At 40.6% G+C, this 121,896-nt stretch overlaps 6 protein-coding genes and 1 long non-coding RNA gene across 19 annotated transcripts in view; 5 read left to right on the forward strand and 2 right to left on the reverse strand.

The window, feature by feature from the left end:
* pdxkb (pyridoxal (pyridoxine, vitamin B6) kinase b) overlaps positions 1-22,276 on the forward strand; it is a 26,364-nt gene extending 4,088 nt beyond the window's left edge. The window contains exons 2-11 of one of the 2 annotated variants that reach the window (XM_084375065.1): positions 4,164-4,218; positions 9,987-10,091; positions 10,375-10,458; positions 12,172-12,206; positions 12,667-12,752; positions 14,008-14,053; positions 14,228-14,339; positions 14,445-14,581; positions 14,936-15,002; positions 22,123-22,276. In XM_084375065.1, the coding sequence (XP_084231191.1) occupies positions 4,164-4,218; positions 9,987-10,091; positions 10,375-10,458; positions 12,172-12,206; positions 12,667-12,752; positions 14,008-14,053; positions 14,228-14,339; positions 14,445-14,581; positions 14,936-15,002; positions 22,123-22,133 (738 nt within the window). In that variant the 3' untranslated portion in view covers positions 22,134-22,276. Of the gene's footprint in view, positions 1-4,163; positions 4,219-9,986; positions 10,092-10,374; positions 10,459-12,171; positions 12,207-12,666; positions 12,753-14,007; positions 14,054-14,227; positions 14,340-14,444; positions 14,582-14,935; positions 15,003-15,720; positions 18,930-22,122 lie in introns of those variants that run through there. The other variant, XM_084375064.1, reaches the window with a different exon arrangement.
* Positions 22,277-22,287: 11 nt separating this feature from the next.
* On the reverse strand, positions 22,288-29,365 carry LOC311270284 (protein NLRC3-like). 3 transcript variants are annotated; one of them, XM_084375061.1, is made up of 12 exons: positions 29,182-29,365; positions 28,650-28,766; positions 28,439-28,558; positions 28,013-28,084; positions 27,801-27,920; positions 27,506-27,572; positions 27,154-27,382; positions 25,023-26,796; positions 24,765-24,938; positions 24,498-24,671; positions 23,877-23,923; positions 22,288-23,751 (listed from the first exon to the last, which is right to left on the reverse strand). In XM_084375061.1, exons 2-12 carry the CDS (start codon positions 28,736-28,738, stop codon positions 23,201-23,203), a joined length of 3,417 nt encoding a protein of 1,138 aa, XP_084231187.1. In that variant the 5' UTR covers positions 28,739-28,766; positions 29,182-29,365; the 3' UTR covers positions 22,288-23,200. The 3 variants fall into 3 exon arrangements, with proteins under 3 accessions (XP_084231187.1, XP_084231189.1, XP_084231188.1); XM_084375063.1 differs by lacking the exons at positions 27,154-27,382; positions 27,506-27,572 and having other exon boundaries at positions 25,023-26,534; positions 29,182-29,364; XM_084375062.1 differs by lacking the exons at positions 28,013-28,084; positions 28,439-28,558; positions 28,650-28,766; positions 29,182-29,365 and having other exon boundaries at positions 27,506-27,613; positions 27,801-27,885.
* A 2,113-nt stretch (positions 29,366-31,478) lies between these two features.
* LOC311270286 lies at positions 31,479-33,775 on the forward strand. Its single transcript, XR_014624249.1, has 3 exons — positions 31,479-31,985; positions 32,255-32,320; positions 32,432-33,775. It is a non-coding gene; the product is annotated as an uncharacterized lncRNA (long non-coding RNA).
* Positions 33,776-36,997: 3,222 nt separating this feature from the next.
* On the forward strand, positions 36,998-48,886 carry plekha3 (pleckstrin homology domain containing, family A (phosphoinositide binding specific) member 3). Its single transcript, XM_084375755.1, has 8 exons — positions 36,998-37,347; positions 38,980-39,096; positions 39,200-39,349; positions 41,018-41,139; positions 41,273-41,377; positions 42,231-42,274; positions 43,190-43,284; positions 44,813-48,886. Exons 1-8 carry the CDS (start codon positions 37,308-37,310, stop codon positions 44,935-44,937), a joined length of 798 nt encoding a protein of 265 aa, XP_084231881.1. The 5' UTR covers positions 36,998-37,307; the 3' UTR covers positions 44,938-48,886.
* Positions 48,887-56,339: 7,453 nt separating this feature from the next.
* Positions 56,340-65,633, forward strand: LOC311270688 (protein phosphatase 1 regulatory subunit 1A-like). Its single transcript, XM_084375757.1, has 6 exons — positions 56,340-56,484; positions 58,859-58,916; positions 60,216-60,253; positions 60,646-60,697; positions 63,814-64,017; positions 65,304-65,633. The coding sequence occupies exons 1-6, from the start codon at positions 56,404-56,406 to the stop codon at positions 65,357-65,359; spliced, it is 489 nt and encodes a 162-aa protein (XP_084231883.1). The 5' UTR covers positions 56,340-56,403; the 3' UTR covers positions 65,360-65,633.
* Positions 65,634-69,413: 3,780 nt separating this feature from the next.
* nckap1 (NCK-associated protein 1) lies at positions 69,414-104,745 on the reverse strand. 8 transcript variants are annotated; one of them, XM_084375838.1, is made up of 32 exons: positions 104,431-104,745; positions 98,204-98,221; positions 90,751-90,861; positions 87,541-87,627; positions 87,399-87,455; positions 87,134-87,276; positions 86,946-87,036; positions 85,853-85,990; positions 85,677-85,725; positions 85,427-85,583; positions 84,683-84,739; positions 84,101-84,197; positions 82,783-82,889; positions 82,570-82,702; positions 82,328-82,415; positions 82,122-82,180; positions 81,804-81,949; positions 81,560-81,713; positions 81,314-81,433; positions 80,208-80,347; positions 79,559-79,690; positions 78,978-79,196; positions 78,129-78,259; positions 77,900-77,997; positions 77,535-77,628; positions 77,289-77,371; positions 76,760-76,840; positions 76,575-76,668; positions 75,842-75,958; positions 74,014-74,123; positions 73,469-73,558; positions 69,414-72,491 (listed from the first exon to the last, which is right to left on the reverse strand). In XM_084375838.1, the coding sequence occupies exons 1-32, from the start codon at positions 104,536-104,538 to the stop codon at positions 72,375-72,377; spliced, it is 3,426 nt and encodes a 1,141-aa protein (XP_084231964.1). In that variant the 5' UTR covers positions 104,539-104,745; the 3' UTR covers positions 69,414-72,374. The 8 variants fall into 8 exon arrangements, with proteins under 8 accessions (XP_084231964.1, XP_084231968.1, XP_084231966.1 ...); XM_084375842.1 differs by having other exon boundaries at positions 81,581-81,713; positions 82,334-82,415; positions 87,541-87,633; XM_084375840.1 differs by having other exon boundaries at positions 81,581-81,713; positions 87,541-87,633.
* On the forward strand, positions 103,747-121,408 carry LOC311270729 (dual specificity protein phosphatase 19-like). Of its 3 annotated transcripts, none has more exons than XM_084375847.1 (5): positions 103,747-103,942; positions 106,094-106,357; positions 113,148-113,194; positions 115,246-115,398; positions 118,494-121,408. In XM_084375847.1, the coding sequence occupies exons 2-5, from the start codon at positions 106,123-106,125 to the stop codon at positions 118,674-118,676; spliced, it is 618 nt and encodes a 205-aa protein (XP_084231973.1). In that variant the 5' UTR covers positions 103,747-103,942; positions 106,094-106,122; the 3' UTR covers positions 118,677-121,408. The 3 variants fall into 3 exon arrangements, with proteins under 3 accessions (XP_084231973.1, XP_084231972.1, XP_084231974.1); XM_084375846.1 differs by lacking the exon at positions 103,747-103,942 and adding an exon at positions 105,622-105,799; XM_084375848.1 differs by lacking the exon at positions 103,747-103,942 and adding an exon at positions 105,828-105,991.
* The last annotated feature ends 488 nt before the right edge of the window (positions 121,409-121,896 follow it).

Below are 121,896 nucleotides of genomic sequence, written 5' to 3' on the forward strand. Positions count from 1 at the left end.
GAACTTGCGTGAACTTCCTCACTGAGGTACGACGTGTTCAGTCCAGTTGTTCTGAACGTACCGGTGTTCTGTAAAATTACACATTTACAGCCAGTGAAATATAACATAATAGTTTTAAGCCTCTGGTACGACAGTTTAAACTGTACTCTCACAAACACCAGAACTCACCGGTGCCAATAATTTTTTAGAGCAGCTTTAAACAACCTGTGTAATAAGATTTCATTAATGCTGTTTGATTTACTGACAGTATCTGTCATAGAGCCTCTTTAGTCTTTGCAGGGTCATGAAAGTTATACTACCTCAATTCCAGACCTTTAATAGTCTGTCTTCAGCTAAATATAGCATTTTACAATGAAGATAAATTACTCTAAGTCCGATGTTGTGATTTCTTTGTGCGCTCCTCTCCTGGTGAGACATTAAACCAGTCATGCAGAATGTCTTTCACTTTTTAAAGTATGACAGCAGTGAAGTATCGGGTCTATTTTTATTTTAATTTGCATCGAAGGGTTTTTATAAACTGATCAGTTTAATGAGACGAATACTTCAGGCACCATGTTTTAACTTGAATGAGACAGAGTCCCGTCAGAGAAGTAGATCATTGTCACCAGCTTGATAAGTACATCTTGACAGTATTGTATTTGGCACCTGAGCACTGCAGTCAGTTTGTGAATGAACCACCACTGATGCTTGTGGACATGAGCCAACACAAGAATTAAATTTGGACTCAAACAGAGAGCCCGGGGTCAGTGAAGGAGCTGCTCTCATTATTCAGAGTCACAACCATGATTCAGTTGGTGTTGAAGATTAGGGATGAGCTGATGATGATGATGATGATGATGATGATGTCAGCGAGCGTGCAGGGCATCCCTCTCTGCCTGCTGACAGGACAGACAATCCTGTCAGCAGGCAGGAGACAGCGATGTGAGGAAGCAGGGCTCTGATTGGCTGCCACAGGATTCCTCCTGGTGACGTCACTGAAGATGGAGACAGGCTGCCTCAGAGCTGGACAGGATAGATTGAGCTTTCACATAGAAAACAAAATTCAAGACCGGCGCTGTCGTCGGGCACCGGATTGAGGGATTACTGCATTTTTAGATGTGCAGATTGAGTTCAATTAAATTTGTTTCATCGGTTTTAAAACATTATCTGTTAACGCTGCTCAGAATAAGAACTTAGTGAAACACTACGACATTTATTCTCAAAGGGACGTTTTCTTTTTGCTTCTCACCTGATAAATAACAACAACCCGGGGTCACGTACAGAGCAGTGTCTCTGAAACGAGCAGGGATGAAGTGTTTTGCTCAAGGACTCTTCAGCTGGTTGGATATTTTTTGGATATTTTAGTTGCTCATGTCACCACGCTGCTGTCGTCAGAGCGAATCTTTAGCTTTAAAATGCAAGAAAAAGGGGATCATAGGGATCAACTCCAGCTCAAAGCCAGGCCCATGGTCAAGGGCAAAGACAGGAGAATTAACCTCATATTCATGTTTTTGAAGACTTGTGAGAAATCCATTTCTTCTCTAGTTTGGTAACCAGACAAGCCTGTAATCGATTTCATTTCCACTGAATTTATAGCCCCGATTCAAAAAAAGTTGTGCAAATTAAAGAAATGTGATCATTTGCTCCTCTTTTGTTGACATACATTCAACTGAAAACCAGTGAAAAGACAACACATTTAATGTTTCACCTCATCTGGGCCCGACTGGAACATCTGGACAGCTACAAAACGGGTTGGCATGACATTTTGTACAGACGTTCACAGTCCCCTGACTACTAATTGTAATACAGTTTGGTGATCCACAGATTCTCCTTTAGTCAAAAATTCAATGTTAACACGCTAAACTTAGATGGTGAACAAGACAGACATTATACCTGCTAAACTTTAGCATATTAACATCATAATTATGAGCATGTTAGCATGCTGACATTAGCATTCAGCTTGAAGCCCCGCTGCACCACAGTACACTCTCTGAGAGCTCCTAGCCTCGAGTTTTTGTCTTGTTTTGTCAAAATAGGCCATTTTAAAATATCACTATGGGCTGCGGCAGCACAGCTACACAGGCATTCCACTTATTAACACTGAATAGGAAACATAATTGATAGATTATATAATTGTAGGTTGCAGTGCAGACACCATAAACTCATGAACAAAATGCGGGGTACTGTTGAACGTCCGCTGTCTTCTTTATAGGCTGATGCAGAAAACAGTGGAAACAGACAGTCGTAACATGTGTGTAACATTTTTGTGATGAGCGACACACACATTTGTTCATTTAATGTGCAAAACAGTGAACTTACTGTAGCTAACCCGGCGCTGAGTGACTGCCAGCGAAGTCACGATGCAGTAAATATAGTCTTGTGAGTCTGTGTTGACTCAGATGTGATCAGCCTGCACTGTGACACATGCTAATTAAAAAAAAAACCTCTTCATTCAGTGGCGAGATGGCTTCTTCATCGGGGGGAAATTACCAAAAAGTGTGAAAGTGTTTCCTCAAAATAAGGCTAAATGTTTACTCTTCTTAATTTTCTAAATGTCGTCTCTGCAGTCTCTTCACCGTCAGCACATTGTAAACAGTCTATCTGTGTCACTGACTTGAGGCTCGTGAATAGAGCGAGAAAGGATGTGACCTAAATAACATATTCTTAGCCCCACGTACATCAGTAGAGCCGTAAAGACACAGTTTTAGTCAATTTGTCTCCTGCTCAGCTGAAGGAACATGTTGTAAAAGACACGTTGTTCATGTCTTAAAGTGTCCTGTCTCTAAAAGAGTCCAACACATTTTTATTCACCACTCAGAAACAGATGTTTAGACCGGGATCAAACCATCTTTGTGATTTCCCCTGATTAAAGTAAGGAAATTAAAATAAGGAAGGAATCATTCACACTTCTTCACGTCCACCAGGAGCTTTGTTCTTCCGGTCCTGTCTCTAAAAAAATAGTATTTTCATTAGAAATGGTGTCACGGTCTGCGTTCCCTGACACCGCTGACTGTATCATGCTGATGAAACAAAAACAGTTTTTCACCATTCAGAAAAATACTTAAAAAAAAAAGCTGACAGGTTCGTCCAAGGTCACAGCTGATATCTACGCTGCCTCCCGCCTCTGAAAGCAGACTCTTGTATCTCAAAGTTACAGTCGATTGAGAAGAACAAAGAAGTCATTCACTCGCCTGCTTTCTCGTCCTCAGCCCAATTAAATAAAGTCATTCAGATAACAATTGGCTGCACGTGGATCGGTCATGTGTCTCTCTCTGGTAATTAAAAGAGAAATGTTAAAGAAAGACAGAGAGACAGGAGGACACTGCTCTACGTCAGGTCTCAGCTGATGTTAATACAGGATGTTGTCTTTCTCTCTGAGTTAAATGAAGTCAGATAAAGTTTGTTTAGACCTTTTATCAGTTAAAGCTCCAGCGTCTGTACTTGACAACATGAGACTGAGACTCGTCAATCAGCTGTTTTTCTCCAGAATCGCCCTCCCTACCTTTAAACTTCTTTTTAAACATCAGAGGAAATGAGTTGTTAGAAACATCTCAAATTCATGGTGAGCTTATCTGTTGTTTTCCACAAAAAAAGCTCTGAAACGGACCGTAAGCAAACCGCCCAACACCAAACTGCACACACCTGAAAGTCAGCGACTAGTTGGTGAACATAGTGGAGCATTTAGCAGCTGAAGAGAGAGAGATTTCCATCAGGAGTTGGCGGAGACCAAAGAAGAGTTAGAAGAGAGTTAATATCGGACTGACAGTCGGAGGGTGGACACACAGACGAGTCCAGATGCACGCTCATGATACTCAGTAGATCGTGGAGTCTCATCCCAAGATCGTCTGGAGGTTTGGGCTTGGTGTCGGACCTGAACCACCAACCCAAAACATCAGTATCTGACAACCTGTGGAAAACCTACTAAGTTACATAGATATAATGTCTGTCTTCCCACTCATGGCTGGTCTCTGCTGCCCTCAATTAGCCCAAATAAATCAATTATTAGTTTTGTTAACAGGTAGAGGCATTTTCTGTAAATGTAGCAGTCCAGCTTTAGTTGCTGCACACTTTGCATCCTGTGTGTGCAGGAGTGTGATATGAAAAACAGTTGAGATGTCAGATTTATAGCAAGCGTGGCTGTTACTCCTAATCTCTCCGACACCTCATCTGTCTCCTGTCTCCAGGTTTTAGGGTTTGAGGTGGACTCCATCAACTCCGTCCAGTTCTCCAACCATACAGGTAAGACGGCTCAAACAGCATATTTCTTTGAGAGCATATGTGTGTGTGTTTGTGTGTGTGCGCTGTGTTTTAATGAGTGTGTGTGGGTGCGTATGAGTCAGCCAGTGCCCGTGGTGGTGAGACGGGGTGTTAGAGAGACGGTTTGTCATCGAGGCAGCGGCCGCGCTGAGGCTGACGAGTCGACAGCTGAGTGAGTCAAGTTTTAATGGAGGTCGGTGGCAGACACCAGCTTTCAGACGCACAAGTAGCTTCAGGGAAGGAACGCCACTCACATTCAGTCCGTGTTTGGAGATCTTGGGCTCGGAGTCGTCGAAGTTGTGACGGGATATGATGTGGGCATGTACAGTACCAGGCAGGGAGGGTCTGAGGGAAGATTAAAGATTGCAAGTATATGATTTTTGGGGGTCTTGACACATATTAAGGATTAAAAGTAATAATATCTCAGCTTCTGCTCCGTTGATTTTGACCTTTAACTTCCATGAAATTGCCGCACTTAATCCCTCAAATCCAGTTTTTTTTTAACATCTTGGCTGCAATTATTAGAACACATGATATTATCTCAGCAATTACTGAAATAGTTGTGGAATTCAAACTTGTGATTTTACACATGTATCTAGAAACAAGTACGATAAATGTGCATCATCTGGGGCTGCACAGTACTGTATTTGGTTTCATTCTTTCCAAATCTAACTATTCTAATTATTTGGAGGATATTCCTGTATTTTTTCATGTCACTATATATTGTGCAGCCCTGACATCATCGTCTGTTGTCCCGTTTTCTAACACCACTGATAAAACATGGCCTCGACATTCCCCTCTGCCACAGTTAATGTGTGTTTACTTGCATCCTGCAATGTCCACTTCACAACGACCTCACACAGAAGAGTCTTCTGCTTATTGACTATCACAAAAACCTTTCAACAGAGATATTTAAATGTGTGATCATTGTTGTGTGACTGATTTTTACAGTCTGAGCAATTCATAAGTAATAAAGATTATTCTCTGCACATATCAAAGCCAGTGATTATAAAATGCTTTTCAAAAGGGAAACATTTGCTCTCCATTCCTGTTCTTTGTTTCATGGATCGGCCAGATTACGTTGATCCAATTAGGATTTTTTAAAAAAGGCGACTGGCATCAGCATTAATCTGATTTAAAGACACTTTTGAAATGATGATGCATCTCGTTTCCGATTGGTCCAGAGGCGACGTCTGCGTCATCCCTCTGCGTCACATTTTTCTTGTAATATTTCGATCTAATTTCAAATCCCATGAATGAGTAATATGCACTGTGTCTCTCTCTCCTCTCTGGCACTGATGGATGCTCTCAGCTCGTGTTATTCATGCACACTGAAGTCGAAGAATGATTCAGCTGAACGCTGTGAAAACAAACACATCTGCCCAGCTGTTGCTTGTTGCTTCACTGTGGATACAAGCAACATCCGGACGCAGAAATCCTCCGAGGTTCAGTGCAGGATGATGGTTAAGACACGTTAGCGGTCACTTAGAGATCTTAATTTATTTTATATTTTTAACTGCTTATAAAAGACACAACAACCAGTTCATTACCACCAACACAGAGGAATATCAACAGAAATGAAACGCACTTTTCCTTGTTTTTAGATATCTTATGGAAGCTGACAGCTGATTGTTTGCCTTTGTGATGGTGACAGCTGCAATGATTAATCAATAAGTTGTCAACTATTATTGATGATCGATTAATTGATTGACTGAAAGACTGTTTCTAGTTTATTAAATGTGAATTTTTTCTGGTTCCTCTCCTCCTGTATGACAGTAAACTGAATATCTTTTGGTTGTGGACAAAACATTTGACATTTGAGGACGCCATCTTGGCCTTTTTGCGGAAACGGTGATCGACATTTTTCACCATTTTCTGACATTTTGTTATGTTTTGCTTCTGGTACGTCAGTCTGACCCATTTCAGACGTTCCACCATAAACACAATATTTAGTTAAAAATGTCAGTGGCAGCTCTGTTTTGGGGAAACTGTGGTCGATACGGTACCAGAGATTTCTTGGTGTTTGCCTTTGGGTGTTTTTCACAGTGTTGAGTGGTACATAGTGGATGACCTTGACTCCCTCAGGTCATGGTAGTCTAGTCTAGTAATCATTACCTTCCCACTGAAACTTACTCCTTGCATTCAATGTCCAACCAGGAAAGGTCAAGAAACAGTCTGTTAAACATCTGGGTTGACATGATGTAAGACGTTGGCTGTGTCGTGTCATTGTTATGGTGACTGAGCTTGAAGGTAGTGAAAGGAGTCTGTTGCAGGCTGAGTTAGTAATTGTAGGTGTTCTGTAGGATAAGTGTTGTTGTGTGGGCGAGCGTGGGACTCGTCTGCAGCGGCATCAGATGCAGAGACGAATAAAATGCTGTAATTTACATTTGAGCTGTTTGCAGGAGTTGTAGCCTTCAATTTGAACCAAACATTAATGATATAATAATAATATATAATACCTTTAGGGATAATCCACTTGCTTGAGACGTCATTGACAGCAGGACTTTGTGTCTACAAGCTTTCTGACGCTTGAAGCAGCACAAATGAAATGTCACTCGCATCTTTGGGATTTGGAAACCAGCAGAAGTTTCAGAGATGAATATCTGAAGACCTCTGAAAATAAAGCTGAAGACATCTGCTTCGAGAAGATACTACCGTCACTTGTGTGTTTCTTTTGTTACTTCATTTTGTGATTTATGTGAGCTGACCCTTTTATCAGAAGCTTACTGTTGAAACAAAGTGTTTCTGTTCCCTCTGAGAGTTGTCTCCACTGTCCGACTGTGTACATTTAATCACTGTTTGCGTTGTGTTTGCTGAATGTTGGCGCTGGATTCCTCCTCAGGACGGGATCTTTTTATTTGCAGTTGATTCGTGTTCCAACATTTACTTTAGGTTTGTCATTCTCACTGTGTAAAAACTGTTGAGCCATGTACTGACTTTATCCCAAGTGATCCCAACAATGTTCAGTGCTTTTGCTTTTCCAGCCAGTCGCCAGGATAAAATGTTGGAAGTTAACGTTTCTGCAAACCACTGATACTTTACCATTTGTACATGCCACATGTACTATATTGGCATTTCTACAAAATGTGCAGTACAGTGGTTGTTACAGTGTTGTAGTTACAGACAGCCAGTGACCACAGTTCAAGACTGCGTTTCAACATTTGAACTGGGCTCAATTTCCAGCTGTGTTTGTGGCGACAAAACTGGGTGTTGTTAAGGATACTTTGAGACATCTCCAGAGGTGTTTGTGGCGACCAAAACGGCAACTGGGTTATGCTTTTCAGTCGGCCACCCGTCGCTTTAACTTCTGCTGAGACATCAAGTTGACGAACTTGATGGCGGTCCTGTAACAATGAGGATGAGGCAGCTGTGACTTAATTTTTTAAGTTTCTGTGAAAGTTTTCTCCAAGAATATCCATCTTGGATGATTACTTCCCTGTTTTTTTTTACCAAACATCCAAACTTCCGACTAAAACAACCCTTGTTAATGAAACAGTCAGGGGTTTGGGCCTTGCCTGATTGAATTAGATTGCGTTGCGGCAAAGTTTGAGCCAGATTCAACATCTCTCCCACAGCGCTTTGTTTTCTCACAGTGCTCTTGTCTGTCTGAACACGACCTAGACGTGATCACTGTCAGCTCCCGGTTAAATCCAAGTTCAATTTAAATCTTTACAGACCAATTAGACTCAGAGAAGAATGACTTTTCTAATCGCAGGTTTCATGCTCGCTGTCATTATCGGCCTGCGTCCAGAGCAGACAGTGATACCGCCGAGGACGATGTCAAGAATAAGAAATGTCTTCTTCCCTCACGTCTACAGTGTAAATTGTGTTTATTTGAGTGACCTTAACGTAAAAAATGCCAGAGACTCGAGCGCTCCTTTAATCAGATCTTGTCTATTGCAACCCTACATTTGCAATTTCTTCAAGGAGAGTCTGTAATTCGGTGTGACAGATTGAAAAAGACGTGTGCATCTTCGAAGGAGAGGGATGCTGGGCGATGAGGACAGAGAAGGTGAATAGAGAGAACGAGAGACGGGGTGTTTTTGAATGAGAGAGACAGACAGCGGACGACGGAGAGAAAGACGGGGGAAGTGGAGAGAGAGAGAGCGATCGACAGGACGCAGCGGTAAACGTTGTGAATTGCGACAGCAGCGAATGATGACGACAGAAGCAGCTCTTATCTGTAGGCCTGCCTTCACTCTCCCTCCCTCCCTCTCTCTCACACACACACACACACACACACACACAGCGCTGTGACTGCTCATCTCTATTTCTTAGCCCCTTTGGCTTTCTCCCGGCTTGTTGCTTAGCAACCAGAACCCCCCCGCCACGTGACCTGGCTGTGACTCACCTGGAGCTGCGACATCATCGGCCTGCAGCAAACATGTCATACGCAGACAGACGTGCACAAACGCATGCTTACATTGGCATTCGCGTCACATATAAATACGTCCTTATCGGTACATGCAGTGCTTAACAGATGTACAAATACACACAATACACATCTCGACACACACACACACACACATGTAGGTGTGCTTGTTGGTCGAGGGGTCTGTGTCCTCGTTCTCCCTCAGCCGCCCACCTGTCCCTGCTCACCAGATACTGTGGCTGCAGGCTGCACTAAGACCTGCTGCTCCGTGTGTGTGTGTGCATGTATTAGTGTGTTTGTGTACTTCATGTGAATCTTTATAGGCTCATGTTCACACACAGCTTGTTTTCTTTGTTCTGAGCCGCAGTCCAAACATTTCCTTTCTGTGTTCAGTTCACATTGCTCAGTTACAAACGGAGGTCACGTGGGCAGAGGAGAGACAAAACCAAAATGTTTCTTTAACTTTTATTCTGCAAAGATGGACTGATGAAGTTTGGATTGGATGATGTCTGCTGTGAGAAATGTGGAACTGCAGGATAGGAAACGCAACGACTGCAACTAATGATTGTTTTCATTGTCTATTAATCTGTTGATGAGTTTCTCGATTCATCAGTTGGTTGTTTGGTCTTTGAAAATGTCATAAAATGGTGAAAATTAAACAATCAGCGTCTCCCAAATCTCTTGTTTTGTCCACAGCCCAAAGATATTCAGTTCCAGTTGTACCGGAGGAAAGAAAAAAGAAAATATTCTCGTCTAAGAGGCTGAAAAAAGATTTCTTATCTCACAAAAACCCCTCAAACTAAGTAATCAACCATCAAAATAGTTGGCTATTAATGTAATAGATGACAACTAATTGATTAATTAGTTAATAAGCTGCTGCAGTAACAGTGCAAACGTGTTACTTCTTTCCTCAGAGGATGTTTTTTTGTGCTGTTACTTAATCCACAAGCTGAATTGCAGTTTCCTCACTTAATTAAACTGAATTGTAAAACTTGTTTAATCACATTTTAATCAGGTTAATAGAAATGTTGTAAGGATACGAGCGTGTGAGGGCTTTAATGTGTGTGTCAGCATCTATAGGGGGTTTTAAAGGGCACATACCCCATGCAGTGTGTGTGTGTGTGTGTGTGTGTGTGTGTGTGTGTGTGTGTGTGTGTGTGTTGCTAGAACGGAGAAATCATTGCAAAAGGTTCGAGTCAGCAACTTGGCAAACACAATAACTCCTCTCCTCTCCTCTCCTCTCCTCTCCTCCATCTTCTCCTTCATCCTCTCCTCTCCTCCTCTCTCCTCTCTCCTCTCTCCTCCTCTCCTCTCCTCTCCTCCATCTTCTCCTTCATCCTCTCCTCTCCTCTCCTCTCCTCCTCTCTCCTCTCTACAGGTTACTCTCATTGGAAAGGCCAGGTGTTGACAGCAGATGAGCTCCATGTTCTTTATGAGGGAATCAAACTGAACAACGTACACCAGTACGACTATGTTTTAACAGGTGAACATCTGAGTTTTTAATTTTAATTTCAGCTCTTTCTCCACCTTTGTTTACATTCAGTACTTCTGTGCAAATTGTAAATGGATTTTATTCCGTCAAACGAAGCGAAAATCTTGAGGATCTAAGAAAAACTTGCATTGAAATGTATAAACGCTGCATTTTCACAAGTTGCTGCAGTTTCAGTACTTTTTTTTAGTAATTGGAAAGCGTTCACCTTCAGAACACCAGAGCTGCTCTACTGACAGAAACAGAGGAGACAAATCTATATGTGTGTTGTGTTCAGGGTATACCAGAGACACGTCCTTCTTGGAGATGGTCGTGGACATTGTTCAGGAGCTAAAGAGAGCCAACCCAAACCTGGTGTATGGTGAGTAACCGCTTGTTTTTATTTAATCGTGAAAACAGTTTTTCAGTAAAGGACAAGAGAAAAAGAAGATGTTATTTTTCTGGAAAGTAAAGTTTAATTAAAGTTGGTTTCAGAGCTGTTTCTTCCTTTAATGTACGGTTCAGGCTGCTCGGTGCTCTTGAGCTTTAAATAACCTGCCAGAAACAAAGGTTTCGAAGTTCAGACTGCTGTCTTCGGCCACCAACCCTCAACTTTCATCGGTCTCTACAGCTGCTAAACGCTCCGTTGTGTTCACCAATCAAACTGCCTGCTGCTGCTGGAAGCTGTCTTGATGAGAGCAGATGTTGCTGTGAGCTAAAAGAGGCTAAGAAACTGTTGAGATGCAGAGTCGGGTGATAATTGTCGAGCGACTCCTTCCACAATACATGAAACCATTTGTTATTATAAAAATATGATTTACTGGAGCTTTAATATGACATAAAGTCAGAGATGCTGTGGGACAGTGAAACAAAATCCCCTAACAGGATCAAATTAACAGTTAATATGTGAAACTTCTGAATATTTGAAACTCATTAGTTTCTCACATTAAGTAGCTTCCTGTGAGATCCAGTTTTCACTGAGGACTCTCGTGACTTCTCTCTCTTTCTCTTCAGCCGGGAGGATTTTTCATTTCATGTTGCACAAATCAGTTTCACTCATATCAGGGCTGGTGCAGCTTGGCCTGTAGACACTGAGTTAGTGCATGTAGTGACGACCTGCTGCCGCTGTTCAAAATAATAAGGAACCAGAGGCTGACATGCATAATGTGTTCGTGTTTACTCAACTACTTTTTGTTGTGGACAGAAAGTACACTGTTGAGTCTGTGTGTGTCTGTACGTGGCCAGATATTCTGTGTTTTTACATTAATCACAGGTGTCATGTTGTGATGAAAGGATTCAGTTTATCTTTCTGTTGTTACGACCTGATTGATAATGAAGAGAACAATACGATGGCACTGATAGAAGAAGTTACAAGAAGCTCTTCATGTCAGTGGCTGTACACTGCACACAGCTTTTTCTTTTTCTGGTTCACTCTCACTGCTCTTGTTGTGTTTCCAGTAACAGCAGACGGCTTCTTTCAGCTCTGATAATCCTACTCTACCTGCCCGTCACCACCCAGCAGGCTAACAAGTTAGCGACTAGCTGGTGAACACTCTGCAGCATGTAGCGCTTAAAGAGCAAGATAGTTTCTAGAGGAGTTAGTGGAGAGCAAGAGGAAACAATGAGGAGAGTTTTAGACTTACATTACCAACCAGACAGAGACTCAACTGAATAAATTATTTTACATATTAACTCAAAAACTCAATTAATGCAGGCTTATCTTCTTCGTTAGTGTCATGTGTGTATTGTGGCCAGTTGTGTGAGTGCATGAGGAAAGTACCTATCATGACCTATAGTCTCGCTCCACCCTCAGGACAAATTATGCATTTTAATCTCCACAACTGAGGGTGTAATAATAGAAAAACCATTAGTGTGTTGGTCGCTCCCCCTGGCACTCTGGTACTGTGAGCTGTAACGAACATTACAGCCTCTGAGAGGCGCTGGTGACGCCTGTTAGACAGAAAATGTTGACTTTTTAAAATGAAATGTTTACATCTGCAAATCCAGTTTCATGCCTCCCTCCCATCACTGCAGCACTCATGTAATGTGTTTGCGTTTTCGAGGTCCGACTCTGAATGTGTTCTTGTCGTTTCAGTGTGTGACCCCGTCCTCGGTGATCATGGATCTATGGTGAGATGAGTCCCTCTGTGTGCTGTATGTACAGCTGGTGTTATTAGATAGATGTGTCGCCAGGATTTCTGTGCCTTCAATGTGTGTGGGCGGGCTTTAGTGTTCATCCCTGTGTGTGTTTGTATCTGTATGTACAGCATATGTATGTGTGTGTGTGTGTGTTTTAGTGTGTTGGTGCTCTGGGGGAGTGTTACAAGGCTCGTTTCTCACTGACAGATGGATTATTGTGATCTGACAGCATTACATATACACAGTGACTCACTCTGCGTGTGTGTGTGTGTATATATATATGACATCGTGCAGATTTTTCAGGGGTTAAGATCGTATTGTGTCAGTTAATCACTTAATAATTCAAAACCATGAAAACACACATCAGAGAAAAGCATTAAATCGACTGAGCCTGCTCATTAATGTGTGTCGTTTCTTCCTTTACTGAACTGTTTGTGTTCTCGCTCCACAGTACGTTCCTCAGAACCTTTACCCGGTCTATAAGAACAAGGTGGTTCCTGTTGCTGACATTATAACTCCCAACCAGTTTGAGGCTGAGTGAGTAACACGTTTCTTTCTCATATTTAAAGATTTGTACCGATACAACTAAGTGTAAATAATCTAACTTCATTTCTATCAGCTGCACCTCTGAGTTTCTAACTGTGTGAATAGCGACGCATGCACTGAACTCTGAATCTTTATGTAATGCCACTCATGCTGTTATCTAACACCCTCATTTTGTGGCTCCAGAAATTTTGGGAACGAATTAACTGAAAGTGTGCCCGAGCTCCCCTCTTATCTGCCTGGTTTCACCCTTTTAAACCGTGATTTACGCAGATCTAAAGACTTTAAATTACTGTGTCGGTATATATATCATACAGTACGTAATCTCATTTACACGGTTTGTTTCGTTCGGCTGCTAAGTTGCACCAAATGGAAAAATACTGGATGCGTAGATACACTTGGTATCTGTTAAAACCCTGGGAACTGAAGCTGTGTTCGATGAAGCAAACAGGTTGATCTCAAGGTTTTTAAATCGCAGTGTCTCTTGTTTGGTTTGTATGACACTGTAATGATCCACATGGAGAAACAGGCAGATAAAAAGAGGTTTCCCACATTTTTTGTTGGCTGCTCTCTTGTTCAGATTTCGCCTGTCTTGACTAAATGGCTGCAGCTGAGGAGGAACAGACACATTAAGCCACAGTTTAACAGATAACCGTGTCTCCACTCAGTTATCGCTTCAGCTTCACTGTCAAGTTGCTCCACCTAGTGGTGTTTCATTGCAACTGCTGACACTGATTTAAGGTTTTTTCCGTCCACTTTGGATTTTTGCCTTTTTGTAGTGGTTCGTCTTCAATAAGTTTGAATAAATTCCTCCTGACAGGCTTGTAGAGAGCAAACACTGACACACAGAAGAACAAAACTCTCCGCTTCATCTCTCTACTTCTTCAGATTGGAGAAAAGCAGAATTAAAGTAAAGGGTTTGGATTCAGGATGCAAGACAACAGTATTTCTCCTGGCATCTATTTTTTAAATCATAGAGTCATCTTACGATCTTCTTTCTGATGCAGAGTCACGGGACACAGATACACCGAGAAACCCAACGTCACTGTTCCTTCCCTGCGATAAAGGGTTTTTATCAGCTCACTTTCCTGAGCTCTGCACAGCAGAATGACCTTGGCTCAAACGATCTTTTTCTTTGATTCAAATGAAGTCTGCAGACTTTCTGCGTGTTTCTGTTTAATGACTTTATTTGCAGTGTTTTTGTTTTGGTGCTGTCGACATAATGGTCCTCTGTTTCCTTGTGTTTTAGATTATTGACGGGGAAAAACATCAGCACAGAGAAAGACGCTGTAGAGGTAATAAATCACTCACCATCTAATCTTTCTCTCCATTCTTGAGTAATTTCTGTGGTGACAGATTAAACTGTTGAATTGCACTTTGTCATCTAACATTTGTTGATTTTTCTTGCTTTATAAGCTTCCTGCTGATTGAATACATGCCTCAGTATCTCACTCACTGACTCTCTGCAGGTCATGGACCTCCTCCATGCTATGGGCCCGGACACAGTGGTCATCACCTCCTCTGATCTGCCCTCCAGACTGGGAGACCGCTTCCTGGTGTCGCTGGGCAGTCAGCGCCATGGTACGTGACATTCAGTGCATATGCATCATCTGTATGTATATATTTATGAGACTAACCAACCAAAATGAACCCTTCGACATGTTGTGTGTGTGCTCCTCTGTCCAGTTCGTCCCGACGGCAGCAGGACGACACAGAGAGTTCGAATAGAAGTTCCCAAGGTGGACGCCGTCTTCGTAGGAACTGGAGACTTGTTTGCTGCTATGCTGCTAGCGTGGACACACCACTACCCCAATGACCTAAAGGTACGAAAACACCAAAGCTCCCCGTCACAGTCGTAATTACAAACACAAAACACGAGAGCTAATAAATCACAAACAGCCGTCATGTTACACACATTAGTGACAGAAGATTAGATTAGACTCACCAGGGAGGTGTCAGGCACTCACATTTCAAATTACAGCAGAGAGAGAGGACAGATTTTAATTTGATTTCTTATTTTTCTGATGTCATCATTACAGCGTTAGACATGCAAATGGTTTTCTATCAGTTTCTCAAGAGCCCTGCTAAACTCAGAACCTTGTTGTCTCAGCCCAAACTACCCCAGTGCCGGGTCATAAATCATAATAATTTCACTCTTCCTGCTCTTTCTCTATCAGACGGCCTGTGAGAAGACTTTTTCAGTGATGCACCATGTTATCCAGAGGACCATTTCGTACGCTCACGGTAAGAAAAGTAGAGCACGGTAACAATGTCTAAAGCTTTGACTTGGCTCAAAACTATGTTGTTATCTCCTGCTGTCTGCGTGCTGTAATATTATTAAGTATCTGACGAAGCTCCTCACGTCTCTAAACGAGCTTTTCCTGTTTTATGATCGCACTTTTCTTTCCCCACCTGCCACCATGAGCAGGGGAAATAAAAATCAATGAACCAACAAATAAAAACACAGTTGTCATCCTGTGTACTCCTCACGAAGCCTCCTTAAAATCTATTTTTGTCCCGTAAATTTGATTGCAATCACAACCGTGAGCACTATGAGGGTTATATTTTTAGATAACGACACTACTAGCTGTCCATCTTGCAGACGTTCAGTGTTTTGTGTTTACATTTTACAGTGGAGGAACAAACACGTGATGACCTTCACACATCTCTGAACTCATTTTTCAGAATTTAAGATGTTTTATTGTGAAAAAGAAAAACTACAGATGCAACGATCATCTGTGTTCAGGTGGCACTAACAGCAGCAGCTTGTAAAAACGTTCAGCAGGTCTCAACTGCTGCTACTCTTACTTTTACAAGCTATGCGTTGCAAAGGTTTGGCCTGTCATGCAGCTCTGAAGATGATAACCGGCTTTTAGATTTAAAATAACTGCTTATCTTTATTCATTTCTGCATTTCTCCCCGCCCACCCCCGACCTTTCCCCCATCACTCTCTCTCCCTCAGAGTTAGCAGGACCTGGTCGGAGGCCCAGTCCGCCCCAGCTGGAGCTGCGGATGGTTCAAAGTAAAGCAGACATAGAGGACCCTGCTATAGTTACGGAGGCCACAGTCATATCCTAACATTACCGACCCATAAGACTCATACTAACCGTGTCCTCTTCACCCATAAATCTCTCAAATTCCTGTATCTCAGTAAATCTCTCATCACTGTAAACCTTGACTGTCATTTCCAAACTTCAACAACTCATCATCCAGACTCCTGAAACCTCTTAGTATTGTAACCCCTTTAGTCCTTTTACCCTGAAACCCTTTAACCCTTCGAGTCCTCAGTGTCCTAACCCCTGAAACAGAACCTTTAACCCGCCCTTTTACCCAGAAACCCGTTTGGAAACCAGAGCCATGGATAGACAGTTTGCTCAGGTCGGACTGTGGCGGCTTCTTGCTGCCGCTTTTCCTAACAGAGTATGTGAGCAGAAAGCTAGTGATAGTGTTGTATCTCACTCAAAAACCACAAGCACAATGCAAAAAATGCCAAATATAACGGTTAAAAAAAGACAAAATATCAAGGTGGTGAGGTCTGTTGGAGGCCGCTTCAAAGGTTCAGTCGTCTGAACATTTTTCAGATCTGTTAATTTCAGATGTGGACAAAAGTGTCCAAGCGTGGTGCAGGTTTGTGTCCTTGGAGTAAAACTACAACTTGAAAAGTGTTAGTTGGTTTTCTGTGGTTATAAAGAATTTTTCTTTTCTGTCATTTTGGGATTGAGAAATGACACTAAAGCCCCGTCTGCACCAGACTACTGCTACCAGGGATCTTAAAGTCTTTTAGAAATGACCACCTGATGTTTGTGGGACATGCACAGTCTGTATTTTACTGACATTATCTCCTGGATATGACTCCAAGGCTGACGTCAAGTGTCTGTGCTTCAGCAGCCACATTAATAATATAGTTTAGAGTTGTTTTCCCTGTTTGCGTGTGTCACAAGCATAAATACACATTCGCAGCTCGTTTAGATCAACTAAAAGATGCTCTGTGGCTGAACTGTCATCGCTTTAACAACATCAGTGTAACCGAACTCACAGCTGCTCAGCAGATTACGAGCCGCAGTCCAATTTCACACCTGTTCAGTTACAACACGTCAGTTTACACTGGACTTATAATATTATCACATGACGTCTGTGTTCGGCAAAATGTGGTCTCTGCCTCCAAATGATTAAACATTACAATTACTCTATTACTGCCACTCAGCTCACGTCCTCTGTTCGTCCTCCACACCAGTTGCCAAGTAGCAGGATTGCAGCACTAACACTGGTGGAGCTGGGAGACCACAATGATCAGACACTGTTTATCTCTGGCTCTGCCCATCAACTATTTCAACCCCCTCCCCGTCTTACAGCAGTGATGTAATGGTGACCAAGTCTAACCCCTGACACCCCTGAAAATATAACAAAGGAAAAAAAAAACGCACAATGTATAGTTGATGTATAGATGTTGTACTATAACTGTATTGGACCATCTGTATGATATCTTCTATCTGATATGTCTATTGGACCATTGTGTTGATGCTACTGTACTATAGACCACACTACCGCACTACAATATCACCGAAACCAGAGACATCTGGGCTGGTTCTGGCACTCCCGGAGGCTGCAGCGGCTCCAGTCGTTGTCACTTGTTAGTAATAGGTAACTGTCTAATATTCATAGTGTATAGTTGAACCTCCTTCATCTCAGCATAAAGAAAAATGGACAAACAGAGCCGTCTGCGCCGTCCCCCGGCCGGTTTTTACTAACCAATCAGAAACTGGCTACCTCGGTGCCAGAACCAACCCACATCCTGCCGGGCGGTTCCCGGCCCAGCTCTGGCCCAGAACCCTATATCTGAGAGTTGTGCCACTGAATTTACTGGAGGCCTCGAGAAGTTGTAAAAAAAGAAGCGGGAGACTTCGCCCAACGTCCAGTAGCAGCTCTGTAGATGTTTGTTGTAGATAAACGTGTTTTTGGTTCACGTCACACTCCACTGTGGTCCAACAACAGACACGACGTCAGCAGGTCCAATTTAAACATGACGGGAAAAGTTTTTTACGTTAAATAAAAGGTTAGAAACCTGAACTGCTAACTCTGTAAACTGATGAGTGATGCAAAGCAAAGAAGATCTGTGATATAACTGTAATATAATCTATTTTCTTTTCAAATTATTGTTTTATCTTTACAATTAAAATAAAATGCTCATAACTACGTCCTAGAACCCAAGGTTGCTTCTTCATATTTTCCCAACAAATAGTCCCAAAAACCCAAAGATATTCAGATCACAGTGATATAAAGCAGCACAGCTTCACATTTAAGTAGCTGGACCCAACAAATGTTTAACATTTTTGCTTAAAAAATTAAAATGTCAACCTAACCATCTAATTAGCTACTCAAGCTTGCGACCTTGAAGCAGCCATGTTGTCTGACTGATGTGATACAAAGTCTTAAGTGATACTATCTTTGGGTTGATATGTCAGACTTTATCTGTTTTCCGCAGTGGAGTGTGATAGAGGCGAGGTGAGGAGAGACGTGCGACAGTGGTCCTGAGCCGGTTTCAAACCAATGATGTCGCGAGAACTTGGCATGTGCCTTAATGTGCCCCGCTGAGCTACCAGGGCGCCACAAGAGACGAGACTTCAGAGAGATTTTAACGTTTTTTAAGTTACATCCGAACCCCCTCCTCCTCGTTGCTTCCTGATTTGAATGTTCAGTAAATCATTTAACAACAGGAAACAGCTGCTTGGCAACAAAACTTTGGAAAAATGAAACCAAATAACCGGAGGCTTAAAAAAAAAAAAAAAGGAAAATAAAAAATCCAGATGCCTTCAGTGTCCCACCTGAGCTGGATGTAAGGTTCTGGGCAGACCAGTGTAATTCTGTACTGCTGTTGTTTCTCTATGGACTGTACTGTGATACTGCCTTAGGAACCTGACATCATAACTCCACAATACTGCTCACTGAGGGAGAGGGGGAGAGAAGGGAGGAGGGGGGAGGACAGGAAACATCACACGTCTTAAATGTTGGTACTTTTGACTGCAAACTTCTGTTCGACAGTGCGCCTGAAATGAGGAAGAGACGAGATTGCATCTGCTTAAATGTTCTGTTTAAATTAGGGCTGCAAGTGATGATTTCTTTATCGATTCATGTGATTTGATTATTCTCTTTAAAGTCATTTGGTTTATAAAATGACAGAAAATTGTGATTTTTCTAACCCTAACCCTAAAATATTTAATTTGCAATTATACAAAACAGAGAAACGCAGCAAATCTTCACTTTCCAGATTTGTTTTTAGCAGTTTTGATTGATAAATGATTACATTTTCTGTCAAACGACTAATTGATTTCTCGTTTGAGCCCTAAAATTTTTGTTTTAGACTCAAAGTTAATCTGAAAACACCTCTTGGACTCATTATGGGGGGAAAAAACAGTCTCATTTTTAAAAATTGCAATAGTTAATATTGATTCTTTTGTACCAGTGCAGTTGTATTGTGCCACTGTAGCACTGATTGTCATATCAATAACAGACCTGCTGTGTCTGTGCGCTCGGCCAATCAGCTGAGCTCTGCTATAATCAACATGTGCACTATCCAATCCTCTGCTTCCTGTTAACAAACCAGTCAGCCGTATTATTGGGTCAAAATGTGTCTCTCTGTTGTGTCTGTGCGTGTTGTGTGTGTGTGTGTGTGTGAGCGAGTGTGTGTGTGTGTACACGTGTATATAAATGTCCTTTATGGTCACAGGGTTTTGTGTGTGTGTGTGTGTGTGTGTGCGTGCATGTGACATGTGAGAGGAAATCCCTGAAAAGTAAAAACTAACAAACGTGGAGGACGAGAGAGGAGGAGGGTGATAATAGTGTACTGGAGGAGGGGAGGGGAGGTGTGTTCAAGAGGACAATCATTCTGTGACGTTACGCAGTGTTTGACGACTCCCTGCTCCCGTATCTGCAGAACAAAAAGAGGATTGTTTTTTCTCCTTGATGCCTCACATCCCCTCTTTCTCTTTCTCCCCCATCCGCCCAGCCACATTCAGTATCTTGTTCCTTGAGCCTGTCCACCCGCCTCCCTGCAGTGTCGTGTCTGTAACGCTAGTTTTTAAACCTTAGCCTCGCTGTGTGTGTGTGTGTGTATGTGTGTGTGTGTGTGTGTGTGTGTTAGATGGTTTTACTGTGCCCCGATTTCCTGCTATCGCTCTGCTAGACTGTCACTACCGTTCCCCGGCTGGTCTCTATCTCCACTTGCTTGCCGTGTCTTTTGTGATACAACCAAACGTCGCTGCGCTCTTGTTTTAAAAAAAAGAAAAGAAAAAAGCTGCTACTCACCCTGCTGTCAGTGACTCTTCCTCCATTCTAACTGCTGCTGTTGGTTTGTTTAACTACATCCCATTCCTCTGCTAGACATCTGGATTGAGTTGCACCAGCTCTTTGTAAATCTCTCTCTCTGTGTGTGTGTGTGATTTACCAAAAATCGAGTTGCACCATTATAACTTTAGAAACGTCTCGGCGAGTAGGAATGTGGAAATTTGGTTGTCGCGACACAGAAGAAGCTCAATCAAACCAATCAAAAGCAATTAGCTATGAACACAGGGATTTACTGTGCATAATGAGCTTTGACATAACAACAAAAATACCATTTTAAGAGGCTAAATTAATCATTTAGTGCAGGATTAATTGAGTTTTACTGTTAAACTCACATTAAATAATAACTTTAAATGTTTTCTTAACTTTAAAAACGTTTCATTTTAATACGTGAGCTAACATAGCAGACTATTTTGCAGATTATGTAGTCTTTAAGTTTTATTGGCACAACATTTTGTATAATGAATGTTAACCCTAGTGCTATCAGGTAGCTAGTTCAATTAGCTGACAGTATGTAACAGTGACACCTGACAAAATTTAGTAACAATGAATATCAATTAGGTCCAAACTGTTTTTAGTAGTCTGAAGTTACAAACAGCTGGTGCAACCATCCAGGGGTCACTTACGAACTACTGAACATGGTTGCCTTTGGGCCCGATCGACCAGGATGGCACGCTGCACGCTCTCTTTATGCTACACTAAAAAAAAAATCCCCAAATACTTGTCGTTGATGTGTGAAGTGAAACACTTACTTAACCGTCACATTCGGCAACACAGATGTCTCTTCCTGAAAGTGTTACCCCCCCATACATCACCAACTCCTTTGCTCAAGACTTTGCTCAATAGTCAACTTCCTATGTCAACCACTTTTTTGGCTAAGCAGGGAGCATTTAATCAGCTTGTGTGAGTTTGTCGGCTGAGAACAACGACCTATGATTTTATGTTCCTCAGCCCAGCAAGTGAGAACAGTGAGTGGAGAGCTGCAGAGTTTGGCTGTTGATTCACTGTGGGGTTGGTAAAACAAGCCAAGTTGCAAAGTATTGACATTTAATGTTACACTTTTTAAATATTAATTGGAGACTAGATGGTCCAACAGTAACCAGGCAGGACTCTAAATGTTTCACTCACACTTGAGAACGACCTTTAAAGGCAGCAGTGAGCTCCGTCCTGTGTGATCCGGCCCTTCACCTTTCTGTTTGTCCGTCATTTAGATATTTACGAGTAACTCAGCCCTCCTCATCTGGCTTTGTTTGATGCTCCACACTGTCCATCGCCTCCTCATATCTCCCCTCCTCTCTGTACCTGTTGTGATCGACCCCCCCGTCTCCTCTCCCCCCGTCCGTTTGGCCACAAAATGGCCGCCACTAAAAAAAACGCAACGGCTCCAATCGATTGTGTCCCACTGTGGTCCCCTCCTCTCCTGATCGACAGTTTCATCTCCGCCATCTTGTTATTCTGTTCTTGGTGGCCAAAACAAAACGAGGAAATGTAATAATCATTGTTTGGTAACTGTTTTTAGTGCTATGTTTTTGGAGCGTTACGAGTATTTTCTAACATGTTACAATAAAAGATTGTAGTGTACAAATTCACATTTATAAAATATATATATAGATATATATGAGAAATGTATGTTCTAATGCAATAAAGAGAGATTAAGAATTATGAAAACTGGGCTGATCTGATTATTACATTTCATTGTTAATGACATTATTATTTTATGTTTAAGTGTGTTGGATTCTGGTGCTTTTTCTATTTTTTGTGAATATTTTTTATGAAAAATCTGCATTTTTTTAAATAGCTTCCAGGTCATGTGACCCATTGACTCAAATTTAATGTCCAGATGTTTTCCTTTACTGGCTGAATGATTTTAGGATATTTTATGTCTAACCTGATCCTATTAATGTTCAAGAAAACACAAATATGTTTCAGCTAGAAGCCATCATCAGTGTGTTCATATAGCAGAAATGGTATTTCATATATACCTGTGGCAGTCAGTTATTTGGTACTTGCTATCTTTTTATTTCAGCTGAACGTTAAACTCCCTCTGGCTTGTTTGGAGTCGATTCAGATCACCTGTTGAGCAGCAGGTAGTGGAGACTGGCTCCTAAGCAACGATTGAGAGCAGCCTGGGGCATTAACGTCATGACCAATCAGGCCGACGACCTTTTGTGAAGGGTTAAGAGAGGTGAGGAGTGGCAATCCGGTTCATTATAACAACTTTCTTGATAAAAATGCAGACTTAGGAAACTCTGATCTATTTAGGCCCCGTTGAGAATTTTTCCTTTTTATCATTCTGCAGCCTGGTTGAACAGCCCCAGTTCAGTTGCTTAGAGCTATTTGCAGAAGAGTTTTGTCTTAGAAAAGCCTGGTGCCCATTCCTGACGACATTAGGCTGTGAAAAAGGATTTTTTTCTGGGATATCTGCAAATGGCCAACCCCCATCTAACCCTACACCACAGAGTAACAAATTGAATACAAAGATGTGAAATTATATTCACAGCTCACAGTGAAATAAATAAAACAAAATGTACAAAACGGTGAAAAACATCTGAAAACATTCTTCCTCTTAGGACTCGTTTTCTGGTTTGGGTTGCCAGGTACCACGATACATATCCCACACAGAAAATGTCAGATAATCAAGACTGTTTGCAGGATTTGGGCACCTGCAGGTTTATTTAGTTGTTTATCTTCACCGAATCTCTTTTATACACATGTAATTTTTTCCATTTCATTTGATGTGGGAAACGCAGCAAAATGGGTACTGAAATGGAGATAAGCATAAATTAAAAAACAATAAATAAGTAAATAACAGTTGAATTTTCACCATTGCACATTGAAAATTGCACAGCTGAATAGGAGAATACATAAGTGCATGATGGGATCCATCTGTGAGTGAACCGGTCAGAAACGGCCTCTCCTAATGACCACAATAATCAGAAGCGACAACACCTAGTGTAACAGACTGGAAGGTAATAAATATATAAAACTGAATACTCAAGACTGGAAACATATAGTGAGAGACTTTAAATAATGACACAACAATCAGATTAATAAATGGAGATGAACATAAATAAAAATATACACTGACCAGCTCAGGTGAGAGATCAATACAGAGAACACAGAGCCACCGAGGAACCGGGCCTGTCAGACCAGAACCTGAACCCAGGATAAAGAGGTTCTTTGAATGTGTTGTTGGAGGTGTGGAGGTGGATCAGTGTGTCAGAGGAGACTCTGTAGAACGACAGCGTGCCGGCAGGATGGTCCACGTACACCGCCACCCTGTCAGAGCCGGCGGAGGGGGCGGAGCTGGTGATGTATGTGGATTTGTTGTTGTGCCACACGGAGTAACCGATGGTATCGGAGCAGACCAGACTCCACGACTGATCGTTCCTCCCAAACAAGCACTCGTGTCCATTTCCTTTCCTGCTGATTCCTCTGTAAGTCACTGCTATATGGATTCTGCCGCTCCACACCACCTCCCAGTAACAGCGACCAGTCAGACCATTACTGCACAGCAGCTGAGGCCAGTGGTCAAATCTGTCTGGATGATCCGGGTACGACTGATCCTCCTCCACATGGGACATCATCTTGTTGTTGTCGGACAGTTTTGTCTTTTTGTTCAGCGTGTTTGTGTCGAGCGTGAGTTCGCAGAAATCTGATGGAGGGAACAAGAAACGGCACAGCTGCAGTTATTGATCCATCATCTGTTCATTTATTGACAGTTTGATGATGACAGAAATTTGAAGGAGTTAAATGTATGTGACTAAAAAAGACACTTACACTTCTTCAGCCCTGGTTTCAACCATTGGTCTCCACAAGGCTCCACCCTGAAGGAACAAACACATCCTCTTTCAGCATGAAAACATGGAAATGACATCGTTCTCATACACAGAAGTTTGTCATTCTCTACAAACGTCTCAGTCACATCTGGATTTTTAAAGATCAGCAGGGTTTTCTGCCCTAAAAACTTATTTACATTTCCACTTTCTTCCAAAAAACAAAATAGCAGTATTGTTACAACAGCAGCTTTACTTTGTCCTGCTGGCTTTTTGCATGTTGGGGTTAGACAAAGTCCCCAAAAATAGAGATCCCAGATTTTAACAAAAAAAACCCACCCTTCAGGGATTCAACATTAAACAACAAAAGAGAGAAAATTCAATTTCCTGCAAGGTTTGGTCTGTCCCGAGTAAACCATCTTCCCAAAAAAATCAATAAAGGATCTCTGAAAAAGAAAATAAACTCAACATTTCAGATGCTATCAGAGTTTCCCCCTGTACCAAATATCGGTTTTCAGTCTCCTTGAGATTTCAGATGTCGGTGTCAGTCAACCTCGAGTGAAAATAAGATAAAACTGCACAGATGGAGACTGATTATCTCTGGCTGCAGGAGGCCTCTTCATACCTGAGAGTGTCCAGGCTCCATTTTGGATCCTTTAGTCCTGCAGAAAGCAGCTCCACTCCTGAGTCTCCGAGGTGATTGTAGCTCAGGTCCAGCTCTCTCAGATGGGAGGGGTTTGCACTTAGAGATGAGGCAAGAAAAGCGCAGCCTTCTTCTGTGATCAGACAACCTGACAGCCTGCAAACACACAAAACAACACACAAGTCGCATAATCTGAGTACTGGGAGGGCGGAAAGGTTACTGTGCTAATCAGTCTCGATGAACCCTGACCTGAGAGTTTCCAGCGTACAGTGTGGACTTTTGAGGCCAGCACACAGCAGCTTCACTCCTGAATCCTGCAGGTTGTTGTTGCTCAGGTCCAGCTCTCTCAGACAAGAGGACTGGGAGCTGAGAACTGAGGACAGATCTTCACAACTTCTCTCTGAGAGGTTACAGCCACTCAGTCTGAAGAGAAGGAAGAACAAAGTAGCTGAAAATTAGCAGATTATTTAAAATTAGACAAATCAATCCAATGATCTCTCTACTTACAGAGCTTTGTTGGAGGCTTCGACCACTGGCAGCAGCTTCAGAAGAGCCTCCTCTGAATCGGAGTATTTCTTCAGGTCAAACACGTCCAGATCTTTTTCTGATGACAGTAAGATGAAGACCAGAGCCGACCACTGAGCAGGAGACAGTTCCTCTGTGGAGAGACTTCCTGATCTCAGGTACTGTTGGATCTCCTCCACTAGAGAACAATCGTTCAGTTCATTCAGACAGTGGAACAGATTGATGCTTTTCTCCGGAGACAGATTCTCACTGACCCTCTTCTTGATGTACTGGACAGTTTCCTCACTGGTCTGTGAACTACCACTCGTCTGTGTCAGCAGGCCTCGAAGGAGTTTCTGATTGGTCCCCAGTGAAAGACCCAGGAGGAAGCGGAGGAACAAGTCCAGGTGCCCGTTTGGACTCTGTAAGGCCTCGTCCACAGCACTCTGATAGAAGTCTTTTTGGGAGGATGTTGCTTCTTCTGACAGCAGATTGACTCCAGAGTTGACGAATGCCCGATGGACATGAAGAGCAGCCAGAAACTCCTGAACGCTCAGATGAACGAAGCAGAACACCTTGTCCTGGTACAGTCCACTCTCCTCTATAAAGATCTGTGTGAACACTCCTGAGTACATTGAGGCTGCTGTGATATCGATGTCACACTCTGTCAGGTCTGATTCATAGAAGATCAAGTTGCCTTTCTGCAGCTGCTCAAAAGCCAGTTTTCCCAGAGACCCAATCGTCTCCCTGTTGTCTGGTTTCCAGTGTGGATCCGTCACAGCTCCTCCATCATACTTCACATTCTTCCGTTTGGACTGAACCACCAGGAAGTGGATGTACATCTCAGTCAGGGTCTTGGGCAGTTCTCCTCCCTCTCTGGTCTTCAACACATCCTCCAGTACTGTAGCAGTGATCCAGCAGAAGACCGGGATGTAGCACATGATGTGGAGGCTTCGCGATGCCTTGATGTGGGAGATGATTCTGCTGGCCTGCTTCTTGTTCCTGAATCTCTTCACAAAGTATGCCTCCTTCTGTTGGTCAGTGAACCCTCTGACTTCCGTCACGATGTCGACACACTCAGGAGGGATCTGATTGGCCGCTGCAGGTCGTGTGGTTATCCAGAGGCGAGCAGAGGGAAGCAGTTTCCCCGTGATGAGGTTTGTCAGCAGCACATCCACTGAGGTGGACTCCGTAGCGTCAGTCAGGATCTGATTGCGGTTGAAGTCCAGGGGAAGTCGACACTCGTCCAGACCATCAAAGATGAACACAACCTGGAAGTCTTCAAGCCTGCACATTCCTGCTTCTTTGGTTTCACTAAAGAAGTGATGAACAAGCTCCACCAAGCTGTACTGTTTCTCTTTCAGCACATTCAGCTCTCTGAACGTGAATGGGAACGTGAAGTGTATGTTCTGGTTGGCTTTGTCTTCAGCCCAGTCCAGAGTGAACTTCTGCGCCAAGACTGTTTTCCCGATGCCGGCCACTCCCTTCGTCATCACTGTTCTGATTTGTTGACCTCTTCCAGGTGAGGCTTTAAAGATGTCTTCGTGTCTGATTGTTGTTTCTGTTCCGTCTGGTTTCCTGGATGCGGTTTCAATCAGTCTGACCTCGGGTACATTGTTGACCTGTCCGGTCCCTCCCTCTGTGATGTAGAGCTCTGTGTAGATCTTATTCAGAGGCGTCGGGTTTCCTGCTTTAGCGATTCCCTCGAACACACACTGGAACTTCTCCCTCAGGCTGGATTTAAGTTTTCGCTGGAAACAAACTGGAACAGGATATCCTGAGTGAACACAAGAACAAGAACAAGAAAATACTTCAGCGGGTAACTTCCTCAAAGAATGAGTACAAAAAAGATTTTTCCGACTAGAACAAATAATCACCGAGTTGATGGTTAGAAACTTTTACCAAAGACATTTATTGTATAGTCATCGTATCTTTTTCTTCGTGCTTCCTTGTCACTCAAATACTGGAAACAGCTGTCAACGTGTTGTTTAAACAAACAAACAAACTTTTTTCGGCGTCCATGTTGCTCCCACGTTACGACCATGTGAGCATTATTTCCCTTCATCTCTAGAAAAATTCATAAAAGTCCACGAAAATTTGCTTCATTACAGAATCATGACAGAAATGGTCTTACTGCTCTGCAGACAGTTGGCAAGCTCCTCCTGCTTCATTATCTTCAGGAAGTGCAGTGTGATCTTCAGAAATGCCTCTCTGCTCTTCCCTTTCTGCTCCTTCTCCTCAGCGTCCAACACCTCTTCATCCTCCCTCTGACTCTCTGAGCATTCTGGGTAATCTGGATTCAGAACAGTCTTGATCGTCTTCAGCTCGCTCTTCACAAAAGTAACAATTTTCTCTTCCAGCATCTGGATCAGATTACGAATGAGACCAAACATCAAATTCATGTTGGACAGACTGATACTGTCCTACAAATTGCAGCATTTAGATTATCAACACTACAGATGTAAAAGTAGTTTAAGTGTACAGACTGTAAGTATGGAGTCCAGGAGTGTTTGATGCTGAACGCTGGGAACCTCTGAGTCCTCCTTGTCGACTCTGTGGAGGAATCATGAAGAAATAGCTCACGTCATGTCCGTCTACAACACAAGATAAAGGTCCATGAACAGATATTTGGATGCAAGGTTCACTAGCTCTCAGATCCCAGGGTTGTCCCATTTCATAGGGGAGATTTTAACCACTACCACTAACTCTGTTTTGAGGGGTAGGGGTAACATTTGGGTAAGGAATTGAGCCTTAGTTTCATTGTCAGTTTTAACTTTATACCTTCCAGCGTCAGATGTATTAAAAGCTAGAGGAGGCTCCATCGACACATCACTCATCATGGTCACACAGCTGTGTACAGATTCAGGTCCAGGAGAGTCAGGTGGGTGCTGCTGTTCTGGGCTTCAACACAACACACACAGTGTAAATAATCACGGTGTGATTAGAGTGCTGACTTATATATTGAAGAAGAGTCATTAACACTTAGATCTCACCTCTGAGCTTTGGTCCAGCTGTCACGTTCCCCACACTGATTCATAGCTGAGGCCACACCTGCACACAAACACCTGCAGAGAGAGCTCACACATTATTTCTCATAACTACTATTAGTCACATGATAAACACAAAGAGCTCTGACTGGAGATAATCAAACTTATGCTGATACTAAACATTAGGGTTGAGCGAGTACTTGGATTAAACGAGTATCCAGTACAGATAATGTACCGTTCACTAGTAAGAGTACAATCTGAGTAACATGTGCCAATACCAAAACTTGTGATGAAGGATGTCTCATTTCATACGGGGAGATTTAAACCAGTAACACTTGTAACTCTCTTCTGAGGGGCAAAAATGAGGGGTAGGGGTGACACTTGGAAATTGGATTGAGCCTTTGTGTCACAAAGTCAGTTTAAATTTTTTACCTTCCAGCAGCAGATTTCCTAAAAGCTAGAGGAGGCTCCATCGACCCATCACTCATCATGGTCACACAGCTGTATTCAGATCCAGATGCAGGAGAGTCAGGTGGGTGCTGCTGTTCTGGGCTTCAACACAACACACACAGTGTAAATAATCATGGAGTGATTAGACTGTGACTTATATATTGAAGAAGAGTAACTAACAGTTAGATCTCACCTCTGAGCTTTGGTCCAGCTGTCACGTTCCCCACACAGAGTGGTTTTAGAGGGAGGGACTACCTCCCCTGTCAGCTCACACTGATTCATAGCTGAGGCCACACCTGCACACAAACACCTGCAGAGAGAGCTCACACATCATTTCTCATGATTACTATTAGTCACATGATAAACACAAAGAGCTCCGACTGGAGATGAGCTATCAAGCTTCCACTGTACCTTCCACTAGTACGAGTACAATCTGAGTTAAATGTGCCAATACCGTTACTTGTGATGAAGGAAATCCCCATCGGGTAGCAAGTTTGTTAAATCAAGTTGATAAAAGACGCCTGTAAATACTTCTCCTCCTCAGCTGTTGCTGAGCTGCAGTGTCACATCTAAATAAAGACATTCACAATCCTCTTTCCACTTCTCTTTACTGACTTTAAAAGCTTCTGAACATTTGAGATGTTCCTCTTTTCCCCACTCTACTGTATCTGGTCAGAGCACGCAGTGGGCAGGTTAGTCTAATAATCCAAAATTAATCATGTTACCTTCACTGTGGCTGCAGATTTCACATCAGCATCAGCTGCTGGAGACTTTCTGCCTCCATCTGAAAGAATCAGTCCAATCACTGATCAGCACATCCACTGAAAACTCACCATAAACATTCATCCTTTACATCATTTGTGCGTTTCTTTTGCTTTTCTTTTTCTGAGCTGCTGTAAACTTCTTACAGTGTTTTTGCAGCAGTTATAAGGCCGACAACAGCCACACAAACTTATCTGTACGTATCTTAAATGTACGGCTTCTGAGGAATGTGGATGAACATGTTGGACAGCTTCAGAAACGTATATGGATAAACACTGAAGGACACACTGTTCTCTGTCCAACATTTCTTCTTCTTTGTTTTTTTTTTGTTTCGTGATTCGTATCACAGCGAGCAGGAACGCACATTTACTTTGACTCTCATCTGCATGGGGGTTTATAAATATACAGATAAATCAACAAAATCATAATAAAACTAAATATGTAAACTCTGTTTGTAAAGGTGCTCTATAAATACATGTATTATATTATTGTTATTATGAATAAGGTAATAGGTTAATAAGATATATAATACATCCTGGTCATATGCCGCCCTCATTACCTCAATGTTTACTGACAAACAGCGATAACATTATATATGTCAGCTCTGTTACTTAAAACCTGTTCTGCTAGCAGAGCAGTTCATTTTCTCATTGCTAGTTAAAATATCAAGGTCACAGAACCACATGCTAGTTTATTTAAAATATTATTGACGAAAAAGACGATCAGTGCAATGTTGTAGGCAGACAAACGACAAACAAAACAAATAAGACTTTACAGCTTCTTGAGAAAAAAACACACGTAACGAAACCTTTCTCGTAAACTCGTCCGTCCTCCTGCTGCTTTGTCTTCCTCTTACACTCTGCTGTTTATAAATACACTCGCTGTCTATATAGAGTTTTATGGTAAAGTCCCCGGGCTTCCATGTCAAACAGCTACAGGTACTTGTTTTATAACTTTCTCTCATAAAAACCTACTCAGCTAAAATGATGCAAAATGTTGAAATGATGGCGCTAGAACATAGTCATTTTATCTATAAATAGTTTTAAAATATTAAAACTATTTATAGATATATAAGAAAACATAAATAACAACATAACAAATGAAAAGTAAACCATTGTTGAGGTTTGTATGTTAAATGTGGGAACAGTTTAGATGTTGTATGCTTGTCCCCCTTGTCAAGTTTAATAAAACATAAAAAAAAAAAGAAATCACTTAATAACAGAGAAAGATATGATGTAACTTCCTGTAACTGTCTCCTGTCATTCCCATTATTATGCAATACTTTCTCCATGGGAGGGGATGCATGCCTGTATCATAATAACATCATATTTTTGGAATAAAAATGAAGTTTATAAGTAAAATAAGACTTTAAACAATATTTAAATGTGAAGGTTTGAACACGTGGACTACATTTAAGACATTAAAAGTCCTACTACACAAGTCAAACGGTCACAGGGAGCCGCAGGATGAGCACATCACCGCACTAAACCTGAGTCAGCTCCATTTCTGCTCGTTTCTCTGGCTTTTTCTTGTGTTTCTAGCGGAGTTAAACGGCGCCGACAAGAACAACAAGTCACGTCAAGTCATTCAAGAGTCACAGTTATAAAAAATGTCTCGTACGAACCTTCATATGGAGAGAAGAAGAAGCTGCTACACGATGAGCCCCCCCAGTAAAGTGAAACTAAACTCAGCCAGGGGAGAGGACGTGACGTCACGTTGTCAGGGCAACAGCAGAGGCAGAAAACAGGAAACAGGAGAGACGTGTTGTGATGCTGCACATAGTGTGGGACCATGTAACTACACTGGCTGCATGAGATACGCCTCTTGTTTTTACATTTTACATCTCTAAATATTATTATTTTTTTTATTATTATTTTTTATTAATTTTTAAATGTAAATATTAGCATTTTAGTTCAATAGCTTCCAGGTCATGTGACCAATTGACTCAAAATCATATTGGGATCGTGTAACTACACTGGCTGCATGAGATACGCCTCTTGTTTTTACATTTTACATCTCTACATTTTTTTTATTTTTTTTTTAAATTAATTTTTAAATGTAAATATTAGCATTTTAGCTCAATAGCTTCCAGGGCATGTGATCAATTGACTCAAAATCAGTGTGGGATCATGTAACTACACTGGCTGCATGAGATACACCTCTTGTTTTTACGTGTTACATCTGTTCATAATTTTCGTTAATTTTTAGGCTATATATAAAAATTAGCATTTTAGCTCAATTGCTTCTCAATAGCTTGAAACACAGTATCTCTACTTTAAATATCCCACATTTTTATTTTGAAAACAGGAAGTCGGTACACGCTGTAGCCGTCTCCTCCGTGTGTTTACTGTAAAGTCTGCAATACGGGTGCACTTGCAATGTGTGAATAGCTTGCTAATGTCTGTTGAATATCCAACTTAAAACTAACTTCAATGAAGTAATTGATTTGAAAAGACCTTATTTACACCCTCAATTTAAAGTTGAGCTTGTGTGCTCACTTCAGACCCGACGCGTTTAGCTCAGCAGCTACAGTGAAGATTTTGGCTTGAAAAAGGTTGTGAATAATTTCTTTTCAAATCAATTTTGTATCTCTGGGCTTCTGGAGGCTTAGATGATGCTGGACAAGCTGTAAGGAGCCATTTTATCTGATTTTTTTGGGGGGGTTACTTCAATTTTTTAGGAGAATGTTGAAACACTGTCTTGCATTGAAGCTCCAGAAATATTTTGTGGACTGTGAAACTTCACCTGACTTTTTATCAGCATGAGGGTGAGTAGATAAAGACTGACTTTTCCTTTTTGGTTGAACTTTTAACTCACTTGTTGCAGAGACATTAACTGCTGATATCTTCAGTGGGAGTTTAAACACATTGCTTCTACATGGAAACGTAGTCAAGAATTTCACCACAATCCTCATCGTCAACACATTTATCATCACAGACAAACGGTAACATCTCTAGGGGGAGGATGTTTCCTGTGCTTATGACCGGAAACAACTTCTCAGTTAAAGTGTGTGTGAAGATGTGTTTGTGTTATCAGGATCGGAGAATGACGGTTCTCCTCTGGTCCAGTCCAGATGAACTCTGATCCTCTGGAGCTGCCTCAGTAAGAAAATAGTGCATCGACCGGGTACAGAGCATGTTGTGCATTCACCTTGATAGAGCCCTATTCCCCATAATCTGGACTGTAAGCCTATATCTCGCTTTCTCTCAGCAGACTCTGCTGCCACACCGACAACCCAGGCTGGACTGTCTCCGACCTCGACATCCCAGCTGTGAGTTCCTGAGTCGAAGCCCTCAGAGCCGAGGACAAAACGATAGCAGTCGAACCTCTCTGGATGAGTTCTGGATGAGGAAGATCCTGTGCAGCTTCATCGATTTGTCTGAATCTGTGGTTGTTGTGCATCTTTGAGTCTCTGCAGACGAGACACACCGGCTGCTGATGGTCCAGACAGACTGCAGAGACCCTCAGACTCTGTTGAAGCTCTCACACTGGTTCTTTACCACCAAACCAACAGGTGGTTCAAACTTTGATGACCTTCTCTTAAAAACAGGACACTTACTTCTCCACCAGCTCTGCACACAGTCTTTACAGAAGCTGTGGCTGCATGTCAGGACAACAGGATCTCTAAAGATGTTATGGCACACAGGACAGGAGAGATCAGCCTCTGATCTGGACGCCATTTTTTCTTTGAATGAAGCTGAAAACACAGCAGTTTGTTTACCTCTGTAACACATCGAGTGTTTGTCTCTCTCTGACAGTTAAGACTGAAAGACGAGCTGCCGAGCTAGTTCTGTATTTTCGTATATTTGATCATATGTACAATTATGTTTCTCATATTTCACATTGCACAATTCATGTCGAGCTGATATAAAGTGCGATTGATGGTCAATATAAAGTTCTGTAAACTGAATGTTTGAGGGATGTTGAGCTCGGAGACGGGCCAGCCGGGGTTGTCGGTGTGGCAGCAGTGTGTTGAGAGAGAGACGGGGACGATTAAAGACATTTTAATGTGGTATTTTAATATTATTTGTCTTTGTAAGAATTCAAAGTATATTTAAAGCACACAGATCAAATGCCTTTTTCTATTGTCAGTTGCTGCCTCTGGCCAGCAGGTGTCGCTGTTGTCATACAGCACTCAGCTCTGAGTCACACTTTGGGCTTAAATTCCCTAAAAGACGGGGTTTTTTCTCTGAACTCTTTGAGGTTAAACTGCTCCCATTAAGCTTCTTTCTTATCATCTGGTGCAAATCAAACCCGGGATTGTATTTACTGCCTGTGTGAGTCTGGCTGACTGCACCAGTGAGAGCACGGACGTGTGATCACAGGTGAAGAGGAAAATATATTCTGAGGTTAAAGATTTTCTTCTAAAAGTAAATAACTCGCCTGTAAACAAAGACGAGATGGATGAATGACATAAATGAACCTTTTTTTTGTTTATCTTGTTTTTTTCTGTACATTTTTTGTTTCAGTGTCGAACACTTTGAGCTGCATTTCTTCTGTGTTTATTTGTAAATGTGATTTTCATAATTGTCATAAAATCACTGCTGAACCAGATCCCAGTTTAAAAACAGCGATTTAGATTTATTATTGTATCGTGTTTTATTAGTTATATGATTCTGTATGAAGACTGATGCTGCGGCCTCCTGTTCCTGTGATTCAGCAAAACACACACACACACACACACACACACACACACACACACACACACACACACTCTGCTGTGGCATGCTGGTTGTCATGGTAATCAGACTGGTTGGCCGGCTGTGACTCAGCTTGTTGCCGGGTGAATCAGTAAAATACACTGTGTATGTTTTGTGTTTATTGTTTATTATCTGCTGCTTGCTATGGAATAGAGTAGTGCCTATGTATGCACTGAATAATTGATAAAGTGCATTTATATATTATATATGTGGCAAAAATGTTATTTTCCCCACTGGGTTTAATAAAGGAATATATAATTAAAGAGCCAGAGTTTGTTTAAATAGTGGAACACAGTTAGAGGGATGTGGGAAGTAATGAATCAAACAATTTGGGAGAAAAGCTCAAACTTTAAGGCAAATTGTTCCTCAAAGACATTTTGTTTTGCCGCTCGTTTGTTCACTTGAAAAGTGATGGAAGAAGTTGCCTGAAACATTTTTTTAAAAAGGAGGTGAAACAACTTTAACACATCTGCGTAACTGATCAATCACTGATCCTTGGACATGGAGGAACAGCCTAAGATGTCATGGGGCTAGTTTTTGCTAGTTTTTGGTAGTTTTTGGTCTGTGTGTCTTATCAGAGAACAAATCTTAATAATCGTCAATTCTTATTTAAATGTGAAAGACAAGACTCATCAGCACACAGAAGTGTTTTTTTCTCTTGGTTTCAACCTTGATAAAAAGTTCCCATTCGTGTGAAAACTTTTCCACACATGATTGAAAAAATGTTTTTCTTGAATTTATTTTTTCACTTAGTTTCACCATGACAACAAGCTTTTTTTCTTGATTTATTTTAAAAACTTTTCTTTGTCAGTTTTTGTCCTCAAAGTTGTTTTCTTCTCCCAATTTTTTCCCACACATGATAAAAACTTACTGTATCCCCAAAAACACTGTTTTCCCACTAAATGATTCAAATGATCATGAATGATGTTTTTTCTCACTTTTTTTCATGATTAAAAAAATAAATAAATTGAATTTATGTTTTCACGTGAAAAACTTTTTTTCTTGAAACTGTTTTTCACACATTGAGAAAAAGTTCACCTATCAAACTTACATTTTCAAATGATATCCCAGGCTGAGGGATACCACTGATTGTCACGCATAATTTGGACATGTGAAGAAAAAAAACTTAAATGTTTCTCCTGCACACGAAAAAATGTTCAATTTTCAGGACAAAAAAAAATTCATCTTTCTAGAAATCAAGTGAAAAAACAATTTCAAGAAAAAGAAGTTAAAACTTTCTTTGGAGCGGGGGCCAAAACTTTTTATCAATGTGTGAAAAAAAATGTTTCAAGAAAAAAAAGATGTGAATGAGAAATGTGAAAAAATAAATTTAAGAAACTTTTTTTTTTTTTTTTATCATGTGTGGAAAAAAAACAACTAAATTTTCAAGAAATTTTCATGGTTGAAACCTTGGAGAGAAAAAAGTTTTCTTAAAAATTTAGTTTAAAAAAAAAAAAAAAACTTTTTTCCACACACGACTTAAAACAAATTTTCTTGAATGTCACTTGGTTTCTCACCTGAAAAACTTTTTTTTTCTTGAAACAGTTTTTTTCACACATTGATAAAAACAGCGCATGGTTTAAACCTGGGGGGGGAAAAAAAAATGTTTTCAAGAGAAAAAAAGTTTATCATGTTAGAAACCAAATTATTTAAAAAAGCTTTTAACTGTGTGGGAAAAAAAAGTGAAAATATTTTTTTTGGAGAGACAAGTTTTTATCATATGTGATGTGTGGGGAAAAATAAGATTTTCAGGACAAAAATTATCATCATGTGTGAAAAAAACGTTTTTTTGGGTGATACAGAAAGTTTTTATCGTGTGTGTAAATGATTGTGAAGGAGGCTTCTCCAGTTTAGCTGAAGCTTTATTGAACACCGGTCAACACACAGGTATCAACAGAACTGGCCTCCTGGCGGGCACCCCTCACATTACCGTATAACACCTAGTATATGCGCAAGCACAATTATACTGCCGTATATGACATCTCCCCCTTTTCTTTTGTTGTTTACCACAGTGTAGAACAAACACCATAATAGAGAAATGACTTATCTTAGCTGCACTTATGAACATCTGTATGCACACAATTACCCCTGTGCACAAAAAATTATCAACCTCAGTGACAACACAACTTTTCCTTGTCCCCCCCCCTTTTTTCTTTTTTTCCCTTTATTTTCAGGACAAAAACAAAAAAAAAACATTTAAAAAAAAAAAAAAAAAAGTGTTTTATCAGTTTTTTCATCAGGTGTGAAACCAAGGGGAAAAAAACATTTTCTGGAGAAAAAAAACAAATGATAAAAAATTTTTTTTAATTCTGTGGGAAAAAGTGAAAATAAAAATTTCAAGAAAAAAAGTGTTCTTATCATATGTGGGAAAAAAAATCTTGAAAAGAATTTTTTTGGAGAGATAAAACGTCTTCATCATATGTGATAAATGTGGGGAAAAATAAGATTTTCAGGACAAAAATGTTTCATCATGTGTGAAAAACGTGTTTTTGGGTGATACAGAAAGTTTTTATCATGTGTGGGGAAAAAAAAGTGGAAAAAGAATAAAATTTTCAGGACAAAAACTGATAACAAAAGTTAAAAAAAAATCAAGAAAAAAAAGTTTTTTTTATCATGGTTGAAACCCAGGGGAAAATACATTTTCAGGAGAAAAAAGTGTTTTCATCATGTGTGAAAAAAAGTGAAAATACACATTTTTTGAGAGACAAAAAGTTTTAATCATATGTGATAAATTTGGGAAAAATAAGGTTTTCAGGACAAAAAACTGACAAAAAAGTTAAAAAAAAGAAAAGAAAATTCAAGAAAAAAATGTTTTTTTCAGGTGTCCCATTAGGGGCTCTGTAATTTTTCACTTGGTTTCTCACGTGATAAACTTATATTATTATTATTATTATTATTATTATTATTATTATATTTATTATTATAATATTTATTTTTTCCAGTTCTCCAGTCATAAACAAAGCAGAAAAAACAATTGAGATCAAACTTGGAAAATGATCACCAGTATCCTCTCTTGCCCCTCAGGGCTTCCGTAGCTGTGTCATGTCCCACTCTTACTTCAAGTAAAGATCTGAAATGTCCCTCTCGGGCTTCCGTAGAGACGCTGCCGCTGTTTTGTTGACATTTTTCTCCATCAGCTGACTGCTCACAACTTAGCCTCCAGTTAACGTACAGCTCAGCACAAACAAGCCCTCAGCATGACGGTATCTCGCAGACACTGCCTCTCAGCTCTCACAAACCACAAACACTTCACAAACATCTAGAGAAGTCACGATGAGGGTTATTTTCTAACCCGCTGTCACGGAGGGAGATCGCCACAGCGAGCGTTAGCTTCGGTTAGCCTGCCGCGCTAAAGCTAACAGGCTAATTAGCCGATGTGAAGCGAAGCGATGGAGGGGATTCTGTACAAGTGGACGAATTACATGACAGGTGAGTCGTGTGTTTGACCGCCTGACAGCTGTATTAGCTAACTGTCCCTCCGGCACAGTGAATGATTGATGAACGATGTTGTTAGTGTTAGCTTAGCAGTGCTAACAGGCTGTCAAACATCCTCCAACAGTCAATATTTACCCCGAGCTAACAAGCTAATATTAGTTTTTAAGGGTGCGACGTGACATGCCAGGGCTATTAATATTATAACCAGCTTTATTCAGTCAGAAATCATACTCCTGACTAGTTTTAGCAGCTTACACCTAATGCTCGATAGTTACACAGCATCCAACAGGCACAATATCATTTAACTTCTGTGTATTTCGGCATGTTTAACCTGCTAATGATGGAGCATTGTGTAATATGTGACAGACAACACATCATCTACCGGGGGAGATAAAAAGAAACCCACAGCAACAGGGATTATGTTGGTATTTGACCTTAATAATGGCAGCATGGCATGTCTAAAAATAATAATGGTATAATGCCTCCCACTGTAACCTGCTTTTATTGCACTTGAACAAGGAAGTAAGTCAAATTTCTATTTGACTTTACTGTATCATATAATCTAATGCTCATACAGATGTCATTTATAAACATGTCATAAGACTCAGATGAAGCATTGTTTATTTGGGAATTAAACCAGAAAGCAAGGCAAGTTTATTCATGTAGCAGCATTCAGACACAAGGCAATTCAAAGTGCTGTACAGAGACATTAAAATAAGACATCAAAACACTAAGAACATGTTAAAAGTGCATTTAAAAGATAAAAGCAAGCAAATGAAAAGTTGCAGATTAAAGAGAAGTTATTAATCGAAGGAACATTACCACCAAACATGCCTTATTTAGCAAAGCACACATAAAATACTTAAAAAACAAGGACAACTACACGACATATAAAACGAAGCATGGTTCAGGGTATTTGAATAGTTTACAAAGTATTATCACACTTGATTATCTTCACAGTTAACACGTCTGTCAGTTTTAACTTGTGTAACTAGTAGTGGGGTGTACCACTCATCCTGTGGCTCTGGAGGAACTTTGTCAAGTGTGAGAAAATAACCCTCGATGATATTATTGTGTTTATCTCGACTTGGTGTTGAATTTTACACATTTTTGTAACAGATCGCCCGCGGTACAAACTGAAGGTGTGAAGTTTAAAAGACTTGTTGTTTACCGCTCAAGGAGGAAGTGATGAAAAAACATTATTGAGTTGCATAAAGGAATAAAAAGCTAAAGGTTTTGTTTTGTGCCAAATCTAGTGTTGTTCAGATACCGTTCTTTTTCTTCCTGATACCTGAACTTTCCGATACCGGTATCAATAAATGTTTGAATTCATTTTTCAAGCCAAGATGCCAGATATTGTGACGACGAGCTTCTTTTCTCTGATTGATGTGAGAATGATTTGAATATCTGGGTTTTAGAGCACTTTTTGGAAACTGTGATGACATTTTCGTGACCAAACAACTAATGTGTTGTGTGAGAAGATGTGCAGAGTAATAAACAATGAAAATAAGAATCAATTGCAACCGTAGGATCCAGAATTATTTGTAATGTTCCAGCTGCAGGTATATTTATTCGTTTGAACAATAAAACACACATTCACGATGTTGTTTTGTCTCCTGTCCTCAGGCTGGCAGCCTCGCTGGTTCGTCCTGGAGAATGGAGTCATCTCTTATTATGACAGCGAGGACGACGTCGGTAAAGGAAGCAAAGGATCCATCAAGATGTCCGTGTGCGACATCAAAGGTCAGACGGCTGTTTTAAAAGTCTGGCAGACGACCTCACCTGTCCTCACTCATGGTGCTATAATAATAATAATAATAAACACTGCTCATGTTTTATTTTTCAGTTCATCCGACAGATCCGACGCGTCTGGAGTTGATAATCCCCGGCGAGCAGCATTTCTACGTTCGAGCGGTGAACGCTGCAGAGAGACAGAGGTGGCTCGTGGCGTTGGGCTCGTCCAAAGCTGGAACTCTGGACAGTCACAAACACAAAGGTACACACAGTTTATATGAACATCTGTGTGTCTACAGCATCTGTGTTTGTTCCTCTGTCTGGAGCTCTTGTGTGAGGGGAAGTTATCAACAACAGTTTAGCTCGTGACTCTCTAAATCCGTCCTCATGATAGTGTTTTATTGTGTTAAGTTATTTGGTTTTCATGAAGGGAAATTGAATCATTTTTCGGCGGCGTCTGTTTCACAGATACAGTGTGTGACATGTAATGAAGCAAAAGCATGTTTCTAACTTCCAAACACGAAAAAATTTAATAAAAAAAATAAAGGCCAGGTTAAAAAAAGGAAGGATTCATGGAGGAATTACCTGTTTTCATCTACAACAGCTCACATGATAAATTCAGCAATGTACCAATAAAAGAAAATAGTTTTAATGTGAAAAATATGCAGGAAGTGTCCAGCTACTGGGCGACACTCCCTGTTCAAGTGAGGACATTTTTTTTCTTCTGGTGGTTCATTTTTTAAGTCTGATCTAAAGAGTTTTCTCTCCTGTGTTTATGACACGAGACCTGGTTTTATGTTCCTTAATGTTTCTTTTTTCAATCTGTGAAAATGTGAAAAGGAGGAAAAAAACCTCTCGTGTGAAACTGAGGAAAAGAAAAAAAAAATCAGGAGATTTTTGTTTATTTCACTTGCCAAAACTTTGTTCTTCGCTCTGTCACACATCAGGGAAAAAACATCTCACCTCATTTCAAACATTTTTTTCCAGAATTTTTTTTGTCACACATGAATGAAAAAAAAAAATCTCCTGAAATTTATTTTTTTTCTTCTGAAGATTTCTTTCAATCTGTGAAAACGGCAAAAAAAACAGGAGAATTTTTTTTCTTAGTGTGTGAAACTGAGCGATTTGTTTTTTTCCAGGAGGAAAAAAAACCTCTCTTGTGTGAAACTGAGAAAAAAATAAATGAATAATGAGCCTTACAAAAGAAAAAAAAAAAACTGCTGCCAAAACTTTATTCTCCACTCTGAAAAAAATCCCACCTGGTGCCAAACATGAAAATCTGGGAAAAAATGTTATGAAAAAAAAAAAATCTCTTATTAAAAAAATGTTCTCCTGATTTATTTTCTTTTCACGTGTTTTCACAGATGGGGAAAAAAAAAAAAAAAAAAAAAAAGTCTCCTGCCAAAACTTTTTTTTTTCACCTGGTTTCACACATTCAAGTGTTTTTCCTCATAAAACAAAAAAATTCTCCTGAAAGAAAAAAAAAATCTTAAATCTTAAAATAAATGTTTTTTCACTCTGTTTCACATCTGAAGAAAAACATTTTCTTCCTGAATTTTTTTTTTCTAAGGAACTTATAAACATTATCTTGGCAAAACCTTTTTCAGACTTAGAAAATTGATCCAGAGATAAAAAATTAAGAGGCTGGACTCAGAGAATTTGGACCTTTTTTCCCTTTAAAAGTTACTCAAACCGATAATTTGATGAATTATAACAGCTGCTGATTAATGTAATGATTGAGAAGTAGTCAGTTAACGGTCGCAGCTCGAGCTGGTTAGCACATTTTATCAAGGGAGAAGCGAAAATGACTGACACACATTATGAAGTCTAATAAAAGATTTGTGTGCGCTCATGACTCACTGAATATTTCTGTTTGATTTACGGCTGTGATGTTTAAAGAAGGATATCTGAACTGCGTGTGTGTCTCCAGGTCCTGACTGTCTGAAGACCAAGATGTCTGAACTCCGTCTGTACTGTGACCTCCTCGTCCAGCAGGTCCAAACCATCCAATCACAGCACACCGACGACTCAGAGGCCCCGCCCACCTCAGAGGTAACACACCGTCTGTTAACACCAAATTAAATTCTGTCGCATTTTTCTGTATTTTCACAGCAGTGGACTCATTTTTTAAGAGAATGATTTAAGAAACAAAAACATGACCAGACCATTTGTGTCTTCTCTGCAGGCCTCTCTCCTCAGTGCCACCTGTGCAACCTTCATCAGGACTCTAGAGGAGTGTATGACGCTGGCCAACCAGAGTTTGACCCCTGACCTCCGACCTCCTGAAAGGGTAATTACACCTTCTCTAACTGATTTAAGGAAGTCAACTGAACTTCAGTGCTCCTTCTCAGCAGAGCTCTGTGTCAAGTTAATTTCTTATTTGTCCAAAGTGAGCAGTCCGTGCTGCAGCACGCATAACAACACGTACAAAAAGCATAAAATCATACAATATAACATAAACATCCACACACGTACACTTTGGATGTTTGAGGTCAATTCAGATTTCAATATTTCTGGAGTTTTTAACAATCTGATTAATGTTGTAAATCCAACAGATGTTTTTACTGAAATTAAAGCAGGAAAATGTATTTTTATTGTTTGTGTCCTTCCATCGTTTCCAGTTGTGGCTTTAGGGTCATTTTTGCATAATGAAAAAATACCAAAACTTTTTCCACTGACCTGAAAACTATTCACTCACAGTAAACACAGAGCTTTAATTTGGTTCTGGCAACATTTCTGTTTTCTGTTATTTGTTGTTGTTTTTGTCGCAGCACTGTGAACATTATGTTACGCTCTGCTTACCGTCAATCAGCGGATGCCTGCAGGCTGAAACGGAGCTCTCTGCAAGAAAACAATCCCTAGAATGCCAAAAAGAAATCAAATTAAATAGATGAAGATTGTAAAATGATTGGAGGAAATAAATTAGATATTACTGAATTGACTTTTAGTGTAATTGGCAACAACCAGTCGGAGCTGAAGGTGACTCATCCAGTAGACATTAGCAACCATTCCTCCGCTTTAAACTGAAACCAACGTCATTATTTTTCTCTTTTTTATTCCATGCAGATGTTTATTCATTGTCAATGTGTCATAAGACTAAAATGTCTTCTCTCCTGTCCGTCTGTCTGTCTGTCTCTGTCCAGATGAAGAGGTCGATCAGTCACCCGGGAACATACAGCTTTGACAGGTGAGTGAAAATATAGATTCATATTTTATTACCTTCCTCCTCGTTATAGTGTCGTACTGCTGTTCATTAGTGATCATAACTATCTGTTCAGCAGAGATGTAGCCTGAAATGCTTCACAAAACAAAAACAAAACATTAGAAACAAACAAAATAAAACCAAACCAAATTTCTATTAATATGAAACATAAACATTTGAGAGCTGACACAGGATTACTCCAAAATAAAAGACTTCTAAACGACTTCAGATAAACTTGCTGTCCACATGAGGACAAAAAAAACATCCAGACATGATGTGACTCTTACAGATTGCATGTATTATTAACTTTGTCCTCCAGGAGGCGGCATTGCAACACCATAAGAAAAAAAACCCAGACGATAACTTCTGTCAAACCGTCTTAAAACAAAAGCCAGGTGCTCATGTGACAAGTGAAACAGGTTGCATCATGTCAGGATCAGGTGATTGAGAAACGTTGTGGGTGCTTTTCTCATCAAAACGTCTTTAAATTCAAAATGTTCCTAATAAATTCTTGTATTTTTTGCCTGTGAGTCGATTTATCAAAGGTTTTTGAGGACTTTCAGCAGGACTCTCTCCTTTATCACTGATAACTTTAACCTCTCGGAGGATAACAGGAGTGCGAATGATGACTTTTATCTCGTCAGAGTGACAAAACATCTCATCCTTCCACTGACTTTGAGAAATTTGTAGCAAGGAGAGACTAAATCTGTTTTTATTAAACAGAAAGCAGAATGTTTTTTTTTTTTATCCAAAACAAAAGATGTTTCATGAGAAAGAGGGAGATGTGATTGAATGAAAACATTGTTTTTATCTTAATCATTAATTAATAGCCTCTTGTGTCAAGCGAGTCGAGGAGGTTTTCTATTTGAGCTCGTATCATCCTTTTCTTTCCCCCCTCAGGTCAGGTGTGCTGAAGGAGTACATGAGTGCAGGTCAAAGGTCGACTCAGCGCAGGAACCGGACCTGCTCCGACAGCTCTGTTTATGATACCGAACGTAAGACACTCCTTCTGATAATAGTGCACATGAGTAAACTTTATTTAGGGTCCTGTAAAGTCTTAATAACTTCCTGGAGCAATTATTTGATTTGCTACTAAACACGTGGAAATAAAGACATTGTAGGGAGATCGTACTCGGTGGCAAAGTACCGGCTTGAGTTTTACCAAAATATTCATGAGGTTACATAACTGGGTGGAGTAATAACCCAATGTCCTGTTCTGTATTCTGCCCACTAACTGAACTAACTGAACTCAATTTTCCCGTAATTAGTACCAAATTAAAGTGCGTACAGACACGTTTAATTTCTTTGTTGTTGTTTTAATTGGTTTATGACCTGAGAACTGGAGGAAAAAAAGTTTTGCCAGAATAATCTTTATAAATTCCTTGATCTTTTCCCCATCTGTGAAAACCTGTTTTTCTCCAAAATATTTTGAGAAACTGAGTGAAATAATTTTCTTTTTCCTTGAGATTTTTTTTTTTTGTATGTGTACCCGGGTGAAAAAAATGTTATCCACAGGAGAATTTTTTTTTTTTTTAAGGCTTTAAGTGTTTGTTTATATTATTAGCGCCAATTATAATTGTCTGTGCTCAATAAACACAAGTGTGAGAACTTAAAAACTCACCTGGAAGAAAACAAGAGACTGGTGGTAAAATGTGCATTACACAAACACTTTAAAAAAATGAGCTTCATGAAAATTTTTTAAAAAATCCTGCAAAATTCTCAGTCACTCCATTTCAGACATGAAAAACACTTTTTTTGCACCAGTTCTCACGAGAAATGTTTCTTTTGTGGTGATCCATTTTCTAAGACTGATCTGAACTGTTTGTTTTTTTTCCTGTTTGTGACTCAAAACTGGTTGAAAAAAAAAATCTGTTGAATAATCTGTAAAAACACATGAAAAGAAATTATGTGTGAAACATTTTAGAAGAATTTTTTCATGTGTGAAACAAAGTGGAGAAAAATATTCCCGTGTGACAAGAGAGAAAAATGAGCTTCACAAAAAAAATAAAGTTTTCTCCTGTCGAAACTTCTTTTCAAAGGGTTTTTGTGGAGCTCCGTAAAACCACACGAGGCTGAAGTGCAAAACGTTTTGAATTTGAAAGAAAAAAATAAATAAATAAATAAGAAACTTAGAAAGATTATCCTGGCAAAACTTTTTCCCTCCAGTTCTGGAGTCATCAACATAGAAGAGAAAACATCATTTAGAAAACTGATCACCAGAAGAAAAAAAAAATCTTCACTTGCCCCTCAGGGCCTCCGTACCATTTTGCATTATATGTACTTAAGGTTTTAATACTTTGAGTAAATTTAGCTGATTATCCTTTTTGTCTTGTAGATTTTGTCTGCAGGCCTCGTGATGTAATGTTTGTACTTTGGTAAAAGATCTCAATAACAACTGATTTTAGCTCTCGGCTACCGAACGTTTCTTCTCTGTATGATTTGTTCTAAGTGAAGACAACACACCTGTCAAAGCTGATGTGTCTATTTACTCTTCATCTGTCTGTGTGTGTGTGTGTGTTCCAGGTGTGTGTGTTCCAGGTGTGCTGCCCGGCCTCAACGGTGACTCGTCCTCCATTCCTGAAGAGAGAGGAGGCATCGTAAGCCCAAAGACAACACCCACCGACACAGACACGGACCTGTCCATCTGAACACCTGACAGTTAGAAACTCCGAGAGGTCAACATGAACAATATCAGTGACGCCTCCAGTCGAGGTACTGACGAGATCTTCATCAAACCGAGGACGAGCTGACAGATCGTCCTACTTGTGCTTTTTTCTCTGAAGTCAGCTGAAGCCAAACACGTGCACTTTGAAGTCATAATTCATCTTTCAGGCCGTCTGTGAGCGTTTCAGCTGCACGCGACACTCCGGAGAGACAGAAAGGAAGAAGCGCTCAGCTGTCCTGAGCCGGACCTGAACCTCAGACATTCTGACGATCAAGTATTTGATGCTTTAACACTGTTAGAGACGATGGTAGCCTTGAATCTAGAAGGATTGTAACCTGGAAATCCTGGAAAAATGTGTGAATGAAAGAAGCAGTTACTGTGACAGCGGCCAACCGGGACGTTCTTAGAGGCAACCGGTCGCAGGAGGAAGCTCCCCGGCACAGAGATACTGAGAATAACTGTGAATTCATGTTTTCTGGACAGCTTTGATGCCAGAGTTCATTGTTCGCTGCTGTGAATGAACGAGCAGGAAATGGTGAATCCTGGAGGCCTGTTGTCTTGATGGAAATCCTGCCACCGTGAAAGAAAAAGCATCTTCTTGTACTTTTCTCATATTCTCGGCCTTTTCCACATACTCCTGCCGAACTTTTTCTTTCTTTGGAAAAATTGCCAAGCAGCTTCTTCATTCTTCTTCCAGGCCTCCGTAGTTGTGCTCACCCGCTGAAAGCAAAAGTAAAAATAACCCCGTCCGTCCGTCCTTCTGGCAGCTTCTTGTCTTTGAGGTTGTCAGAAGTCTGAAGAGGAAGAAACCAGACTGATAAACGGCGTCTCTGCAGGTTCCTGAAGCCGGGACACGGATGCAGAGAGCTGGTGAACTTTGGCATCAGATGCCAAAGTTTGCGCAGATGTAATGATCCACATTAAATGTGCCATCGAAGCTTCTTCTCCACAGTTCAGCCGGTCTGGTCCGCCAGAAAAAGTGTTTTGATGTGACGAGTCAAAGAAAAGACTCCAGTTTGACCTGCAGCTCTTTGCTGGAGGAGTTTGCACCTTCTCTCGTTTGCAGGTGAAAGGAGGCGTGAATGTGTGCAAATTACTGCCTTTTAATGTTTGTACTTGTGAGCCAGTGTTTTCTTGCCTTTTGGTGACGTATATCAACCGAACGAGACTCTGAAAAGAAGCACGCACAGTGGCCCTGAGAGCTCGACGCACAGCAACTTCAGAAACCACAAACAAAATGAAGAAAACACATTTTTGCATCACGTGTGCTTTTTCAAGTCGCAGCTTGTCGAGCTCTCAGGGCCTCCGTACAAAAGTGCTTAAATGAATGAACTCGGACGGGGATTGAAGTTCAACAGAGCGTTCAGATGACGACTTTTGCACTCGTGGTAGTTTGCAGATTTGTGTCAGTGGTGTAGAGGCTTGTGTGAGGTGGATTAATCAGCTCTAAAATAAAAACATGTAGGAACTTCTCATCTCAATCTCTGTGGTTGCTACAAGACAAATCAATCCTCAGGTGCAAGATGTTAAATGTTAAAGGATAAATTCACACAAAAATCTGGATGAAAAGTGAGGTGAAGTTTCGTAGTCCACAACCCATTTCTGGAGCTTCACAGCAAAACAGTGTTGCAGCATACGCCTAAACACCTGAAGTAGCTGAGGACATGTAAAAAAAACAACCAAAAACCATAAAATGACTTAATTCTCAGCTCATCCAGCGTAATAAAGATGTTATTTGCACCCTTTCTTAAGCCAAAATCTTCACCGTAGCTGCTAAGCTAAAAGAGTTAGCGCACCCTATGCGTCAAGGTGTAAATTTTTCAAATCAATCTCGGGGTCTTTGGAGACTCGGATTATGTCAGACGAGCTGCATGGAGCCACTTCGTAGGGTTTGTTTGTACGTTTTAAAACAGGCCTCCAGCTTCTTCAGGCGTTTATGAGAATGCTGCAACGCTTGTTTTGCTTTGAAGCTCCAGAAATGTTTTGTGGACTAAGAAACTTCTCCTGACTTTCCATCAGCAGGAGGATGAGGACATAATGAAGTGTAAAGCAAATCTGTCAGCGAACTGAAGTCCAGCTAAAGCTAAAATTTGTGACTCTTATTTCCTGTTCTGACAAGTGTCCTCTGAAGTCTGCACACTGTTGTTTTTACTGTTTGAACACGTGCACGAGACGTCATCTGAACATCGATCAGTCGGTCACGATGGAAACAGTCGTCCTCTGATGACAAACCACACTGACCTTGTTACTTTTTTATGGACGGAGATGTTCTGTGGATGGTTTCGATGGCGATCCTTCACCTGTGAACACTTCGCTCCTTCACACACGTCAGCTTTGGCCAAATACATATTCGATGCCGTCGTACATTCGTATTTAATATTCTGACGTTTTTGTTGCGTCCAGACTGACCACAGCTGCGTTAATCTCTCCATCCATCCATCGCTTCACATTCAGTAACTCTCCCTGTGTGCAGGTGTGGTTGTTTTTGCACTTTAGAGCTGAAAAAGTCCTTTTTTTGAATGTTACTGCTCTGAAAAAAAAAAAAGGATAACAGTGATGAAGGTACTGTGGTGGATAACAGTGATGATGATTGTTGATATTAATGTTTGAAAAGAACTATTTTTGTTTGTAGTCGGTGTCTTATTTTTTTATTTTGAGGAGTTACAGCAGCCTTATATAATATTATCAGTACGTAAACGTTCGAGACTTATTCTTGTATCACTTTTACCAAAACGTGCGTTCGGTATTTGTTACGAACACTGAAACTGGTTCTTCTCGGTGTTTTCTCGACCTTCACTCTCTCTGAATACTGTGAAGTTTCTCCAGAGGAACGACTGCAGCTCAGTCTGTAATCAGTTCAGTCACTGCAGTTTTAATTCACCACGCATGTTGGCTCTCTGGTTATTTTTATTGCCGATTTATCTGCTGATTATTTTCACTGGTAATTGATTAATCGTTTCGTCTGTAAATGTCAAACATTTGAAAAATGATCATCACGATGTTCCAGAGGCCAAAGTGACGTCTTTAAATTTAAACCCAAAGACTCGTCATTTCCTCATAAATGACAAAGAAAAGCAGCAGATGTTTGACATTTTTTTGCTTAAAAATAACTGAAACCATTAATTGATTATAAAAATAAACAGCAACTAATTTTCTTTCGATCAACTAATTGATTAATCGACTAAACGCTGCAGCTCTCGTTGGCTCCATTGTTCAGCTTCTGGTGTCAAATAACTTGTGATTTTATAATTTATAGCAGCATGACCGTTCTATATTTTACCTTTAAATGATCATATATATTCCTGTTGCCTATCAGGTTGTTTTATTTATGATTTAAACATAAGGTGGATTTTGTATTAAAGTTATTTGCAGAAACTTGTGAAGCAGTTAGAAACAAAGATGAATCAACTAATCGAAGAAAAGATTCATTCAGATTTATTCTGCGCCCGTCATTATTAATTCATCCTGGACAGTCTTTAAAGGAATAGTTCAACATTTTTGTACTCATGACTGTAGTCTGTGTTTGTACGGATCAAACAAACAAGTTTGTTTAGAGCCGCTGGTAGCCAGTTTTTATGAGCTTCCGACAGAGTCGGGCTAGTTTCCCCTCCGCTTCAAGTCTTGATGCTAAGCTAAGCTAACTATCTCCTGGCTCCAGGTTCGTATCTGCGGTACAGACATGAGAGTGGATGAGCTTATTCACCAAAATGTGGAACTATTCCTTTAAGGCAACACAATAATCTTCTTTGGAACGGAGGAAAAATACCTGAAATAAACTGCTGATTATTATTTTTAGTACTTTTTTTTTTTTTTTAAGACGGTCTGTTCAGTTTCTGGAGAGATTTTCATGCCTCAAGTGTCTCTGCACGAAGTAACGTGTGTGGTTGTATCAGACTTTTCATTGTCGAAATAAAAACATATTTTAAACTGAAGTGAAGTTATGGTCTCACTGTTTATTAAAGACCTGTCAGTGAATAAATATATATTTAATAGATAACGGTCGAGTGTTTTTCAGTTGGTGTAAAGTTTGTGGAGCCGCCTGGAGGAAGATCCCACTGTGTGTGTGTGTGTGTGTGTGTGTGTGTGTAGAGGGGGTTGGCTTTTGTTTCCTCGTCAGCGATGGTACTAAAACGAATACGACCCACTGTGTACTCTCAGACAACAGACACTAAAGAGACACGCACACTCACCTGGGCGTGGACGTCTCATCTACACCAACAAATGCGGGTACGTGAGTCAGCTGTCGACACAAGCCGACCGCCGGGCTGCATCCTGGACCTGAAGACGAGACAGAACAAGTCTGGGTAAGTAACAGACGCAGACTCGAGCTCTGTGAATGAATGCTTGAGTTTTTTTCTCTATTTATGCTGCTTTAAACTTCTCAGGCTGTAATTATAAAGTATTTGTGAGACACTACATCATTAAAAAGTCATTTTAAATGTAAGAAAATGTGTTTTTTTTCACGATAGTGTCACTTGACAGAGTTCAGTAATGCGTGATGTTTGATAGAAGGATTGTAAAAGGTGTCGAGCAAAACTTTAAACAACAAGCACATAAGTTTAAGTCTGATTTTTTCAGATGAACGGAGGGATTAGGTTTTTAAAAGTTGACATTTTGGCGTTCACATTTCTGTTCAAACTGTTTTTAACAGCTGGTTTCTTTACCGGTTCACTAAACAAATAACTTAAAAGTGATTTTTATTTTTATACCTGCAGCAAACTGAGGGCCTGACAGAAAACACCAGTATGGATATTAATTAAAACTGGGACCCACAAATGAAACAGGTAAATGTTTCTCCTTCTTTTTTAGCTTGAAATGTTTCCGTGTTCTTGTGTTTTCAAGCTGCTTCATTAAACCTGAATGTTTCACTTTGTCTCACACTTTTTGTTGCCAACAGGTTTTTTGCGAGGTGTCGGGATGAATGCGGAGGAACAATGTGCCGACAGTCCGACCCAACCAAAGGTAGATATCTGTTTTTAACATGACACCCTGAGTTAAAGTCTTCGTAGTAAATTTAGGATTGATTGTTCGCTTGGCTCAGGAGGAAAAGTTGTTTTGTTGTAATGATTAAAACAAAATCCAATGCAATCAGACTTTAATGATGACGTATATGAAGCATGTGACTCGAACACCCACTGAATCCTCCACTGAGCAAAGAAAACAGACGTGTTGAGTGAAGAGGAACATTCCTCACATTCACTCACTCTGACTTCTGTCAGGTGAAGACACGAAGAGGAAACTTGGTACTGAAAAGACTTTTCTCAGACTATTAAAGCATTATGTTGGATTAAAATGTATTTTGAGGTACAATGTGTGATGAAAATCTTGTTTAACACCAGATTGCGACAGGTAGAGATGATCATAATGACCGTATAGTGTTTTAATGTACATACAGTCCGGGCCGGACAGTATAATCAGCAGATAAGACCTGAAAAAGCTTGAACTTGTCGTTTAAAGGGGCGCTACGTAGTTTTGGAGAGGAAATTCAAAATCAGAATTTTAATATTGACAATATTAATGAGGCGATAATACAAAGAAATATTTATTCTTTCCATAACTCAGAGGAAAATAAGTTTTGCAAGGTAGAAAGGTGGCAGGGTCCGCCACATAAACAAAGTAAAACAGTATAGTACAGTACAAAGAGAGTTTGTTTATTTAGTTTGTTTAGGAATAAAAAAAATGAAATAAAAAGAAATCTCTTCCCCAAAACTACAGAGTGGCACTTAGATTTTTCAAATTTCACATCTTCCGTTGTCATACGAAAACCTAGAAAAGTTCAAGGCCATCGCCAAACAAAAAACTATTAAACCATACTGCGGATAACATCCGGGAAAAAAGAAAGAAAGATGATTGTTAAGTTGCACAAACAGCAGCCTGTCCTCCTTCACTTAACCAGAAGTATTTCAACAGCGGAGCGATGCAGCTGCAGAGAGCAGATCAGTAAACAGTGAAGCTGATATATGTTCGGTAACTTTAACCACTCAGAGCTGGACAAAGCCAATCCTTTAAATATTAAGTTTCCTGGAGGACCAAACAGGTAGAGCCTGCTCTCGAGGTTGTGACATCGTTATTCAGAAGTCGTTCTGTCTGCAGCCTTGGACTGAGGCCGAGGCCCAATGTGCACAAAAGAGATTAGCTGCTGAAAGACACACACAAGATCAAACGAATGAACTCATGACTGACTGTTTACAAGTCTTAACAAGTAACTGACTGACTGACTAACTCTGATCTCCGTCCAGCCCAGTCTGTCGCGCTGCGCCGCCTGCTACAACCAGCGGGCCGGCTCCATGCCTCATCGGGGTGGCGGCGGCGATTCCAGCTCTTCAGAAGGGGACTCTGGACCAGAGGTGGGCTGGGAGTCAGAAGCAGAGTCCAGCTCCAGCAGCAGCTGCTGCTCTGCGGAGGATCTGTCAGAGGAGCCCGAGGAGCCTGAAACACAGACGACCTCTCCTGCTGCTGAGGCTGAATCTGGAGGGAGAGACGAAGGAGAGGAGGCGTCGGAGAGCCAGCGAGATAAAAGCAGGACAAAGGCGGTGACTCGAAGACCTCCACTTGTCAAGTCTCACACCCTGCCTTCCTCCTTCACTCCTCACCTCGCCCCTCTGACCCTCCTGCCCCGCCCTCAGACAGTCGTCTCCACCCTCCACCTGCGGGTGGTACCACAGAGACACGACGACGACAACCCGCTCTTTGTCGAACAACAGGAGGAGAGAACAGAGGAAAGTTCTGGAGGAGGAGGACGAGGAGGAGTCAACGATCTGCTGCATCCACCGACAGGGTTACCGTGGCAACCGTTCACATTACAGCAACGCCAGCTGTCACACTACCAACAACCACAACATCCACAGCCTCAACACTATCCTCCTCTCTCAGCTCAGGGTCAAAGGTTACCGCCGCCGCTGCACACACTTCCTGTACCACACCTCCCGATGCTCCACACACACCCACAGGCACCACACACACACCCACAGGCACCACACACACATCTGCACACACTGGCAGATCCACATCTGTGCTGGTACTGTTACAATATGCAGTTTCCTTACTCTCATCACTGGAGTCTTTACGGCGGTGGACACTTACCCAGATAATAAAACAGCCCTGAGGCACGGATGGATTTAAGTGAAGGCTAAATGTCGTGTATCAGAAAATATGAAGTGTGATGAAACTGCAGCGTTTGTGCATAATTTGTATTTTTCAATAAAGGATGAAACCATTTTTTGGACATATTTGTAAAAACAGCGTCTGAGTTTTGAGTTTGTATCTGTTCTTTTACAACATTCAGCATTAAAGGATGTCGAGCCGATTATTAGAAATCAAGGAGGCTGAAAAACTGATATCTGGGATCAATATTCATTTGTGGTAAAACTGAAGCTGCACCAACAGATATTGTTGTGGGCGGGACAGTGAGAGGAAGCTGAATCAGAGCCAGTTCAGATACCAGCATGAAGACCTGCAAGAAATGAGAAACAGAAGAGCGATCCCACATTAATCCACTTCCTGCAGAGCTGCAGTGTTGTGTTGACTCACAGATGGGTCGGCAGTAGGTCTACGACCGACTGTGTCACATTACAGGAAATCATTTAATAATTTATTAACAGGGTCTTTCTGCAGAAACGTCAGCTTTTAGAGGAGCAGATGTCTGAAATTGATTTATTTTTCTAACATTTAAAATTAGACCACATCATCCCAAAACTCATCGACTCTGAAAACAAAAAATAAAGCTTAATGACTTTTTCTTTCGTATAAACTCACTAAATCATGTAATTTAATCCACCTGTTCTACTTTTTTCCCTACAAATGAAGTCAGTCACACCAGCGACGTCTACTTAAAACTTCATATGAAATTTGGAGATAAATGTGAGAGAGTGGACTGAACCATGACATTTATTCAGAGCTCTTCAGGAAACAGGTCAAAGGAAGCAAAGCGATGTCATCAGTGTGTTTTTTATTTCAAAATAAAAGGCTTTTGTCACACAGTAACACCAGTGACGCGAATTACGTTGCTACGACTGAGTGCCAATTCATATTAAATCAATTGACGCCAGATTTCGGTACCTGAGTTCGCAGAGAGAGACTCTCCCCAAAACTTTATAGACTAACATAGACTAGAAGTGAAAGATTTAACTGGTTAGAACTGAAATTATATTTTTTGAGAGTAAAGTACCAAAAAAAGGTACTGCTTGGGACCGGTATCAAATTCCAGGTACTGGTATTGGTACCCAGCCCTAGTTATGTAAACATTATTCCATTTGAAATGGTAGAAAAACAGTTTTGAACTCAAAATACAACACTTTCTCCTAAACACCACTGTGGGGTCAGGTAGTTCTGTGGTGCTGGGAACATTAAATAACTGATTAAAAAACAAATATTGCCAGATTGATGAACCAAGCGGCAGAAACTCTTCAAATAACCTGCTGTTTTATTATAAAATCTGAGTCTCAAGTGTCTTTCAGGTGTAATTAAGGGACAGAAAAATGGACGTTGCCACAGAATGACCCAGTATCACGCAAACATCTGCACCCAGGACGTCACGTCACGTCCTGAGCAGAGGAAGTGGATCATTACGGCGGCTGATACGCATTGGAAGAAGCAGGTGCTTGTTGCTGCAGACAACACGACGGTTTGTGTCTCACCTTCACAGAGCGGCGTCGGACAGTTTCCAACCACAAGAAGAAGAAGAAAAACAAGAGGCTCTTTGTGAGATGCACGTGTGGTTTGTTCCACCTACAGTAGCAGCTAAGTCTCTCCAGATGTCTCCACTGAGACAAAGTGTTTCCACTACCACTGCCAACACACACACACACACACACACACACACACACACACACACACACACACACACACACACACACACACACACACACACACTGATGTCACTGATGGCAAAAGATGCAGCTTTCTGAGTTGGGGGCAGAAAATGCAAATGGGAGATTCACAGAGAGACAAAGAGGAAAAGTACAAGCAGAACTTTTCTTTCTTTACTTTTCTGTTTGCACGTCATTTATAATCAGAGTCGAACGGGAAAATCTGTTTTTAAACGTATCGATTTCAGGTCTCTGTGATGCATCCGGAGAAAAAACTGACGATATTCTCATTCATCAAAACTTTTCTTTTAACTAAACCTCTTAAAAATGAGCCTGCAGAGGTTTAAAGTTTGAAATTGGAGACCCATCAGTGAAGAGCAGGTCTGCTTTATTTTTAGCCACGGTGATATTATTGTTATTGATGTGCAGTTAAGACGAGACTGCTGTGAGAAACTCTTCCAGTCGTTGCGTTCAGGTACGCTCCGACATCCGATACTCGAACCGTGTTATTGTGGCCAGACAATTTGCTAAACGTGACCAGAGTCGGTTTTCAAAACAAACAAACTGATTCCTGTACAAAATGTCTGATTATGCACATACGGACTGAGGTTGTGCAAATTACTGTTTGACAGCCGACTCAAGAAGGGAAATATCCTCCCATAGAGACCATAACTTCATTTTGAGGACTTGAGACTTTGCTGACGTGCACTTTTTAAATATATCGAGTCCTTCTGGGTCACATGGTGAAAAAAGTCAGTGCACACTGAACTGAAGTTAATTCAAAAGTGGGATACTGCAGTTTAACTCTACACAAGAGAGGTTTTTAAATGATGTGATGGAGGATTTAATCGTCACGCCAGCTAAATCAAATGTCAAAAATAATATCATGTCCTGGATGCAGCACTTAATAAACTAACTATCAAGCAAAGGTAACATGTCTGACTTGCTCTTTTCACAGTATATCTCAACATAACATTAAAATAGGGTGTACCGGACACATTTTAGTGTTTCATTTGCCCTTATAAAAGTATTTTTGTTGAGCGTTCTTCCAAATATTTTCTAACCTCACAGTTAAAATCCATTGGTGGAGATGAATCATTAAAACCATACTCTCAGTTTATCCTTGATCTCATTTATGAATCCCTGCGAATGGATTTCCACGTCAGTATGTACATTTTTCTCCCAGACGCTCCCGAGTCCGACGACTGCCGTTAATCTTTGAACAATGGAGGTAATGTGACGAAAACGTGGGCTCAGGTTTGCAGCTATACCATTATGAAGATGACATCATCTCCTCTGACGTCTTTCTGGGAATTGAGCTGTTTTATCAACCTCAGGGGAGTTTACAGTGCTGGTCACTTCATGTCCTGACTTAAAGGCTCAATACATTTATTGGGCTGCTTTTTAGGGCAATAAAAATATAGAAAAGGATTTTATAGGCATGTTTTTACTGCTGGCAGTCTGGACAGGGCTTTGAAACAGGATTTAGACCTGGGAAATAAAAAATACAGGAAATTAACAGTTACCTGAATACATAAAATATGACAAACCCAATAGGTTTTATTGGTTTTAGAGAACTTTCTTTAACGGGAGAGTGGTTTGGTTGTAGTGGAGGGAATCATAATCAGTATTTTTAAAAATCCCATGGCTCAAGAAGCTGTTAAAAGGAGAATTCATTATTTTTTGGGGGGATAAATCTGGATTACAGGGTCGTTAGGTCTTTAGTTTTTATCTGTGAGCCATTATAAAGTCAGACAGCGCTGTAAATGTGCGGTCTTTAGATGGGAAATGCTGGAAAACCAATTTTTCAGAGTTGATTTCCTGCTTACTTTATAGCAGATCTTGTTCTGGCTTGCAGGTGCATTTGTTGTGGAAACAAGTGAAAGAAAGACGTATTATTAATTCTATTTTTAATGGTATTTTTCTCTTTTTAACACAGTTGTTTGCAGGATGCATGGCGCTGAGGTCACGTATCCGTTTATGTAAGATCCATATTTGTGAAAGTAAACTTTGCTTTAGTGCCGTACCACCAGACTACAGAGCAGCTTCTTCCCTCCGGCTGTGATACGTCTAATTTTAGGATTTACCCACCCGGGATGAGCCAGAGTCTGATCCAGCGACAGACATCAAGATCGGTTTCATAACTAGCTGTAAGTCCTTGGTAGTTATTTATATATATATAGATATATAAGCACTTAAACTGAAGCCCACACTCTTAAACTTTCAAGCTTCTTGTTAAACATCGACCTCTGAGCTGAATGCAGCTGCAGAGTAAAGCGAAAGCTGTAAATGTAAACATCTGTAATCACGAGGAATCAGCCTGAATATGTAATATTTTGGTTTTTAGAGCGAGAAAAGATTTAAAAAAGACTTCATTACTCCCTCATTCTGCATCACAGCGTATGTTTTGGAAAAAAAAATCCCGTCATGACTCGGCTTCTACTCTTTATCTCTGTAAGTCCGTCAATTAGTGATAATGGACCCCATCGGCCGAGAGGAGACCACTCCCTCCCTCCCTCCCTCCCTCTTTACTCCCTCCCCTCCTTGACACACACACATGCACACACACACATGCACACACACTCACTCTCTCTCTCTCTCTCTTTCTGTCCGTCTTTCTTTCTATCTCTCAGTCAGTAATAATGGAGCCCAGCAGTCCGAAGAAGATCCAGTTCGCTGTCCCTCCGCTGCAGGGACAGCTGGACCCTCAGGCCGCCGAACATGTGAGTGTATCCCAGCATGTGTGTGTGTGTGTGTGTGTGTGTGTGTGTGTGTGTGTGTGTGAGGTTCACGTATGTGGAGGCTGAATGAAGCTTCTATCTGATGTTGGGAGTCTTGTCTGGATTTTTCTGTGTGTGGGTGCAGATCAGCGTGTGTGCGTGCATAAGTCCGTCTTATGAAAACTGCAGCTTGTTGTATCTGGGTGACGGCGTGTGTGTGTGTGTGTGTGTGTGTGTGTGTGTGTGTGTTTAATGGGTCTGTCGTGTTTGATGATGTGCATGTGACACATTTTGAGCTTGTTTGTTTTCATGGGTATTGTGAAAGAGGTTTAACGGGGGTTACATGCGTGTTTGTGTGCAGATGATGTGGATTATTTAAAGGGAACACCCGCCCTGAAACTTATTTCATACAAACAAACACAACTAATGCGTTTTTACTCTGCGTTCCTGAAATATAAACTGTAGTTTTAGCATTTTAAATGTCCTCGTCGCTCCTTGTTTACTAGCTGATGATCTAAAAGGCGACTGTAAATAAATTCACCACCGTCACGGATGATCTGCAGCTGATTGCAACAAGTTCACGCCTGTTCTCTAGAGAGGAAACACGGGGGATGACAAACCAACAGATCTTTCTTTCGAGAGGTTGAAAAAGGCCATGAAATGTGCAGAACACCACAAACTCTGGTTCTGAATGGCGCCTACAGTAAAAAAAAGAAACAGAAGCCGGTCTTTCATACATTGCATCATGGAGTTTGGAGAGCAGCTCTCTGTAAGGCGTGAGTGTTGGACGCCTCGCTGACGTCTTTATGGACTGTTTATTCGATGGAAACCGGAAGCTGCAGCTGGTAATGAACAGCGACACATCAGGGCCCCTCGGTGGCTGTTTGTGGAGAGGCCCCTGTGTTGGAAACCGTCGACACTTACAGAAGTCGAAGATAAATTTAAGCGCTGGTTTTATGAGATACCATCTCGTAAACCGAGTCTCCCGATGAACATTTACATTCCTGCAGTGTTATTCCCATCGTCTGGGAGCTGGGAGCCAAGCAGACGTGATTTTTCTCAAGTTTTGTTAAAGTAACAGTGAGTTTAATCTGATCTTTACTTTGGCTTCATTGGTTTATTTAGTTATTAAGGCTGGAGGTATCGGAGGAATCAGCAAAAGTGTCATTTATAGCTCATGTTTCTCGTGTTAACATTGGGAAAATTCATCTAAAATGTCCTTCTCCAGCCTTCTTTTTAAAATAGTTAGCCGTTAGCTCGTACCTTTACGCCACAGTACAGTTTGTGGGAAAGTCTTTAGGTTGGTAATAAAACTGTGAATTGAGAGTTAAATACTCACAATAAACCTTAGCCAGAAGTATTCAGGCAGTTAATGACAATTAACTTTGCACAAATACGCAGCAGTGAGTTTAATCGCGTGTTTTTACGGTGTAAGAGTTGCAGCAATTAGCTCCAGTTGTTACTTTTAATCTCGTATTATTTGGACAATTAGCTGAATGTTGTGTTTTTTAAAGCCTAATAACGAGGACACACTTTTTAAAGTGTTTCAACTGCTGAATATCCAAAGATATAAAGACAGCAAACACACAAACGTTCAGGACAAATCTCAGTTTTTTCACCTTTTGGGCATTCAGCAGTTGAAACATGTGGACTTGGTTTAGCAACACAAGGTCAAACAGTGGGAAGGCGTATCCTGTCAAAAATAAATATTTAAAGTGTGTTTGCACAAAAGAGGGTCATCATAGACAGATGTTAAGAAATGCAGGTTAAAACAGGGAGCAGAGGGACATAAAATCAACTGACTGCAATTATTATTATATCCTAATTTGCAATAGCCATGTAGCACAACCTTTTGTTAATGATAAGATGGTCAGTCTACCTTTCCGACAGGTTACGTGTTACCTCAGCGGAGTGAAACTGTGAGACTGAAGTTGCACCTGAACTGTAAAAGACACTTAAAACTGTCTCTCGTCATTAACTCGTCCTTTGCTGTTAATTTAAATCTCCTGTTTGTAAGAAAGTTGATTTTCGAGTCTCGTTCCCAACGAGTCAAATACTCAACAATCCCAAAGTGTTGGGAATGAAACTCAGAAATCAACTTTTCTTATAAATAAGACCCGAGAAGACACATAAAACATATGTTTAAATTATAAAAGGCTAAAAGGTTATTAAGTCAATTTATTGTCATCTTTTACAACACAAGGGTTTAAAACACTAAACTAGAAAACAGGTGAGTTTATCAGTCTGGCTTCAGTTTCAGTGATCAAACCTGTGTTGGATCAGACGGCTGAGTGAAGTCTCATCGAGCACCGGAGATCATTTCTTCACTTTTTCAAGGAGCAGCAACGAAACTGGTCTGTTTGTGTGTTTACTTCAGATCCGCCGCAGACGACCGACTCCTGCCACTCTGCAGATCTACAGACAACCTGGCACAGGTGAGAGAGAGAGAGACAGAGTGAGCGTGTGTGTGTGTGTGTGTGTGTGTGTGTGTGTGTGTGTGTGTGTGTGTGTGTGTGTGTGTGTGAGGAGAGAGAGGGGTGTAGGCTGAGGGGGAGATGAGAGCTGAAAAGCAGCAGCTATAATGGAGCCTTTATTAGATTTGTGCTGCAGCTTTTGGTAAGTGATCTCAGTGTTCAGGCTGGACTGATGGATGCCTAAAGTGTGTGTGTGTGTGTGTGTGTGTGTGTGTGTGTGTGTGTGTGTGTGTGTTGCCTCTCAGCTCTTATAAATCCCTCCACACAGGAACTGACTGATTGAATAATCGGCCTGATTCCATTTTGTGAGCTCGGCTCAGTGAGTCTGGTTCCAGCGGAGACGCTCTGCAGGCACCTGAGACCGTCTTCCTGCTGCTGTCCAACACAGCAGGAAGCCTGGAAGCATCCAGAAGGACACACAACACATCTTCAGTATCTTCTTCTCTGTCTTTATTCATTTAAATTTGATTTGGCGACAAATTTCAGAGATTTAATTTCTTTTATTTCTTGGTAATCAGCCGCTGACGGTCTGAAGTGGAAACCAGCTGGCAGCTGTGAAAACAACAAGCGACTCTTCGCCTTGAAACTAAAAAAGATCAGCATGACAAAAATGTGGATGTTATGTCTTAGCTTGTTGAATGTCTTCAGTATTTTGTCTTCAATAAATGTGGATATTTTCTTAAAGTTCACCACTTTAACTTCGACTGACGATCTCTGGGACTCTTGTTTGGTCTTTCTTTGTATTTTGTTCGACCCCCTCGAGAGATATAAATCTTCCTCCAGCTCTCAGTCGGTCATTTGAAACGGAAAGAGATGAAAACATCAGCACAGAGCTGAAGGAGCGTCGCACTGGGTGACAGGTTCCTCTATCAATCCTTCATCCACCGTCCTGCTGCCCTAAATACTCACAAAAGGAACAAATGTGGATTAATCCGCAGCTGAAAACAGTCCCCAACTAATGCACTATTTCCTCCTGTTTGAGACATATTTACCACAAGCAGTGTTCACATGTTGTGTGAGATCATTTACCACAAACTATATATTTGTGAGCCGTCTTCATCAGACACCAACAGCCCACTACACAACCTGACCACTGACAGGACGACTGATACTGACAGATCTTCCAGTGGGGCTAAAAAAACATCTGTCCTGCAGATTTGGAAAAATGGCGACGTGCCATCAACCCATAAAAATGAGCTTAGTGACGAATCAATCAAAACAGAAATATCTCAATGCTGCTGTCTCTCGTCTCTCCCGCAGATGTTGGAGATCAACACAACGCCAGCGGAGAGTCGCAGGTTTGTATAAATGTTGTTTGTACACACAGATGCAGAGAGAAGCCAGCAGGTAAACACTGATCAGTTACAGTCACTTTAGAGCGAACCAGCGTGAGCAAAGAGCCTCCGTTTTACACATGAACACATCAGCTCAGACATGTTAATCAATATGTTCTTGTTATTGCACATTTCTTGTGAACACTTGTCATTAAAAGGTCGCAGCAGACAGTCAGGGGACAGACAGTCGGCCGGATAAATGATGGCTTGTCTGGAAAGTCGATGCTACGTCACTATAACGAGATTAGAGAGGACGACGTGGTCTTTTCCTGTCTCCTGATGGATATTTATTTTTATGTATAAGCAACAGGCTCCTCCTCTTTACATCCATTGTTTTTGCTTTGTCTTCTTGTTAGGCTTCAGAGGCTCAGAGGAAGCAGAGCACCTACGCCCCGCCCACCATGAAAGGTAAACAAAACACAACTTTCAGCCAAGTCTCACATGATTTTATAAAACGTGAACAATGTCTACAAATGTATATTAGACGCTCTACGCATGGAAAGCGGAAGAAACCCATTTCCCCCCTGAGGAGAGGATTAGGAGGAGGATTTACTCGGTGAATCTCGGGTCCCTCTGCAATCTACAGTTTTCTATAATTAATCACCACTAAAAAGGCGTCTAAAATGGGAAAACGGTGACGAGAGGGAAGCTGAGATGTTTGCAGCAAAAACGCCAGAACAACAAAAGACACCAGCACGAGCGTTTAAAGGAGCAATCTGTAAGATATGGCCAGAATAATAGTTTAAAACTAACACAAAACAGCGTAGATGTTATGTCAAAGATGTCCATGTATGGAGTTGCAGAGATGTCTGCTGAAGTTAGCATGCTAACCAGCTAGCTCTGGCCCGTCCAGTCTTGCAATACCACTTTGCACCGCAAGAGGCGACAGTCCGATGGCCCCCGAAGTTTCGGCTGGGAGATGTAAAGGCGACGAGAATTTCCGATAATCAAACAAAACTTGGATTCATAGTCTTGTTCGGAGCCGCTGTAAATCGCCTCCATACTGTATCTCGTGTCTTCAAACTGACCTCCCTCGGTCTTAGAGACTTTGTTCAGTCCCTGATGGGTCTCCAGTTATGTTCACTCTCAGGCTGGGTCCCGGTCCAGGACAACTCTAGGGCCACTGGCTCCACGGCTAGCTGAGCCGTGAGCTAATTAGCTAATAGTAGCTTTCTGCAGCCAAGGCTAGCCAGCAAAGAGCAGCAGTTGTTGGTTATTCTGGTGATACACTGCCGTCTATATTTTCTGAGCCACTTTTTAGAAATTACACCTTTAAAACTTTAACTAAAAGAAAACTAAGACTCTGTACTGTGAGAGTCAGTTGCAGACGTGCCTGAAAGTGTCTGTCAAAGATCCTTGAAAGCAGAGAGAAAGATAAATCACCGTCCACTGTCGGTATCTTTTGAAGCTAATTACATGTTTGTCACACTTAAAGATCTCTTTCATCTTAATTATCAGCAACAAACCCGTCGTTTATCCTGATGAAAGTGTGCACCGTCAGAGTCGTTTGAAGGTATGACCGGGACACGTTACTGGAAAATGTAAAACTAAATATGCTAAACATCAAATGAATATTTGTTTAATGCGGATAAAAACGTGAAACAGGGAGTTTTCCAGCACACGAGCGCTGCCGTCATGCATCAGCTGTATATTCAGTACACAGTATGTTTATGTACAGACAGTGAGATCTTTGTTCAGAGTCATAGCTCCTCTAAAATCACCATCATGAAGTATTTCTACAGACGCTGTTTGTACTTTGAGCTCTGTGGTGTCATGTGCTGGTGTTTCTGCTGCAGCTGTATCCACACGTCTCCTCCGTCCTCTCCTCAGGAACATGTTTTCTATATGTTTGCTTTTTTTTATGGACGTTCTGTTTTTTTTGGTTAATTACACATTGTTTGTCTTTCTTTGCTTTTTCTGTAGCTATTTCTGGTTTTTACTCCCACTTCTGTTTTCTTTAGTCTCAGTCAGCTCAGTTGAAGGAGGGATGATGATGGTGGTGGAGGATGAAGGGCGGATACTTGTGATAGTTTGGTTTCTCAAACTGGGGATTATTCTTTGTCTGTGTTTGGGAAGAAAGATTCACGAGATACTTTCATCTTTTATTTCTCAGTTTCTGAATAAACTATAATCAGGTTTTAACCCGTTACAGATCCGGCTTTTGAAAATGAAGGATTTTGCTTTTTAAAACTGCCACGAATCACATTTCTTAATGAATTACAGCATATTGTCGATGGACATTTGTTTATTACGACCATCGTTTAATGTTTCTGGGTCTATTGTTGGTAGGAGCAGAAGTCTGTGCAGGTTTTATAACTTATATAATCTGTATGCTGCATCGTCTCTCCTGATGTGTTGACGAACAGCAGCTTCTTGACTTGACAGATGTCAACACAGCTCATCTTCTATGCGCAGTTTGTCCGCAGAGCACCTACCTCATGGCTTTTATCTCTAAAACACTTTGTTGTCATTTTGTTATCATCGCCTGCGCTGAATAATTTATACAAGTGTGACGGAGGCCAGGAGAAGGAGCGGTGCAGCTGCAGCCTGCTTCTGTTCAGAGACTCAGGAAAGGCCTTTTCCTAATCGCTCGACTTCGTATGCGAGACGGGGAACTCCGGTTTAACGAGCCTGTGGGGAAAAGGTGAAGAGTTTCAGGGGAGAAGCAAAGGAAGAAACCAACAGGAAGAAAAACACGGTGTTTATAAGTGTGTGTGCAGCTCGACCAGAGAGTGCAGCGCCGAGCCGGTTCCGGGAAGTGAAGACAGTAAAAGCTTTTCTTTTATTGATCCCGCCTGAGTGTGTGTGTGTGTGTGTGTGTGTGTGTGTGTGTGTGTGTAGGCCAGTTAGCTAATAGCTTCAGGAGTAACTGCCTATGCACCAGATTGTACATTTACATACTGTAGGATCAGACAGAAGCGTTTTATTTATTAATCTGAGTGTTTTCTAATAAGTTTTTCATGTTGGAGGTGAAATGGACCTTGAATCTGACTTTTAAGCAGACTTTGGCAGCTTTTATGTTAATATTTAGTCTGCTAGTCTCCTGATCGAGCTCATGATCGAGGGTCAGACATCAACAAATCATTTGAATTCAGCACCGGTCCAAGAAGAACAAGACGAGGTTTACAGACTCGTAATACCCACATTGTTACACGAACTTTGGCTCTTTGTTTTGGGTCCATTTTACCGTTTGGTGTTTATTGAAACTGGAGTTTGACAGCAGAAGATTTATATTATAAATCAGCAACCTTCTCCCTTAAACAGACGTCTAAACTTATAAAAGTGAGACAAGTTTCTCTGGCGCCGTCCTCAAAAGCTCCCAACAGGATATTTAGGGTTTATACAAGATGTCAGCGAGCGCCACTGAACCGTTTCCTGTCTTCTGTCTTTCAGTTCAGTTTTTAATCTTCAGTTATAAATTAATTTCAGTTTAGTTTCTTTGATTTTGGGCTTCTTCCGCTCGGTCGCGACGTTGTCTGTAGTTGCAGCATCTGTCCACTAGAGGCGCTCTTCTTCTCCCTCAGAGCTCCAGCTGGGGGTGGAGCAACACCTCCTGGGGGCGGGGCTCTGCGACACAGACGGCGAGCTGAGCCCAATCACAGCGCAGCTGTATGCCACCGCTACCCTGTGGGGTAATCATAACGGGCCGGAGGAAGCCAATGGGAATGAGGCGGGTCTGCTGCTAGCCAATCAGGAGAGAGCGGTCGCAGAGAGCAACAGTTCAGGGGGTAAACAGAGAAACTCAGCAGTACACACAAAATACACAAGTGTTGTGTTTTCTCAGATTCCCAGTACTGTTATAAGTAAAGACAATACGTACGGAAATAATATTATATATCGTATTTATTTAGAGAGCATTTTAGAGAGTTTAAACATCTGTCGACAACAACTTGAAGCCTAAAACTCATTAATTACCAAATAAAAACAGTTATTCTCAATCATAATTAAAATGTAAGTTGCTCAGAGATTTACAAGAACTTCAAACTGCATTAATCAGAGTTTTTCATGTTAATATTGAATCAAATGTGAGATGACAGGAGGCCTGTAGCTTTAAAATCAGGGTAAAAGTAAAATTGTGCAGCTTTAAGGAGATTTCAGTGTCTCAGCTGTTTGTTACACCTGAGCTGCTCTTATAAAACGCCTGCAGGCAGCTGTGAACAAGCTCTGATGAACAAACCTGACACCTGGATCAGATCCTTTATGTGACGGCTGCTACAGACTATTTTCATTCTGTTTTACGTGACACCTTTGTGTCAGAGTTTAATTTATGACAAAACATCATATTTAAAAGCACTTTCGATGTTTTGTGTGCAAAAACCTGCAGCGAAGTGTAGGATACAATATTTCCCTCTGTCAAAGCAGAAAGCAGCCTGATAAGAAAAGACTCAAGTAAAAAGTACAAGTACCTCTAATCTGTTCTTTAAACGCAGTACTTGAGTTGAATTGACAACGAGGAACTTTTACGTGTTAATGAAACAGTCTGGTGGTTCATCTGATGATTATGTCACGTATATATATATATTTCACGTATAAAATCACATATCCTGTGATCTTCTTTGTCACTCACTTCCAAAACAAATACACGCTTTTGTCCAAAGAGGCGCTAGAACCAACAAAAACTGAAAGTTCCTCGTCGTCACTTTAACGAACTTAGCTAAATTACCTGCCGAGCACCAAAACACAGACGAACTTGGAGCATCTATCAGCTGAAGAGATGAAAACACAGAGAGTGAATATAAAAACTTAAACTCATCAGGTACATTAGATAGAAACACAAGAGGTCTGAGTCCTTCCTTGACAAAAATGTTGCCAACATCTGAAAAATAAACACTTCACGCTGTTTCTAATAATTCACTGTGTTTCCATTTTACCGCTCTGTTCTGTAAACCTCTTGACTTCTAACAGCACTAACTCCTCTTTCCTTCTCTTATCTTTCTTTCTTTCTCTTGTGGCTTCTTCATCAATCATCTTCATCTTCACTCTCTTCACCCCTCTCTGTCTCCATCTTTCTCAGATTTGTCATGCGACCACAAAAAGGAAGCGTCCAGTCCCGACTCCGTCTCCCGATAGCCGCCTTCGCCTTCACTCTCATCTCTTTTTTCTCTCGATAATAATAAAACCACTTTTTTCCTTCTTCCTCGCCGCTGTTCATCCGACCCCATTAACACACCGCTTCACTGCCGTGCCGCACATTAAACGCTGTATGTTTTGAATCTTTCTCTCTGTCACACACAGAAACATGCACATTACAGATTTTAAGTTACACGTATTCAATCAGGCTGGATTTAAATTACTGTAGGTGATGTTGGTGCTTGTGTAGAAATGGCTGTGAATAAAGATGCATTATATTCAAACATTTACAGAACGTGTGAGTTTTCTTTATCCGTCGAGATATTCTGTTTTAGTTACCTAAAAAGATGTAATAAACCCAGCGGGGATGCAACAGAGTGTTGAGTAAACCATTAAGAGATTAAAACAGATTAATGGGGGGAAAAAAGGTTTTAGAAAGGACGCCATGTTTTGTTTTTCTGCACCATTTACCCAGAAATAAATAGCAGTACGTGGCTGCCTCCCTCACATCTGTGTGACCCCACTGTTTGGAGATCAGAGTCCCCCGTCGCTGCATTAACAGCTGAAACGTCTCCGTGTGTTTGTGAATGAGTGTGTTGGTTTACGCAACACGTGTCCCAGTGTTTCTGGCCCTGAGAGGCTAAACGGCCACAGATGGGATTGTGCTGCGAGAAGAGGAAAAAAAGGGGGAAGAAACAAATGGAAAGCACCGACTTCGACCCTCTAACCGTTATTATCACTCGTGTGTTTTGTTTTCACATCTGTGTCTCGCAGTAAATCATTTTAAAGTGATTCAGTTCTGGCTGAATTTGAGTTTCCTGCTCTTCTATGAAGATTCAGCAGGTATTTCCTGTTGATGCCGAGTCGAACGTGCAGCTGGAAACAGGAGGGATTATTAAAGGGACTGTTCGCCCGTCATGGACGACAGTTCAGTGTTTGTTTACATGTTGTGACTGAGGATGTGGATAAAGTGCATCTTGTTTTCTAAGGGTTGATTTCTTTAGTTAGAAATTTAGAAAACTAGTTTATCTCTGCAATGACAAGAACATTTGTAAGGATTTTAGCAGCATGTGTTCAGTCGTCAATGGAAACAAACTCTCTTTGGGACAACAAAGGTTTTACTTTGTTTATATGTGGCGGACCCTGCCACCTTTCTATCTTCAGTGTTCTGGGACCTTATTTTCCTCCGAGTACAACTTGTTCATATCTGTATATATTCGTTTGTATTATTATCTCATTAATATTGTAAATAATACGATTCTGAGTTTGTTTCTCTTGCCTGTGTAGGTATATTAAGTAGTGAGGTGTGTGACAACAGAGAGTGTGTGTGTGTGTGTGTGTGTGTGTGTGTGTGTGTGTGTGTAGGTAACCTGAAGAGTCCCGTACCTGAGGAGGACGAGGAGGAAACCAGCCCTCGAGAAGACTGACGCAGCAGGCGGATCTCAGTGCAGAAGAAGTGGCCGATGCATCGTTGACTTTTCTGGACAACCCAACAGACTCTGGCGTCCATCTTGGATGTTGCACCTACATGACAAGACACTGATGAGCGGGAGAGAGTTCAGATCACTGAGACAGCAGTTAACTTTTAATTAGAGTCGTGTCAAAGGTTCACTCTTAATGAAGTGACCTGGGAACACATTCACCTCAACCACAACATCTGTTCGCCCTTTAGTTCATAAATTAGTTGGAAATATGATTTTCCCTTTAACCAGAGCAGCAAACTGACAACAAAAAGCTTGTTTTAATGCTTTAAACTAGCGAATACTGACGGCATTAATGTTGCACACACAAAATAAATATTTCAAAAAGGAATCAAAAGAAGTTAAAATTCATTGCTGGTCTGCTAACTAGGCTAAACGTTACAAGAGCAAGGGTTAGCCAACTACACCGGGTTAGCTAACTAGTTGGCTAACAGGTTAGGCTAACAAATTCACGGTAGATAAAGCTACTTCTTTATCACCATTAAGTGTCCATTCACACATTAAGAAATTAAAAACATAAAATAAATGAATTAGCATTGGTAGCCTACATATTTCATGATTGCTAGCTAAAACAACTGTTAGCTTACAGTGGCGGTTAACCTCCAGAAGCACCACATTACCTGCTTGGTAAATATCCTAATTAAAACGCTAATCTTCAGGGTTGTTTCCCTCCTCGAGTTTGTAAAATGTCCGCTGTGTGATCAACAATTTGCAGGTGTTTGACACAACACCTGTAAAATACACCTGTAACATCACTACTGGAGCATAATACAAAGCAAAAACAGTAACTACTACGCTAAGCTAACTGTTAGCTCTTTATCAGTCGACTCTGGAGCACCGTACGGACATTTTTTTCAAAGCAGACATTTTGATAAATAGTAAAAATACAGTGTAATTAATAACATTAAAGATGGCTGCATGGATTGGCCAACATTAATGTTATTAGCTGAATATTTCACTGAAGTCATTATGGATCAACCGATAAGCAGGATTCATGTTTGATTTTTTCTTCTTCTGTTAATTTCTGTTTCCTTGCAACTAACAATATCAGTAACTGAGATAATTGATTGATTTCATACATATTAGACCGTGGAAACATAACAATGTCGGCTACTTTAATGTCCAACTTGATTTATCCCCCCTCTCCTTCATGTCATCATTGTGGTATTAGTTTTCCTGCAGCGCCCCCTGGTGGCTCCTGTAGGACACAGCAGGCAGGACTGGATTTTAAATACCTCTTCTTACAACAGCTGCTGCAGATGTGAAGGATCAGAAGTCACGTTTCTATGATGTTTTTTGTAATTTCTCTTTCAGATGCCATGAAATTGGGACTAATTTTGTTGCAAAACCTAACATGAAATAAATAGTTGATGCTGTTTCTACACTTCCAGCCGACTGAACCAGGTGTTGTTGTACCACCTAATATTTGCTCTGCATAAATTACTCTTTATGTATTTGTTGGAGTAGTTGAACATAGTTTGAAGTGCCTAACGTGCAGAGTACATGTTGATCTAGCCTTCACTGTATAGGCAGAACTGAAATAAGTATTTAAATCAGTAAAAGTAATGAAAACAATCAGTGAAGCATCAAAACTTCCCTTTAGGAAATCAGCAAAATATACTCAAAGTATCTGAAGTATTCATTTGTTTGTATTACTATGTGATTATTATCGATTGTACTGACACGTGAAAAGTACTTTATTGTTAGAGCCGATTGAAGTGAAGCTAATTTTAAAAAGTTATTTTGGAAAGTTAATTCTAATTTTTTATAAAATCTTAATCTAAAAAGTAAGTATAGCTGTCAGATAAATGTAATAATATGGATAAATAATGGAGTACAAAGTACAATATATAAAGTATTAAGTAGAATACCTGGGGGGATAAACTAATCAGATTACAAAATCAAACACATTTTCCAAGAGTGTTTGAGAACATTTAGCCCTAAAGTGTGATTCAGTTCTGAAAATAATAATACTACAAATAACTGAACAAAACAAAACATGAAATAAAAACCCTTTGGATTACAGTAAGATCCTCACACAGCTGGTGCTTGAGCCCATTTGATAAATGTGTAATAAGATTATTTTACTGCATTTTTTATTAGTTCTTTAAATAAAAATGGCAATTCTAAAATTAGGATTTTTTTTTTTTGTAAATATGCTCAATATTAAGTACGTACGTTACTCCTCTCAGGCTGTCGGTGACTTTGGATGGAGTTTTTATTCATATTTATATTTAACTGAAGATAAAAGATGAACATTTCCAGTGTTCCTCTCAGATTACAGGAGCAAAGTCCAACATGTGACCTCGATTAAAAAGCTAGAATGCATTTAATTTCCTCTAAAAAATTAGAGAGCATTTGTGAAAGTATTTTCAGTGTTTGATTCTGAAGTTATCCAAAAGTATTCAGATAAGATAACTGAGTAAATTATCCTGCCTACAGGATCAAACGGAGTTGGATTAACAACATCTACCTGATGGTTTATTATATATTAACACCACTTACCGGTTCTTTCACTTCACCACATCTCAGCCGAAGCCACCGTGTAGGAACCAGCGCCACACACTCACAGCTCAGGTCTGACACAGCCCTAAAGTTTATTTTTATTCATGTCATTAAGTTACACGGTGGAATCAGAGAGACACAAAAATAAAAAGAGGTTAGAAAGAAAAAAAAACAGCAACCATTCCACATCAAATGGCAGAATGTGTCCACGGATCCGTCCTCACATGCTTATAATGCATACTACCAACTAAAAAACACACCAGAATTAGACATGTGGATCTACTGTAAAGTGCAGACACGTCATTTACTAGATTTTAGTGTATTCCTGCTACATACTGTAAAATATGACCTCACTTTGCTTCCAAAACAGTCCAAAAGGTAGAATAGTACGCAGTATGAGCCTTCAGACAGCCCTGGTGTCAGTCGCACATGAGCAGAGGGCTGGCATAGAGGGAGCATGGTGTGTGTGTGTGTGTGTGTGTCTCAGTATGTAGCCCTTGCCATGCCTTGATTGAGGAAAAAAATCGAAAATAAACCAGACTGCACTTTGTAAAAGTCGTCCGTCTGTTCCTAAAAGGTCCCGTACAACCATCCAGAACGTGTAACTGCCGCGTTTGAAGATCGACTGAAGTTTATAAATCCAGTGAAAAACATCACCAAGAGTGTTTATATGCATTTTATTCTTGTCTTATTGCAACTCCAAGGTTTTTTGTAGACTTTCACAGGTTTGAGATCAATTAGGATTTAATTGTTTCTCTGTGGAGGAAATCGGTTAAATTTACTTTTTAAAACGCTCCTATTGAAGTTAAAGTCCGAACACATCGAGACCGATCAGACACAACATTAAAACCACCGAGTTAGGGAGTGAACGATATTGATTAACCGGTTACAAAGCAATGTTTCTGCTGGGAAAGCTCGGGTCCTGGCACTCATGTGGAAACCACCCTCCCAACACCCGGGACAAAGTCACCCACAGCTCCACAAAAACTGAGTCAGAGATTCCCACAGAGGGGTAGTATTTGAATTATGCTACTGATGGACTATTTAGATAAGTTTCCCAGTGTAAAAGTGCTGTAACATATAAAGTATAATGGTGTCTGTTTGGCTAAATTTGCTGTAGTGAAAAGAAATCTTCTATCCCTGCCTTCAAAAACAAGAAGGAGTCGTGCTAGTAGTGTGTTGATGTAGAGAGGAGGGAGGGGGATTGCTAACTGACCAGACAGGAAGTTAAGATTTGCAGTCGTGCACCTGGAACGCTCGGAGGTCGAGAGTCAAGGCGTCGACTTGGGCCCTTGGGATCCACGGACGCCTCATCTCACGACCCACATGACTAAAAGGATTCATCACGAGTGCCCTGGCGCCAGATGCTACAGGACACCCCCAGAGGTCCTGTGTCCTGCTCGATCAGGCCCGGTCTACCACACCTATTAGAGGGTGCAGCTGCTGTGGGGTCTCTGGGTGGGTCGTGCACCTCAAGTATCCGTATGAACACCAGGGCGCAAGCTTCCCCAGCAGCAGTAATAACATTTCGATAAGATAGCAGCGGTTTTAAAGGTTGTGTCTGATCGGTGCATCTAACCACAGCACGTAGATGGTGTGGACCCTCGACAGCTGCTGTTAAGGTGCCTTTGAGCAAGGCACTATTCCCCCAGCTGCTCCAGTAGGGCCTGCTGGCACTACAAGACTGCCACTGTAAAAATTAAAACACAGAAAAGATCATATAAATTATATGTTGCACGGGCTTGTTCATTTCTACTCGGAACCATTAGAGAAAAATAGTAGCACCTACTGGACCTTTACTCAACAGCTGTGAGGAATAATTCTGGCAGCTCCGTGCCGACACCGCAGAACCACTGCAGTACTTTTCATTTTTAACATTTGTTCCCACTGTAAGAGTTCTTCTGTTAACCGAGCTGCCGCAGAGTCAGGCGGATCATTTCCAAGAACGTCTATGGTCCAAAACCGTCCAAACAACAAAACAGCATTTCACCCATTAATAACCCAAACACTCCACCACTTCCACGCCCTGATACACAATGTTTTTAGTGTCAACACATTTGGCAAATCGTCATCATCATTGTCGTCATCATAAAAATAACAAAACATAAACATTAAAAACAGACGAGTTCAGTTCACATCAAAGTAGAATACAGATATTATATCTTTACCCACAAAAAGTTCATGTTACGACTAGCTTGAAAAAAGAAAGAAAACATCACCATGTTATACAAATGTGTTTGTGTCTGCTTGTGTTTCTTTTACTATGAAATGTCGAGATGTTTTTTAGTGTGCATGTCGTTTTATATCTGCTCAGGATGTCTGTCAGTGTGTGTTTTTATGAGTGTAAACTTACATTAACAAGCAACATGTCTTTCATTATCAACAAGGAAATCCTCACCCACCCCTCCTCAATAAAAGCAGAGAAAAATAAAATAAACCCACATCACATCATCAGAACCGTTTGCATTCCCCAAAAGTAAGCATCCAAATCCATCACCACCACATAGAAGTCGTCAGCTGGCCACTAAAAATCTCAAATCTTTCATCGAAAAAACAAAAAAAGAAAAAGAAAAAAAGAACGAAAAGAAAATAATATTTTAGTGTCAACTATATATATACTATATATTTATATTTTTGTTCTTTTATACCAACCAAACATATGGTATATTATGTGTTGCTATGGTTATGGTCCCTGGCAACAGCATGGAAAAGTACAATGATTAAAATAAAGACACTGATCCCCCAACTTCATCCAGCTAGTGTGTGTGTGTCTGTCTCATATTTGTCTAATTTCAGTGTTTTATTGTCTGTGTTTTATGTTCTTTTGGCATTTTGTGTGTTTGTTCTGCGTTTAGAGTTGAATTGTTTAAATCAGCGCGTCACACACTGACGTTTTGTAGGCATAGTTTAGTGTGTTTAGTTTGTGTTTAGTGTTTGCTGTTAGTGTGTATTTGATAGTGTGTATGCGCCTATATACGAGCGCCGACGCCGTCTGATGGTAGACAGCGTGGTAGGCCGTCGCCGTGCGTCTATGCGTTAGCGCTGATGCTCTGTTTGTAGACAGCGTGGTAGGCGTTTCGCAGCAGGACGTAGGGGAAGCAGGACTCCAGCAGGTCCATGGTGAGGAAGGGCGACTCCTGCACAATCTGAAACACAGCAGACAAAACACAAGACAGTTAGGCGAGAGAAATATTCACAACAACAACAATCACTGCGACGATTACTATAATGATAACGACGTGATGTTCTGTAAACAGTGGCACTCCAGCTGTGTCAACAGCTGAGGAAAATGGATATAGATGAGCCGTTAGTGCGGCACAGAAAAACAAACAACAAACCCCCGAGAAGGAAATCCTCCACAGAGAAGAGGAGTGAGGAGAATCTAACTCTGTCGACAAGCTGTCAACTTCTGAAGACAAATTTTACTCATATTTGTGTTTGAGTCAACATCAGTTATCCTGGAGATCCTCAAAGAGGACGTCAGTCAAGACAAAACAAACTTCAGAGACTGAAAGACAGTAAAATGACATTTTCAGTGTGTACTTCACAGCCTAATATGATGTTATATAATCATTTAATACATAATAAAGAGGCTTATTTGACTACTTTTTTAAAAAAGGGCCAGATTTGAAAAATAAGTGCAGTACCAAGGGGCCGGACCTTAACGATCCCATTCTGGTTAGACAGGCTGAGTTGAAAGTTTTTAATGAAACAAGAACATTTCTGTGCTTCTCAGCAGATATAATTAATGAACGGGCCAATAGGCCTTCTAACAAGATGATCAAAGGGGCGCCAGTGAGGTTGTTAAAGGGCGGCATTTGGCCCACGGGCCTCCAGCAGAAGAAGTGTTTCTTAAATGCCATAAATTAGGTCGACTACAGTTAGAAACAAGAATGTAAGAACTCCTGCAACATTAGTTTGTAGAGAAATGTCCCCAGAATCAGGCTGTTTGAAGGCCCTGTACATTCAGATGGATTCTGATTGGCCACGTTCGTTTGTGGTTATAGTTGTGATCCAAGGTCCAGAACTAAAAGACAACGAGACAATCTAATTTCTTTTCCTCGGTCTGCACCACATGAACCAGACTTCTGCTGTAAAGGTGCCTTCATTCAGTCTCTCTCACCATGTCCAGCAGCAGGTAGACAGATTCTCTGTTACGCGTCGTCATCTTGTCCGTCTCCTGGCCGATCTTCAACAGACTGGACGAGGCCAGCTGCACAGAACGACACGGAGAGAAACACGTGTCAGTGAAGAACAAATTGTTTCATTTGTTATTTTGTCAGAAATGTTTTCGGCAAAATAAAACGCGAGTCAGTCCGTCTGTTTCCATCACCTACATTTATGCAAATCTATTAAAGAGGATGTGACACGACTGCAAATGAATCACAGTGACATGGCAGTTTATTGCAGACGAAGGTACCTTTTTTTGTATCAAATAAATTGCTTTTTTCTTTTCTCATCCATGTGTGATGTTTTTATCAGCTGCTATGGTGACACAGGAGGGGAGATATGCCAAAAAATTGCCCCCATCTGGAGTCTTACCGGGTTTTTTTTGCGGTTATCTCCCCATAAACTCTGCTCTTTTTAATAAAAACTGAAGCATTGCAAATAAAAGGTCTCACATGTCCTCTAATCATAAGTCAATGACAAAATGTCTTTTCATCTTACAGCCAGGAACTCCTTCAGGCGGTCCTCTATGCTCCCCTTGTGGATGGTGAAGAGAGCGGCAGCGATCTGGTTGATGGCTTTGGCCAGGCAGTGGATGTTGTTGCAGTGGCCTGTAGGGGGCAGCAAACACACATTATTAGTCAGAGGAAGATGAAGACATCATCTGTAATTGAAGATCAATTAACTGGTTTAATTCCCGACACGTGAGGTTGTTTAAGACTCTCACAGCAGAGAAATTACGCAGAATAAAAAAAAAAACCTGGATTTCATTTTTTCTGTATTTCATGTGTGTGTGTGTGCGCGTGTGTGAGAATAAAACATGCACTTGAATTTTAAGTTCACAAAATGGTCGGCGTGACTCACTGCCGCCTCGGATTGAGATGTGCTGTCGGAAAACCAATCGCTGGCCAATGTGCAGTCTGCATACTAACAATGGGGGAGCCCATTACAACTCATTACGCTTTTCAAATGTCCCTTAATAACAATGGCGCCTTTCATTTCAAGGTTGTTAGGAGGAGAACGTCTCGATAATTCATCCTTGAGTGACAAATCTCTTTGATACCGACGAGTGTGTCTCTATTGGACTGAATATCAGCTTCATCTAAATGAATGAATGCTTTTTTTTTTTTTACTGAAAAACATCCAACAAATAAAGTTAAACAGTTCACACTGAGTAAACTGACCTTTAAAAATGGACTGAGCATTTAAAAAGTGTTCATAATAAAGACGATGATACGTCTCCGGTGCACACAAATGAATCAATCCCAGGGCACGAGGTCGAGATCATTTGCATGCACAACGCTCTCGTGCCACCGATGCAGTAAATTATGTTTCGTGGTGTTTCCTCCTGCACCGCTCGCAGGCTCTGAACTGCCTCCATGAAACAACATCCGCATTGTTATTTTCACTAGTTATATAAAGGAGTTATTACAGGTGAAAACAAGGGGAAGTAGTGATGCAGAATTAGACTACTCCATTTGCAGCACAGATACAGTAATTTAACCGCGTTTTGCAGTTTTCTAATAAACTGGGCGAACTGATCTACAGCATACAGTCAGGAGATCGAAATTTAACTCTCAGGAAATAAACAAGTCTGGCTGAGCAGCAACAGATGGAGGCAGCTGCTCAGAAAAGGAGACAAGCAAGTTCGTAAGTAAAATTGGAAATATTTCAGTATGTATTGTTGGCAACACTTTATTTTACTTATGATTTATGGCATTATAGCTGTGTCATACTGCACAACAGACAGTTCTGACTTTGCTTCTCGCCATGATTGTGCTGTTTCCATAGAGGAGCAGAACTTATATATAGCGCTGACAAATGAGTCACAGTGACAGTGAGTGAAAATGTGACAGGAGCAGAAAACGCTGGGAAACTGCTGTTCTTGAGGGCTACATCCCTTTCACACTGGCTAAAAAACCCACCTACAGCCGCTAACATCTGGCTTTTGGATGCAATATGAATATATATTATAGAGTTTGACGCTGCAGTCGCCACATATTTCTAACGCCTCTGGCTCAGATCAGCTGTTATGTGAACACGTTCATTTACTCTCCTTTTCCGGCCTGATGCGATAACGTGCGTTGAAGCCGAGTGCTGCTGGTTTGTGGTTATCTTTCCGTACGTCTCTGTCAAGCCACGCTTGAACATCGTTCAGTCGGACACTGAAGTCAAAGACATTAAAGAAGTAACTGTTGTTTGTAGCTTCTGTGTGGTCGTAGCATGTGCAACTCGTCAGAGGTCGGAAAGAAGCGATATGTCTCACTCAACTTTAGTTTATCAGCTCTGGTAAATAATCTGTAAATAGCAGAACAGCACGGTGTCTTACCTTCGATGGCGGGGCTGTACTGTGACATCACGTTGCTAGCCAGCGTTGGCAAGGAAACGGCCACAAACACCATCAGCAGACAGGCGATCTTATACTCCTCCTCTGGACTGATGTTCTCTGCGCAGACAGTTTCAGACATGGATCACATAACAATGCTGCCATTTTGTTTATCAGACAAAGGCGACAATACATTAAGTTTCCCTTTAGCTTTATTTAGACGTGACAGGATGTTTATAAAATGAGCAAAGGAAAAGGGTTGCGACAGCGAGGAAGTGTGCGTTGTGTTTACTCGCAGCCTGTTTTTATATCATCCAGTACACAAGCATTAAGTACTTAGTACAGGACGTTACACAAACGAATACTGAACACACCAGCAGAGACTTCTGTGAGTTTAATATTGTAAGAGGGAAAAATAGCCTTTTTATTTGAGATGGGGAGCTCGTCGACGCCTTTCACAGTCTTTGACAACTGTGAGCTTCGACGGCAGAACAAGACGTGCATTGAATCTGTCTTCGGGCGTGTTTAACCTTGTGCTGCTGGAGCCTTTACGTGAATCAAAAGGGATTCAAGTCAGATTTGTTCTGTACTGAACTAAATGTTACGGGTCCGACCTGTGAGGAGCGCAGTCGTGACTTTTACATTAAAGTGACAACAGTGATTATGAAGAGATGACACCAACGTGTTAAACTGACGTCAGATTTACATAAAGAGCTGAAGGATCCGTGTGTCTTACCACTTTTTTGCGAGGACAGAGCCACCACCAGAGCCGGGTCAATCTCACAGGGTAGACCTGCTGCTGACGACAGCTCGTAGACATTCATGGCCACCTGGAAACAGACGGATTCATGTATGAACGCGAGGCAGGAGGACATAACGTAACTCTACCATCAGGTGTAGAAGTCTGTAAGAGTGTTTTACCTTCATGTCCGTCTCCCTGGGAATGTGGTCCTTGAAGTCCTCCACAGAACTGACCAGGAAAGGAATGTGACAGGATAACACCTGGAGACGGAGACAGTCCAGTATCAGTGCTCAGCAGGGAAATATTACAAAAATAAGACATTTATGGTGCTTTTATATTTGAATCAGTTAAAGTGAACCCTCATATGTCTGCCTGGTTAGTAATATATAGGTTTTTAGGGATGATTTAAACAGTTAAACTTCTTTTAAATCCATCAATCATGAAATCGTGATCATGAAATGTTCCTGCAGAGATCTTATAAATAATTAAAGTACATATTTATGTAAATTATTTCACAGTAAAAGCAGTTAAAACTGCAGTCTGCTGTATCTTACTCCATATACTTTGGCAGCTCATTAAATCTACGAAAAAAGTAGTTGGCATGGCAATCCTTCAAGGATATCTCTGTACAAGACGTCTCTTTCGTTGTGTATTCAAAGTTAAATAAAACACGTTCATAAACTTCATAAACGGCTGTTTGTGTCTTACATCTCTCAGAGCCTCCTGAGCCAGCGAGCGGAAGGACAAGATGACGCCAATGATGGTCATCCTCTTCAACACACTGTCCACAGCTACACAAACACAAACACAGGAACGATGTCAAGTGTCAGTCTGGCTGGTCGGTTGGTAAATCATTGCACCGCAGTTCATAATCAATCGATATTAAATCAGTAGTGTGTGAAATGATACTACGCATGTGTACGTGTACAGGTGTTCGTGTTAGTGCGTGCTCACAGGTGAGTTTCTTGAAGAGGGCGGCCATGTGTTCTGGTTTGTCAAAGCTCGTCCTCATCTGGGTCAACACCTCCATGTTTTCTACCACCAGTTTCTACATGGAGACAAACATGCAGACACGTTAGCGTTGAAACAAACTGTGACTTCTTGCTTATGTAGTAGAATCATCCTTAAGGTCGATAATATCTATATATTCTTTGTAGCATTGTACTTGAGTATTTTCTCTTCATGCTTCTTTCTAAATGTACTCTAACAACACTACTAAGGGAATATTGTACTTCTATTCTACAAGTAATGACTTTGACCTAAGTTAAGGAGCTTAATACTCCCTCCACCACCACTGGAGAGTAGTTATGTATTTATACCTTCAGCTCAGCGACCTGTGATGAGATGTGCCACATCAGACTCTCGCTGAGGAACTTCATCCCGTACGGACCCAACAGCTCCGACAGTGAACGCATCTCTGCGAACACACATCATAAAATTATAACAAAATACAAACACAAACATAATTCAACAAATATTTTAGCAGATATTTAACTGTCAATTTCTGCACAATATTCAAAAACACAGCTCGTGTGTGTGTGTTCGTACCAGAGATGTCGGAGTATTCCTCAGCGTTGAAAGTCAGCTCGTTCTCCGTGGGCAGGTTGACGAAGGCCTTCATGGCGGGGAAGTAGGCGATGTGTCCGTTGCTGACCTGACGGAGCAACGTCTCCAGGTACCTGCGCACGCACACACAAAATACTTTGTCAGCAGCGGTTACATGTTAGGAGTATCACCTTTTCTGATTTCTAAAACAACGCGTGACTTCCATGAATAAATGTGTAATTATGTTGCTAAATGGGATTTTAATCCATCTGGAGGGATTTCTTCTGCTAACAGCAAATCCCATCAGCAGGACTGTAAGCTGAGTGAGCTGCTGCTAAACCAATTTCGATTGTTTTTGTTTTCATGTTTGGTTTTTAATAATGATGTGTTTAATGAAAATGCAAGAACAACAATGTGATAAAATGTGATAAAACAAGCAAAGTCTGGTTCGCTCGTTGTTTGTGCTGCGGCAGGATTTCCTTCAACAATAAAAGACTCTGTCCTTCTGTACAGAGAATTTTTATTGGTGTTTTAATAAAAGTGTTTCAATCTGTGGACACGGGCTCCAAGGACACGCTGTTTACCGTCTACACTTTAAAGTATCAGATTACAATAATACCTTTATACCGGCGCAGCCTGTACAAATACAATGTATAATCCCATGTGGAAATTACACTTCCTCTCCTCTTTACTGTCTGATATTTTTACTTTTTAAAAACTTTTTATACTTTTATACTTTGAGTCCATTTCAGAGCCTGTCAAGAAGTTGAATCAGTACTTTTACTTTTACCAGACTCTTTGTGCTTTGGATTACTGTATACTCTTTAGGTCACAGGACTCCAGCAGACGTACCAGTTTGTGTACAGACTGGTGATGGTGGGCTCCCCGTGGCTGTCCAGGTGCTGCGTCTGCTGCAGGAGGACGTTGTTGAAGACCCGGGTGATGTCGATGGTGACGTAGTTCTCTATGGACTGGAGCACCGTCATGTAGGCTCTGACGCTGGTCAGCAGCTCACTGGGCTTGGCTATCTCCTGAGTAGCCTGGTTGTACATGGTCATCCCCACTATGGACCTAGAGACGGATGGAGGTAGATTTAGTAAAATAATATTTAAAATGTCACAATCTCATTAAAATGGAAGCTACCAACGTGCTGAGGAAACAGCCGGTATCCTTCTCACATTAACGAGAAAAAATAAACAATCTCCTCAGTTTTGTTTTTCTAATCTCTAGTAGATGCCACTTTCAAAGGTCTTATTTCCCTTGCTTTCAAAGGTTGTTTAAAGCACCAACTGTGACCTTTGCTTTCTCTATATTTGCAGAGATAAATGTCTCAAAGTGTATTAACCTTAGACAGAGAGGACCATAAACAAGGTCGAACAAAAATAAGCTTTAACGTCGAGTTCTCGTGATTTATCTGCGTGTGTTTTATTTACTTGGTAAATCGGATCTCCAGGTGCGAGGTGAGGTACTCTCTCGGTGTGAATGTGTGCTCCCAGACTGCCAGGTTGGGAACGTAGTTGATGGAGAAGCAGAGTTCAGATAACGCTGTGTGGAGTTTATCCAGACTGAGGGAGGAAAGAGAAAACGGCAAGATCAAAGAGGATCGATAAGAAATGATGAATCCCTTAACGACCTGTGTAGGGAAACTAGGGCAGGTCGTTAAGCAACAACATGCAGTGGAGAAAAACAGTAAACAAACAAAGTAGAATGCAACAAAAATAATAAAAATGGAGGAGAAGTGACGATGTTAAAACCTCCACTTCCCAAACAGAAGACAGACACATGTGGGAAATAGTGATAAGAACACTGAAGAGCGTAAAATAACAACAGCTTGATTCAATATGAACAAAACGATGATGCATCAACAAACTGAGCCGTTTATATGAGAATCATTATTACTGCATTAACATAGACGGAGGTTTAATGGGAATTCAGCCAACAATAAAAACTATTATTAATAATTTTGACAGGCGCAACAGTAATTACTCAAGAGACACAAAAAAGAAAAGAAAGGGGAAGGAGATAAGTATTTTAATTTAGTCTATTTCTGCCGTTTTTCGTGCTTCTGCTCATTCGACTCACTTGGTGACCAGTAGTCTGTTCTTCCTCATGCTCTCCACTCCTGGTTTCTCTCTCTCCGGCTCGCCCTTCTTCCCCGTCGCCTTCTTGCTCTTCTTGTTCACGGCCTGGCTGATGGTTTTCGCACAGTGCTTAGGAAGCAGCTGCGACACAGAAAAGTAGAAGATGAGAGACGGACAGCGAGGAGAGGAGAGAAAGAGGCAGGCAGGGATAAACAAGAGACGGAGAAAGACCGATTATTCACGGTCTGGCTGATGTTCTTAGAACAGTAGCTTTTATTAAAGAAGGACGTGAACCTGGTGACTTATAGAGATGAATTTAAGATGCTTTAAACAACACGCATCAACAAAGACTCACAACATTATTGTGACAGCGTGTAATATTATGCAAGGGGTACAAGTAGCGATGTCTTTCTGTTTTTAGAAGAAGTTTGTTTGTTCAAGAAAAGTTGCAGGACTTTCTGTGCACTTAATCTGATCAATAATAATATTCTAGGCCACATTACTTTTGAATGCATTTGTATTTAGCTCTCAAAACTTGAGGACATGCGATTTCTGCTGTCACCCTCAACTCCATCTTCTCACAGACTGCCGATGTTAGACATTCAGAGCACGGCGCTCCTGACGCGTTTATTCTTAAAGGAGTAGTTTGACATTTTTGGGAAATGTAGTTATTCGTTCTCTGGCGGAGAGTGAGATGAAAAGATCAATGCCACTCTCATATCTGATCAATAACACCCTCAGAATATGTCTCAGCTGGGACCAGTAACTCACTGGACGGTCTGTTGGTTGCCTGGCAACTGCTCAGAGCCAAAAAAAATAATAGTCGAGCACATAACCCTCCAGCAAAAAAAAGGAGCTTTGGACGTGCTGGTCGGGAAAACAATTAGACAGAGCCAGGCTTACTGTTTCCACCGGTTTCCATTTTTATGCTAAGCTAGGCTAACTAGCTGCCGCCTATAGACTCTTAATAACCATAAAAATAAGAGACGGGTATCGATCCTCACATCCACCTCTTGGTAAGACAGTGAATACCTTTATTCTCTAAATGGCAAACTACAGTAGTTCTTTAAATTGGCTGTGTGTGTGTGTGTGCGTGTGTGTTCGTACCTGGTCGCTAAGTGTACATTGTTCAGTGCAGATGTCAGTGATCAGGTTTCTGGCCTGCTTGGCCATCTCATCCAGAAACATGTTACACAACGACAGGCTTCGATCCCCTATGTGGTGACGCTGTGGACGAAGAAAAGTAAAAAGTCATTAGTTATCGACATGACATCATTTAACAGCAATAAAACTGTTGTTGGGCAAATCGTTTGACATGTTACGAATATGAATGTAAGTAGAAGATAACGTAACTGTATCCGCATGTGTATTTACCTCCTCAGGACAGAGCTCGTGTGTGCAGGACATGAAGTGTGTGCAGAGCAGAGGGAAGCAGATGGAGTGTCGGCTCTGGGAGGGAAGCTCCAAACACTGCTGGAACATCTTTTCAAACGCACGGCTGTAGAAGCTACAGGACACAGAGAAAATTAAGGATTTATGTACATACGCTTGAAATTATTTTGCGTCATGGCAAAAATTTTAATCGTCCGAGTCTCACCAGAAAATCGACAAGTCTGACGTCTCCACCAGCATCTCCACCAGAGAGTCCACCATCTTTGTGTGGAAGATGATGGTGTTCATCATTTTTCCGAGCTCCTTGTGATCGGCAATACCAAGACTGGCTTTAGAGACGCTGGTGTAGGCCTGCAGAGAGGTGGACAGTGGGGGAAGAAGTATGAAGGTAGAGATCATTTGTTTGTTTTGACCAGCAGTGCCATTCTTTCCTTTACACTCTAGATGTTTCTCTCCAAGTATCTCCTCACTGCTTTAGATAAATGTTTTAACAGGCTTTAAAGGACTAGATCTGTTTTCACACCTGCAGTCTGAACCAGTCCAGCCTCATGCCTCTGAAGTCAAACACCTCTCCATCCTCCACTGAAACACAAAAACACCAGCATTCAATGTCATCAAAACGCATCAATCATTAAAACTTTGGTTCCTGACTGGTCATCAGTTTGTAATACTACTGCATATTTATCCTGTTATCACTACTTTATGTTTTGACGGTACGAGAATCGATACCTTTACCTTGTTTGACACTGAGAGAGGTCATAGTGTTGACAAATGAAGACATGATTATAGACTCGTCCTCTGGACACACAGACAGGTTCTGTCAGATAAAGACAAGATAGAAAGCTGGTTAGAAAAGACAAGAGCAGTGTAGAAAACGCTACCTTCACATACATATCAATCAAATGGATCTAAAGATTAAGACACGGTGGGCAGTGTATTTGTTTGAGGGAATATCTGAAGTGTGTTCATACCTGCACCAGTTCATTCAGCACCACAGCATCAAAGCCGGACAGGTACTGGACGTAGTATCGCTGCATCACAGGGCCGTACTTCCTGACGTGAGCTCTGAGCTCCTCCATGTAGAAGATCAACTCTGCTATGTGTCTGCAAAACACAACACGCGATCAGACCCAGAACTAAAGCAACACAAGCAGCCGAACGTGTAGATGTGTACGTTTGCGTACTTGTCGATGAAGTCGTCTGTGCTTTTCTTCTGGATGTTGTCTGCGTGTCGAAGCAGCCAGATGATCTCGTCACGGGCAAATGACAACGCCATGAACACGAACAAGGCCTGGCGGGACAGAAAGAGGCAGAAGTAGAGAGATATGGAGAGAAGTTAAGAAACGTAAATGTCAGAAAATCCCCAAGATTAATAACTAAAAGCAGTTGGCAGCAACAGCATTCTCACAGTCTCTGAACAAAATATGGAATATGTTTATAGAGTCAGTCAGGCTGAGCGGATATATTCAGTTATACATTAATGAGGGTCTCCATCTGGCCTGAGGAAGTTACAGAGTTTAAGGCGGTAAAATCTGTCAGTCCTAAGAAATTGTGAAACTTATGCAGCATTATTTAAGGTCATATTGTAATATTTAAAGGCTGGGCTGTATGTTACAGTAGTTTCCATTCGTCCACACAAGATCTCCGGCCAACAGAAGAGAGAGGAGTGATAATTTAGGGACATTAAGTTGAAAATTTTAACATTGAAGGTGGTATTCGATTGGATATTATTCTTTCAGCACATGGAAGTTATCTTAATCTGTTTATCTTGTTTGTAGTTATTACTATAACAATGTTCTGATGCTGCCCACTTGTAGAAATTGATTTAAATCTCAACAAGATCTGATTTAATTAAGTAGAACGAATTAAATTAAATTAATATAGGGCCACGATAGCGAACACATAGGTAGCGGACAAACAGAGGAGACATGGACGTTGGCAACATTCATTAGCTTCAATCAGAGCCCCAAACTTTTTAGTTTGTCATGTTTTTGGGACTTAAATAACAAAATGGTCTGAAATCCTCCAAAAGCTTTTATTATGAAAGGTGTTAAGTTCATTACTTCCTGTTTCTTACTCCGAAAAAAGAAGAATCAATTAATGTTTTTTACTGCATTGATGTGTATGAAACATTTAACCATAATTATAAGATATTATTTTTATTTCTGTTCAGTAAAAACAGGAGTTTGGACTCCTGGGTAGCTGAATTGAGGAACTAAAGGCTACTTAAGGTGGTATTTTAGTGTTTTAGGGCAGTTTTGGTATGTTACACTAGGTCATTACAATCCCACCCATCATAACAATCCCCTTCTTTAGAGCCTAACTGAAAGACTCTTATATTTTATCTTATATTTGTATTTTAATATTTAAGTCAATAAGGTATTTATAAGCTATGACTTATCCACAATAGTTATGTAGTACTGCTCATCCAACTCCTCTAAAACTGACTCAAGGGTTATTTAAGGTGTTATCTCACTGTTTAAGGTGGAAATGTGTGTTTACCTTCGGACCCAGCAGTCCAGGCTGATCGGCTAAAACAGTGGCCAACTCCTTCAGAGCTGATCGCAGAAACTTGCGTCTCTCTCTGTGCATGGAGCCTCTGCAGGGAGACAGAGGAAGTCAGAGCAGAATATCAAAAACAAACCAGCATCGTGATTAAACGGTATTTTGACACTTTCAGGACGATCCTGCGAGGAGGACAAAAGTAAGCAGATGACAGTGACGGCAGAAGAATGAGAATGAAGATGAAAGGGGAAGACGGAATAAGTAATGAGGATAAAAGCAGAGTTGAGACAGCCGGGGAGACAAAGCGGGGAGGAACAGGAACAGGAGGGAAAAACTGAATGAGGATAAAGATAAGAAGAAGGTGATGTTTCTGTGTGAAACTCCCTTAAGGAGAAACTTAAGGCTAGAGGCAGAGTTGAAACGATAGTTTAAGTTGGGAAGTAGAAAGAAAGGAAAAGGAATAAATGAATAAAACGAAAACGTGGGCACTGAAATATTCAGAAAATGTGAAGTATGGTTTGTGTGAAGGAACAAAAAGGAATACGAAAAAGGGGATTAGCGAACAGATTTTGTACGTACGCGTGAGACAGGGCCTGTTCCTTACACTCCCTGATGTCGTTGATGCGTTTGTTGTATCTGGAAAACACACAAGAAGCAAGGACGAGTTAAAAGAGCAAAAACAAACTGAGAGATTTTATTATAGAGTGTGCATGTCTGTGATGTGGTTTTCTGCTATCTGAGAACAGACTGCTACAGGAATGAGTCCTAAAAACCATGAAGTGTGTTCGCATGTTTGCACCTCTGGTCCCTTATCTTGAAGTCAGTGGATTTTTTGTTATATGCCTGAAATAACGATAGCTTTTTGCTTCTGGCGATTGCATTAATGCTTAAAAAAAAAATCATAGAGTGGTGTTCATTTGTGAATTATTAATCGATTATCTTGCTGTTCTAAATGTTTAAGTATCAAAAGCTTTTGTTTGCAACAGATCCTATTTTTTGCAATAATCTAAAGGAAAAATCGGCTCTTTGCGAGGGAACCAAGGCGATGCTAACTTCCTGGTTAATCTACAAAAATACGTGATTCCTGCAGCACTCTATATGTTTTGATGTAAAGCTGCACGGAAATATTGAATCACAAGAGACATCTTTAAATTCTGTGTTATCTAGACAACAGTCCAAAGGTACGAAACAGTGAAAAATGATCTCTCTCTCACATTTCAGAAGCTCTGACCCAGGAATATTTAAGATTTTCATGTAAAACAAATGACTTAAACAAAAACAGACTGTCTGCTCATGTACGTCATCTCCTTTAGATGCTCTCACCCTCTGATGTTCACAAACAGGTCCTCTGCGGCCTTGTGGATGTGGAAGACTTCATCCCTGAACAGACAGAGGCAGGTGGAGCTCTGCAGAGCCAGCTTCCACAGAGACAACGCTGCTGCATCGCTGTTCAGCACCGAATGACACAGGATGAAACCAACTGGAGAGAGAGAGGAGAGAGGAATATACGACTGAATAAACAGGACCTGACATGAACACTGAAGGTCTGAATCTCTGTTTCTACGGTACTTACAAACAATCCACTTCTCCATTGTGTCCAGTGAGAGGTATTCACATGGCATCTAAAGACAGAGATGAGCAAACGTGATTCAATTTAACATCTTTTCTCCTTAGATCAGACACTGTGACTTAGAATCAGGATCACAGATATTAATTTAGTCGTTTCTCTGCGGTCGTCGTCATACTAACAGTGTCTGACTGTGCAGGATTAAGCATGGTGGAGGGAGCCGAGATGAGAGAGAGCAGCTGGGCGTTCCTCCACTGGTCAGCGGACAGATTCCTCCTGGGATAGACCATCTGAAGACTGATCAAAGCATCTGACAGGGACTGGAGGAGAAAGAAGGGATGAAGAGAGAGAAACAGGAGGAGGGAAAGAAGAAAGAGAAAGGCAGGGTAGAGGAGCAAGAAGAACAAATTAAAAACTTTTTCCTAACATAGTCTTACAAGGTTGTGAGAACGACATATGAGTCAGATTATTGTAACTGTGTACAGTGAGCCGTCTGACACTCGGATACATGTATCACTCTATTGCATCAGTCTGTGCAAACGAAAAGCAGCTGCATAAACAAGTTGCCCCACAGTACTTTATTTTCCCCTTGAAGTCAGTCGATATTTCCGCTCACAGAGCCGGAGATTGTTCTCCTCTGACTGACGGATCTAAAAGTGGCACTACAGGTGCTATGGCAACCGCGCCTCGGCAGAAACCAGATTGAATCTGTTGATAGTATTGTGATTTTATCTATTTTACCCGATGTTGATCGCATGCTTTGATCATGATTATATAATGTTTGCTCATTTTGATGCCAGGATATGGAGGACTGCACCTGCCAAAATCAGAAATGTATAAAGAAAAATATAAATGGCTCAATAAATTAATTAATATGCCATTAAATGCACCAAAAATAAAGTTGAAAAAAATGTCGGCTTTAATTAATTCATAAAATGTGACATAAGTGGATATTTGTGCTGTAATTCGTCGCTGTATTTATTTACCTTTGTATTAATTATTAACTATTTATTCACTTTGCTATTTAATTTTCCATTCATTTAATCACTTTATTCTTATTTATATTTATGTATTTACATTAAGATTTACGTATTTATTTCTCAAATCACCATGTAAATCAATAAATACATTTAAGAAGAAAATAGAAATGAATAAATTAATGAATGCCTCATTTATTTATTTATTTATTATGTCTTTCTTTCTGATATTGGCAGGTTCAGTCTGGAAAGAGCACAAAAGTTTATACACCACTGAACATTAAAACAGTTCTCACACCTTTCCATGCGGAACAAACTCCTCCATCATCTTCTTCAAGGGGTTCTCGTAATCCACGATCATCTGGCCCAGCCTGGGGTACTCCCGGTCACTAACACACACATACACAACACCACTGTTACTATAGAAACCATTAAACACATGGATTCAGAGGATTTCTCGGTTGCGTGTCTGTAGCGTTCAGTCACCTGGCTCCATGTGTCATCTCGTGGGCGTAGTTGTACAGTCCTATGATGGCTTTCCTCTCCTCAATGCGAGACAGTATCGTCATCAGTGTAGTGTATGTCACCACCAGGTCCAGGTAGTTCTTGGTGAGGTCAAAGTTCACCGTCTGACAGGAGAGGAAAGAGATATTTTCTTGATATTCACCTTAAAAATATCTCTTCGTTATTGTGGAGAAGATGAGAGCAACAGTTTAATAAAGTGTTTGTATGTTGCACTTGATTCACTTACAATATCAAAGAAGACCTGGCAGGCGTCGATGGTGTTCAGCAGCTCACACACATGGTCCTGTGGATAAAGGATAAGAATTAACACCATGTAATCCTTCACAGCATATGTTAGTGTATACGTTTGTGTGCGTGTGTTTTCTTACTTTGAATTCCATAACATCTACGAAGGTAAAATAGTAGAGAGCCAGGTTCTTGAGAATCTCTGACTTTTCCTTCTGCAGCTGAGCCAGCTGTTGCTGTAAACGCAGCAGAGGGCACACAGTTACAAAAAGTTAGGACATAATCAGCAATTTACAGCATCTATGATGGCCTTTAAATATATACATATACATATATATATAAATATATGTATATACGTAAACTCTGACCGTTGTCATAACTTACTGTATCTCTCCTTTTGGCTTTTGTAGGTACAATGTTTGACTTTAAAATCTGTTTCTCTGAACGTTTCGCTGCTTTAAGGCTGAGCTGACAAATCACTCTTGGCACCTGTGGCTCGATTTTGTGCCGCAGAGTTGCTTCATGCAGATGTTACACTAATTTACTACATATTCAGCCAGCAACTACGATATGACAGGGGTTCAAAGTCTTAAAGCATCTTAAATTAACACATACACCAGATGTCTTCATCTAAATTCTGGCTCATGTTCAACCCAATTTGGGAAATAACTTCTTACCACATGACATCTTTTAAAAACTAGATCGAGAAACATCTGCCTATCAGTTATTCTGACACATGTAACCAAAGAAATCTTAAATGACTAATTAATAAGTTTGCCTTCAGGGATCAATACAGTTTATTGCATCTTGTTCAAATTCCTCTCTTAATTTTGACTAAATGAAGATAAAACTGATGTCAATGAGAAGGCGGCGCTGAAGAATTCAGTGAAATTGGAGCAAGTAAAACTCAAAGAGGGAGAAACAGACACAACTAGATACAAAGATATATCAAAAGAGACCTTGCTTTAAAACTTTTACTTTGGTAGGACATTTCCTTCATTTGTATATTTGTTGACATACAGGAAAACTCACTCACAGATATCTAAGTGTGAGTAGGTTAATGCAGTGACATTGTTCCTTTTTATTTTCCCATTTACTTAATTCCCCCCCCCCTCCAAACTTTTGAAAAATTAATAAGTTTATGTTTGGAAACAGAATAAAATAAAAAGCTGGGGGTGCACAGACTTCCCAACTGTAGCTTATGTTTAAAGTTCACACTGAACTTAATAAAAATGTCTGACCAAAGTAAAATCTGACTATCAAAGCAGAGCCAGACGGTCCACCCAATATTATCTTAATTGCATTTTGAAGGATTCAAGAGTTTAAAGACAGAAGTGAGACAGGAAATTCAAGGACAAAACCTTTTTCTGTACCTGGTGATGTCTGGAAAAGTTAAGCTGTGGACGCAATGTGTGTTTTTAAAAAAAAACCCAACTTTAAAATAAACTCAGTTGGAAAAGATTGTCGCATCAATCTTTTAACAAGCTGGAAAATCAAAAGCTCTATCTGTAGATAGTAAGAAGCAGCTTCTATTTACATGACAGAAATGACTGAAGCATACTGTATGTAAATTTAACCCAGCCCCAAAGCCGTGTGTACACTTCAAGTCAAAACTGTAATTTAACCAGTGCAACTGTGAGAGATCAAGTGGAAAAAGTGTGAAGAGTGTGTGACACTGCTGCTGCACTAAGAAGTTAAAACCTTTGTCACCTTGTCCCAAAGAATGATTATTGTTTTAATCTTAAACAGGTGATAATAGAGGGCTTTTTGCCCATCTTCCTGAATTTTGAACAGCCAATTTGTCTATGATGCTCCTCTTGTCACTGGTAACTGACAGAGGCCTCAGACCTGTCGAGAAACTGGTCGACCATCGTTAAAATATAGCTGAAGATACAGTCAACTGACAGACAACAAATTCGTATCTGCTCAGTAACACTCCTTAGTGCAGGCAGTCAGCCTGTCACTCAAACAGCCAGCCAGCCATCTAACCAACTCGCAGTCAGCCAGCCGGCAAACCAGGTCGTTCAACCAGCCACACAAACACTCAGTGGATGAAGGATAGAAAGTAAAAAATGCTGCCAGCAGCGAGGAGAGGAGGGAGAAAAAGCAGAGCAAAGCAAAACGCACTCCAAACCAGCTTTAAAAAACAGGTACAAAAAAATTACATTGTTACAAAACTCAAGTACGTCAACTAAAATACAAAAGTTACAAAAACTTAGATACAAAAACTTACCAAAAAGCACAAGTCCGGAATAAGCCAAGTTTAGCATGCAGAACACAAACAAACACAGAAACAAAGCAGAAAACAACATAAGAGACAATTTTGGCACGGTTATACTGAATAAAGCAGTTAGCTGGACACACAATCACACACACACCGTCACACACAATCACACACACACCGTCACACACACACACACTCACACACACACACAGCTGTTTGCTAAATGACAGTTTCACATAAACACAGAGGCCAAAAGCTATGAGCTAAGCTAACAATTAAAGCTGAGAGACACATTTGATGAGCAATGACTGAGTTTAGTTCACTCAACACACACACACACACACACACACACACACACACACACACACACACACACACACACACACACACACACACACACACACACACACAACAAAAGTAAAAATGAAGTGATTATCAAAAATAAGTTCATACAATTTAAAACAAGAATCAGGCAGTCGAGTGACTAAAATTTCATATTATTTCTGTTGATTTTTCAAGGTGTCTGATCCTGGTGATTTTATCAACAAAAACAAGTTTTTGTCAAATCTGTCAAAAAATTTACTTTTTTAAATGTTTGATCATTTATTAATTCTTAGTTTAATTTGAAAAAATACTAAGAGCTTTACATTCGTAAGAGTTGCTGTGCTTTCTCACTTTCACTCAAAGCTTTGGTTAACTTACTGCATATCACAGTACTTGATTGATCACCGATATATTCAGTAATGGACAATTATATAACTTTTACAGACCATATCATTCTACCTGACAAGCTATTTCACTCGAAATTCATAATTCACATATGAATAATTTGTTGGATTTTTCTTTTCTTTTCAATAACTGCTGCATAATTTGTTACCTTAAATTACATTATGCAGTGCAACTATTATGTTCTATACATTTTCCAGACCTGCTCAGCCACACCTGCAACTTCTAGTGAAAAATAAGAACCAAGGTTCATGTGACCATTTTCCAAAAACCACATGCAGAAAAATAAACCTACTGCCCGGATTCAAATTGTGAATATATGACCAAGTACACTCTGTCATAATCTTTCTCTCCATACCATTCAAACACATGGCAGACATACAGGACATGCAGGCGAACTTACGTTATTGTTCCGTGTCTCGACAGCAGGAAACTTCCTGACAATAAATTTAACCGCAGACTCCAAGTTCTTATCGACAAGGTAGGAGGGCTTAGCCTTGGGGTCGCCACATGCCTGGAGAGGAGAGAAGAAGAAGAGGTGAGCAGAGACAAAACAAAACAATATTGATGTGTACACTGCTGCTTCTGAAACACCTGGAATCTTTACTCTTTACATCTAGACTTGATGTATTTCTATTATTCTAGGATTTGATGTCCTCATGGTCAGACATGTGAGACGTATGGTCATCATCAGGGAAACATTTAGTGCTTTACAGTGAAAACTGGTTTATCTCGGCCCAGGATATGAGAGGGGGGGTTCAGGTGAATGAAATACTGACACCACTGACATTTAGTGAAGTTTCCAGACCAGATGCATATTCAAGACGTGAAAACAAAAACACACACAAACTTCATTAAGATGCAATGAGAAGATTCCACAATGTTTCGCAAACAGCAGGGTAAGTTTCCGTGTGGTTGAGTCGGTGGTTTTCATGTTCTGGATAAACCAGGTTCAGGTGTTGTAAATAGACTTGAATTCATCAGTGGTTCTCAACTGCTGAGCTGTGGAGAGACATCAGAGAGCTTTGCTGATACTGGAAAGTAAATTAAAATTAAATTAATACTTGTTCTAACACTTTTCTCTACAGATATGACAATGTATTGTATTTGCTGGAAGTCTGGAGTAAAATTATTAGCATCAAATAATTTAGCGTGCCTCATTTTGATCATCCAGGAGTTAAGCTTCGCCAAAATGATCCACAACACAGTCAGGATGAGAACCACTGAGAGAGTCCGAGGTAATGAGAGGGTTTCAGTTTCAAACACTGTCTCTCAGCCGTCACAGGTTAGTACCACTGCATGACAGGCAGAGTGTTGGATGGGCAGAATGAAGGAGGGACTGAATGAAACATAGACAGAGGAGAAGAAAAAGAAAGTGAACTCAGGTAAAGGGGGTACAGAAAGATAAATGACTGAAGAGAAATGGAAAGAGAGATAAGTTGTCAGAGAGAAAAAGCCCTTTATCAGCATGTTTCCTGCCATCTGCACCTACTGCGGCAAGTTTTAATTATTTCACTACACCTGCAGAGCTGTCGTTTTCTTCTCATCAGTATTCTTCATCTATTCTGTCTGCCCCGACTGGCAGGAAGCAACAGCGCTCATGCATTATGGGTAGTGTAGTAGTGAATGGTGAGGAAGATGTGGTCCATGCATGTGCCATACACAGAGTGAACGTATATAAAGTTTGTTGGCTGCCAACACCGAGGAACAATCCTAGAAGAGGTCAGTGCCTTTGACCGTTCTGAGGATTCAGTTCCTCGTGGTTAAGGTTTAAGTTTAGAAAGTGGAAGCACACATTTAGAAAAAGCCATAAAAAGTAACGTGAAGTTACCGTAATGAACTTTACAACACAGAGCTATGCTATAAATGTCATGTTTCGACCCGCGATAACACATCACAGCTAATGAACCAACAGGCTTGAAACAGCACCACAACCATAAACCTGGATTTCAGTTTGCATGGCACTGAAACATTTCCAGCGTCAGCCAGTACAAAATGAAACCACGAAACATGCTAGTTCACACACAGCAGGTAACTGACAACCTGGGTATTATAACGTGATGAAACACGAGCTGAAAATCGAGGGGAAGTATGGGGAAAAAACTGATAAAAGACTGAACAGTAGTCACATTCTTGTGCAATACACTGCACTGCTGACAATGGGTGTGATCACTGCAACAGACTTTGAAAACTTCAAACCACAGATCAGTACAAAAAAGTGAGGATTTCAAGCTTCATCACCCTTCAAATTTAAAGATTAGCTTTGACACATCGGAGCCACTGCTGTGGATGTTGCTGGTCTAAGAGGGAAACACTGATCAGCATCTGCTGGCAGTTACAATCTGCTATAATTTAACATGAGATCAGGGCTCGAGACTGACGAGGTCCTGCGGATGATAGAGAATGTGTTTGGGGTTGTTGTGTATGTTTAACGATCAATTAGCACAGTGCTTCTTACACTGTCTACCACCTCAGAAAATATTAGGGCTTTCCAAGTACCACTATTATGACTGAGGTTATTCAGCGCAGGTCTACTGTATTAGCTCACTGGCCTACTCTTATCATCTTACTGTTTTGCGCTGTTTAAAGCTAACTTTAGTAGGTGCTGTGGACGCTTTAGCAGTGCTGCTAAAGTAGCCACTAGCACTAATGCTCGGTTTACTGTCGTCAACTTAAGTTTCAACAGGCCTTCTTGAAATATTCTCCTCCTGCTCCACCCTTCTTCCTCATAGATCCTATTTGGAGCTGCGTTTGTACTGTTTTTGAACTTAAGATCTTGCTATCGTAGCTCGAGTTTAGCTGGGTAAGTTATAATGGATGATTTATGTGTATGACGCACATGAACGTAACTGCGTAGCAGGCTGAACCAAAAATATTACAAGAAAGACAAAACTAATTTCAAGTATTTTTTTTTGAAAATTCTGCAGTATTTTGATAGTATTACATGTTTTTAAATGAGTTTGTTTCTTTTTCAAAAAAACATTTCTGGGATTCTTCCACATTATCTTATTTTTAAATACATATCTTCGTTTAAATAGGCAAGAAAAGAGCTAGTTAGCTGTTAGCAGCCAGTGAGCAACAGAGTCCTGAAGTGTGTTTGGCTAACGGAGCCATCAAGCTAATACTTTACAGCTGATTAACATAATAGAGCTAATAGCTAATGGAGCTAACACGCTAATACTTTACAGCTAATTGAGATAACAGAGCTAATAGCTAATGGAGCTAAACACACAGCAGGACTGAGAGTTTCTAGTCAGATGAACGTGAAGTCTTAAACAGTGAACTGCAGCTTAACATGACAACACAAGAAGTTTAAAATAAATAAATGTACTTTAGCACGTTGAGTACAGTTTGGAGTAAAAGTACTTTAAATGCTTAAACTTTTAAACTAACAACTTTAGATGATAATAAAGTACAGAAACAACATTTTGTTTTGGGAGGGTTTACATCCACTTCATGAAGGTTAGAACTGTTTTTCGGGACGGTCGTGAAAAAAGTTAGTCTGGAGCCCTGCATGCTATTCAAAATGGTGTTAAATAGGTTTAATATGCTCCAAAAATTATCCTGAGAGGAGGAACAGGACAGCCCCTTGGTCAAAATCAACTAAACGATATGTTTAATTGCTAGCTACCTAGCCAAAACACATTAGTTTGTCTGTTAGCTAAAGCTAACTCACGCACTAAAACACCAGAAACAGGCATGCTGAGCTCTCATAGAGCTGTGTCTGAAACACACCCACCACTACTGCAGGTTCTCATACACAAAAGACTTGGACACTTGGGGGGATTTGACACAGAAAAACACACAACACCAACATGATTTCAATACCCATCAATGACACACACTGGACCCTTGAGTCTCAGCTTGTTTCCTTGCGCCCACTTCTCTCACACCTGACCAGAGATCCAACTTCAGTCTTCTTTGTCAATGTCGTTGAGTGTTGAACTCAACAGCTACTGGTCAAAGACAATCTGTTGAGGTGTGCGAGAGGTGGACTGAATTTTAACCATGTTAAATGAGAACAAGGAATCAAGATGTGACTGTGAAATCCATGCAGTTGCAAAAGCACAAGCCTTGTTTTGCTAACACAGTGCTCTTCTGATGACGACACACCACAAGCCCCAACCTACACAACAAACTAGTCTCTACATGGGCCACTAAGATGTAGTTACCCTTTGACTCACGCCGGGGAACTGCAGAGTGAAAAACACTGTCTGGTTACTGCATAACAATGGTATGCTGACTAAAAGGACTGTGCAAATGTTTTCCATGTTTTAGCCCAAACTCAAAACTGATGGAGTTTCTGCTGTTGTGACATAAAGGCTCTGCAACAGCTTTCCATTACATATTAAGGTTTGTCTACAATGTGTTCTCGTACAGACGAGCCTCTCTTTATATAATCTGCACTTTGTGATGCTTGCTGATGACAGACACTCTCTATATCTATTAACTTAATTGATTTATTTACTTACTTGTTGGTGCGTTCAAATGACTGTAGGAAGCTCCAACATCCAAACTTGTGGGAAACCTACCAACATCGTTTTTTATAATGCAAGAAACCACCAAAATCACATTATCCTCAACATCTGTCTTTTTCGGTTTGAATTTCCGATACATGGTTTGTGGATGTGGTGCTATAAAAGCAGTTGATATTCCCACAAGCTACAAAAAGAAATCGTCTTCATCACTGTCTGCATCGTAGGTGACAGTGACATTGAAAAAGAGACAAAGGCAATTAACAACACATTGACAAACATCCAATGTGAAACACCTATGCCTTGGAAAATGGTTGTCAGAAATGTAAAGTAAGTCAGAGTTGTAATTAATGGGCTAAAACATGCAAAACCTAAAAAAAGATTCTCTAAAATTATTTCTAATTTACTTACTACTACTTTTAAAAGTTATAGCCACACCAGTGCAGCATCTCAGTCATTTGAGCTTCAACTATGTTACTGATTCAGTTATTAATAAAGTATATGTTCAACCAAAAATGAATATTCGGTCGTGCCGATGGAAAGTCGGGTGAAGTTTCAGAGCCCATAAAAAGTTTTTGGAGCTTCGCAGCAAAATAGTGGTGCAGAATTCTCCTGAACAACTGAAGCTGAAGGTGACTTGTTTTAAAACGTAGAATAAACTATTTAAAAACAAAATCCAAGGTAATCTGGCAGAATCCAAGGCTCCGGAAGAGATTTCAAAGAGACGTTATTTACATCAATTTTTAAGCAGAAATCTTCCTCTGAATCACCCCCTCTGAAGTGGGTGCACAAGCAAGGGTGTAAATAACATTTTTTCAGATCAATTTTGGATCTCTGGCCAGATTACCTTGGATTTTGTTTTTAAATTGTTTATTCTACATTTTAAAAGAAGTCTTCATCTACTTTAGTTGTTTAGGAGAATGCTGCAACGCTACTTTGCTGTCAAGCTCCAGAAATGTTTTGTGGACTTCAAAACTTCAAAACCCGACTTTCCATCGGCATTGGGGATGAGGAGATAACGACTGAATTTTCATTTTTGGGTGAACTTATCCTCAAATGTTTCACTTTCAGAAGTAGTGAACAGAATTGGCTTCCTTTGTTTAGCATCACAGAACAAAAAGCATGAAGATTTATTAATCGTTGCCTGTCATTTGTATGGCGTGGCATTCTCCGTTAGTGCTGGTGGTGGCTAGTGCAATAAGCTGGCTGGCTGGGTTTGGGTGGGGTGGGGGCTGATGGAAGGATGGATGGTAGGAAGGACGCAGTGAATGAAGGGACAGGGCATGGGAATAAGCTGAGAATCAGTAGAAGTCAGGGAGGAGTAAGGGAGCTGTTGCCTGGATACCAGAACAGACCTTAGTCTCGCCTCCACCATCGTTCCTCCACTCCGGGTAGCAATTAACAGCTGAGCTTCTCAAAGGGTCCCCACATTGACCGACATATGGCAGGGGACCCTGTAATAGACAGCACTGGGCCGGGGTAGCCTACATCTGAAAACTAATTATGGCGGCTGATTACAGCATGAAATATTCCAACACCCCATGGCACCTTTTTCGGGGAGTTCACATAAACAACGCAAACATCTCACTGAGATGAATTACTTTCGGTGCGTCATCCCTCACACTGTGTGAGCGCTCTCTTTTCTCACAAGGAGGGATTAACTGCTGCAAAAAGAAAAAAAAGCTTTAAAGAATGGGTGGTTTCATGTGATTAGGAACAGAACCACTAGAGAACCACTACAATCTGCTAAGAGCTGGCTGACTGCCTGGTCTGCCTGCTGGCAATGGGGAGCTCTCCTCTCATCCTTTTACATTTGTCAGCATTGTTGGACTTTTTTCCACCAGAATACTTGGAAAAAAAAAACTGGGGAGCTTGTAAGGATTAACTGTCATCATAAAAATGTGCTTGTTGGGATTTTGAAACTGATTAATTAAAGTAGACTTTCTTCACAATCAGAGACATTAAACAGGAATTCCTGTAATTTTCAACCTGGGCCCTATATTTACATGTTTGGGTGTGTAAATGATTCATACTTACTGGAATGTGACACAGTACAATTTACTCAAGTGCTGTACTTAAGTAAGCATTTCCGTTTTCTGCTACTTTACACTTCCAGTCTACTTCATTTATTTGATAACTTTAATTACTTTGCAGACTAAGATAGGCAGATAGGATGTTGCATCAGACCCGAAGTAGTGCACTTTCAAATGAATTTATCTAAATGGCATTCGAACACAAACATCACTGCCTCGATAATCAATCTATGCCAAATACTTTTTTGGAATCAATCCAGTAGATCGCCTCAGCTGGCAGCTGCGACAAGGCTGCAGCGTAATCCATTGGGGGAACTGCTACTGTCAGCGTCACATCCACTGAAAGTTCTTGTGTTTGTCACTGGCAGGCTTAGATTTTTATTCTGTCTGACGACAATATGGAAACGATTCCTACAGAGACAGACCAATTTGTTAAATAACAAGATGCTTTTGTGAAAAGCTCTTGAATCTCACCAGTGGTGAGTTGTTGCAGGGAGATGACAGTTTTACCAAGAGGAACTGCCAAAGACTTCTCCTTGAGCGAGACTAGCGTTTCTGGGTACAAAAGGATCTTATTATTTAACAAAAAGGTCCATTTCTGTAGCAACCTAAGCCTTTCAACAAGCACTTTTAGTGGACGTAACTTTGATGGTCATCGTTGCCCCAAACGATAACACTGCAGCCGCGTCACGGCTTTCAAACTTTTGGCAAGTATGAATCATTTACACACCACAACATGTAAATATGGGGCACTAGTTTCCTTGATTAGGGGTAGTTTAGTGGTGATTGGTTTGTGGCTTAAATCAAACTATTACTACAATCATGTGTTGGGCCTTTGATTCCTACTGCAGCCACTCATATTAAACTATATGCACTTATTTTGTCAGGTACTGTGGATCAAAGCTTTCACCAATTTGGCATCTGAATGTCAAACTTAACCACCTGCTGATTGTTTCAAGTGTCAAATCTAGTTTGGGGTTTTTTGCTTTGCAGCCTTCTACAAGAACAAAGCTTCCTTTTCCCAAACAAAGCACAGAAAAATAAAGTGTGTTTGAACGCTTTTGTCATAAGCTAAATGAACAACACACTGAATTTCCTTTGAGGGTCGGTAAAACTGACAGTGAATGGAGCCCAGTCTTACTCTCAGCATTTACAGATTCAAACATGAAGAGGAGTGAGGCACGAAGGAGAGGACCAACAGATCAGTACAGGTAGCCAGGAGTTGGAGGAGGAGGACGAGGAGGACGAGGAGGAGGGTGGAGGAGGAGGGGAAAGAGGAAGAGGAGGAAGTTGAGGAAGGGTGAAGGGGGTGGGGTTTCATAAGTGGAAGGTGATAAACTTTGCAAACCTTCCAAACTTGTCCTTGCTGCATAGGAGAGGGGGGAAGCATTGGAACGGAGAGAAGAAGAGAAGAAATCAAAACAAAGAGCCCACCCAGACAAACTGCTGGATCACTGGTCTACACACACAAACACACTCACAAACACACGCACACACATCTTTAAAACAGCTGCTCTCATACAGGTGTTTTCTGCATATCTGAGGGTTTAAGTTACAGGACAGCCGTTCTGGCATTTTCTTTTTCAACACAACACATAAAAAAAAACAACACATGCCGAGCCAACATGTGATCATATTAACACTTGTTTTAACGCACGCTGTCTTGCAAAGGAACACAAGGTGTAGTATCCCTGCCTACGCACTCAGACACATTATATAAATATATATATATATGACACATCCTTTTAAAGAGTGTGGAAGGGCAATAAAATGATACGGCTGACACTGTCTGGTGAAGAGCAGTGTGAAGACAAAGTTTGCCCCCCTGCAGTTTTTCACTGGTCGCAATATTTGCTCCACATTTCTGATCACGGTTGTTGCTTAGTAACTGACAATGCAGAGCTCAATGATGGCTGAAGCATCGGGTGCTTCATTGCTGGCGATGCTCTTACACACATTTGTGTTTGTCATTACATGGTTGTGTGGACAAATGGCAACATGGTTCACTTATTTCTGGACACAGTTATCTACAGATTTGAACGTGAGCTCCTAGTACACTTCAAAGTGTGTTTCGCCTGGTGGTGAAGTGGCTCGAACGTGATAGCGTAATATATATTGTAATAACGGCGTAAGTGTTGTCTTTTCCTGGTTTTAAAGGCTGCAACAGCACAGACAGTCATCCCTACATATTGCCACAATATCATTAGAGGTATTTGGCCAAAAAATATCATTATATTTCATTTTGTCACCCACTCCCAGCATTTAAGAAGTGCTCTTGAGGAGAGCCCGACCGATGTATCAGTAGGCAGATATATGTATATTGGTATTAGTATAAATGTTGTTCGATATGGGTTGGTTTTAATTATTCTTCCCACTGAATTTTACCGTTTCAGTGGTCCAATTTCATTTTGGAAGATAAAGTTTATGTTAAACTCAAGCAAATAAAGGTGCGTTTATCTGTATATTCAGTGTATATAAGAATATTGACCTATATATCAATATCGAAGTGTTTTTACTCCCCAATATCGGTATCAGTCCGAAAAATCCAGTATCAGTCAGACTAACATTTTAAAGCCAATCACACAGCACATAGACTTTACTTGGACTGGCCCGAGTATATTTGGTGACCCATTTTAAAGCTTTTTACTTTTTTTCTGCGATCTATTACGTTGCTCTTCCTCTCCAGTCTACAGTGAGGCAGTTAGAGCAATTCATCTAACCGTTTTCTAGAAAAATAGTGTTGTACGCATAAAATAATAGGGATGTAGTGCATCTTGGTTTGATTATCTTTTTGGTTTTTTAGCCTCGTTGGTGACTTTCGTTGCTTTGGAGTGACCTAAAGCAGAGTTGTGCCAGCCAACTAACAGTGTGTAATAATGGTGTATGTGTTTTGAGCAGATCATGACCAGGTTGTTTAACTTTCAATGACCTTTCCAACAAAGTGAAGATTGGTTGATTTCCTTATCTGCAGAGTTTCTTCTTGGTAAGTAGAAGATAAAGAGGAACATGAATAGTTAATTATTCACACTCCGGTCAATATATATTCTACCCACATCATTTCTTTTTAGTGCTTTTAGCGACTTGGCACATTTGGAAGAAGAATAACTCATGAATAACCGGCTCTGCCTTAAACCAATGATGCAACACTGACTCAATTCAGAGCGTCATTTCAATAGTATGTATTGAGTACAGATGAGAGACGGGAATCCCTCAGCAAAGATTTCAGCCACAGCACACATTTAGAGGTCTGCTACCATCTGAATCACAGATGTGCAGTGTTGCCATTGAGAGGCGTGAGTCTGCAGGATTTCCTCCAAATGAAACACTACAACAGGTGATTTCAAACAGGAAGGCGAGACTAAGCAGCACCTGGTGAAGTCTTTACTTTTACAGAAAACCTGCAGGGTCACAGGCCTCAACAGCACGACTGCTCATTTGTTAACAAGGTCAATCCGACTGAGTTTGGTCTCTTTTAAATTAAAATAGAATAAATAAAAATATTAAATGTACCAACAGTCTGATGGAGTTCAGTCTGTGCTGCATTTTCTCAGGAGGAACAAACCATTCAGATTGTAAGACATTTATGGAGATCTGAGGCCAGTTTGCCCTCAACAGCTCATAAAACACCCTTGAAATTAAAAAATGAGGGGTAAAACTGCCCCAGGTAATCAGGGCTGCCCTTCATTAAATGTCAACCTGGGATTTTTTTTTCTAGGAGGTAATTATTCATATATGACAGCAGCTACTGACCCCTCTGAGCCACCATAGGTAAGCATATTACCAGTGTGCACCTTCCAGTGCATTCTGGACAACAAAAAGAGCAGATTTTGTTGATCAGAAAACAGCAGCATGGAGCAGGAGGACATGTTGGCACCACACAGCCAACAGAAGAAAATCCTGATCTCACACAAACCGCTGCATCATCAAAAAACAAAACAATCAGAGTTGTAAAAGACTTTACAGGAGAATAGTGGAGACTGAACTGGTTGGAAATAGAGAAAATGGAAAGTGAAGATCTTCGTCATTAAGACCGATGTGAGTCCAGTAAAGGTGGTATGCTGCGTTATGCTTTGAAATTAATCTTTGTTACATAAAACTGAGTGCTAACCCAAATGCAATGTACTCTTTAATTAATTCACTTCACTTAATTGTACTTTCTTTTCCTATCCTGTAGATCGTACTGTTGGTATCTGAAGAATAGGGGTGTAACAATTTCAGTTCTTTATCAAAGTGCTATACGGAGGAAACTGGTCTTTCTTCAGTATCTTGAAAACTCAAGCCCGTCCAGTTGCCTCCGTATAGCACTTTGATATACCATGACCCGGACGACAGAGTCTTCACCAACAATTCCAAGTCTAAATCAAAAACTGATCAAAATGAGCAATTATCAAAAATTAAAAACTGTTTTGTTGTTGTTAAGTTTTGCCATCTCGTGACTATTCTTTTTGTCTTTGTGTTTATCACTTTGTTCTCAACTGACTGGGGAAATAACATTAGACTTGAGCAGAGATTATAGCTGAGACGCAACAACCGTCATCAGCCGATACATCACTTGACTAAAAAGTGAAACAGGAAGACTCAGGACTGTGGAGATAGACACTGAAATTATGATAGAACTACTCTCACTAAGGAGAAACCGCATTAGATGGGGAAATCATGGATACTACAGCCACCAGGCTCAAGGGTCCATTTCTTTTTCTGTTTCTCTTCTCGTGCACAGATTCACTTAGCTTAACAGCCAATCAGACTGATTTCTCTCAACGATGGGTTTCGCTGCCCATTTTACACGCTTAATTAGCCAAAAGGCTGCTGACGAGGGCCGACTAGTGCAAACAGTGTGAACACTGGTAGGCCTCCATTCCCCCCAAAATATGGTAGTTATAATCAGACATGTAGCCTGTAGTTTTTAAAAGAATTTAAAAAATGTAAATGCCAGTTGTTAGGGCCTGAAACCAATGATTTGTTGACCTTTACAAGTCAAGGTTTGACAGTCTTACAACGGCATAGCCGTCAGTGCTGAAAAAAGAAATGTTTAAATCGGAAAAAGAAGCAAATCATGGACTTTTAGAATTGTTACACCCCCATTAAAGAAACATCCAGTCTAGCTGCTAAAATAATTTCACTGTCTGTAAGTCTATTCCTAACACAGAGACTATGTTGTTTTTTATGCTATATTACCCACTAACTAAACACTTGCATGGGAGACTGCATGGAGATAGCTGAGTGTAAGCAAGGTTAAGGAAAAGAAATACTCTGTAAGCGCAAAATATGATGTTAGAAGGTCCACTGGCTGAAAGATAAGCACAGCAAACAAAAACTTAAATGCCACTCAGCCAAGATTAATTAAGGCGACTGTTACAGAAAATTTAAAGGAACATATCTTCATGTTTTCTGCAGCTAGTTAATGATGTGTGATGAGTGAATATGCTTTAAAATGGAAAAGAACACTGCTGTGAACTCGGATGATGAGATTATCATTAGCGAGCATGAATTACTCTCCCAAAGATAGAGATAAGACAACCAAGTCCGTCACCTGCGTTTTCATTAAGAAACACAATAAAGCTCCTCTGGTGATTAATTAGACCATTTGTGTGCCCACTTCAGCAGGAGATCACCCAGATAAAATCACTACAGTGGTCTCCGAATGGCCATCGAAGGTGGTACCAGATTCAGGCCAGAATGAGCCCACTGACGGTACCACAGGTGACGGTCCCAGTTCTTTCATTTCTAGCTTTGGGATGCAGTCGTTATTGGATGCTGGAAAGTTTTCTAATATCAGAAGAGAGAAAAGGAAAGTGTAAATAAACATTGGAACAGAATTTCAGGGTGGATATGTCGAGAAGCCTTGTGGTGAGGCAGATCAGGATAGATTATGGAGATGATGGGACAGACAGAAAGAAAAAGGAAGGAAGGAAGGAAGGAGGGAGGAAAGGAAGGGCGTATTAAGAAGAGTAATCAGCAGCAACATCTCAGTGACTGTGCCTGACTGCTCATACTGTCTTATCACTTACACAGAGAAGAAAAGTACAGATGTGCTCACGATGTAAAGTTTTTTGCTATATTTTTTATTGATTATCTTCTTCGGAGACGAGTGGTGAACATCACAGGACAACTCAAATGCCAGTAAATAGGAAACAGTATGGGCTTTCAGACAGTTTAACTCACTACTCTGTAACTCTCTATAACTTTGCTGGGATGTGACTGACCTCTTTCTCTCTCTGCCTCCTTCTTATTCATCATACATACCCAGGCACAAAGGCTCGTCCCACACAAACAGACCCACTACTCTTTCCCTCCCACACACAAACCATTGGTGTAATACTTGAGCAACACAATTAAGAATCAATAACAGTAATAAATGTGTGTTTATATTGCACTGAGTATATTGCACTGTCATAATGTCTGCAGGAAACTAAGCTGCAAACATCATGTAAATGATACTGAGAGGGGCTTTAAATATCAAATGGTATATATTTGTGCAAAAACAATCAGTTAATTGATAAATGTATTAATTAGCAAGTCAGTTGGAGTCCACAAGTGAGCAAAACAGCTGCTTGATAAAAGATAAACATGCTCTTATAGATTTTTACATCATATTTTAATATGATGCATTGATTTATTTGGGTTTTTGACTGATAAAGTGGACAATTTTATTCATTTTATTGATTTCTGATGTTGTGATAAACGTTGGTTGATATTATCTGACCAGTAACTAGCTAGCTTTGGCCATGACTGTAACGATTAATCGAATAAACAACAGATAAATCGACAGTAAAGCAGCCTTCATTTGCTACTTTCGCTTCATTTTCTTACAATTGTTTAGCCAGCTGGCTAAATGTTGCTAGCTGCAAGCTTCAGGCGAAAAATACACCAAGTTAGGTGACACTGCCTGGTTTGAATTAGCCGTTGGCAGTGGTCTGCAGCTCCGTCTGTGCTTTGGTGTTTTGGTGAGCTTCGTGTTTTGGCTTTTGGTGGAGCAGAGACGACGCCCGACTGCTAGCTAGCTTAGCGGTGGTTAGCTTAGCCAGCAGCCGCCGCCATTACCAGCCGACGCTAGCTAGCTATTAACGCCGCTACAGGCCTGAAGGTTTGCTGATATCATCTCAAGGGGGGCTTAATTTGACGGTTTTTGCTTTTGTTGTGGTTTCTGGGTGATCCACAGCTGCTATGTTGCCAATATTAAGTGTCTACATTTGTTTTTAATGCGACCGAAAATCAGTTGACATCGTGAAGCCAAGCGGCAGCTTTACCGCAAGCTAACGCGACAGCTTGTGGCTAGCAGTGCTCATCGCCTGCTTCCAGGGATGCTAAAGGGGACACATTTGGGATACCTGTCTGTTGACGCATATATACATGTTAAAATATAATCAATAAAATTGGCTAACATACAAAATATCAGCTAGCTAGCGTTAACGTTAGAGCAACAGTCGGCGCTAGCTCATCAAGCATTCATACTGTCTCCACCGTTCATATTGACACTCGTTTGGGATGCAGGTGCAGCTATTATCCATATTAATGAATCTGGTAACATCCCTGTGTGGTTAATGGAGGATTTAACTGCGTGTGTGTGCGAACCTTTTTGATATTGTAAACACGGGTCAACATCCCGATGCCTCTGTCGTTGAGGATGGTGAGTTTTTCTGCCAGCTTCTGCTGGCTGGGCTGGATCACTCCCCGAGACATCTTCTCGCCGTTCGGTTAAATTTTCCAAATTAAATCCAGTAAAAATATCACAAATCTCCGCGGCTTCGCGCCCGTGAAAACGAAGAAAAAAAGGGAAGCTGTGATCGGTGGCGTTATTAGATTTCGCCCATGTTGGGTTGAGATACTCGGGGACAGCAGCTTCCTGTACTCCACCCCACCGACGGTCGGTCACAGGGATGAGGAGTTGTCCTGGTTTTCACAACGAGGCTGGAGCGTGATGCGTTCAGCGACCCTCGTTTAAAGCCACTCTGACAGCCTGGTGTAACCCAGATAATCACGATTCAATATTTCCAATTACAAAAGTCAAATACAGTCTGATGACACATGTAGAGCTTTTATTGGTATGATGTTCATACTCATTGTCTTATACATAAATGAAGGCATGTTTTGCAAACTTATAACCGCTAAAACAATCTACCCTAGTGCATTTCTTAATATGGCACTAAAGGGGTACATATGAGCAGAGGTTACTCGTTATGATTATCAGAAAAAAGGCAGGATATCGGATCTGATAATTGGTCGACAGTAAGTACATACATATAGTTTATTAAATTATTATTATTATTAATGAATGATTTTCTCATCACATTAAGGAACACTTCATCCCTCAATTTATCACACACATTTAAAATCAGTACATTTGCAGATACATGGTTTAAAAATGGAAAAAAATACAAATCTGAAAAGCAACTAAGGCTGTCAGACAAATGTAGTGGAGTAAAAGGTACAATATTTGTAGAAGTATAACGTCAGAAAGATGGGAGCACTTGAGTAAAGTGCAAATACCTTACCATAGTTACTATTTTTATATTCTATAAAATACATAGAATATTGTTAAAATGATTTTTTAACAATATTCTATATATTTTTTTGTGAATGGATTTTAATAAAATACATATAAATGAATATAAGGCCACTACTAAGTAGTATAAAAAGAGTTGTTAAGGAATAAATAAACAAAAATTAACAGCATTATCAGCCACACCCTGAGCAGAGTAAAGGGAGTCGTGTGGTTAACTATTTTACCGTGAGTCAGTGAACGCCTCACATTGTTGACGCAGCTTCCGACTCAGCTGTCAGGTCGTTTAAAGCCCTGTTTGCTGCTACAGAAGCTATTAGCATATGTTTCTGACCCCTTTTTTGTAGCCTATTGTAAACACTATGCAGCTGTAATATAACGTAAACAGGCTTAAAGCAGCCAGGATCCAACTGTTTGCGTTTTCTGTAGAGATCAGAGCAGGTGGGTGCACGAAGCAGGACAAGTAAAGTGATCAAGCCTCGTGTTTTTGTTCACGATCAGGCTTTATTTAGAGGAGTTTGATGCCCTCATGCCCCCTTTTTGTATGTAGGTCAGTTGTTAAGATTAAATGCATCAAAAAGTTAAGCTTCTGCACATTTGCTCCTGAAACTGTGTAACATACTGATAGTAGATGTAAGTTTTAAAGGAGCCATACACATAACTGGGTATATACACATAGATCATCCTGCTCTGTTCAATCTATTGTGTCCACTTAAAGTCTTTGGTTTGTTCCAGCTGACTCCTGTGAACCCTGCTGGCCCGTGATGCATTCACTGTCTCAGGAGATCCAGGGCTTCTCCAAAAACCGCCTGAAGAAACAGTGCACGCGTGTTACCACGGTGACAGGCAGGAAGCTGCTGGAGAGGAGGAGTGATGGAGCGGAGGGAGACGAGCAGGTGGAGCAGGTGGAGGAGCTGGAGGAGGGAAGTGGATGTGGATTCGTAGAAGATGAAAGTCTGGACCTTCAAGTCGGTGCGGTCCGACCCTTCTTACTGCTGGGTAATACACAATACTTCATGTACAACCTGCTCTTTTACTATGATCGTTACTATCTGCTGCAAGTATTACTACAACTGCAGCTACACTCACTACTTCTTTTAACTACGACTGCAAATTAATCACTGCTGCTACTTTTACAGCTACTTACAAGTCCTCCTATCACTACTTCTATACAACCAACACCACTACAACACCTCCACAAGTACCACAAGAGTTGCTATCATCTCTACCCACTGTTCAGCTACTACAACTAGTACTATGACTATTTTTATTCCTACCAGAGGTAAAAACAGTACTTTAATAATGCGCTTACAACTTAAATGTTATAAAAGAGTATTTGACATGCATTTAATTAATTTAGTCCCTTTCAAAGTACACATTTGGCATCTTTTAGGAAAATACTCTCTCCAGAAAAATCTCTCAAACTCTCGATTTTTTAGTAAAAAAAATTCTGATATTGATAGTTATCAGCAGATATACACACACATTTTTCACATATACTGTATATTCAAAAAACTACAAGTACACAGAAGCATGCGACCATCTGAAATCTTAAATCAGCTAATGTTGAAATAAAACGTTTGATTTAAGGATTAAAAAATAAATAAATGTATAAAAGTACTTGTATCTGTGCTAAAATATTCTTGAATTATTTTTCACAGCCTTCTTCAGTGTACAGAACGTCGTTATCATGGTAATATATATAAATATATTCTTCTAATGAGTTGCTTTCCACTTCTGGCGACTACACTAACACTGCTGTTATTAAAGAACCAACAACCACTGCTGCCATTGTCTAAGAAATGATTGCAATAAACAATATTATTGTCATTTTAAGACGTGATAATAAAACAACACAATAATGCAAATCGCCTCGTTTCAAACAGCAGTGAAGGTTAAATTCTTTATTCAAATATTAAAATATCGTGAAGAAATAAAAACATAAATAAATAAAATAAAACCAAAACGACAAAAAGAATCCAGGTCAGACAAAATGATGAAGGTCGTGTGCTCGTATCAATAAGATATGTACGATACGTCGAAAGCTTCGCTGTGAGGTTGTAAATGATTGGCAGTGTGAGTTTCACAGTGTCTCAGTCACCTCAGTATTCCGGTCCACAAAGGCACCGGGTCACGGTTCTGTTCCGAATAATAAATAAATAAAATCCTAATAACGAATAAATCAATGTCATTAATTTTGAATTCGTCTCAGGGAAGCGCGGCGGTGCACCCTTCAGCTGGAGGACGCAGGGTGACACCCTCAACATGTCAGCATGTCTCCGTCCTGCTGAAGTGTCCTTGAGCCTGACATTGAATCCCCCTCTCAGCTCTGAGGTGCCGTTCGCTCCTGCAGCTCGACGCCGTGCTTTGACCTCGCTGCAGGAGAGAATCAAAGAGAGAGTTTCTCAGCAGGGATCAATAAAATATTACATCTGTTAGACTCAACAGAGGTGACTCTTTACTATACAAGCGCTCACTTCCCTGTGAAGACGCCTCACAGGATCCGCTCTGTAGTCCTTGATTTCACTGTTCAATATTTATAACGTGCTGCCATCCTCGTCTTACACCACAAGTTATTTTATACACCAGATGGAAAATTCATAAATAACAGATAAAGCATATTGTTGGTGTCTAATTGAAGCAAGGTACCGAATGAAAAATGGTCTAATTTTAAAGGAATTGCACAACATTTAGCTAAAAATCATAGAGAAGAAGCTACATGTAATCTGATAAATTACCTCCAGTGATGTCACTTAGTAGCTAAGTTGCATTGTGGGTAATGTAAGCAGCAGGCTACATGCAGTTTCCTCTGGAGTCACAAAAGTACTCCCCAAGACCTGTAAACACACTTTAATGAGTAAAATTGATGGAGTTCCCCTTTAAATATGAAGCCAGGAGACGGTTAGCTTAGCCTAGCTTAAAGGCTGGAACAGCTAGCATGGCTGAGTCCAAAGGTAACTATATCTTCCTACAGTCTTTGTGCTAAGCTAAGCTAACCTGTTGTTCGCTGTAGCTTTTATATTTACTGTACAAACTTGAGAAAGGTCTTCTCATCTAACTAAACATGAGGGACGAGCTCTTTAAGATTTAAAGGATTCAAAGGATTTATTGTAATATGCAGAAATAAACAACTTATAAATGCAAATTCAGTTCTTACTTCACTGTGTCTCTACCTTGTGTCGCCTTTTAACTATTGACCATAAACTAGAAATTAGTTTAATAAGTAATTGTTAATTGATAAAAAGAAAAAAGAATAATACATCCAAACCTCACATACATTCAGGTACTGAAAGCTCTTTTATCCTGTAGCAGTACATTTTTAAAGATTAATTCATGTTAAGTTTATTATATTACAGTTATCAAAGCCCAATATCACAAAACATGCCTCAAATTGCTGTACATAGAATAAAAACAACATTAGCAGAACACAAAAAATGTATTAAAAAAGCATTAACATCAGAATATTGCTACCTACTATACGTACAATAAAATCCTTTATTTAAAAACCTAAAACAACCTGAAGTCCACTGAGAAACATTTGACGAACACAATAATGTAATTGCAACACACACGATGAATTATTGTTGAGCTGGAGGAACATTTTCAGGGTTTTGTTGACGAACCAAACTATAATTTCACCTCTAAATATAGATTTTAAAGTCTGTTTTTTTATTAAACCTTCACTCCTGAGCCGAACAAAGATGACTGAGATGTGACTTCTGCTGTTGAGCAGATTGAATTTGGTCTGGTGTCACGCCTGCTCTGAAAGAAATCCTGGCATTCCTGCCTCTTTTCACAGATGTGTCAGTTTAAATCTTCTCCTTCGACACTGATGAGGCATACGGGCTGGAGCTGGCTTATTTCCAAAGACACTCTATCCTTTGGATTTAGATTTACTTCTCAACACCATGAATTTGGCATTATGTGAAAGTGGCCCTGGCGACTGCGAAGAGTGCAAAATATTAGGACGTTTGAAGGCAGCGAGCTGAAGTATCCTGCCTTCATATTCTGCTTCCTGCTGCCCATATGTCTCTTTTACATAATCATCCGCTCCGTCTCTTTTTAGACCTCCGCTGCCGTCTTCATCGAGACTTATTGACAAATTAAAAGTTGCTCGTTCTGTCCTCTCAGCTCACACAGAGGCTCAGGTTGCGTCTCTGTGTGGTCTTATTTCCTCCATTAGTCTTAAACCTGCTTCCTCGGCTGCGTTAGTCACTCACGCTCTCGCTGTTATGAAGGCTGTTGTCATGAAAACGCCTTTTTTCATGAAAATCATAAACTTCCCTCTCTGCGGCTGTAGATAATATTGAATGTTTATTTCAGCAGTTTTTTAAAGCCAAGCCTAGCAGTGCTGTACAAATCATCTGATTTGTTTTTTTTCTGTAGCTTTAAGCTATTTTACTGTTGGTTTCTGCTGACTGATAGCTTCTCTGCTCGGCATTGCAGCTGTTTGGGAAGTGTTTTCTGTCTGAATGTTTTCCTACTAAGTGATATACGTGCTGATATCCTGCAGCGTTTCCCTTTTACTGCTGAAGTTTAACACCTCTGTTTTTTATCTCTGTATTTATGTGAGGTCTCTGGTGATAATACACTGTTTGTTCCCTGGTTTATTTTATCAGGAATAAAGCTGCAGGAGTGACACTTTCACATTTTCCTAGCAACCGGGGTGACATCTTCAGATTCACCCACAAAACCCAAAGATATTCGACTTAAAGGGGCTCTATGTAACAACTGGAAGCAATTTCATGTATTGGTGACGTTTTAATCGACCTTATGTGTGTAGATTGTAATGTGTTGTTTTTAACGAGGCCCTCCCTGTCTCTCTCTGTTGCCTAAACAAGCCTGTGGATGTTTTGTTGAAGTTGTTTAATGCTGCTGGACTGTGGATTTCATCTCAGTTACTCTCGCTCCACTAACAGAGAGCAACAGCCGCTAACGTAAGTTTAAAAGTCTGCTAACATAAACTAAAACCAGCTTCCAGCACGACTGAGCCCCTTTAAAATGATTTAAAAACAAAGAGAAGCAGCAAATTCTTTCATTTCAGAAGCTGGAATCAGTGAACGAATGATAAATGATAAAGAAGACAGAAGATTTATAAAATATCAAAGATAAATTTTCTTTTGACCGACTATCCACACGTTATACTTTAAAGTAGGACTGTTGTGATATTCCGATATCGGCGATAATCGTGATATTTAGAAATGAAATACACATTTGATAATATCGTGTAAATAAGACGCCGCTTCTTAAATCATTTGCATGTCGTTCCGCTCGCATGTCGTGGCGTTAACGCACCTCGTAATCAAAACACAGTAAAGAAAGTTAAAGATGAATCTGAATGAGCATTATGTTTTTCATATTTTCTGGAGATACCTTGATGAGATCGTTATTATGAATTCTTGGAGCAACGATCATCTTGTAGTGACGGTCTGATATCAGGACAGCCTTATAAGTAAAAGTAAAGATAACGTAAGTAAAATATTACCTTGGTAACAATGAAAGTAACCTACACAAATAGTACTCGAGTAAAAGCCTTAAAGTATCTGATATTAAATGTACTTAAGTATCAAATTTCAAAGTAAATTAAAGCTGCAAGCAGCGATGAACGGGCCCTCGCCGCCCCACGTACGTCGGGCCGTGCCGCCGTCGGAGGGCAGACGCAGAGGGCAAGTTTGTCCACTATGTGGCCCTAGAGCTCACCCATCAATCATATGTCATGTTGTAGTGTATGATTTGGAGAAAACAGCCTGTGAATGTCATTTAAATTGGATGATGTTTGTCGTCACAGCACATAGCTGAGTGAAAGATGGCGCCTCAGTAAGCTTCTGTCAGAAATGTATGTATGTGTTATGTGTGAGAGAAAGTGTGTGTGTGTGTGTCATTTGGTTTCACTTCTGTTTTGTTGTGCTTGCTTTTATTGTGTGAAGCTCTTTGTGCTACATTGTATTTGTATTAAATGTGCGATATAAATGACGTCTGATTGATTGATATCAGGCTGACCCACAACACAACGTAGCCACCTAGTGGACAGTTTGTGTCCAACACACACCACACATTGACATGGCTCTTGCAGTGGCCAAGCATTGAAAGTTCAGACTGTCATGCCCACCAGGAATAACGTAGGCGAAAGCTTTTAACAACTTTTCATCATCAAGGTATGAGGATGAGTCTTAGTGACTGTGAAGTCTGTGGCGTTAAATCTGTAGGGCAAGTTAATTAAAGTACGAGCCATGGAAATGGGTGGAAATGGCGGCAACATCTCAACTTTGAACCAAAATGGCAAACTTCCCATTGGACTGAGGTTATGGGTCCAAGAGGCTTTTTTGTGCGTTTGGTCACAATACTTATGCGTGCCGAAATTCGTTAGTGTATGTGCATGTAGGAGGCGGGGCTTCAAGTTTGACAAAATGGCCGCTGTGAACCAAAGTGGCTGACTTCCTGTTGGACTGAGGGTTTCGGTGCCGAGGGGTATTTTGTGCGTCTGGTCATGATACATATGTTTATCGGAGGCAAAAGCTTTTGACGAGGTGCCATCATCAAGGTCTGAAGATGATATTTAGTGAGTGTGAAGTCTGTAGCGTTAAATCTGTAGGACTAGTGAAATAAAGTACGAGGCGTAGAAATGAAAAAAACTTAATGGGAAAAGCCATAAGGGGGCGTTAGGGGGCGCTACTGAGCTATCGTGCTGCACATGAGGGCAGTTGTAGTATCGAATTAACGTACTCATGTGTAACGAGCTACGGGCCAAATCTGGTGACCCATGACTCATGCAGCCAGTGTAGTTACATGATCCCACACTGATTTTGAGTCAATTGATCACATGACCTGGGAGCTATTGAGCTAAAATGCTAATATTTGCTAAAAATGCTAATATTTGCTAATAAAAATTAATAAAAAATATGTAGAGATGTAAAATGTCCTTGCAGTCCACGCACATTGGGGCATGGTGCTGTCGCGGCTTGGTCATGCAACAACTTCCATTGAGGAATCAAAAGTCAAGGCAGTCAAGCTGTTCTTTCGTCATTCAGCAATAAAAGCGCCCCCTATAGGTCGATTTGCACCAAATTTTTCACAAAGCATTATCGGGCCATGTAACACAATGAGAAAAACTTTAGTGTTAATGGGACTGTATTTCATCAAGGTATGGAAGACTGTCTGTCTGACACAATGTGTTTCATATTTGGGGTGTTCTTTGGACTATCACAATTATTTTAATAAGTTTTTGTCAGGAGGGTCCACAGATGCTGTGTGCAAAGACATTTGGCGAGCTAGCGAACAAAGAATTAGATTAAAATAACTTAATTTTAATTGTCTCTGATGCTGCATGCCATCTTGAAAGTTACTTAACTTTAGGTAAAAAAAGTACAGTACAAGTACCTCAAAATTGTACTTGTGTAGAGTAGTTGAGTAAATGTACTTATTATTTGTCAACTATTAAATTAAAGGGCGACTATTTTATAGTCTAAATTCTCTGATCCAGCTTCTTAATGTGAACATTTTCTTGTTTCTTTCTGAACAAAACGAGACATTTGAGGACGTCATCTTGGGATCTGAGAGACACTGATTGGTGTCAGAAAATGCCAAACAGCTAATTGATTAATCGAGGAACTAATTGGCAGATTAATCAACGATGAACATAATCAGCGGCCGCAGCCTTGCAGCATTTTATAACCGAGCCGTTACTGTCAGCCTGCAGGGAGCTTTTTTTATTTTTTAGACAGATAAGTTTTGGTAAGCAGAGTCATGCCCTCCTGTCTGTCTTCTCATCGAGTTGTTTCTGCCTCCTCAGCCTCTCAGGATGCAGCCCACGACATTGACACCCTGCAGAGATATAAGGTCAGTACAGAGGGATCAATACAGCGGGCATGCCCTTGCCTTGTTGTGATCGCATGTGTAGTGACATGAGATTAGAGGCGGCCGTGGTCGTGTGCTCTCCTGCGGGTTCTGCGACAAGCAGCCGATGGCCACGGGAGCTTCATGACTCATGCAGTGACAGTTTAGCTCAGCAGAGGGAGTAAATGATTACAGTAAGTCTCGGAGAAATGTGACTACTCCTCTCTGCAGTGGCTGCTCCCAGGCACCGGCATATTGCTGCCTGTGCAGTCTCAGGATGATGAATAGGAGAGATTACAAATACCTTCACTTCCTGTTCCTGGGATGAAACCTTTTGACTGCATAGTAACCAAATCAACCAGGGTTTAACAGACAGCTATTAAAAGCTCAGGAGACAAAGGGCAGTTAATAAAAGGGTCTGTTCTTAGCGGCAGAACATTTAATAAACATGAACAGTTATCTCAATAAAAAGACCAGAAGGTTAGCTGTGTTTACGTGGAGCCTTGTGTTCTGATTATAATCGGTTTAAAAGCCCAAAAAAGAATAAAAATAAAAACGGTCCTGATCCTGATTATTCTCTGGCTGCGTTCATGACCGCCGTCTTGACGTAAATGCGAGGTGATGTACGAGAACTTAACACAGACGACCGTAGATATCCATCTTCAGGACAGCGAGCTGATCAAACAATGTCTGACGAGGAAGACGAATGACGTAACATCGATTTTGTGCACGTCACACAGCTGCATGTAAACACCACACTATATAAATCCAATCCAATGTCAACAGTTTCAATCATGTTTCTCAGACTTTTTCTTTATCATATTGTGGATGTGATGTACATCTGGATATACAGTATATCACCTTGTTACAGTGATTATAATATTGTCAGGGGTAACATCTGAGTTAATCTGCCTCTGCTGAATGCAGCTTCTCTATCGAATCTTCAGTAACCATTGAAAAGAGCAACAAAAATATCACTTTTATTTCAGCAGGTGGACCCAAATTACATCATCAATCATGATATTTGTTTTGTTTCTCTGACTAATCGCTACGTAATTCAATTTGAGGACACACCTGCGAAAACATGGCAGAGAATGATGAGAAACACGAGGGCGTTACAGTCCTCAAGCTATGTCTGTGTTTGAACTGTTGATATAAGACATTTTATTACTTTTAGGTTGTAATTTTAACATCTAGTTCTTTTTTTTTTTTACAAACGATGAAAGAAAATTGTTACTGTCAAACCACTTAGATATCATATGAATGAACATGTAACCAGGATTTTACCGAATCTTGATCATAACAGGATAATAGTGTACTTTTAAAAACACTAAATGAGTTATTAAATACACTTTATTAAATCCTGTGTTATTTTTAAACACAAAATAGTGACTCGAGCTGCAAGGCAGTACTTCAAGCTGTAAAAATAGACATAAATCTTTAAATAAATCTCAATAATATGTAGTTTCTATAGTTTTTTTATACAGCTGGTCACGTAAACAAATGTTAATCGAACATGAGGCAGTGCATTTGTCGGGGACTATTTTCACCGGCGGATGAATCCACATTTGGTGCTCTACTGAGTTTGTTTTGCTTTGGATATCACACATTAATTCTCTGCTGGTTTTGGTCCTTTCACTGGATTTGTTTACTGTAAGAATAAATAAAGAACATCACTATCATCCTTTAAGTTGTACATAAAGTTTGCAGGATGTTACATCAGTCTAAAAGCAGGACATGATGCTGAGATGTAAAGCAGGAGATAATTTAGCCCCCTGAGCTAAATTAGACGGAGAGAAGACAGACACTGTAAAATGAATTGGAGCCATCTGTCTTCTGTCCCGTCTCCCCCGTCTCTCCCTCTTTCTCCTCTTCATCTATCTCCCCCCTTCTCTGTCTTCCTCCCCCCCTCGCTCAGTCACATTCAGGTTGGTGTCATGTCATCAATATGGCTGACAGAATATCTCTCTCCGAGCAAAAACAGTCGTTAAAGACCAGTCAACGCTCCGGGGTCATTTGCTCAAGGAGTCTCATGTGTCTTTCCTGCCTGTCAGGTGTCTCATGTGCTGAACGTGGCCTACGGAGTCTCCAACCTGCTCCCAGATCAGCTGGTTTACAAGACGCTGCAGATCCTGGACCTCCCGGAGACCGACATCACGTCATATTTTGAGGAATGCAGCTGCTTCATAGATCAGGCCCGGGAACAGGTACACACACACACACACACACACACACACACACACACACACACACACACTGACAGATGTGAAGTAAACCATTTTAAACTCAGGTAATGAAGCAGTAATTTCATTTTAAGGTCCAGTCTATTGGATTTAGTGGCATCTAGCAGTGAGGTTTCCAGATTGCAACCAACTGAACACCCCTCATCTCACCCTTATGGGTTTGGTTTGTCCATCCTGGGATACTGTAGAAACATTTTGGACCCGTTTCTTATATAAATATACACAAAAACACACTTTGTACATGTACTTTTTACATTTCTGCCCCTTATTCCCCCAAAATCTGACTCACTGGACGTTTACCTGTTAAAAATGTACCTACAACTTTCAAAGTAAAAGCCTTTTGGACGTATTAATTAGCTTGAACTTTGAACTTCTTTAAGTCTTTATAATATATGTTATTGGATTAATATACATAAATCTGATAAATACATTTTGACCGTTAAAAACACTGTTTTAGTTTGGCAGTTTAATTAATTGTACAACAATTGATAATATTTTATGTGTCTGTTATAAGTTTTTAATCCGCCTAAATATTCAGTAAGTACGAGAGCCTGACTGATAAATCGGTTGGCCAATATTATCGACCAGTATCGGCCTATCACAGATATATTGGCATCGACCTGTATGTTGTTGACACAGCCGATATGTAAAACAAAGATGTTGTACTGTCTAAAGAGCACTCATGTCTTTGTAGACAATAAAAGTTTATTGTTATCTGTGGCTTAGCTGTCTACGACGGGAGAAACGACTGGTTTGCCGTACCCAGCAATATGTCAAGATATGTCAGATAATTGCAGAATTAGCCGTTGTAAGAGTTGAATGGTGCTTTGTGCTACTACTGCAGCAACCCGTTGGGAAGTTTAACATCACTGCTTAAAATTGTAATCAGTAGAAAGTAAGTAAAATAATCCAGTACAAGTACCTTAAACTCTACTTCAGTGCATGTGCTTCGTCGTCTTCCCCCTCCGACAGACACACACAGGAGACGCAGTAAAGTTTCATGGTTTGAGCGGATAAAAAATGCATCGAATCTGTTAAAATATTTCTGTATCTGCTTCCTCTCAGGAGGCTAAAAACGGCGTCTTTTATATCTGTCGGCTAATTTAACATGTCAGTGTGCACACAAAGCTATTCAGCCGCCTCGCTGTGATGTATTTACGCGCAGCTACGGCCGTCTGTTATCTGCAGCTCGGCACAAAGACGAGGTGGGTGTTCAGCATACGTATCAAAAGACCACGCTGGGGTCATTTAATGGAGAAAAGTCAAAATCGTCTCCGCTTAAAACTTAATTTTTCCGTCAGTCATTTCGCGTTTCTGCATGTGGTGCTGTTTCCTGGAAGAGAATTACATTTCTTCCTGTGTGTGTGTGTGTGTGTGTGTGTGTGTGTGTGTGTGTGTGGGGAGATTGACCGTAAGCAGAACATAATGTGATGTGAGCACTGATATGAAAACGCTCAACTCCAGCGCAATGAAATCACAGAAAAACAAGAAACTCTGACAAAACCAAATTAAGTCTCCATGTTCGCTGTGATGGATTATCTTGCTCAGGCAATTTTCAGTCTGCAGAAGTTTTTCTGTTGTTTGTGCTTTCTAGAGAAAACAAAGCATATATATGTAACTTTAGTGACTGCAGACACCGGTAAATATAATATACAGCAGCGGAGAAAACCGCTCTTGATTGATAGAAACTTATAAAAGACTGATGGCCTCTCTGTGTGGGCGTTATTTGATTGTTTTTCACCCAGAGGAGCAGCTTGATTGGGTTATGTTTTGAAATGAAAGCACAGATATAACAGTGATAACATGTCAATTACAGCAACCCAACCTGCACGTGTGTGCAGCCAAAGCTAATTTAAATGTCCCGTCCCTCAGTGAGTATTGATTGACATGTAAATTATAAAAAAAATAAAATAAAATTGTGCTTACAGTTTCTGTTCCGCTCCGTCTGAGGCAGGAGAGAGACTTTATTCTGTGACGGGAGGCTCGGCGTTGAATAAAAGAGACAAATGTGTCAATATGCTGAGCTTCAGAACGGCGCCGTGGGCCTGCACGCATTGTCTAAAGATGTGGCTGGAATTTAAAAAATTCATTTCTAGCCAGGCACTCTAGGCACTAAAATAATTACATCAACATTAATATTAATCATATCACAAATTTTGACACACACACACACAGACTCACACAGATTTATTCCGTCTCAACTTGCCCTCCGTGCTCCGTCTGATGCTGCTCTCAGAGACGCTGGAAAGTCGGAAATTAGAGATTTTCATGAGGACAAATGCGGCGAAAACTGTGATTTTTAACAATAGATCTGATTGCATGTCCGTGTTTTCCAGTTAGAACATGTTCCTGATTTCTAAATGTCAAACTAGAATGGCACTGAGTAGAGCGCATACCTCTGCCAGGGCCCAACAGCCCTCTTTAATTCAGACAAGCCAGCATCAACCAGAAAATCAGCAGATTTAGGATCAATACGCCTGATTTTCGTCATCATTCCCTGAGAAATTAACGAAAATGTAGCAAAATGCCGTATCACGCAATGCTAAAGAAGGTGAGAAATAATAATCCTGGATCCATTACTTGATCTGGATCCACACCAACAGTTCATGGTGTTTAGACCCGTCCTCCATCCAAGTTTCATAGAAATCCATTGAGTAGTTTTTGTGTAATCCTGAGTAGTAATCCTCCCGATGAGTCACTGAGTACTCATCGGTATCTGGCCACGTTTCAAGATATCAGCCTCTGACACTGAGCTGCTGTGTTACCTGTGAATTTCTCCCAAGAGGGATCAATAAAGGAACATCTTATCTTTCACTTCTGCCACAACCTCCGTACAGAAAGATGAATGATGTTGAATATTTTAAATCTCACTTTTTTATGTTCTGTGCAGCGCAGACAGGTGTGTCAAACCTCAGCATACAACACTGACTGCAGCTGAGAAGAGAAATATGTGCCTTTCCTTTCAGAGTGACGACTTTAAAATCCAGCAGAAACCTGTTATAAACCTCCGACTTTGACCTGTTTGCCTTCTTAACCTCACTGTTTTTCTCTTCCTGTAGGACGGCGTGGTGTTGGTCCACTGTAATGCAGGCGTGTCACGCGCTTCCTCCATCGTGATTGGATACCTGATGCTGAGGGAGGGGCTGTCGTTTGACGACGCGTACAGCCAGGTGAAGCTGGCGAGGCCCTCGACTCGGCCCAACCCCGGCTTCTATCAACAGCTACAGAGCTACAAACCTTAAAGCTGCAATACTTGACTTTATTTGTCTCTTTGAAAACTACAACTGTGGTGAACTTATTAGTAAAGTGTTTACAAATCCAGCTTCAGGCTCTGCTTTGGTCTCCACCATCTCCTGAAGGAATCACATGGATCTCTACCTGCCTGAGACGTTCGCCAGATAGTCGTTCACTTTCATTGTCGGCCATTTTGTATTGAGCAGCTAGTGTTTACACCAAAAACATCCGCCCTCTGCCAAATAGGGAAAATTACGAGCCGTAAAAACCAAAACAATGAGCTGAAAGGCGCTTAAAGGCTCTGCAGAGCTGAGGAAAACTGCAGTATTGGTAATAATTCAGATTCAAACAAACTTTATTGACATGACGTTAAGGCCAAAGCTAAATGACATGTTATTGATTTCATTTTACAAAAGAAAACTAATTAGATCACAAGAAAAACTCAAAATCTTGATATTTTCTTTTTCTACTGTCAAGAAACGCCTCCTTTTTAAAATTATGTTTAATTAATCACTTAGAAACATCTGGTGCAGTTTGTTTTTGTGACAATAGTCAAAATATTTCACAGCTAATTCTGCTCTTTAACTTCTCACCTCACATAGATGAGGAGGATTGTGAGGATCGGGGAGATGGATAAACCCCAGGATATATATATTATTTATTTTTCCAAAGAAACCCTCTCAGATCTTTGTATTTCTTGCAGCGTAATAAGAAGTGAGGTTCTGAAGTGAAGACAGCCTGTTCTCCTTCCTGTTTCTGCAGCCAGGTTGTGTTCGCTCGGTCTGTACGTCGTCAGTGTTTTCCTGACTCTCACGAGTCTCGGCGGTCAGGTACTCTGCCACAACGCTCTCTCTGTTTAGTGTCCTGAAGTCCTGCAGTGTGTGGGCAGAGCTTCGGGACCAGCTGGCAGAGACAAATCTTTATCTTTGTTCAGGGGCCTCGTAATGGTAGAACGGGGGGTCACTAGATAAGCGATGTTTATTAAATTAGATCACTCGCTTTTGAATTTTAATTATTGGAGTGTATGGGCCGCGTTCTGCCCTGCATGTGTTATTAGTCGTGTGTCTGTGAACTCTGCAGGGCTTCTTTGCTCCTTCTTGACTAGTTAGTGGACTCCACACGTCACTGCCATAACATTTTATAGGATTTAGAGCCAGGTTTTTCCTGATTTTTACCCCTACCCCTCGTTTTTTGCCCCTCAAGACAGAGTTGGAGTGGTTGATATCTCCCCCTGTGAAATGGGACAACCCTTCAAGACCCTCGATCATCATCAGTAGACGTCGATGGGGTTTATGTAAACAGACGTGACCGGACATTTCCAATACACGTCTTCAGTCGTGGTGATTTCTCTTGCCTTACTCTAATCCTGGTATTATCGCAATGCCATTAACGGCTCATCTGATGGAGGCAGAAAAGCATGGCCGTCGCAGTTTGTTGAGAACTTCACGCAATCGATCAAATCATCAAATAAAACAGGACACCGCTTCATTACCTGGCCACTAGCAGGTGTCTTATAGGCTTTAACATTAGCCCCTGCCAGTCTGCACTGATATTAGAGGAGCGGCTCAGAGTTCAGACTCTTCACTGCCGGACTTTAGTTTAAATTTATTGGGCTTAGTTGGAGGGGCAGGAGGTGAATTGCGATTGGGCCTTCGTCTTTTTTTTGTATGTTCAATTTTTAAAGTTTAACAGCAGGTCGAGTTCAACATTTTGGTCATTATGGAAACATCTTTTCAGTTAGTGCCCAAGTTTGACTGAACTTGTGGAGGATGTCTGCAGGTCAATTCTCTGTGGATTCATCACATTTTACATTTAACTTATTGTTAAAGGTGCTCTTTGTAAGAAAAGTTGATTTTTCTAGACTCACTCCCAACTTTTCTTACAAAGAGCACCTTTAACAATCGATCATAAGATACATTTAATACAAGATTATTGATTCGTGATGCTTTCAAGATCTACAAATCTCTTCTTCAACTTGAGAAGAATCCTTAAAAGACTACAACACCCACAATTCAGCTTCATGCGAAAAGCTGTTGGGCTTCATGCTGCATTCATGCGCTCCTCTGATTGTCCCACTTCCCCAGTTCGGAGTCGTTAAGTCGTTCTTCTGACCTCTGTGTCTTCGTGTTGCGTCAAGTCTGAATGTGGGAGAAACACGGACAATGTTTATGAATTTTATCTTGTAAGCCATGAAATATATTTAACAAATATGCATATTACCATTAACCCAAAGTTTACTTTCATCTGCCATGTTTCAGCGTCATTTGACGCCCACCCTGCGACTTTTTTACCCACTTTTTCGACTTTTTGCTTTGACTTGAGGGCGTTTCCAATGTTCTCAGTTGGAAATAAATTTTTCCGGTTATACCGACATTACACCACATGAACACACTGTAAGGTTGGCTTGTCCTTCACCTATAAGTAACAATTTTGAAAATTGCTTCTTTTTTGCGTAAAGTTTAAAATGTTTTCTTTTCCAAAATAATAATTATGTTAATGGTGAATCTCAACAAATTGCAGGAGGAAGATTTTTGTCTTTTTAATGTCTCGCTCAACATTTTGATTTGTTTTGATGTTCTTCTGCGGTTGGAGCTGCTCAGTTGTCATGCAGAAGGTTACGTGTGATGAATAACATCTTATTTCTGTGTGCCGTATGTACGTTCAAGCACCGGCACAATATGTATGCATGTGTTGTCATTTCTTCAATCCTTTTGACTAAAAATAGAAAAGAAAGTGTAAACCTGTGTCTGCCTCTTCTTCCTCCACAGCAAAAGCTTTGTTAACAAACTGATTTCCTGTTACATTTGTTCATTTTGGAGCCACTTTCTTCGCGGTATAGATTGTTTCCTAATTAAAGACGCACCAGTTTTTTTTTTCCTGAGGTACGACTCGATTTCTTTCTTCTTTTTCGCTGCACAAACACATACACCATCAATTACAATGATTACCCTCGCTGCTGCGTTGTCTCTATCAATTTAACAACTTTGCAAAGTTGATGCGCTAACCTCGCTCCTGTGAAATAATTAGCTTGTAATTAGCTCGATAGATAATGAGGGAGAATCCAGTTGGCTCACACGCTAATCAACAAACACCGCTGGGACGAGGCGCCTGACGCTGCAAACTCACAACACAACACACAAACCTATATCATATCCTCATCTCCACTGTGGAAACATCAGTGTGTGCTGCACTCAGCTCAGATCATCTACTGATGGTTGTTTTTATTGA

Source organism: Pagrus pagrus (assembly GCF_965226575.1).
Source record: "Pagrus pagrus genome assembly, chromosome: 15".
Taxonomy (NCBI): Eukaryota; Metazoa; Chordata; class Actinopteri; order Spariformes; family Sparidae; genus Pagrus; species Pagrus pagrus.

Bases quoted from the DNA above. Each gene is read 5' to 3' on its own strand.
- LOC311270284 (XM_084375061.1), bottom strand. From the start codon at position 28,738: ATGAATCAGTGTGAGCTGACAGGGGAGGTAGTCCCTCCCTCTAAAACC. The intron at 26,797-27,153 runs GTAAGACCATTT...GTGTTCACTCAG, and splicing joins TGCCAACTGTCTGCAGAGCA to GATATCCTGTTCCAGTTTGT. The intron at 23,924-24,497 runs GTATGAAGAGGC...TTGTTCCTTCAG, and splicing joins TGGAGCCTGGACACTCTCAG to GGTGGAGCCTTGTGGAGACC.
- plekha3 (XM_084375755.1), top strand. From the start codon at position 37,308: ATGGAGGGGATTCTGTACAAGTGGACGAATTACATGACAG. The intron at 39,097-39,199 runs GTCAGACGGCTG...TTTATTTTTCAG, and splicing joins GTCCGTGTGCGACATCAAAG to TTCATCCGACAGATCCGACG. The intron at 42,275-43,189 runs GTGAGTGAAAAT...TTCCCCCCTCAG, and splicing joins GGAACATACAGCTTTGACAG to GTCAGGTGTGCTGAAGGAGT.
- LOC311270688 (XM_084375757.1), top strand. From the start codon at position 56,404: ATGGAGCCCAGCAGTCCGAAGAAGATCCAGTTCGCTGTCCCTCCGCTG. The intron at 56,485-58,858 runs GTGAGTGTATCC...TGTTTACTTCAG, and splicing joins ACCCTCAGGCCGCCGAACAT to ATCCGCCGCAGACGACCGAC. The intron at 64,018-65,303 runs GTAAACAGAGAA...CATCTTTCTCAG, and splicing joins AGAGAGCAACAGTTCAGGGG to ATTTGTCATGCGACCACAAA.
- nckap1 (XM_084375837.1), bottom strand. From the start codon at position 104,538: ATGTCTCGGGGAGTGATCCAGCCCAGCCAGCAGAAGCTGGCAGAAAAA. The intron at 87,634-90,750 runs GTAAGTTCGCCT...CTGCGTTTACAG, and splicing joins TCGAGACACGGAACAATAAC to CAACAGCTGGCTCAGCTGCA. The intron at 81,714-81,803 runs GTGAGACTCGGA...TGTGTCCTGTAG, and splicing joins TCAGACTTGTCGATTTTCTG to CTTCTACAGCCGTGCGTTTG.
- LOC311270729 (XM_084375847.1), top strand. From the start codon at position 106,123: ATGCATTCACTGTCTCAGGAGATCCAGGGCTTCTCCAAAAACCGCCTG. The intron at 113,195-115,245 runs GTCAGTACAGAG...CCTGCCTGTCAG, and splicing joins ACACCCTGCAGAGATATAAG to GTGTCTCATGTGCTGAACGT. The intron at 115,399-118,493 runs GTACACACACAC...CTCTTCCTGTAG, and splicing joins TAGATCAGGCCCGGGAACAG to GACGGCGTGGTGTTGGTCCA.